The sequence below is a fragment of the Arachis hypogaea genome, chromosome 16 (genome assembly GCF_003086295.3).
Source record: "Arachis hypogaea cultivar Tifrunner chromosome 16, arahy.Tifrunner.gnm2.J5K5, whole genome shotgun sequence".
Classification (NCBI taxonomy): Eukaryota; Viridiplantae; Streptophyta; class Magnoliopsida; order Fabales; family Fabaceae; genus Arachis; species Arachis hypogaea.
Window position 1 is genome coordinate 7,149,071 of NC_092051.1, and position 135,837 is coordinate 7,284,907.

General features: G+C 32.4%; 11 protein-coding genes and 1 long non-coding RNA gene across 14 annotated transcripts; 3 read left to right on the forward strand and 9 right to left on the reverse strand.

Moving 5' to 3' along the window:
* Nucleotides 1-14,670: 14,670 nt before the first annotated feature.
* Nucleotides 14,671-17,052, reverse strand: LOC112758599 (cytochrome P450 93A3). The gene is made up of 2 exons (XM_025807309.2): nucleotides 16,087-17,052; nucleotides 14,671-15,801 (listed from the first exon to the last, which is right to left on the reverse strand). The coding sequence occupies exons 1-2, from the start codon at nucleotides 17,050-17,052 to the stop codon at nucleotides 15,169-15,171; spliced, it is 1,599 nt and encodes a 532-aa protein (XP_025663094.1). The 3' UTR covers nucleotides 14,671-15,168.
* On the reverse strand, nucleotides 16,091-21,029 carry LOC140172876 (cytochrome P450 93A3-like). The gene is made up of 2 exons (XM_072219727.1): nucleotides 19,873-21,029; nucleotides 16,091-19,784 (listed from the first exon to the last, which is right to left on the reverse strand). The coding sequence occupies exons 1-2, from the start codon at nucleotides 20,836-20,838 to the stop codon at nucleotides 19,146-19,148; spliced, it is 1,605 nt and encodes a 534-aa protein (XP_072075828.1). The 5' UTR covers nucleotides 20,839-21,029; the 3' UTR covers nucleotides 16,091-19,145.
* Nucleotides 21,030-21,375: 346 nt separating this feature from the next.
* LOC112759025 (3,9-dihydroxypterocarpan 6A-monooxygenase) lies at nucleotides 21,376-25,027 on the reverse strand. Its single transcript, XM_025807718.3, has 2 exons — nucleotides 23,984-25,027; nucleotides 21,376-22,193 (listed from the first exon to the last, which is right to left on the reverse strand). The coding sequence occupies exons 1-2, from the start codon at nucleotides 24,911-24,913 to the stop codon at nucleotides 21,540-21,542; spliced, it is 1,584 nt and encodes a 527-aa protein (XP_025663503.1). The 5' UTR covers nucleotides 24,914-25,027; the 3' UTR covers nucleotides 21,376-21,539.
* A 5,592-nt stretch (nucleotides 25,028-30,619) lies between these two features.
* On the forward strand, nucleotides 30,620-32,314 carry LOC112756490 (uncharacterized). The gene is made up of 4 exons (XR_003179368.3): nucleotides 30,620-30,721; nucleotides 30,950-31,646; nucleotides 31,743-31,780; nucleotides 31,865-32,314. It is a non-coding gene; the product is annotated as an uncharacterized lncRNA (long non-coding RNA).
* A 16,510-nt stretch (nucleotides 32,315-48,824) lies between these two features.
* LOC112758629 (cytochrome P450 93A3-like) lies at nucleotides 48,825-51,836 on the reverse strand. The gene is made up of 3 exons (XM_025807338.3): nucleotides 50,780-51,836; nucleotides 49,445-49,851; nucleotides 48,825-49,188 (listed from the first exon to the last, which is right to left on the reverse strand). Exons 1-3 carry the CDS (start codon nucleotides 51,698-51,700, stop codon nucleotides 48,978-48,980), a joined length of 1,539 nt encoding a protein of 512 aa, XP_025663123.1. The 5' UTR covers nucleotides 51,701-51,836; the 3' UTR covers nucleotides 48,825-48,977.
* A 7,618-nt stretch (nucleotides 51,837-59,454) lies between these two features.
* LOC112758184 (protein POLYCHOME) lies at nucleotides 59,455-61,591 on the reverse strand. The gene is made up of 3 exons (XM_025806788.3): nucleotides 61,431-61,591; nucleotides 60,976-61,340; nucleotides 59,455-60,263 (listed from the first exon to the last, which is right to left on the reverse strand). The coding sequence occupies exons 2-3, from the start codon at nucleotides 61,336-61,338 to the stop codon at nucleotides 59,892-59,894; spliced, it is 735 nt and encodes a 244-aa protein (XP_025662573.1). The 5' UTR covers nucleotides 61,339-61,340; nucleotides 61,431-61,591; the 3' UTR covers nucleotides 59,455-59,891.
* Nucleotides 61,592-62,870: 1,279 nt separating this feature from the next.
* Nucleotides 62,871-64,628, reverse strand: LOC112758185 (ras-related protein RABA4d). Its single transcript, XM_025806791.3, has 2 exons — nucleotides 64,218-64,628; nucleotides 62,871-63,439 (listed from the first exon to the last, which is right to left on the reverse strand). The coding sequence occupies exons 1-2, from the start codon at nucleotides 64,418-64,420 to the stop codon at nucleotides 63,013-63,015; spliced, it is 630 nt and encodes a 209-aa protein (XP_025662576.1). The 5' UTR covers nucleotides 64,421-64,628; the 3' UTR covers nucleotides 62,871-63,012.
* Nucleotides 64,629-75,050: 10,422 nt separating this feature from the next.
* On the reverse strand, nucleotides 75,051-79,539 carry LOC112758816 (transcription factor bHLH130). 2 transcript variants are annotated; one of them, XR_003179818.2, is made up of 6 exons: nucleotides 78,839-79,539; nucleotides 77,954-78,216; nucleotides 77,675-77,861; nucleotides 76,836-76,901; nucleotides 76,624-76,692; nucleotides 75,051-75,302 (listed from the first exon to the last, which is right to left on the reverse strand). XR_003179818.2 is itself a non-coding variant. In XM_025807593.2 (6 exons), the coding sequence occupies exons 1-6, from the start codon at nucleotides 79,200-79,202 to the stop codon at nucleotides 75,231-75,233; spliced, it is 1,017 nt and encodes a 338-aa protein (XP_025663378.1). In that variant the 5' UTR covers nucleotides 79,203-79,539; the 3' UTR covers nucleotides 75,051-75,230. The 2 variants fall into 2 exon arrangements, 1 of the variants encoding a protein (XP_025663378.1); XM_025807593.2 differs by having other exon boundaries at nucleotides 77,679-77,861.
* An 18,310-nt stretch (nucleotides 79,540-97,849) lies between these two features.
* On the reverse strand, nucleotides 97,850-102,208 carry LOC112756348 (probable inactive leucine-rich repeat receptor-like protein kinase At1g66830). Its single transcript, XM_025804904.3, has 2 exons — nucleotides 100,034-102,208; nucleotides 97,850-98,637 (listed from the first exon to the last, which is right to left on the reverse strand). Exons 1-2 carry the CDS (start codon nucleotides 101,385-101,387, stop codon nucleotides 98,006-98,008), a joined length of 1,986 nt encoding a protein of 661 aa, XP_025660689.1. The 5' UTR covers nucleotides 101,388-102,208; the 3' UTR covers nucleotides 97,850-98,005.
* Nucleotides 102,209-107,196: 4,988 nt separating this feature from the next.
* LOC112758498 (2-carboxy-1,4-naphthoquinone phytyltransferase, chloroplastic) lies at nucleotides 107,197-108,679 on the forward strand. Of its 2 annotated transcripts, XM_025807191.2 has the most exons (4): nucleotides 107,207-107,656; nucleotides 107,821-107,931; nucleotides 108,031-108,096; nucleotides 108,176-108,679. In XM_025807191.2, exons 1-4 carry the CDS (start codon nucleotides 107,633-107,635, stop codon nucleotides 108,275-108,277), a joined length of 303 nt encoding a protein of 100 aa, XP_025662976.1. In that variant the 5' UTR covers nucleotides 107,207-107,632; the 3' UTR covers nucleotides 108,278-108,679. The 2 variants fall into 2 exon arrangements, with proteins under 2 accessions (XP_025662977.1, XP_025662976.1); XM_025807192.2 differs by lacking the exon at nucleotides 108,031-108,096 and having other exon boundaries at nucleotides 107,197-107,656.
* Nucleotides 108,680-111,838: 3,159 nt separating this feature from the next.
* Nucleotides 111,839-113,704, reverse strand: LOC112758497 (OVARIAN TUMOR DOMAIN-containing deubiquitinating enzyme 4). Its single transcript, XM_029294127.2, has 6 exons — nucleotides 113,585-113,704; nucleotides 112,810-113,294; nucleotides 112,573-112,694; nucleotides 112,447-112,487; nucleotides 112,276-112,374; nucleotides 111,839-112,185 (listed from the first exon to the last, which is right to left on the reverse strand). Exons 2-6 carry the CDS (start codon nucleotides 113,282-113,284, stop codon nucleotides 112,026-112,028), a joined length of 897 nt encoding a protein of 298 aa, XP_029149960.1. The 5' UTR covers nucleotides 113,285-113,294; nucleotides 113,585-113,704; the 3' UTR covers nucleotides 111,839-112,025.
* Nucleotides 113,705-121,435: 7,731 nt separating this feature from the next.
* Nucleotides 121,436-131,862, forward strand: LOC112758088 (DExH-box ATP-dependent RNA helicase DExH12-like). Its single transcript, XM_025806664.3, has 5 exons — nucleotides 121,436-121,719; nucleotides 121,844-124,885; nucleotides 125,741-126,130; nucleotides 127,207-130,388; nucleotides 131,397-131,862. The coding sequence occupies exons 2-4, from the start codon at nucleotides 121,910-121,912 to the stop codon at nucleotides 130,366-130,368; spliced, it is 6,528 nt and encodes a 2,175-aa protein (XP_025662449.1). The 5' UTR covers nucleotides 121,436-121,719; nucleotides 121,844-121,909; the 3' UTR covers nucleotides 130,369-130,388; nucleotides 131,397-131,862.
* Nucleotides 131,863-135,837: the final 3,975 nt, after the last annotated feature.

Sequence of the window (135,837 nt, forward strand, 5' to 3'; positions counted from 1 at the left end):
CTAGTATTTTTTTTTATATTGACCAATAATTTTAATAAGTACACATTTTATTAGCGTAGTTCAATTTTTTTAACATTAACTTATAAAAATACATTAATTATTAAATGCGGGACACAAAAAATAAATTGTACTAATTGTATAATATTGCTGTCCATACAAATTATTATTTTTTTTATAGATTCTAACTTGTAAAACCTACTTATATATGAAAGAAAGATAATACTTTAAGATGTATATTTTTTTTTTTTTTAAGAAATATTGCATATTTATTATAGATATAATAATATATACATTGCCAAAATGCACATAGTTTATATATCTAAGTTGATCTAATATATGTACACCAAATGGACCATGCATTAACAAACAAGCGAATCTTTGCCGGAATGTCATAACCATCAACTACCACCCTTCTAGAAGTTTCTCTCACAATGAGTGGACCCGCAGGGTGAAGCCTTAGTGTTTCTCTCACAATGGCCTGAATGTGGGAAGGTTGACAATATCTGATTCATCAACTATTCTTTTCTTTCCAATCACTGCATCAAGCTCTTGACGTGCTTTCTCCATGACACGTGGGTTGTTGATTAACTCTGCCGTTGCCCATTCCATTGTCACAGCGGTTGTGTCCGTCCCTGCCACTAGAATGTCCTACCAAGTTCACATATACTAGAGAACCATGTTTTTTCCTGTTGAAAGCTTGTGAAAATCTTGGTGCGGTAATGGAGACAGAAGATGAAGGTGTCCAATTATGGGTATGGATGGTGGAGTCGGTGGAAGGTGAATAATCTGGTTTTGTTTTCTTCTTCTTCTTGCTTGTATTATGGATTGAAGGAAGATGGTGGACACTGCAAAAAGCAGGACGAGTTGAAGGTAGCTTTGTAAATCGGCCATGTCTTCCAACTTCCAAGAAAAAAAAAGCATTTTTTTTATTTTATATTTGAACTACAATTATCCAATTATCCCCTTTCGTACACTAAAAATATTGGTTGCCAATATTTTCTTTTCGTTTATGGTGTTGGAGTAGGACTAGGATCGTGTAATTAGATAAGTTATTATTAATTAGAACATTTTTGTTTGACTTTGAGGTTTTTTTTTTTTTACAGGAATTAGCATGGGATTTTGGGTGAAGGAGTAAAGGTAGGACAAAGAAAGATATATAAAAAGGGAAGTTAGTTGATTAGCTATAGGAATAGGATGTGGTGATAAAAAGGGGTTGTACCCTTTTGACCCCAAGCATACAAGGAAGATAACCATATCATTAAGCTAGAATACTTCTTATTATTATATATATAAATTATAATTAATATATATAATAATGTTTTATTTTATTTATATTCAATTTATTTTAATTTTAAAGTTACTCATTTTAAAATTAATTATATTTTATTTAATTATAAATTTTATTAAATATATACAAATTAAAAAGATAAACAAAAAAAATTTATTAATCATAATTTATTTTTTCAATAAATACTTGTAGTATATTTTTTTAATAAATAATTAATAAAGACTCACATACAGGGTTTGATTAATAATTTTTTTTTGTTTATCTTTTTAATTTGTATATATTTAATAAAATTTATAGTTAAATAAAATATAATTAATTTTAAAATAAATGACTTTAAAATTAAAATAAATTGAATATAAGTAAAATAAAACATTGTTATATATATTATAATTTGTATATATAATACTAAGAAGCATTCTAACCTAGTGGTATGATCATCTTCCTTGTATTTTTGGAGATTGAATTTGCTGAGAGCTGGAGTGTTGTAGATTCGCCTTCAACCTATTGTATCATCACCTGTTCTCTTCTTATAGGTTAATCAACTCTTTGTCATTCTTAGCCACCACTTATAATAAGATGAAGTTAAATCAATTTAAATTTTAGTTTTACTTAATTATTGTGCACTCTACAAAAGAATATAAACGTTCTAAAAATAAAATATTTTACCATGATATCTATATTTAAGATCGTGAACTTGACTTATGCTAATTATATAAGATTATTTTGGAGGATAATTTATGAATTAACCACAGGAAAAGAAAACTAGTGTGGCAAATTAAATATCATTTATGTTGATATAGACTAAGATTGGAAGAATTGTAGGAAAAACTAAAGTGGGATTGCTTCGAATTCAGGAAGCACAGCAATGAAGGCCCATGTTTTTAACATGTGAGGATTGTCCCTCTTCCCATGTGACCCTTTTATTGAAGCAATCTTAAGATTATGTTCAATAAAGTTGTGTTTGGGGATAGGGTACAAATGTATTTAGTTGCATTGAAATGAGAAGATATAAAAAACAAAAATGCTCCATAACTATTAATAATTAGTCATCAAATTAATTATTATATATTATGTATATTATTTTGTATATTTTTTAGTAAAATAATTAATTGTAAAATTAATCAATTTTTTATGACAAAAAATAATCAAATTTTTTTAAAGTATAATCAAACTTTTAGTGAATACAAAAATTTAATTATTATTATTATTATTATTATTATTATTATTATTATTATTATTATTATTATTATTATTATTTTCGTATTTTTATTATAAGTATAATTCTAGTATCGATTATATATAAAGTTTTATTTGAGTGTGAATTAAGTTTAATTATATTATTTATTAATTTTTTATTATATTTCTTATAAAGTTTGATTATAAATGTGAATCTAAATATGTAGTTATTTATATTCCTATATGTATCTCCGTATGAGCGACTATTTTTTTTTTTTGTGTTGAGCTCTGTACTTCAAAAAAAAAAATGTTCCGAAAATACTAATTAAATATATTATAAAAATATGCAAATATTTTTCTTCAGCCATGCGCCCACGCATGTAAATTTTTGTATATACACTTAAAGTACAGATGGAGAGCTGATTGATTTACAGAATTCATGGAAGTATTGTTTTTAGCTTAAACGGTCAAAAACCCATAACGCATGTCGCAAGCAGCCAAGGAGGCCTTATAACTTCAATATGCAAGTTAATTATTTTGATTAGGTGAACCAAACTTAAGCTAGCATTAGACCTCATTCCACGATTATCTCTTTTCTATTTTTTTTATGAGGAAATAGGAATGTTAGATATCAAGCAGGTTTTATGATTTATAGTTATCAATTAATTATAAAAGCCATTTAGATAAAGACATTTAAAATGTTTTTTTTTAAAGATATTTTTTAAATAATTAAAATTTAATATATATAATTGATTAAATCATATTATTTTTATCAAAATTAGATCAAATAAATTGATTTAGCCAAAAAATCGGTAAATTATACCTTGAACTGATCTAAATTAATATTTTTCTATAAAAACTAACTACATGATCTCTGTTATAAAAAATGACTAAAATACTCTTATATATATTTTGAGAATCATAAATTCTAACACTTTTCTTTTCTCTAGGTCATTATAGAGTTAGGATTTAGGATTTTTAAAATTAAAATATATATATATATATATATATATATATATATATAATAAGAATATTTTAGTTATTTTTTATAATAGAGTTATTATAGTCATTTTCTATAAAAAAATATTAATTTAGATCGGTTCAAGGTTTTGTTTATTAATTTTCAGCCAAATCAATTTGTCTTATCTAATTTTGAAAAAAATAACACAGTTTAATCAATTATGTGTATTAAATTTTAATTAATAAAAAATATCTTTAAAAAAAGAAATTTTAAATATCTTTATCTGAGTGGTTCCCATTCACTATTATTAGTATTTTTAATGGTATGAGATTGTATTTAATGATGTGAAATTATTCATTTTTTTGGCTAGTTAAGTGCTGGCCAAATTTTAATAAAAATGCTGTCTCGTTAGATTTTTTCTTTTTTCATGCAGTATAATTAATTCGTCACGGATCTAAACTTTATTTAACATTGGTCGTTGGTCAATAAATTACTACATAAATATAATAAAATTCAAATTTCTAATACTTATTTAAACAAATGAGTAAATTGAGCACTCATATTAATAGCCAATGACTTTTCAAGTTAGAACATAGCTACATGTATGTACAGTGCAAGACAACTAGCACAAGAAATTCAACTATGCTATCTGATGAATCCAGAATTTTATATATGTAGGTAATTTCAAAACAAAAAGACATGCCTGTATCATATTTATTTTATGTCTACTTTTTTTTAACAATTAGTATAAAAATTAAATACTTGTTGTAAAATAAAAGATATATAAAATAAAGATGTATTAATATAAGACTCTAGCATTAAAATAATTAGTTCAATAATGATTGTATATATACAATAATATTATATGTTGTAATGTGTATATATATATAAAGATAGAAAAGAGTATAAATAGTAAAGAGAGAAAGAATTGCATGAATATATATATAAAGATAGATAGAAATATTAAGAGTAAAAAGAGAGAGAATTGCATTTGTTTATAGTAAGAGAAAGAAAGAGGACATTTTTATATTGCTCTTTAAGAAAGAAAAGAGAGAGTATTTGTTTATTATTGTTGTGTAAAAAGTCCATACCCCTATTTATACATGCATGGAGTCTTAATTTTCAGCATGCATTTAATATTGATTCTCTCTTTGAAAATATGAGTTTACATAGGAATGGGCATCCACGTTGCTCGTTCTTATCACAACACTCCCCCTTGGATGCCCATTTAGGATTATTGCCTCATTAAAACCTTACTAAAGGAAAACCCTGTGGGAAAAACCTTAGTGAAGGAAAAAGAGTACAATATCATTTGTGATGGGGACTGCCTCATTAAAAACCTTGTCAAGAAAAACTCAATGGGAAAAAAACTTACCAAGGAAAAAAGAGTACAGTCTCCCCCTCTTGCTAACATTATTTAATGTCTCGAAATCGGCGCATCCCAATCTCATGTACCAGTCTTTCAAAGGAGGATTTTGGGAGTGACTTTGTGAATAAATCTGCCAGATTGTCACTTGAACGGATCTGTTGGATATCAATTGTCCCTTGATTTTGAAGGTCATGAGTGAAGAAAAATTTGGGAGAAATATGCTTTGTTCTATCACCTTTGATGTATCCACCCTTAAGTTGAGCAATGCATGTTGTATTATCTTCAAACAGGACAGTTGGAGCTATCTTATGATCAATCAGTCCACATGATGACAGAATATATTGAATCAGACTCCTCAGCAAAAAACACTCGCGACTAGCTTCATGAATTGCTAGTATTTCGGCATGATTAGAGGAAGTTGCTGCTATCGTCTGTTTCGTGGATCTCCATGATATAGCTGTACCACCATATGTGAATAGGTATCCTGTTTGAGATCTCCCTTTATGTGGATCAGACAGGTATCCAGCATCTGCATAGCCAACTAGTTGTGACTTGGATCCATAGGGATAAAACAATCCCATATCAACCGTTCCATGAAGATATCGAAAAATTTGTTTGATTCCACTCCAATGTCTTCTGGTTGGAGAGGAACTATACCTTGTTAGTAAATTCACCGCGAATGATATGTCAGGTCGCGTATTATTAGCAAGATACATTAGTGCTCCAATGACACTAAGATATGGTACTTCAGGACCAAGGATATCTTCATTTTCTTCTTTAGGACGGAATTGATCCTTTTTCACATCCAAAGATCTTACGATCATTGGGGTACTTAATGGATGTGACTTATCCATATAAAATCTTTTCAAGATATTTTCTGTGTATGTTGTTTGATGAATAAATATCCCACCTTTTATATGCTCGATCTGCAGGCCGAGACAAAACTTAGTCTTTCCAAGATCTTTCATCTCAAACTCTTCTTTTAGAGTTTTTATAATTGTTGGAATCTCTTCAGGAGTCCCAATGATATTTAAATCATCAACGTACACAGCAATTATAATGAATCCAGATGCAGATTTCTTTATGAAAACACACGGGCAGATATCATCATTCTTGAATCCGTTTTTGGCCAGATACTCAGTAAGACGATTATACCACATTCGTCCAGATTGCTTTAGACCATATAAAGATCTTTGCAATTTGACTGAGTATAACCCTTGCGAATATTCATTAGATGGTTTAGATATCTTTAGTCCTTCAGGGACTTTCATATAGATATCCCGATCTAATGAGCCGTATAAGTAGGCTGTTACTACATCCATTAAATGCATATGCAGTTTATGATATGCAGATAAACTGACCAAATAACGCAATGTTATCGCATCCACTACAGGGGAATACGTTTCTTCATAATCTATACCGGGCCTTTGTGAAAAACCTTGTGCCACAAGTCGGGCTTTATAGCGCACAACTTCATTTTTCTCATTTCGTTTTCTCACAAATACCCACTTATATCCAACAGGTTTTACATCTTCAGGTGTACGGACTATAGGTCCAAAGACTTCACGTTTTGAAGTGAGTCTAATTCAGCCTTCATGGCTTCTTTCCATTTTGGCCAATCATTCCTTTGTCGACATTCTTCGACTGATCTTGGCTCAAGATCCTTACTTTCATACATGATATCTAATGCCACATTATATGCAAATATTTCATTGACAATTGTCTTATTTCGGTCCCATTTCGCTCCTGTAAAGACATAATTTATCGAGATCTCGTCATTTTTACAATTTTCAGGTACCTGAACGTCTTCTGGCGTTATATCAGAATTTTGGACAACTGCAGGTGTCTCTACTATGTCTTTTTCAACAGGAATATTATTTACCTCTTTTCTCTTTCGAGGATTTTTGTCTTTGGAACTGACAGGCCTGCCACGCTTCTGGCGTGAATTTGCTTCAGTGGCTACTTGTCCTACTGGGACATCAATTCGAATTGGAGCATTTTCCGCTGGTATATAAGATTTAGTTATCCTCTTTGTATCGGAAAATGCATCAGGTAAATCATTCGCTATTCTTTGCAAATGTATAATCTTTTGAACTTCCAGTTCACATTGCCCTGATCGAGGATCTAAATGCATCAATGATGATGCATTCCAGTTAAGCTCCTTTTCAGGAAGCTTATTCTCTCCCCCTAATGTTGGAAATTTTGATTCATCAAAATGATAATCCGCAAACCGGGCTTTAAATACATCTCCAGTTTGTATCTCAAGATACCTCACTATAGAGGGAGAATCATATCCAACATATATTCCCAATTTTCTTTGGGGTCCCATTTTGGTGCGATTAGGTGGTGCAATGGGAACATATATCGCACACCCAAATATTCTTAAATGGGAAACATTTGGCTGCTGGCCAAAAGCTAATTGCATAGGAGAGAATTGATGATAACTCGTTGGCCTCAAACGAATAAGTGCTACGGCATGTAAAATAGCATGCCCCCAAACCGAGGTTTGGAGATTTGTTCTCATAAGCAAGGGTCTAGCAATTAATTGGAGGCGCTTAATAAGTGATTTTGCTAACCCATTTTGCGTGTGAACATAAGCTACTGGATGTTCAACACTTATTCCATTAGCCATACAATAAGCATCAAAAGCTTGGGAAGTAAATTCACCAGCATTATCAAGACGAATTGCTTTGATTGGATTTTCTGGAAATTGTGCTTTTAATCGAATAATTTGAGCCAGTAATCTCGCAAACGCCAGGTTGCGAGAAGATAATAAGCACACATGTAACCATCTCGAAGATGCGTCTATTAGGACCATAAAATATCTAAAAGATCCACATGGTGGATGAATAGGTCCACATATATCACCTTGAATCCTTTCTAGGAATTCAGGGGACTCAAATCCAATTTTTACTGATGATGGCCTTAGAATTAACTTCCCTTGAGAACATGCAGCACAACAAAATTCACTAGTTTTAAGAATCTTCTGGTTCTTTAGTGAATGTCCATGAGAGTTTTCAATAATTCTTCTCATCATGGTTGTTCCCGGATGACCCAATCGGTCGTGCCAAGTTATGAATTCATTTGGGCTAATAAACTTCTGGTTTACAGTGGCATGTGATTCAATTGCACTAATCTTGGTATAATACAACCCAGATGAAAGTGAGGGTAATTTTTCTAATATAACTTTCTTATTTGAATCATGAGTTGTGATACATAAATACTCATGATTTCCCTCATTCATTGTCTCAACATGATATCCATTTCGGCGAATATCTTTGAAACTCAACAAGTTCCTCAGGGACTTGGTAGATAATAGTGCATTATTTATTATAAATTTTGTTCCTCCAAGAAACAAAATTATAGCTCTTCCGGAGCCTTCTATCACATTGTCTGAGCCAATGATAGTGTTAACATATTCCTCTTTTGGCACAATATGAGTAAAATATATATCACTTTTGAGAATTGTGTGCGAACTTGCACTATCCGCAAGGTATACATCTTCATTATATATCCTTGCCATTTTCTTCAAAAACAAATAATAATAAAATGAGTAGTATGCACAGTTAAATTAAATACTTGATCAGAATTATTTTTTCAAGAAACACTGTACATAAAATAATGTCATATACTAAAATTTTATTTTAAAATTTGACACATTTAATAATTTCAAAATTCATAAACATTAATATTTCATTATTTATATACATCACATTTGAAACTTAAATACATAGAAAATAAAACTTAACAATAAATTCTTTACATTATTTATTTACATAGATACTTCACAATCTCACATATTAAACTATTCCATCATTGATCAAATGGCCAATATTTCCTTCAGGGTCCTCAAAGAAATCAGATACATCATAATGAGTGGTGGAATTTTCAGCATCATTTGAAACAAAATTCGACTCTTTTCCCTTATCGTCCTTTTTCAAAGATGCCTGGTAAAGATCAACTAGGTGCCTTGGGGTACGACAGGTACGAGACCAATGGCCCTTTCCACCACAACGGAAACACTTATCCTCTGTTGATTTACTCTGCCCGATATTTCTTTCTCTATCCCACTTCTGGTGAGATCCTCTCTTTTGAACATAATTCTTTTTCCTTCCATAATTTTTCTTGTTATTAAAAGCTTGCCATTTACCTCTTCTGGGGTAATGATTTGCCGCATTTACTTCAGGAAATGGGGCGGCGCCAGCTGGGCGCGCTTCATGATTTTTCAATAACAACTCATTGTTGCGTTCAGCAACAAGAAGGTAAGAAATTAACTCAGAATATTTTTTAAACCCTTTCTCTCGATACTGCTACTGCAGGAGCACATTCGAGGCATGGAAGGTTGAGAAAGTTTTCTCCAACATATCATGATTAGTTATTTTTTTTCCCACACAATTTCATTTGTGAGGTGATTCGAAACATTACAGAATTATATTCATTTATAGATTTAAAATCTTGTAAATGCAAATGAGTCCATTCATATCGGGCTTGAGGAAGTATTACCGTTTTCTGATGATTATACCTTTCTTCAAGGTCTTCCCAAAGATCTGCAGGATCTTTTAATGTAAGATATTCATTTTTCAATCCTTCGTCAAGATGACGACGAAGAAAAATCATGGCTTTAGCTTTATCCTTCTGGGATGCATTATTTTCAGCCTTAATGGTATCTCCAAGATCCATTGAATCAAGATGGATTTCAGCGTCTAATATCCATGATAAATAATTGTTTCCCGATATATCAAGAGCATTGAATTCAAGATGAGAGAGTTTCGACATAATGAAAAATTTGTTACCTGAGTTTTCCTAAAAATTTTATCAGTCTCGTGCTGATAACGTGTTGTAAAATAAAAAATATATAAAATAAAGATGTATTAATATAAGACTCTAGCATTAAAATAATTAGCTCAATAATGATTTGTATATATACAATAATATTATATGTTGTAATGTGTATATATATATATATATATATATAAAGATAGAAAAGAGTATAAATAGTAAAGAGAGAGAGAATTGCATGAATATATATATATATATATATAAAGATAGATAGAAATATTAAGAGTAAAAAGAGAGAGAATTGCATTTGTTTATAGTAAGAGAAAGGAAGAGGACATTTTTATATTGCTCTGTAAAAAAGAAAAGAGAGAGTATTTATTTATTATTGTTGTGTAAAAAGTCTCGTACCATACTCCCTATTTATACATGTATGGGGTCTTAATTTTCAGCATGCATTTAATATTCATTCTCTCTTTGAAAATATGAGTTTACATAAGAATGGACATCCACATTGCTCGTTCTTATCACAACAATACTTTATTTTTTCACTTTTATAATTAATTTTTTTATTATAAATAAAAATATAATTAAATAATTAAATAGTAAATATAATCTTTCTCTTATAAAATGTTGATAAACTATCATCGTCATTATTTTGTTATCGTCGTAAGTTGACAAATAAAGCTCTTAAAAATATTATTTATATATTAAAATAATTTATTATATATTTTTTATAATAATTAATTTTAATAATTAGTTTTAGCCTTATCATCAATTCTCGAGTGAAAGCTACTGATAGATGGATTAATTAATGTCGGGAGCAATTTAATTCGTGGAACCGGGGTAGCCGGTAGCTTTATGTCTTGAATCTTCTTATTTTTTTTCTCCGATTAATTCAAAACAAAAAGGGGAAATCTTATCCATCTCTCAGTTATTGGCATTTTTTTTAAATATCTCTTTTTTTCACCGAGAAAAAGTTATAATTAACTTAATTAAATTAATTGAATAATTAATTCATTTATCTACTTAAATTAATAATAGATTAATTTTTAATTTGTCGAATTAGAAGATATCATTAAAAAAATTTAAGATAAAATACTGAATTAGTTCCTATGTTTGGTTGTAATTCTGTTTTGATTTTTAAGATTTGAGGTGTTTTATTTGAATCCAAAAAAAATTTATTTAGTTTCAATATAATTTCACTAATGCAAGTTGGCACAGATGAGGGTCTGTGTTCTTTAACCATCTCTCGATTCGATACTCACGGAAGGATGGAAATGGAACTTGCTTGCTTGAAAGGATAGTCCAAGTACAAGCTCTAGAGATACAAAATCAACCGTAGATGTATCAATAAATTTATTATTTTTAGCTATTATTTTTAATCATTAATTTAATTTTTTTAATTTAATAATTTAACACTATATTTTTAATTTATATTTTTAAATATTAATTATTAATTATTAATTAAAAATAATAAATTTGGTTGACTTTCTAATATTATTCTAAAAATATATTTGTTTATCAAGTATTAACTTAAATGAAAAAAATTTAGGAAAAGTATAGGTAATCAACAATATTTTTGAATAATATCTGAACAATATGAATTAATAAGATTAAAAGAGTAAATTAATCTTAAATTTAATTAGTAGTATTAATTAGAATGTAGTGTATTTTTATTTTATTAGTAATTATTCATATTGTTCAAAATAATCATTATTTATCTAGTACTCCCCAAAATTTTATTTAGTCATATAAGGTTATTCTTAAACTATTACACAACTTTGATCAACAACATGAAATTAAAGGCTAACATAGTATAATTTAGCTGAAAACATATGTATGGGATTTCACTTTAACTAATTATAACATGCAACCAGTGACGGATCTAAAAAAATTTGATAGTGGGGGCAAAATATATATAATATAATAATAATTTTTATAATAAAAAGATTATGTGTATATATAAATTAGCTATCAAAATATTTATTAATTATTATATATTTGTATATAAATATATGTATTGTTTAATTTATTTTTAATGTATTTTTTTTATTTTAATATGCATACAAGTAGTTATTTTCTATGTACATATAACATGATTAGTCTTTAAAATATCTAATTTACAAATTAAAACACTAAAATAATAATTTAAATAATAACACATAATTTAAAATTTTATTATTTAGATTTTATATTTTAAAAAAATCGAGTAATCTTTTTCTTAATAATACAATCGAAATATCTCTCTTTTTATATAGAATAATGCTACACATTCAAGTTTTTTTTTTTTTTTTTTGTTAAACAAGCCTAACCAAATTAATCTAAGATAACAAAAATCAGTTATGACTAACATTATTCTATGTCTTATTGTTTAACTTGGTTAGACTTAGTTTATAAAAAGACTTGAATGTGTAGTATTACTTTTATATATATATATATATACTTATTTAAAAATTTACTTCTCATATAATTAGAAGTCAATTCTTATTGAGATTTATAATTAAGAAAGTTCTTTAAATTAATGCATATGTTACTAAAAAAAATAAAAACTAATTTAAAAAAGATAAATAATACTCTTTCAAGTCGATGTCTAAAAAAAACATAAACTCCATTTAAATTGAGAATTGATCATTCTAATGACATGTAATATGAAATTTTTAAATTGATTATAAAGTACCAAAAATTGAATTAAAAATTATTGTGGGATCAAATTTAATAATTTAGTGGGGGGCAAATAAATATTATTATCATATACTACTCAAAAAATTTTCAAATTGTAGTGGGGGCGCTTGCTCCACAACCACCCACTTAGATCCGTCCCTGCATGCAACAAATGTATTATATTACAGAAATATTATGCGCATATAAAAATTAGTCGCTAAATCAATTATCACGTATTTATATATAAATATATTTATTATTTAACTTATTTTTAATATATATATATATATATATATATATATATATATATATATATATATATTATATTTTTTATATATTACTTGATACGGTCGTTACAAATCCGATGTCATAATTTGGCATTATATATAATAACTCGGCATTATGCACCATAACTCAGCACTTTACGTTATAACTTGGCATTATACGTTACAATTAGACTCAACGGACTACATCCTGAAATAAAAATGTCCGACCAGACATTATCATTTATTAAAACCTATTAATTGCTCTTCAATTCAGATGATCAATAGAAACGTAACCGACCTATTTTATCTCACCTATAAAGGTATGATATTTTATCTTCAAACGATACATTGAATTCTCAATACTGACTTAAGTTTCGGAGTGCCTTTGCAGGTACACTCCTCCCTTGTTTTTTGCTTACACTCCGCGCAATTGGACATCCCCTGGAGTAAAGCTCGGACTTCCACAAAGCTCAAAGGTCGGCACCGAAGATAACAACTCGGCGTCGATTCCCAGGAGCCGAGCTCTCCCCTCAGGTATCCATAGAAGAACAATTGGCGCCCACCGTGGGGTCTCGAAATAAACACCATTCTTTCTATATGCCCCATTTCCTTCAAATGGCTTCAAACTTACCTGCACCTTTGTAAACAAAGGTCATATAGTAAATCATTAAGGCCCGAAAAAGGCCGAGCTATATCTATTTTCCAATTTATATCAATCATCTCTATTTTTCGATTTATATCAAATATCTCTATTTGCCAATTTATATCTGATATCTCTATTTGCCGATCTATATCTGATTTTCCAATCTACATCTATTATATCTATTTGCCGATCTATATCTGTCATCTCTACTTTTCGATTTATATCTGTTATCTCTATTTGCCGATCTTTATCAGTTATCTCTAGTTGCCAATTTATATCTGATATCTCTATTTGCCAATTTATATCTAATATCTCTATTTGCCGATCTATATCTGTCATCTCTACTTTTCGATTTATATCTGTTATCTCTATTTGCCGATCTTTATCAGTTATCTCTAGTTGCCAATTTATATCTAATATCTCTATTTGCCAAATTATATCTGATATCTCTATTTGCCGATTTATATATGATTTTTCAATCTACATCTCTTATATCTATTTGCCGATCTATATCTGTCATCTCTATTTGCCGATTTATATCTGTTATCTCTATTTGCCAATGTATATCTGTTATATCTATTTTTCGATCCGTATCTATCATATCTATTTGCAGATTTATATTTGTTATCTCTATTTGCCGATCTATATCTGTCATCTCTATTTGCCGACCTATATCTGTTATCTCTATTCGCCGACCTATATCTGTTTTTCTATTTTCAAATCTATATCTTTTATTTCTGTTTTCAGATTTATATCAATCATTATCCGAGCTATATCAATCATTATCGTTTCTATATCAATCATTATCAGTTATTGTCAAATCTATATCAACTATCATCAGATCTGTATCAACGATCTTCAATCAATTATTCATTCGCGATAATTCTTCAATTTAAAGTCGCATCGTTTACACATGCGCAATCAAACACAATCTTCAATCAATTATCCATTCACGATAATTCTTCAATTCAAAGTCGCATCGTTTACACATGCGCAATCAAACTCAATCTTCAATTCTGAACTATGACTATCAACAGTCAACAAACTCAATCACATAGCATACAAGTACAAACACTTATCCATTCGCGACAACTCTTCAATTCAAAGTCGCATCGTTTACACATGCGCAATCAAACTTAATCAAATCACCAAACAACGGTGAACTAACTCAATATTCTCGCCCAACCAATTCACTTTTATCAAAATCGTCTCAGCAACTATTCAAATTAACTATTCAGTTCCATGAAAAACCTAATCGTTGCATCTATTAAATCAACGATTTAAAATTACATTGGAAAAATCAAAAGCACAATCAATGACATGACTACTACACTTTCCAATACACGTTAACTTCAAATCACGTCTGAAATTCAAATTATTTATTATTTTAATAAAGTAAGTTGATCTGGGGGCTCCATACCTATAACTCAAATTGCCGAGTTATAACTAAAAAAGCTCAACCTACTTTATCAAAATATAGCCAGGCTAAGTTTGGGGGCTATAATACGGCCGTTACAAATTCGATGTCATAATTCGGCATTATATACAATAACTCGGCATTATGCACTATAACTCGGCACTTTATGTTATAACTCAGCGTTATACGTTACAATCAGACTCAACGGACTACATCCTGGAATAAAAACGTCCGACCAGTCATTATCATTTATTAAAACCTATTAATTGCTTTTCAATTCAGATGATCAATAGAAACGTAACCGACCTATTTTATCTCACGTATAAAGGTATGATATTTTATCTTCAAACGATACATTGAATTCTCAATAATGACTTAAGCTTCGGAGTGCCTTTGCAGGTACACTCCTCCCTTGTTTCTTGCTCACGCTCCGCGCAATTGGACATCCCTTCGGAGTAAAGCTCGGACTTCCACAAAGTTCAAAGATCGGCACCGAAGATAACAACTCGGCGTAGATTCCCAGGAGTCGAGCTCTCCCCTCAGGTATCCATACAAGAACATTACTAATTTAATAATTTAAATTTTGCATAATATCGTTCATTATAGGATTATATATCTTGTGATATAGAAGGAAAAGGATTAAGCCTTGGAAGTGGGAGAGCAATGAGAGGGTGAGCCCTCGGATTAACAATTCCAGCAGGCTTCTCTTCCATGTCAAGGATCTTTTCATCATCATGAAGCTTCCATTCAAAGCACTGAATCATGGCAGCGAGAGTGACATGCGCAATTTGCAAAGCCAGAGAGATTCCAGGGCACATTCTTCTTCCACTCCCAAATGGAATCAACTCATATTGCTGTCCTCTTACATCCATATGTTTCCCAATGAATCTCTCGGGCCTGAACTCCAACGGATTCTCCCAGTGGTTAGGGTCCCTACCAATGGCCCACACATTCACGAACAACCGACACTTTGCTGGAATCTCGTAACCATTTACTATGGCCCTTCTAGAACACTGCCTGAATAGCAATGGGCCTGCAGGGTGAAGCCTTAGTGTTTCTTTCACAATGGCTTGAATGTAAGCAAGGTTGGGAATGTCCGATTCTTCAACAATCCTCTTCTTTCCAACCACCGAATCCACCTCTTGACGCGCTTTCTCCATAACGTCTGGATTCTTCATTAACTCTGCCATCGCCCATTCCATTGTCACAGCCGTTGTATCTGTCCCTGCCACAAGTATGTCCTACAAAGTTGACATTAATTACTACTGTTAACAATATTAATGTGAAGAAAACTATTAGTGTTTGTGGTGCTAGTAGTAAAAATGTACTTATCAAATTAGTTACATGTACGAGTCAAGTAGTCAGTTTTGTCCAAGCTAGTAACTATCAAATCTCAATACAGAGTAATCAGATTCATTATTCTTCCAATTTCTCACTATTCATGACCATGATAGGTCCCAATCATATGAAAATAATTAAACAAAATTTTAGCTACTTGCACATATATGGATATTGGATGGACATACCATTATGAAGGCCTTGATGTTTTCGGTATCCAATTTGATATCAGCGGTTTCATCTTCAGATATGTGAAGAAGAACATCAAGTATATCCCTTGCACCCTCACCCTTGTTCTTTTTACTTTCATGTTTATGCTCCTCAATCGCTCTGTCCAGCAAGCCATCGAACCTTACCCGAATCTCCTTGAGTTTCTTCTTGAATCCCTGAACATCAAGATCCTTCAAGAACCACAAGAAGTCCGACAAGTTGAACTTCCCCGTCAGCTCCGCCGTGTCCGCCACCAGCTTCCTCACCACCTCCTCGTCACTCTCTCCGTCCCCACAACTCGTCTGCCTCATAATCATCCTTGAAACAATGTTGTTGGAGAGAGTCATGAGTTGTGCCCCGACATCCACGGCCTCACCAGCCACCCCTTTCTTCACCAACACGCTAAGGAACCTCCTTGTCTCTTGCTGCCGCACGTGGAGGAGCTGATGGAGCATTTTGCCGCCGAGGAGCTCCGACATGCACACCTTCTTCATGAATTTCCAGTAAGGTCCGTACGGGGCAAACAAAAAGTCCTTGAAGCCGTAAGTTAGGGTCTCTATGGCCACTGTCTGCGCGGGGCGGTCGGAGAAGGAGGTTTCGTGTGTTTTAAGGAATTCCCTAGCTGCCTCGGCGGTGGACACCACGACGCAAGGGGCGGAGCCGAGGTAGAGGTGAATGATGGGTCCATAGCGGGTTGAGAACTTGTAGAAATCTTGGTGTGGTGTTGATGAGAGGAGGTGGAGGTGGCCAATGATTGGTAGGGCTTTTGGACCCGGCGGAAGCGGCAAAGAAGAATGGTTTTGCTTTCTTTTTCTTAGTATTATGGATCCAATGAAGATGGTAGAAACTGCGCAAATTAACAACACTTGAATGTAGGATTGTAAGTCTGCCATATTTTGTTTAAGAATTTCCATATATGATATCATCTTATATATAACTTGCATTGAATCATTCACTTGAATAGCTCGTCTAGACCGTTTTACATTTCCATTAAATTTTCTTCGAAAACAGATAGATTTCTAAAGTAAGCTCTCACATAGAGACGTAATCAGATGGGATGTAGCCAAAATATCAAGTTCATTAGCATTATTAAAAAATTATAAATAATTTTAGAGAGACAATCATTTAAAATTATTTTATTTAATTTATTATTTATAATTTTATATATATAATATGTAAATTATATATTTATTGTGTATAAAATTATTCATTTATTTTACTAATAATTAAAGAATACGAAATAAAAAATTTTAAACTATTTTAGATTAATTTTTATTGTCTTATAAATATTTTTTAAAAATTAAATTAGATATATATATTTTGTTTTTTTAAATAATATTTTTATATTAAAATTTATTATTATATATTTATGTATGAATATATATAATTTAATTTATTTTTAATATTTATTTTATATTTTAAAATATATTATATACTGTTGGTTAATTTTAATAAGTAATTTTAATATACACTTAGTAGCATGGTTAATATTTTTTACTCATTGATCCAATTTAATAATTTACGGATTAAATCAAATGGGATACGTAGATATAAAATATTTCAAATTAAAAAAAATCGCTTCTAACTTTTTTTCTCCTCTTTTTGACATGTTTTACTTCAAAAAAGTTATTTAACGTTAATTTTTTAAATGATAAAAATTAAAAATTAAAATTAAAAAATTTAATAAATAATATATTTTTATTTATTTATTTTTTTTATCAAATACAGAAAAACTTGAACGACAACTTTTTTAGATAAATATAAAAAAATTATATCATTTGGGATAGGGGTGCACAGATCCGGCCCGGTCCGAAGGCCCGACTCGGTTCCGAACACTTTAGGGGCTGATTTGGTGTGATTTCATCGGGGGTTTAGGGTCGGATAAGGGTCTCAAAAATAGACCCGGTCATTATTTTGGGTCGGGTCCGGGCCATGGCTCGGGTCACCCGAAGTCAGCCTGGTGGCCCGGTCATCATACACAATTAATATTTTGTGTTATTAGTGATGGATCATGACTATTCTTATGTGGAATTTAAGTATTGTAAACCTTAATATTTTGTGTTATTAGTCATTATAAGACTATAAGTTAATGTTTTATGTTTAGAATGCATAAGACTTTAGACTAATGCATAATATTGTGTTATTTGTATTGATTTAAATATTTGGTATTATTAGACAATATTAGTATTGATTGTGGTTTTGCTTTAGTATTGATTGTGGTTATACTTTAATTTTAAAGAAGGGTTGGTTCTTGTTATATTTTTTTAAGTGAATTTTATCATGTTAAATAATGGTTGAAGTCTTGGAAATTTGGATATTTTTACATGCTAGCTTACAAGAAGATATCAACGTAATGTAATGTTAACGGTCCGGTTTTCACCCGGTTTTTATCCGATATAATTGTGGCCCGAAAGTGTATTGGTTTTATCGGATTTAGGGTCAGGTTCGAATCTAATAAATAGACTCGGTGTATATTTCGAATTGGATCTGAATCACATCAAACCTGGCTTCATCGAGCCCATGTGCACTTCTAATTTGAGATATAATTCATTGACATATATTTTTATTTATTTATTTATTATCAAACCTACCAGATTAAATCTACGGGTATAATAAAATATATTTGCGGATCAAAACGAATATTTAATATATTTTTATTTATTTATTTATTTATTATCCGTGAATTTCGGATCCAATCCCTCTGTATGTAACAAATCTCTCAAATTCAAACCATTCATTTATTGACTTTGGATCCAACCTCCCCCAGCTAATGCCACATCACATTCATAAAAGAGAAGTACTAGGAGTTAGTAATTTTTGTATTTTGTAACCATCAATTAATTATTAATAATATTTTTAATGATGTGAAATTATATTTAATAATAAAAAATTATTTACTTTTTTTTATAATTAAATATTAACCACAAAATACAAAAAAAATTGCTAGTTCCTAAACTTTCTCTTCTAAAAAAAAGGCGTATTTATGGATAAGCGGCCACTGACATGGAAATTCAAGATTTGTAGCCGCCATATTATTTCACATGGATGGAAAGGGACTAAGCCTAGGCAGAGGGACACAAATCAAGGGACAAGCCCTGGAAAGAGTCAACCCTGGTTTCTCTTCCATATCAACAATCTCACTGCCACCGCCGCTAACCTTCCATTCAAAGCACTGCACCATTGCACCAAGGTTGGCCTGCACTACTTGTAAGGCTAGTGAGGTTCCAGGGCATCCTCTTCTACCACTCCCAAATGGAATCATATGCAAGTGTTGCCCCCTAACATCTAACTGCCTCTTCCCACTTTCTTCTTCAACAAGAAACCTCTCTGGCTTGAACTCCAGTGGGTTTTCCCAGTAATTTGGGTCCCTTCCAATAGCCCAAATATTAACAAACAATTGTGTCTTTGCCGGAATCTCGTAGCCCCATATGGTGCAATCCTCAGATGATTCTCTAACTGTCATTGGACCTGTTGGGTGAATTCTCAGTGTTTCTTTGACTATAGCTTGAAGATAAGGAAGGTTGACAATGTCTGATTCTTCTACTATCCTATTATTTCCAACCACGGTTTTGATCTCTTGCCTTGCCCTCTCCATCACTTGAGGGTGATTTATCAACTCAGCTAGACCCCATTCTATAGTTAATGCTGAAGTGTCTGTTCCTGCTATAAATATGTCCTGCAATATTGATGAAAATGAAATTGGTAAGTTCAAAAATTAATGCTTCTAGATATAATTTTTATATATACGAGAATCTGAAACTTACCAAGATGAAGGCCTTGATGTTCTCTTTAGTCAAACGTATCTCAGAGTTATCATCTTCATGTATGTCCAATAATATATCAAGTAGGTCTTTGATTTCACCATCTTCTCCTTCCTTCTTCCTCTTCATCCTTTCCCCTTGATGTTCCTTGATCACTCTCTCCATCATGGAATCAAACCTGTTCCGAATCTCCTCAACCCTTTTTCTAAAACCCTGCAAGTCCCAGTTCTTGAGGAACCAAATGAAATCCGAAGCATTAAACTTCCCGGTAAGTTCTGCTGTGTCCTGCACCAGCTTCCGCACCTCCTCAGCCTCACCATCATCTTCCATATGGGTCTTGCTCATGATCATCCTCGAGATAACGTTATTCGAAAGCTTCAAGAGTTCTCCTCCAACATCAACAGCTTCACCAGCCATCCCTCTCTTAAGCAATAACCCCAAGAATCTCTCTGTCTCTTGCCTCCTCAATGGTAAAAGCTGGTTTAGCGTGTCGCCTCCGAGAAGTTCAGACATGCAAATCTTTTTCATGAACTTCCAGTAAGGTCCATATGGGGCAAAGGAGAAGTCTTGAGAACCATATGTAAGATAATCAACAGCGAGATTTCGAGGCCGGTTTGAGAAGGAAGATTCATGAGTCTTGAGGAATTCTTTTGCGGATTCTGGTGTGGAAGCTACTACACAAGGGACAGAACCAAGTTTAATGTGCATTATAGGTCCATAGCGGATTGAGAGTTTGTGAAGAGCTTGGTGAGGAATTGGAGCAAGAAGATGAAGGTGTCCAATTATGGGAAGGGACAGTGGACTTGGCGGTTTGTTATGAGACTTGTTCTTTTTTCTGTTGAATATGGCTCTAACTATGATTGTGGAAATTAACCATATCATGAAAAGTTGAATATAATCTTTGTAATCATAATCACCAGCCATTTTATGAAACTTCCTCTTCTTGAAGTTGTGTATATAGGTTATCATGTGGTTCTATCATATATAATTAGAAGGGTGATAGACTTGGTTAATTTACTAGTATATATGTTATGTTTGATATGTTTTGTTTTGTGCTTTGGCAACAGGCATGTAAGTGTTTGCATTTTATTCAAACTTTTTTGTGAAGGCCGGCAATTATTGAGGTATCTTGTGACCAAATCCAAACTCAAATAGAATTTTGACATTCATCTGTTGTTGTCCTCATATGCAAAGAAAGCTCTGTTATTGTTATATATAGAAATGAGTTTGAAGTAGTTTATAATTAATCTATTCATGTGTTTTATTTTTTATTAATCTCCTTTACATGTTGTTAATTGTAAAATCACAAGTAATGGCCAAACTAGAACTATTGTTTTAAGTTTTAGTCCTTCTCCTTGGGAAAAGATCCATACATATTAATCTAAATAATTGCCGGATATGAGATTGTTTTATTGATTTCAATAGAAATAAGAGAAGAGAAAGGTAGACTGTATCACATAAATTGAAGTCATATATTGTAAGGGTCCCAAAATGAATCAATGAAAATAAGATACAAAATTCTTACAAGAATTTTATTTTCAACTTCATTGATAAAAACTTGGTAGTTGGTACAACAAATAAAGACACATTCTATTTACATACCTGTCACATAAAAATATTTTTATTATTTATTTTTACATAAAAATATTTTTATGTGTAATTTTAGACATTTAAGCCGACAGAGAAAAGGGATTAAAACATGTAACAGGGTAACAAACAAGTGGTTGTGCCAATGCCATAGAAAAAGAGGAGCCTTCTTCCATGTTAACCCTATCTCCACCTTTGATTCTCCAATCAAAGCATTGGATCAACGCAGCAACCGTCAGATTTATGACCGTCAAAGCAAGAGAAGCTCCAGGGCAACCCCTCTTACCAAACCCAAACGGAATATACCTGAAATCGTTAACACTCATTTTAATGAAACGTTCCTTTAAATAATAATGATCACCATAGACCCCATCATCGAAGAATCTCTCAGGGATAAAATCTTCCGGGTTGGGCCATGCTTCTGGGTCCCGCATAATGGCGTAGATATTGATAATTGTTCTTGTTTGGCTCTTCACAGTGTAGCCATTGATGCTGAAATCTTCTGCAGCCTCTCTCAAAGATAACGGTGCCGTTGGATGGAGCCTCATAGCTTCCTTTATAACAGCCTGGAGGTAAGGAAGATTTGGAACGTCGGATTCGTTGACCAGCCTGGTTGACCCCACCACTGCGTCAATCTCTGCCCTCAACCTCTTCAATACTGTTGGGTGGTTTAAGATCTCTGCCATGGTCCATTGCACTGACACTGAACTGGAGTCCGTTCCCGCAAGGAAAATATCCTTGCATTATTCCACGCACCACAAATAAATTTAGTGTGTATTTGAATTAAAATTTATAAATAAGAATTTGTATAAAATTAATTTTATAAAATTAATTTTGATTAAAAATAAATTGATATAAATATAATTTATGTTTGATATTAAAAATAAATTTATAATTCAAATTTGGTGAAGACTCGTATACTAGTTTATGTAGTTACCTTCGTGTAGAATGATATTAGAAAATTATTAGATAATTTATAATTTGATTAAATTATTATATAATAAATTTTAAATATTAATTTTAAATAAAAATAAAAATTACATTTTGCTAACACTAATAAAAAATATTTAACTTTTTTTTAAACCAAGGATGATTAAAAAAATTTCCAATGTAGGGTCGGCATAAATAATCTTCTCCACGTCAACGGCAAAGTATAAATTCATGAATAGATTAAAAATATTAAATCTTAATCTATAAGGTGCTTCAAGTTGTGAGTGCATTAGACTTCTTTATTGATTTGAGTAAACCACTAAAAATATTTCAAAAGATTTACTTGCTTACATGATAAACTCGTTTTTAAAATATAACCAAAAAATTTATTTTCTATAAATAACAAAATACTTTTATATTTGACAAGTAATTTTGTATTTGACAAAAGTAGAAAGTAAAGAAAAAAAATTCGATCCGTCCACCCCCACATATCTGATCTGTATTCGGTTTGAATTTGTTTGAAAATATATCTAATCTGTTGGTCTATTAGGTATTATCCGATCCGATTTATATACACATAAGATCACATATCGATATCGGATATTGGTATCACATCTGCGAATTCAATCTGATAGATGCGATCAAAAAATTAAAAAAAATAAAAAATATATGTTTGGTTATTTTATTTATTCTTTTATTATCGGTTATTTATTTTTATTATTTAAAAAAATATTGAATAATATTTTGAAGTAAAACAGATCAAAAGAAGAAAAAAAAAGTATCTTCACGAAGAAATTAAAAGTTAGAACTATAGATATTTTTTTAATTTGATGTCTCATCATATATGCATAATGATCCGATATGATTTAATTTTTTGATTCAATTTTATCCGTGTACAACTTTTGAAAAAAGGTTTGAGCATATAATTCAAATTTTTGAGGTAGTATTTGAATAATTATTTAAAAGGTACATACAAAAAATAAAACAAAATTAATTTTTAAATTTTTTTTAAATTATTTCTATTCACAACTTTTTTCATTATTTGTTTAAAAAAATTATAAAATTACTAAATTTTAAAAATAAAAAAGCCTAAATTTTTTAATTATAATTGAAAAAAATCTATCAAAAATAACACTTAAATCTTTTAGGCTGCATTTTTTAGGAGGGTTGAACACTAAGACACGCACACAGAGACAAAAAAAAATTATATTTAACAGATGAGATATAAATAGAGATATTATGTTAAAAGATATTAAATTAATGTATTTTGTTTATAAATATATTTTTTATTATTCTTGTTAATTTTTTATAATTTTATTTTTTTATTATTATATATTTTTTTTAAATTTTTAATAAAAAAATGAGAATAAATTAAATTTTTATAATTTGTTCTAGTCTATCATCAAATAAAATACAAAAATACAAAATTTTGTGTCTCTATTTTTTGTGTCTTGTTTTTAATGTTTTATCCTGTCCTATTCTTGTAAACAAATGTAGTCTTAAAAGGATAGTTAAATCTTTGGAGAGTATTGTTAGCTTACCCTTGGGTAATTAATTACAATGAAATGCATGGCAAGAAGAAAAAAAAAGAACTTACTCGGAAGAAGGCCTTGATATGATTCCTTGTTAATCTCACTTGAGCATTTGGATCTCTATAGACTTGCAACAAAACGTCCATCATGTCCCATGTTTCTCCTTCATTATCATTCTTCTTCTCATGTTCCTCCATGATCCTCTCCACGATCTGGTCAAATCTAGTGAGTGTTTTCAAAAGTCTTTTCCCATACCCAAATAAGTCCAGTTTACCCAAAGGCCCAAGAACATCACCAATGCTAAATTTGGCACCAAGTTCAAGAAACTCCTTCACCAAACCATGAATCTCCACAGCATCATCATCGCTATTCTTATCTTTGTCCAGACATGTAGTGCTCATGGCCGTCCTACATAGGATATTGTTGGTCAAAGTAGTAAGCTCAAAACCCAAATCACACTCTCTGCCCTCACTAGAACAAACCATAAGTGATTTCAAGAGCTTCTTAATCTCTTGTTCCCTTACGTGCATGAATCTCCCGAGCTGAGAACTCGAGAGAAGTTCATTCATGCATAGCTTCTTCATGAACCTCCAATAAGGCCCATAAGGTGCAAAAACAAAATCACACCCTTCATAGAGGTTGTACTCAGAGGAGGACCCAATGTGAGGCCTGTTAATGAAATTGATTTCATTGGTTTTCAACACTTGTTTTGCAACTTGTGCGTTGGAGACAAGTATGAAAGTTGAGGCACCTAAACGAAGCTGAATCAGAGGGCCATAGAGTTTAGCCAAGGCTTGGAATGACTTTGGTATTACTGATGAGCCTATAAGGTGAAGGTGTCCGATTATGGGTAGTGATGGTGGTGATGGTGGTGTTTGAATTCTGGGATTTGTTCTTGTTTTGCCAATTAGGTACTTGAGGAGTGAAATCAAAACAACAAGACTTAACCATGAGAACATGTAAAACACAATGCTAATAGCACTTGTAGCAGCCATGGTTCAGTTTTGGACTTTTAGGACTGATATATATAGATATTGCTGCTTCTTTATCTTGGACTTCAGAACATGCAATTGCAAATTAATGGGGGATTTCTTGGGGGTTCGATGAAATTTTTAAAATTATCTTATATACTTAAAAAATTGATAATACACGTCTTATAAGACATAGCATTGTATTATATTATAGAAAAGCTTTCAAGTATACTGGTACATCAATGTTTTAATAAATTTTAATTGTTAATTTTAATTATATATATTATATATATTTTTTATAATTAAAATTAACGGCTAAAAATTATGAAAATATTATGTACATATATATTTAAAAAAAATTTTAATATTGTATTATATATTGTTTTTTTTTTTACTTAGAAAGAATTCAATCTAAAATGAAACAGGTTAAATAAATAATAAAGATAGGACTTTTACTTAAAACACTCTATGCTAAATCAAGAATATTGTACTTATTATTACATTTTTTCGATAAGTGAAGTATCATTCTCGAAACATGATAAGATACCAAAATTTTACAAAATATCAAGCATAACAAAAGACATTTTAATGCCACGTATATTGTAACTCTTTTAATACGAGTTGATGCTTAGATCATCTGTTCATACTTATTAAAATATTAGATGACCTAAAACCTGCAAAATAGGAGGGATATTTTATGTATTTTAAGAAATTAAAATTATTTTATACACTTAAAAAAGGATTTTTTCTAGAATAAAATATAAAAAATAATTAATTTTCGAAATAAGATATTTGAACATTAATTTTTAGAATACGATTTTTTTTTGGAATTAAGGGCAAGTTCGTCGCACCCCCAGCGAACTCTATAAATTATGGAGTTCGCTGCACCCCCGACAAACTCTAAGTTGGGTTTCCAAAATAAAAGCATGCCTGTTGGAGAGCGGAGCTGAGAACTATAATTTCATTCTCCACTTTCGTTCTCATTGTTGACATTTTTTCTCTACAATGTCAAGGAATTCATTGTTATCCATTCATTATGATAGTGAAATAGTATATGATGAAGAAGGTTCTATCGTTTTTAGATCAGGGTAACCGATAATTACCTATATGACACCAGATGTCAAGAGTCTAACAGCGTTGAAGAATCTGATATTGCATTCCGTCGAAAAAAATATTTACTACAGACATCCAGCCGGAGTAAATGGCAGTTTGTCTTATAAAAGGTATATCACAGTTGTCTTGTCTCTGTTGATAGTATATTTATTAGACAACGGTTGTGAGAAATATTTCTGTTATTTTGAATTAGGTATTGTTTATGTGACAACCAGGATGTATGTCTTATAAGGTCGTGGAACAACCGATGAACAAATGTTCATCTGTTGGAATTATTTGTGTTTCTCGTTGAGTTAGGTGGCCAAGGATCATCTGCAGATACTGTCGATGATAGTCCATTAAATGGAGCTGTTAGACGAAATATCAGAAGGATGATAGTGGATCTAAATATGCCACCTGAAGGTAGTCAAGAGGGATCTAATGTTGAAGTTCGTAATACTGATTTGATGGATGACGATGTTAAAAGTAATAAGGGTTTTGCTATCAAGGATCCGATGATAGATCAGTCTGAAATTAACCCCGATGACGGAGACGATGCTGATGATGAACCACCCGAAATTTCTGATGATGGTAACGAGGAAGAAGAGATGAACTTCTACAGTGACATACAAATTACTCTGACACAGCTGCCATACGACCGGCCAGATCACCTCTCTAGGTTGAATCTTGATGCAATGACTTCAGATTGGTCGTTTACCCATAGAGGCCCCAAAAAGAATCCAAGCAATGAGTTTGAGATTGGACAATAATTTCAGAACAAGGAAGAAGTCATATTGGCAGTTAAAAGGTATAGCATCAGGAGGGCTGCGGAATACAAAATAGTAGAGAATAACCAGTTGAGGTATAATGCACAGTGTATCCAGTTCGAGCCCAGTTGTACTTGGAGCATACTCATATCATATTGCCGAAAGTAAGAAAAGTGGGAGGTTATGAGATACACTAATCATCATACTTGCATGCAAACTTCGATGGGGCAAGACCATCGTAGGTTGGATTCGAAGGTGATTGCTCAACACATTTTCACAATGGTCTAAGCGGATCCAACAATCAGCATCAGAATTCTGTAAGGAGGTGTGGAGAATCACTTCAGTTACAAGGCATCCTACAGAAAGGTTTGACTTGCAAAACAGAGAGTCATTGCTAGAATATATGGCGATTGGGAGGAGTCATACAACGAGTTTCTTCGTTGGTTATTCGCTATGCAGATGCACTTGCCCGATAAAATTTATTTCATTATGGTTATTCGCTATTAAAAAATACACCATCTACAATATGCTAACTGAAAATGGGTCTTTAGGTACTTGGGTGCAACTTGTGACACAGCATTGGCCTGGTTCTGCCGACACAATAATGTTTCATCGGATTTTTTGGACATTTTCACCGTGTGTTAAGGCTTTCAAGCATTGCAAGCCACTTATTTCTATTGATGACACCCACTTATATAGTAAATACGGTAGGACGTTGCTGATGGCCATATCTCAAGATGGTAACGCAAACATTTTGCCTATTGCATTTGCCGTTGTTGAGGGTGAGACGAAGGATGGATGGTCGTTCTTTCTTTCATATCTGTGGCAACATGTGACACCACAACCCGGTATCTTAGTGATTTCAGACAGACACAAATCAATTAATGGTGCGTTGAATGCCGAGGAAAGCTTATGGAAACCACCTCATGCCTTTCAGGCATTTTGTACAAGACATATTGCTGCCAACTTCATGACTCACTTCAAGAACAAGGACTTGAAGAAGGTTCTGGTTAACGCAGCGTATTCGAAGTCGCAGCATGAGTTCACTCATTATTTTGGCCGTCTAAGGAGCAAAAATGTAGCAATCACAAATTGGCTTGAAGAAATGCTACGGCCACAGTGGGCATAGTATGCGGATGAAGGTCGTCGATTTGGTCACATGACGACGAATATCTCCAAGTGCATTAACCCTGTGATAAAGGGTTCTTGCATACCGTGTTGTGGAACCATGTGAGCTTCACAGTCCACTTGATCTGTGACTGTCTGTCATCTGGGTCAAGAACAGCACCCAGTAGTTGCTGACATAAGTCCTCAATGGTCCGTCCCTGATGGTGCTGCTCCCAACCACCTATGTATCCACTCATAAGATCACCGTCGATCTTGAGTCCCAGCTAATAGGCCACGTCCTGCAGGGTGATAGTCATCTCCCCGCATGGTAGATGAAACGTGTGGGATTCAGGCATGCACCTCTCTATCAGCGCCGAGGCACCATATAGGCCACATACTCAAACCCGGCTCGTTTGAGATAGGGCCTAATTTGCTCCGGCAGCCGTGTCATCAAATTCCGCTGGGTGCACAAGATCCGAGGCGTCTACCAAACAGAAACAAAAAATTAAAAAAAAAGGATGGCGAACACATAAAATAACAAGTTCACTATTTATTAATTATAATAAAATAAACAATAGTGATAAAAGTGTACCACTCAATCAAGTCTGCTAGCAATGTGCTCAACCTGATCCAATCTGTAAAGCATATCCTCATAACCCAATAACTACTGCTCCATCTAACCACACTCTAGTAAAATAAAATAACATATACTGAACTCAGTTCCTTTTACATTAACTAAATTCTTAAAAAACATATTTAAACCTGCTAATTGTCTACCTTACTTCTTAATCACTTTATAAACTTACTAATTAAAGTTTAACCCAACTACATGAGGCCATCAACTAACACCCTAACAACCCTAATCAATAACTAATTGAACCATAATCATGTTTCTTCCTAGTCTAACCTAACCTAACTAATTATTCCACTAATTACCTTATAATTCACAACTTAAACTAACTATTCTGACTAAACTAACTAAGAATTCACTAACAACTTATACTAATTAACATGTTATAAACAATAAACAGCAACTGTACTTGAAAACAATAACATAAAAAAGCTGAACTAATTAACATGTTATATACTCTAACTAACATGTAAACAGTAAATCTATAACTTTAACTAACATGCAACCACTAACCAGTAACTTTAACTAATATGTAAACAGTAACTCTAACTAACATATTATTTACTGACCTGAAACTGAGGATGTCGTAGATAACGAACTTTACGGACGTCGAAAGACAGAAAAAAAAGAACAAAATAAATTTGGAGGAGAGATTTAGAAAGAAAGGGACAAATGAGAATAGCCCCACCACCTTTATATACTATGCTGAACCCAACCTAAAATTCGTCGGGAGTGCGGCGAATTTCATAATTTATATAGAGTTTGTCGGAGGTGTGACGAACTTGCCCTTAATTCCAAAAAAAAAATCACATTCTAAAAATTAAAGTTCAAATATCTTGTTTTCGGAAATTAATTATTTTTTATATTTTATCCTTAAAAAAATCCCTTAAAAAGATAATATATGTGTGTATACATACCGGTCACAAGGCACATCCCTCATGTATTATATAGTTATATATTTAGGAAGACCCTCTAGAGTAAAAGAATAAAAATAATATATTTTATGAGTTTTTTTAATGAGCGTTATGATAAAATAATGTATTTAAAAAATTAGTGATAAAGAGTATATTTAATGTAAATAAAAAAATTTTAGGATAAAAATAAAATTTAAAAATATTTTTAAAATTTTTATCAAATTTTAAAAATAAAAAATATACTAACACAAGACGAAAAGTGATATATTATATTCTAACAATTTTATTAAAAAATATTTATTTTATATTATTATCATTTTTGTTATGAAAATTAAATTTAATCAACGTTAGTTCATGATTAAATTTAGTATATAATTTTATTAGAAATCTTAGAAAGGAAGAATTTTCAATTTTTTTTATTTTCATAATCTGTTATTTGAAGAGTTATAAAATATATTAAATTACAATAATATATATTTATCGTCACTACTAGAAAACTAGTTATTACAGATAGATATTTCTGACGAATTTTATCCTACGGAAATACAGATGGAATTTCAGAAGAATTTTTTGTCGGAAAACAAAAAAAACGAATTAGCATAAATTACAGACAGAAAAAAAATCCGTCGATAATTCTGTCAAAAAAATTAATTTATTTTTGTGAAAAATAATTACAGACAGAAAATCCGTCAGTAATTAAATAAACAGAATATTGTGATTTTATAAAATTATTACAGACAAAAAATCTGTCTGTAATTTAAAATAATCCATTGGAAATATTAAAATAAAGGATTGGTTAATGTTACTCTCAAAGTCTCAATCCCTCATTTCACCTTTTTTTTTTTACGTTTTCCTTGGATTACTGCCATGGCTTCTCTCTCTCCATCGAAGATTTGACGTCCTCCGCTGTCGCGCCACCGCCGCCGCTCGCGTCGCACAAGCTCCCTCCACCACCTCTCTCATCGCGTTTGCTCCCTTCATCACCATTGTCGCACGAGCTCTCTCTGTCGTGCTCTTGTCTTACGAGCTCCCTCTGCTGCCGCTCTCGTCGCTGCTTCTTCTCTCCTCGCCAGAGGTTTGTCATCGTCTCTTCTCATCACCGTTAGTTCGGGTAGGCCTTCGCCTCCTTCTCATCCCTAACCCTAACCCTTCCATTGTGACTCTGTTCTGATTTCATTATCCCTAGCCCTATCCGTAGCGCTAACCCTGTCCTTTCCCTATTTTGCTTGAAGTTGAAAATCAAAGAATACGATCCAGGAGAGCTCTTATGTTTGCAAATCAGCTGTTGCTGCTGCAGAGAACTGAGTTTCTAAATTCTAAGGTATGAATTTTGTATGTTCCTGTAATTTGTGAAATCTGAAACATAAAAATTTCTATGATTGTGGTATAGAATGAAGTTTGTTTATGAACTATATATTTGAATTGCTAAGATTTTTTATCTGGAATTTGCATGTTCTTGTTCCTTCCAGTTCTTGTTATGACTTATGAACTATATATAAAATTCTCTTCAAGTGCTAAATATCATTGTTATTCTTTTCTTTTTACTTAGTGAATATACGAAGTTTGTGTTAGAAGCCCTTGAACTGTTGGATACCATAAAGAACTATGAGAGCCGTGACTCCACAGGATGGTTTGCTCTTAAATCTACATGTTCTTATCTTTCTTGGTACTGATACTAATTTTCTGGTTTGAAGATACTACATGTTTTTTGTTACAAATTCTATAGAGATTAGTTTTCTCACAATGATAACTACATGAAATATTGATTTATAACAGAATTTCTATGGTGGTGTATATTAAGGAAGCAAATACAAAGATTAGCTGCTGTTGTCTTTCATGGGAAAAACTATGCTATAGTGATCTCCCCAACTGACTTGACACTGCTGCCTCTTACTATGTCATGAAAAGAATTAAATCCCTTGATCATAAAGATGCCATTCAAAGGACAGTTATTGCATCAATCCATCAGCCTAGTGCTGAAGTTTTTCAATTCTTTGATAATCTCTGTTTGTTCTCTGCTGGCAAAACAGTTTACATTGGACTTGCTTCTGCTGCAATTCAGGTTAATATACAACTAAGAACCAACTAACTAACTAGTTCATATTTTCAATGCCCATCATTTCTATAATACTATCATAAGAACATCATCTTGTATGTAGTTTTTCGCTTCCAATGGTTTTCCTTGTCCTGCTCTTCAAAACCCCTCAGATCATATTCTAAAAAGTATAAACAAGGACTTCGATCAGGTAATAAGCTTCCCAATGCCTCTTTTCTTTTCTTTAACAATTCAGTTGTTCTAAATGAGATTTCCTCTGTCACTTGCATCTTTTTGGCTGCTAAAGTTGAAGAAACTCAAGTGCCTCTTCTCTTGGACCTTCAAGTACGTGTTTTTTTCTCCTTTATATCAAAAAACTTATCATGAGGTTTCTAATAATGTGATTATTTGATCATGAATTATCATCAGGTTGAAGATGCAAAATATGTGTTTGAGTCAAAGACTATTCAGAGAATGGAGCTTCTGATTCTGTCCACCTTGAATTGGAAGATGCACCCTATGACCCCACTCTCAGCGATTGAAGAATAGGTGGATTTGACACAGCACATGCTGTAGCTAGGTAATTTTGTTATCGGTTCTTTTTTTTTCTTTTTGGCTAATGAAACATATTTCATGGATTTGAATTTTAGTGTGTAAGTTTGATTTAATTTTCAGGGCATATGATCGAGCTGTGATCAAATTCCGTGGCATTGATGCAGATATCAATTTCAACGTCAGTGATTATAACGAAGATATAAAGCAAAATATATGTAATTGATTGACCAAATCTATGCACGCCTTTGCCAGAAGATATCCACATTGCTTCTTTATTGTTCCAAATCTGTTTCTGCTTATATGCAATAAAATCAATTTATTTCATTGCCTTGGCTTTTATTTCTTCTCCCAAAGTTTCCTTCTATTTTGTGTTGACGTACTATGTGAATGTGAATGGTTTAGTCTATTTTAACTTTTTAGTTGATTCTCGTGCTTGCTCATATTTTTGGATTGTCTTAGTCGTGCCTTTCATCTGAGTCTCGTGCTTATGTGTAAATATTTTGCCTAGTTCATGTTCTCAATCTTTGTCAGGTCCCACGAGGAAAAACGATCTGCTTATGCACCCCAATTCGGAGTGAGGTATGATGGAGTTTATAGAATAGAGAAATGCTGGCGTAAGAAGGGAATACAAGTAAGATACTAGGAAATCCTTGTAATTAATTAATTTAATAGAGAGATAGGCTTATGAAAGGTACATGTTGCCTTGGACTTTCCTATAAAGACTTTAACCATCTCTTAAACCACTTTGATTTGATGCCTTTGCAGTTATTACTATGTATGAGATTCTTAAGTTGATATAATTTTGCTTCTTGCTTCATTAATTTTGCAGAGTTTGCTTGCCTCTTGTGTCGCAAGGTGTTGAGCGTCCCTGTGACAACTCCTTGTGGCCACAACCTTTTCTGGCAAAAGCTTTATCAGAAAGAGGGGAAGCGAAGATGGGCGCACCTTGCGAGCACAAAAGAATGTTATGAAATGCTCTTCATGTTCAATTGACATAGCTGAATTGCTTCAGAACCCAGAGGTAGTACATCATGTCTCTTTCTAATTGTCTGAGCATATTGTTGGTGATGGTATTTGGGAAAGCTTGAATTTGGTTTTACTCCCAAACTATTTTAATTAGGAAGGTGGATGTTATTGCCATTGACTATCTGTTTTTGCTTCTTGTTTTATATTTGACACCAAATGTGGATAACTTCAAATCCAACCCTTAATTTGTTCTATTTTCTGTTAACCCAAAGTCACTGAAAAATCTTAGGCCTTCTTTGAAATGAGATTCAATGGAGAGTTGGCAAGTTTAATTAGGTGGTGTTCACATTTAGAAATAAATCTTCTAAAGAGGAGCATTCATAAATATGCAATTTACAGTTTGTATGTGATCTTGCGATTATATTTATGTTGTTTCTGGCCTTTGCAATAGGTTAACAGACACATGATGAGCACGATAAAAACTCTCCTCCGCGAGGCTGAGATAGAAGAGAGTTCTGAAGTGTCCAATGACAAAAATAATGAAAATATAGAGACTGTGAATGATGATGATGGGACAGAAGTTTCAAAACATTGTGATTCAGGTGAGAATGTCCTAGAGGAGATCAAGGACAATGACTTGAATCAGCCACACAAGCGCAGAAAGGGTGCTGGTGATTCAGCTATTGTGAACAATGAGGAGCAAATCGATGTGGCAATAGATTAGATTGGAGTCTACCATGGAGTGAAGAATCATGTAACTCAGATTAGATTGGAGAGTTTAAACTTTAAAGAGAGCATGAGGAAATAGTTTTAAAACTTAGGCTGAAAGTCCTGCCCTTCTTTGTTGTAGTTTAAAAGAAATTTTGGGGTATCTTTTTATTGAGACAGTGAGATATTGGATAATGGTGTTGAAAAATAACATCCATTTTATAGGTATTATGTAATGAATATTATGTTTATCTATGTGATTTTTGGCTTTTTTTTTTCAATTTATAGTGTGTTTGATGGAGTAAATTTAGAAAACAAATCTAAAGTATTTATTTTGCAATAGAAAAATAAAAAAAAAATCTATTTTACCTTACAGACGATTTTATAGACGGATTTTCTGTCTGTAATTAGAGTGTAAGATGATTCTCCAAAGTTCAAATTACAGACGGAAAATCTGTCGGAAAATCTGTCTGTAATTACAGACGGATAATCCGTCGAAAAATCCGTCTGTAATTACAGACGGAAAATTCGTCTGAAAATTCGTCTATAATTCAGACGAAAAATCCGTCGAAAAATCCGTCTGTAATTACAGAGGAAAAATCCGTCGGAAAGTTCTTCAGGAAATGGATGGAGAATTTACAGAGGGAAAATCCGTTGGTAACTGGTAAAAATTTGTCGGTAATTTTCCGACGGAATAAAAATCCGTCGGTAAATAATTTCTGACGGGACTTTTACATAGGGACAAAATCCGTCGGTAATTTCGTCGGTAACCAAAAATCTGTCTGTAATAAAGACCAAATCTGTCTGTAAATCTGTCTGTATTAATCAATTTTCTAGTTGTGCGTTAGGATGGTATTATAAGATATATAAGAATATTAATTAAATAAAAAAACTTAAATAAAAATAAAAAATAGAAAAAATTAAATTACATGACTTGTATCATATTTGTAAGCGTTAAATATGATAAAAAAAAAAAAAAAGTGACGGAGTAATTAATCGCTAACACGTATGAAGAATTTCATTATTTTTAATTAAAAATAATTGAGTTGTGCTAGAGTAGTAAAGAACTTGATAGCCTGGTGATAATTGAGTAGTTGATTTTTTTTTTTCCAAAATTGTGTGTTTAAACCTTGAAATATGCAAAGTTTTTTTTGTCTTTTTTTATTTACACTACATACTGATGTCATTATATTAAAAAGAAAAAAAAAAAAAAAAGGTTGCCAACACACAACGAAAAGAAAGAAGAGAAAAACTATGACTTTACGTACATATTTGAAATAAAAGGTTGAAATGATGGTGTTACGTACATGATTGAAATAAGAGAAATATGACTTTACGTAAAATGGGCAATACACAAACACAACATTCATTACATTTTCGTAGCCTTTGTAACTTTCACTCCAACTTATTTCACATTTTCGTAGCCTTTTTGTAAGTTTCACTCCAACTTATTTCACGCATGCTTTCAACTTCAACTCATAATTTTAGACCACTTTGAATTCAGCTGCGGCATATATACGGCAGCAATTATAAATGCATCATGCTTTGTAAGATCTACTCTAATTATCATTGAAGAGTAAGTTTTACCTATTTTTTATTTTAATTTTATTTTTAGTAGACTGAATTAATATATATCAAATTCATATCGATGAAAAAATATGTATAATTATAATAATATTTACATACATTTTGCATAAAATAAATAAATAAAATACAAAATAGTAATTTATCAAAAAGGCTTAAATACACTGATTTTTGAAATGCTTTTAAGTAAAAAAAATTGTGCTAAAATTTTTGGATTTTTTTACAAATTATTTTAGTAGTGATAATCTTTCAACTCTCTTTTTTATATTTTTCTATTTTTTTATTCTCTTTTTGAAATCTCTTCTTCTCAAATTCTTTTTCTCACTATTTCTTTTTTTTGTCCTATTAAAAAAAAACCTTCTATGTATTGAAATTTTAAAATATTATTTTTAAAATTTCTACTAACAATTAATAATGATTTCTCTAAATTAATTTTTTGTAATTTTCTCCACAAGTTTTTTTTGGTTCCTCTTTATTTATCCATCTTGATATTTATAGAAAAAGCATAGCTTAATCAACGTGATCTAAAGCAAAAAATTCACCTCCTAACATATCTCTTAGCTGAGATTTTTAAATTGGCAACATATCCAGCCAAATTTTCAAAATCTGCATGTTGTTATTTTTTTGTAACAAAAATTCTATTTCTGACCTTACTAATGCTTTTTTTTATTTTTTTTTTATTTTTGGATACCGATGTAATAATATATATATAGAAATAAATTTATTTTTTGTATTTTTTGCAATCTTTTCTAAAAAAAAAAAAAAAAAATAATAATAATAATAATAATAATAATAATAATAATAATAATAATAATAATATTAATATGTAACTATTTGAACAAATTTAGATATTAACCATTAGTAACTATTTTATCTTGACTATTCTAACGAAATACAAAATAGTAATTAGTGATACTACTCCACCTTAACAAAAATTTTTTTAAAGAGATCTTAAATGAATAATAAGTAATAACTCTGCCTAAATTGAATTCCTAATATATAGAGATACAAATTAAAAATGATCATTTGTAATACTCTACCCAAAATTAAATACAAGACAAATCTTCTCTATCCAAAAGAGTAAATAATAATTTGAGATACAAAATAAACGGCGAAACACAATACACAAAGAAAAACCTAATAATTATTTAACATTACCTGTATTATTTAACTTCTATCACATCAAACATAAGCTAATTAACAAAGTCATTTATTTATACTAATTCATATATAGATTGTGTCATAGTGAAATTACATTATTACAAATATGTCAACTTGTGATATTATCAACTTACATATTTGTCAATTTTAAATTGATAACTTTCAAGTTGAACTAATCTTTGGCCAATTTTTTTTTTTTTACCTTTAAATTAATCAAACTTTATAACTAATATATTTTTAAGTAAAAATTTAAATTCTCTAAAATGAAAAAATTAGTAAAATAATAAAGTAAAAAATTAATTACTGTTAATTTTGTAACTTTCATAAAATATATTTTTTATTATCTTAATTTAAGAGTGATTAACTCAGAATTAATGATTAAATTGGTCACTGAAAGATTTTTCTATCGTCATTTTTGTCTCCAAATAATTTTTTAATCAAATTATATTCTTAAAGATTTAACATCAATCTCGTTTGCCCTTTCATTTCTGGACTAACAATTTTTGTTAACGATTGTACACGTGAAGTGTTAATCGACACGTATGTTGACAGCTGTGCATGTGTCCAGATGGAAACTAATAAGATATATTTACTATATTACGTCAAAATAGTCCCTAGTCCCATTTGTATAAACCCTAATCCTAAAATCTACAGAGACATTAACAACCCATCTTGTTGAGTGGTGTTACAGTGGTACAAAATATCCCCCAACCCCATACATTAATACCTCTGTATTGTCTGATTCATAAATTTTTTATCTGCTATCACCATTTTTGAACTATCATAATGAAAAATAAATGTCATCGGATAATCTTTCATTTACAAATAAAAAATGACGATAACAGTCAATTATACAATGTACTTTGTTTTTCGTTACTTTTATTTATGTAACAATTTATTTATAATTCAGCAGCAAAACCCTAAAACCCCAAAACCCCAATCACTGTCTTAATCTACAAAAAACACCATCTCAACAAACCCTTCCCTTTAGATGAACTAAACAAAACAACAACTTCATCTATCCTTTTAAAATTGCATTCAGTCATGTCAAGATAGAGCATCTAAATTTTTCAACCAAAAAAAAAAATGCAAAACCTTGCAAAATCCTAGCTGCAACTATCTCCAGCACAAAAATCCTATTCGAAAACCAACCAACATTCAACCCTAATCCCCAACAACTACACATTCAGACCAGAAAAAAAGAAAAAAAATTGGGACAGTAAGGGTTCGTACCTTTCACCCAAAGACAATGCATATCACGGCGACACAATGGTGGCCTAGAGACCCAGACCAACAAGAACAGTCAGACTCCATGCAGCGTTGTCGATAATTGCTTCCTCCACGCTTCCGGTGATCGGAGCTTCTTCGTCTTCTCTTTGTGTTTGGTAACTTTTTGTTTCTTTTGAGTGAAAAGAGAAGATCACAACGGTGCAACGGTACCCTAGATACCAAGACGACTAAGTGTAGTCGCGACGTCACCGATGAGTAATGGGGAGATAAAAGAAAATAGGAAATGGCATTGTTTTTTTTTTAATCAAAATGTCCTAAACAACAAAAAGACATCATATTTATCACGCTGAGTCACTTAATGCTACACATGAAAAATCGTTAATGAAATGGGTTAAATATTTAGCAGAAGGACAAATGAGATTGATGTTAAATTTTTAAGGGACTAATTTGATTAAAAAAATTATTCGAAAATAAAAATGACAATCGAACAATCTTTTGGAGATCAATTTGGCCATTAACCCAATTTTTTTTTTGTGACTGAAATAAACTAAACAAAGAAAAACAAAACAAGCAAAACAAAGGAACTGCTCAAATAGAAGGATAGTTCTGTTTAAGACTACTCTTAAACTCCTCCCAAGGTGAAGGAAGCTCCACATGAGAAAGTTGTAACTTTATCGCCATCTTTGCCATAGTATCTACCACCGTGTTTGCATCTCTCATAATCAAACGAAAGTCAACACGCCAATTCCAATGCATGATATCTCTTATTTTGAGCACCAATTGATCAATAAACCCAAAACCATCTTGGTGATTAGTAACAAGATTAAATGCTTCCACACAATCCGTCTCACAAATAACATCTCGTTGACCCACATCCCAAGCTAAGAGATATCCTCTCCAAATAGCAAACAATTTCTCTTGAAGAATATTATTACTCTCAATCATTCCCAAACACCCCATTTTGCCAACTCCCATTACAATCTCTAATAACACAAGCAAAACCAACACTATCACCCGAACCAAGATAACTAGCATCACAATGAATCTTAAAAGTACCAAGGGATGGGGGATTCCAAAAACCATTTAGAGTAGAGGGAAGGGACATACGTTGTAATTCAAAAATATTTCTAAACTCTTTTTCTGAAGTTAATGCCAGACAAATCACTTTTTTCGGAGGTCAAGTTTCATGAGGATTAAAGATGTCATTATTCCTTGCTCGCCATATCCACTAAAGTCCCGAAAAGAACTTGAACGGATGCTCTCTGCTATGATACAATAACCAGTTCTTCAAATCCAAAGGATGACAAGAAATATCCAACCTATGCCATACAAGTTGAGCTTTTGGACAATCCCGAATACAATGTAAAACCGATTTCTGGCTAGAAAGACATCTTGGGCACCTATCCGATGTCGACATCCTTCTTCTAAAGCAAAAACTTGCAGTAGGAAGAGCCTCTTTAAGACACAACCAAGCCAAAAACTTGTGCTTTTCTGGAACAAGCTGACGCCAAAGACAGAGCCAAAGCCAATTCTCCCACTCCTCCCAATCAAATAGTTGCTTAAACAACCACAAGTAACCATTGCGTGAGTCATAGACTTTGGCAGCAGATCCAAACCAATATCAACCCACTTCCGGGCCTGCTTGCACATCTGAATTGTAAGAGAGAATAGTACCTTTCATATTTTGAGATAAAGGAGAATAAAGAGTATCCAAATGTCACCTATCAACCGACCAAATATCCTATATCCGGAGATTCGAATAAGAAATATGGACATAATCCATCTCATTAGATAACCGTCCTTCTCTCCTCCAGCTAGAAAACTAAAAATTCTGGTTCAAATCTCCAATACACCAAGAAAATCCATCCTTAACACTTCTCAAGCCTTGAAAAGACTCCTCTAAATGGAGAGTCCTTGTTCTTAGGACAACTAAAACAGTCATATAGAGATGATCGATATTTGGCATCTAACAATTAGACCCATAACTTGTTTGGTTGCTGGAAAAAAGTCCAAACTAGCTTCCCAAGAAGAGCAATATTTACACAATAAGGATCTCTAATCCCCAAACCTCCATATTTTTTTGGAGTAACCAGTACTAGGGGTGTTCGCGGTGCGGTTTGGTTCAGTTATTTAAGAAAAAGTCATTCGATCCGATCGTTTATTAAAGCTGCGGTTCGGTTTGGTTCGATTTTTTTGTCAAGACCATCTGAACCAAACCAAACCAATTAAAATCAGTTTGGTTTAGTTCGGTTTGTTCGATTTTTTAATTAATTAAAAAAATGAATATGAACACATAGCTCATCATAATGATATAAAATTAAAAAAAGGAAGAATCATATAAAACATATAAAAAATCATGATACAAAATTAAGAAAAGGAAGAATCATATAAAACATATAAAAAATTTTAGGATCAGGAATGGATACAGCTTCTATAAAACAAGGAACAATCATAACAAATAAAAAGCTAGATTAATGAAAAAAATAATTCAATCAATCAATTTGTTGGTGATCTTATATTTACAGATTTGTTTGGAGGAGCATTACATGTCCATCGATTCCACCTTCAGTTTCATCAATGTTATCCCTCATACTATGATCAAACTGCAAAAATATCACAGATACAACATTAAATATCAACACAATAGTGAATCAAAACCAAAAACAGAATAACAATAAATCATTAAATCAATAACAAATTAAAAGCAAAAAATAGCAGCAGCCATCAGACCAATAACACAAGAAGACTTGTTATGTTCATTGTACCCTTTATTCGAAGGTTTCAAAAACAGATTAGGATTATTCCACCAGTGAAAATTTTTACAATAACAGCGACTATTTATTATCAACCTCATCACACCAATTCATTAAAACCACACAAATACCACCAAAATCACATTTGGAGTCTCCACTTTTTAATTAACAGATTAACAAATTCAGATTCAAATCAATTACAAGCAGCAATAATAAGAATAGACAATTAACAATAACAATTAACAATAGTAGCAGCAATAATAATGATTAATTAACAAATTAAATTCAATAACAATTAAAAAATAAAAAAATAGTTAATAGTAGCAGCAGCCAGCAAAAAGTAGAAGAAGAGAGAACACTAAACCAAAAAGTAAAAAATTAATAGAAGAACAGAGAAAATCAAGAAGCAAAAAATAGCAAGAGGCTGAATCAGAAGTAAAAGAACCAACCTTACTCATGCTCCATTCTTGATGATTTGCTAATGCAGACAGAGTCGCAGAGTGCAGGGAGGACGGCGGAGAGAGGGGCGCTACAAGGACGACGTCGTGTTGCTGCGGCCTTCGTGGATTCGTGGAGAACAATGGTGTGCTGCTGGGGGAGGACGATGACGTTCTGCGTGGAGCCGTGCCGGGGAGGACGACAGAGAGAGAGCGGTGCTACGAGGAAGGAGGAGGAAGAGAGAACAGGGCCGCAGGAGGTAAGTCACCGGCAGCAATGGCAGAGGCGCGGAGCAGAGGGAGGACGAGGAAGGGAGAGGGCAAAAGGCGCTGAGAGTTGAGAGGATTGGAGGCAAAGGAGAAAGAAGTTAGGGTTATGTTGTTGCTGCAGCTATCATTTGGGCCTTTGGGGGTTTGTTTAATTTAGGTTTTTTAAAAAAATGGTTCGGTTCGGGTTTTTCTTATCAGAACCGAAAACCGAACCGAACCGTAAAAAACTGTAAAATCTCATTTTTTTGGTTTTTTCAATTTTCGGTTTGTTCGATTATCGGATTTTTTTTGTTCGGTTGGTCGATTTTGTTCGGATTGAATCGGTTTTGAACACCCCTAACCAGTACCTTCCAACTAACAAGATTCAATCCTCTTCCATCAACTTGTCCTTTTCAAAGAAAATTCTCCATCATAGACTCCAATTTACTAATGATTCCTTTGGAAAAAATAGAGACCTGCATCTGGTACATGGAAATGGCGGTTGCAACAGAATTAACCAAGCAGAGTCTACCAGCCCGATTGAGTAAACTCCCTTTTCAACTTGCTAGTCTACTCCGAATCTTATCCAAGACACCATTGAAAGCTGAACAGGTCACCCTAGAATGGCTAAGGGTAACTCCAAGATACTTGCCCAAGTCCTGGACAAATCTGATAGAGGATACCCCAGTGAAAACCTCTTTCCTTGTTGCAGAGACATTCTTAGAGCAAAGCGCTTTAGACTTCTCCACATTAATTTTCATTCCAGATGCTTTGCAAAAAGTCTCTAAAACCAACATCACATTTTACACTTGTCTCTTTGTAGCTTTATAGAATATAAGCAAGTTATTCGCAAACATTAAGTGGGATATTCTTGGTCCCCCTCTAGAAATAGCAACCGCCTCCCACAAGCCCAAATCAACCTGATGACTAATAAAGCATGCCAATCGCTCCATACACAATACAAAAAGATAGGGTGACATAGGGTCTCCTTGTCTAAGACCTCAGCCAGGAGTAAAGTCATTCAAACGATTCTCATTCCAAAGAATAGATAAGGAGGAAGTAGTGACACAATTCATAATCAAATTAATTGTAGGAATAGGAAAACCAAAGCTCTTAAGGGTATGAGCTAAAAACCTCTAGTCAACTCTGTCATAAGCTTTCTCCAGCTCAATCTTAAAAGTCAGTGTACCTTTCTTTGATTTAGTCTTCTTCATAAAGTGGAGGACTTCTTGAGCAATAATGATGTTGTTAGGAGTTCTTCGTCCCGGAATAAATCCTCCTTGAAGCGGGCCAGTAATCTCCGCAAGATGAGGAAGGAGCCTATTAACAAGGACCTTCGTGATGATCTTGTAAATTACATTACAGAGACTAATCGACCTGAAATCTTTCATAGATACCGGTGATTCAATCTTTGGAATAAGAACCAGTAAAGGCTCCATCATTCTCGGATCAAGAGTAACACCGGATAATGCCTGCTTAACCATCTTCCAAACATCAAGACCAATGATCTCCCAATATTCTTTGAAGAAGAAAGCTTGAAACTCATCAGGACCCGGAGCTTTAAAAGAATTCATGTGAAAAACAACTATTCTGACTTCCTCCATAGTAACTGGTGCCGTAAGATTATTGCAAGCTTCTTCATTCAGAGAAGGAAGAGGCACATCACCAAGGCAACCCAAATCAACATCATCAAAATGACAGAATAAGCTTTTATAGAAAGACTCTGCTTCTTGACTCAGAACCTCTGGATCAGTTTCCCACACTCCATCCTTGAGAAAAAAGTCCATGAATATTATTATGCTTCATTCACACAAGAGTTTGAATATGAAAGAATCTTGTATTCCTATCCCCGAATCTTACCCACTGCTCTCTGGACTTTTGGAACCATAGGAGCTTTTCTTGCACTAGAGTATTATTATAATTACCAAGCAACTGTTGCTCTTTCTGACGCAAATAAATGCTATCCACCACTTCCAACGCTTTTGTAAATAATTAATATGCTGCTCTAATTCACATTTCTTAACAAAAATGTTACCAAACCGCCATGACTGATTCACAATATCCATGAAGCTTTCCATGAATTCCTCTATTACCAGACCACCATGACTGATTCACAATATCCCTATACCCAAGATGAGTAGCCCAAGCAGCAACAAATCGAAAAGGTCAATTCCCTTTAGGCTAAGGACGACCTTTGCAACGCACCAGAATAGGACAATGATCAAACTGAAGCCTATTTAAAACTTTTGCATAAGCCTCTGGAAAGATAGATAACCAACTACTATTTATACAGACTCGGTCAAGCTTTTTTGCCACGTCAACATAATTTTTCACCCTCCAGTACCAAGAAAATCGCCTCCTAATAGTCTTCAGATCAAACAAACCACTATCCCCTAATGAAGTAGCAAACATGTCTGCACTTTGATGAGAAAATTGACAGCCCTTAGTTCATGAAAAAATTTGACTTCATTAAAATCACCAAGAACAATTCAAGGTCCTTGAAAAATCATGGATTGTGCAACAAGATAATCCCAAAGGAGAACCCTTTTATTAAATTGAGGACTACTATAAATACCACTACACCTCCAAATTAAATTATCAAATTGAACCTCAACAGTAACACCCTGATCAAAAGCATCAATGAACTTACAACAAACACCCTTCATAGAGGATAGAAACTAAATACCCCCCTTATGCCCCTCTGCTTCTACTATACCAACAGAGTGATACCCCAACCTTTTCCAAAACAATTTTAAATGTTGAAAAGGGGAATGAGTTTAAACCACAATAAAGAAAACAGGTCTAAATTTTCTAAGTTCTTTACAATGCACCCGAACTAACTTATTAGAAGCACCCCTAATATTCCAAACAATCATATTTAAACTATCCATAAATAATAGGGACAGAATAAACAAGAACATAAACTCTAAATAGAATCACCAACCTCAATAGGTGGTTTGTCCTGCGGTACTGGCACACTCTGATCCTCAATAATTGCCACCTTCGGACCCCCTAACATTGCACCTGCCATGCTTCCATCTTCTAAGGTTTCCTCCGTTGCGCCACCATTTTTATCAACTGACGAGTTCTGTAGGGAGGAAGACCGCGGACGCTTACGTAGAGAAATTCCACGACGTGCAGGAGTTCTGCGCGATGGGGATGGCGCAATTTCATGTTTTTCTCGCTTCTCCATCCTAATGTCAATTGATTTGCTTCCATCACCATGAAAATTGGACCTTGGAACCCTTCTCGAACCATACTTGTGCTGCTTTCTATCTTGGTCCTTCAAACTTGACGGCTGGCCCATGGTAAATTTTTTCTTACGCAGCACTTGTTACCAGCCCTCTCCATCATCCATGCATGCCTCATTAACCTGACCATCAGGAACGTGAGGAGCCAATGATTCTGTAACCACATCCTTCCCTTTAACAACTCCTAATTTCCCACCCAAATTACGAGAATTCTCACCCAAATCGCGAGCTTCCGATTCAGCCTCTTTTTGAATCTCATGATTGTTGTGTGGCACTAGTGTCGGGGCTTCATTATTTTTTTCATCACCAAAAGAATCACCATTTCCTTCCAAAGACTCCTTCTCCATGCACAACGATTTATCATGCCCATACCGTGCACAAGTAGCACAAATCAACGGTAAACTCTCGTACTCCACTTCATGAGTCATACCCTCCACTATAATATATTTGATTACAGGCAACCCAAGATTAATTTGAACACAAGTTCGGGCATATTTTTCTCTTTCTGTAAGCTTAGTGGCCAAGTCTACTTTCACCGAACCCCTATTGCAGAAGCAATTCACAGCATTGCTTGTTCCTGGTAGCACCAAATTGGAAGTCTCGAAGAATTTTTCGCATGGCCTAAAATTCACATCCCATGGCTTTACTGCAACATGACTGTCTATCAACCACGGGCCACCAAGAATGACTTTCTCACGATCCGCAGTAATATCAAATTTAACCAAAAAATACCCAAACCCCACATCCAACAAATTAAACCCTCATTTGATGCGCCATATTATGCGAAGCTTATGCATAAGAGTCGTGTAGCCATAATACTTATCTAGCACCTTGATCACAATGGCTTCCTTGTAATGCCTCCTTAGTAAAACTGACGGTGGACGAGAATCACCCTGCTTACCCGTCACCCTCGCGATACCATCCCAGATAAAGACCTTGGATGGCTTTCTGGCTCTCTCCTTCTCTCATTCTCCTTGAGTACGGAGTACGTACTCTTTTTCTGCTAGAGTTTTTTCTACTAATATAGATGATTTTTAATAAACCATTTATTTAAGTTTACATGTTACTAAAAACACTATTATAAATTCAATATTAAAATTAAAAATTTCTCTTTTTTGTAAGTAAATAATTTATAAATATAATAAAATAGATTATGTACATAACTTGCCCAAAGCACGAGTTCTACACTAATTCATTTAAAAGTAAATGAAAGAGGAGCTTCATTTGTAAAATTATACGACATCTTTGTAATCAATCAGATACGCACCATCCAGATCGTCTTAACGACATCGAAACCGAGAGATAGAAACATAGTAATCTCTGTCCAAATATAGAAGTGTCCACAGATCAAGGCCAAGATCGACAGGAATGTGACTATTATTATCCATGTCGTCTACAAAATTAGGCTCCAACTATAATCTACGCATTATTAGAATATTATAATTAATGAACAAAATTAAGAAATAAAATTAGGAAAATATCAAAGAGGATTAGAAAAAAATCAATGTAATTTATTAGGATATTATTCCATAACGAGCGTATTCTTAGCGTACTCTTGGTCTATATATGAGTAAGAATCTTGTAATCACATATGAAAAAAATATGAATAACAAAAATAATACTTTTCTGTCGAATAGAGTTGTCAATCCAATCAGTTACAAGTTAGGTTGAATGCGGATCGGTTCTTGTACAGATTGGGTATGTGCGAGTTGAGTTTCAATCCTACTCAACCAATTCGTAATATATATATATATTTATAATTAAACATGTGAGAAATAAAAATTAATCCAAAAATTTTTCACTTTGTGTAAAAAAAATTTAACTACTAATCCAAAGTTATAAATTACTACTTTAATGCTTTTGTTTATATAAAAATCAATTCCATTTAGTAATATATAAATGCGTCCATTATCTCTTCATTTAGATCAGAATCTATAGCAACAAATTCCTAAGAACCCTATAGGCTATAACCAACGCTCAACTATTTAAAGAGCCTTTTCAAACCATAAGAGTTCCACTAATGCTCAACAATCTCCTTGAATATGGAGTACATCCTCTTTGTCTCCTAGAATTTTTTGTGTACCATTAACTCAATTAACTCGTTACTTTATCATTTTATCAATTTTTTAATTTTAAAGGATATTGATACTTTTAATAATATTTATATTTATAGACTTGTATTATTATTTTTAACTCGTAAACAAATTAAAACTGTCACAAAAAAAAATTAAAACTAATTTTAATTTTTTCATCGATATACCACTTCTATTACTTTAAATAATTTGAATTAGTGTCTAGACCAAATTCAAACCGTACTAAAAATATAAGATATAATTTTAACAATATTTTAAAAATTGTGGCTAAAATTATAAGAAATATATGTCAATTTGAACTCACAAAAGTTAAAAGAAGATTTTATTAAATTATCTCAAATAATTAATCATAAAAAATGATTTTGATTAATGTTAGTTTCACTAATCTAAATCAATACAAAATAATTTTATATAAAAGTCATCAGCCTATATGACAGGTCATATGTAGGTGCGACATTTGCAGAAGAATTAAGAAACGGTAGCAAAACTAGCCAACTAGGGATTGATCGGATAGTGGTTTCACGGGTTAATGTTCAAATTCGTTCTTGAAAAATCATGCGATCTTTATTTTTGTTTTTGAATGATTTTTTTAATCAAATTAGTTCCTAAAAGATAAATTGTTAGTCAAATTAGTCCTTCCATTAATTGGATGGTGACGTGTCACATTAAGTGCCATGTGACATGATAACGTGACAGTGACACGTAGCATGTCACGTGTCACTTGACATATAAAAAAGTTTTTTATTAGTCAAAATAGTCCTTGAAAGTCCAAACGTAAGTCATTTTCATCCCTCAAATTTTAAAAATTAGTCAAACTAGTCCTTATATAATTTTTTTATTTTTCTTCATAAAATTATCTCTCTCCTTTAATTCTTCTCAAAATCTCTCTTATTCTTTTCTATTCTAAAACCTTTTTTTTACATTACTACATTTTGCTGGAATACATATATATATACTTAAAATTGAAATGTATGTATTTATTAACTTAAACAAAGTTATATGCTCAAAATCAAAATTTATGTATGTTAACCTAAATAAAATTATACCACTTTTTTTTCTACTACATTTTTTTTTCATTACGATATTACTTATATATAGGATGTAATGGTAGTGATACTTCGAGTCTAAATTCAAAAAGATCCACAAATTTTGCTTCAATTCCAAACTTTACAAAATATTAAAAATTTGTTGGTTAATTATTATTATTATTATTATTATTATTATTATTATTATTATTATTATTATTATTATTATTATTATTATTATAAACGAATTGCTTCTTAAGCGTAATACGTGCAAACATCATAATAATTTTTGTGTGTTTATAGATTATATAATTTTTCTTTTAATTTCACAAATCAATGAGATAAAATGAAATAGGAAATATTATACCTATTCATAACACAGGCTACTCCGCACTAGTACATTATATAAATAGATATGCTTCGTACTAAAATAAAATTCCTTTTGTTTTAAATGAAATATTTAAAAAGTTATATTAAAATATTAAGATTCAAAAAGTGATTCCATAAAGCAGTTTTTCAATTATTGAGTTTTACTATATAAATTAAATAATAATAAAAGCTATAATTTTAAAAAATTTAAAAAATTTAAAATTTAAAATAATTATTATATTATTTAGTAAAATTTAAAATATTAAATTTTTAAATATATAATCAACAATAATTTGATAAACTCATTTAAATAAAAAAAATTCACATAAAAAAATTACAATTTAAAATATAAAATTTTAAAATACAAATGACAAAATAATTTTATAAAAATTTAATTATTTTTATTATTTTATGTAAAAAGAATTTTGTTTATTAAGGTTTAAAAAATAATATTAAAATTAGTAGTATAAAAAAATATTATAAATTTAATATTATAAAAAATTATATAAGGACTAGTTTGACTAATTTTTAAAATTTGAGGGATGAAAATGACTTACGTCTAAACTTTCAAGGACTATTTTGACTAATAAAAAAAATTTTATATGTCAAGTGACACGTGGCACCCACCTGTCACGTGGCACTTAACGTGACACGTCATCATCCAATTGACGGAATGATTAATTTGACTAACAGTTTATCTTGTAGGGATTAATTTGATTAAAAAAATCATTCGAGGACGAAAATGAAGATCGCGTGATCTTTCAAGGACGAATTTGAACATTAACCCGTAGTTTCACTGCGTGAATGATCCATAGAAATAGATAATAATGAACTTTTATATATATATATTCGTATGGTGGAGCTTCAAATTTTAGAGTGATCCAGTTTGGCATTTTTTTTAAATTGACACTTAATTTATATAATATTTATTAATTATTATAATAATTAATAAATAATAAATAAAATAAATTTTAATTATTTTGTATTAATTTTTTTTGTTATCAGACATTTTCGTAACAGAGATAAAATCTGCCAGTTATTTAATATATACAACACAACAAGGACAATGTACTTTGTTACATATCATCTCATCATGACATTCTAGATTTTGTTGACAGCATAATGTTTTGGGGAAGTAGAGTAATATATAGTATAGGAACCTCAAAAGGGATTATAACATAAGATAGGGTAACAAAGTAGTGGCTTAGCCAACCCTGCAGAGAATGATGACCCTTCTTCCATGTTAACCCTGTCTCCCCCTTTGATTTTCCAATCAAAACATTGGATCAACGCTGCAATTGTTGTTTGTATTACCGTTAAAGCAAGAGAAGATCCAGGGCATCCTCTCCTCCCGAACCCAAATGGAATGTACCTGAAATTTGAAATCATTCAATCTATCTACATGAATAATCATACTAAAATGATATATACTAATAATGTGTACGAGGAATGTTAGGGGCGAGCAATTTTAGTGTTTTGTAACTATTAATTAGCCATCAATAGTGTTTTTAATGGTGTGAGATTACATCTAATGATGGGAAATCACTCACTTTTGTTTTGATGGTTAAGTATTGACCAGAAAACACAAAAGTTGCTGGTCCCTTAGATTTTAGCATATAAAAAAGTACCTAAAATCATTAACACTCATTTTGATGATGTCATTATGTGTGGTTTCCAAGAACCTCTCGGGTATAAAGTTTTCAGGATTGTCCCAAGATTGAGGGTCTCTCATGATGGCATAGACATTGATGAGTGTTCTTGTTTGAGACTTTACTTCATAACCATTGATGATGCAATCTTGAGCAGATTGTCTAAGAGCAAACGGTGCCGTTGGATGGAGCCTTAGCACTTCCTTCACAATAGCTTGGAGGTAAGGTAGATTTGGAACGTCCGATTCGTTGACCATCCTAGTTGACCCCACCACTGCAGCAATCTCTGCCCTCAGCTTGTTCAGTATTATTGGGTGGTTTAGTATCTCTGCCATGCTCCATTGCAATGCCACAGAAGACGTATCTGTTCCCGCAAGAAAAATATCCTTGCGTTTCCACACATGAAACAAACACTTTTGGTAGCTACTCACATAAATATTTCTATATTTTTACACGAAAAGATGATGTTAGAATATTTTATGATGGACTTCTATTAATTATTGATTTTTGTCTTTGTAAAAATAAATTAAATATTTAAATATAACAGTCGTGGAAACCTATCAAATGATTAAATGATTTATTTTAGCTTTTAGATGTCATTATATATTTTTGTCTTGTAATTTTTGGTTCGCCACCATTTTCTTATAAAATAAAGAAGATAATAGTGTAAGAATAAATTTTTGATGGTTAAAACCCAATTACTACATAGTACATATACATGTTATAAGAAAAAGATTCACATTTTTATCTAATTCTTTTGATGATTATAAATTCACAAGATTTTTAAGTGAAAATAGAAAAATTATATTATTTAAATTATAATTCGTTGGACTCACACAAAGACACTTATATATGAGTAACTACACAAATATATTTAGGTAAAAATAATTGTTAAAAATCCATAAATAACTTAACATATTGTTAAAAAACAGAAATATATGTTTTTTTTTAGGATGTAAATCATTCTTTTTCTTATGTTTTGTATGTTTTTTTTTTAGGATTTGAACGATTCTTTATCTTATATTTTGGTGTTTTTTTTAGTTTTGACATTTTTTTTTTTTCAAAAAAAATTAGAATTTACGTAATAAATGGTAAAAGATGAATTAAAATAAAAAGAGATAATTAATAATCATTAATTTTATATTTTTTAAAAAATATAATTTAAATAATTAATTAGTATAGAGTGTAGTTTAAATATATTTTGTTGACTTATTGTTGACTATACCTTCTTAGTTCCTGGGAAAATTCTTAACTAAATTATTTAAGATAATCCGTATCTAACACTTTATGGATATAAAATAAAGAATAACTTACTAAGAAGAAAGCCTTGATGTCATTCCTTGTTAGCTTGACCTGAGCGTTTGGATCTCTATAAACTCTTAAGAGAATATCCATCATATCCAAGGTGGTTTCTCCCTCATCATCACCACCATCATGTTCATGTTCCTCCATGATCCTTTCCAAGATGCGGTCAAATTTGGCCACTACTTTCGCAAGCTTCTTCCCATACCCAAACAAATCAAACTTCCCCAAAGGCCCAAGAACCTCACCAATGCTCAACTTAGCACCAACCTCCAAAAACTCCTTAACCAAACCATGAATCTCCACAGCATCATCATTATTGTCGAAACAAGTAGTGCTCATGGCCATCCTACATAGGATATTGTTGGTCAAAGTAGTAAGCTCAAAACCCAAATCACACTCTCTGCCCTCACTAGAACAAACCATAAGTGATTTCAAGAGCTTCTTAATCTCTTGTTCCCTCACGTGCATGAATCTCCCAAGCTGAGAACTCGAGAGAAGTTGAGTCACGCATAGCTTCTTCATGAACCTCCAATAAGGCCCATATGGTGCAGCAATAAAATAAGACCCTTTATAAAGAAAATACTCAGAGGAACCGAAGTTGGGGCGGTAGCAAAAGTTGAGTTCATGGGTTTTCATTACTTCTCTTGCAACATGGGCATTGGAAACAAGTATGCAAGTTGAGGCACCTAAACGAAGCTGAATCAGAGGGCCATAGAGATTGGCCAAGGCTTGAAATGACTTTGGTATCACTGAGCCTAGAAGATGAAGGTGTCCAATTATTGGAAGTGACGGTGGAGATGGTAGCTGTTGGGGTCGAATTTCATCGCTGCTGGAATTCGAGGTTCTTATTTTGCTTCGGAACTTGATGATAATAAGAGTTAGAATGAAGAAAAATAAAGAGGAGGAGAACATGTAGAAAGAATAATCCATAGCACTATAGCAGGTTAATAGTTTCGGGGACACAGAATGTGGTTCTTTAGTTAATTAATAAGATAGCGAAATACAGAAAATTGGAAGAGGTTAGCATAATGAACAAAAGACAAACGTCAGATGGTCCTAATCCTCCTCAATTATTAAAAGTGGTCCTCATATTAAGGAATATATATATATATATAAACTAATGAACAATGATATATATTCGTTTCTTTCAATTGAATGCATTAGCAAGATACAGCAGCTAGAATGACAAGATACACAATCAGCAACCAAATCTATAGTGTATATGATATTTTGCATCATTGCTCTTTTGCTCAAAAGGTTGACTACAGAATTATTGTGTATTTGTTATGTATAATTGGAATTACATAATAGGAACTTCATTATTGGTTTTTTTGTGTTATGATATTATACCATTTATTAGTAATTCATCTTTTGAACAATTCAGTTTTTTTTTTTTTTTTTTTGGGCTGATGGTATTCAGTATTCTCTCTTGCAAGTTGAAATTTTTTCTTTAAATGTAATGGGACTCTTTTCAATTCACAATATACCTGTCCTACCCACTCCCTCCCTAATAATATTGATTATTGATTGATATGACAAAATTGATACCAGAAAACTTAATGATCATTGCCAAAAAATATTGAATTGATCTTATTTTCCTTTACACTGATATTTTTATTTTTAGGATTTTGTAAAAAAAAAAAAGTAAAAATAGTTCAAAAAATAAAGATTCCTCAAAAAGTAACTGATAAGTAGTCTACAAAAAGTCAAAAACTCATACTAACAACTAAGGAAGAGAGCTTATTCCGCCAAGGTAATAGGCTAATGCCTAATAGCCAACGTCAACATTGTTTTTGGGAACACAACAAAACATAGGTTAAAAAATTAAGTGATTAAAAATTCGATAACGTTAGAAAGATTAAAAATAAAAAAGTGAGAATTTGTTTTATTTAATATTTATTAATTGTTGTTAAAATTAATAAATATTAAATAAGACAAATTTTAACTGTTTTTCGCAAAAGAAAAATTGTTACTAAATATTTCCGTTATAAATTTTAACGAATAAATAGTCTAGCGAGGTAGTGTAGCCTAAGTTACAAGGTGAAAAACTCAGGTGAAGTCGATTTTACGTGAAATTGATATCTAAAAGCTGTTAAATGAAAATTTAGTCAAATCAATCAAATCATTTAACAGCGGTCAAGTATTAACTTTATGCGAAGTCCTGAGTTTTCACCAAGTTACAATCATGCATTCTACAATTAACGCCAACAATAATTCATTATTTATTCTATTTACCAAAAGCATTTCTTTTCCCCCTCCCACCACAAGGATGTAAAAAATGGCCTTGTCAACTAGGTGACCAGATCACCAAAATATGCTTCCTTATAAAGCCTCGCGTTCCACGCATCAAATAAAAAAATAACACACATTTTCAAAGCGTGTTTCCCATTTTGTTAATAACAATTTGAGAGCGTTATTATAAGAAACACACATACTAATGCCGATAGATGAATGAGTCTGCCTTCAACTCCAAGTCTCCAACCATGGCAACCTTGATCGGTTGCCAATATTACTATCTTTTGTTCCTTCTTTGGTTAATCTCTAGTGTCACCTTCTTTCTAGACATTCACACTAATCATCTTCGTAAGCAAATGTCTACTTCACTAGCACAATGTTGGGATCAATTTAACCCCATAGTAATCATCCCTCTTGTTAGTTTATGTGCTAATTTGCCTACAACACAGATCATTGCGCTTGCTTCTCATTCATAATGGCTTCATCATCATCATGAAGATCAGAGAGGTATTATATTGTATTTGTACGTAGAGCATTTATCAAGATTTCAAGCACTCATCATCATGGTTATTATTGGAGACTTCTTTAGTTTAATTTTTTTGCAGTTGTATTTGTATACTTCAGTTTCATTTTTTCTCCTCTACGCACGGTTGTATGGCAAACCAATATAATAATGGGATGTGTGTATATGTTATAAATTTGTTCAATACGGATACATCATGATTTTTTCTTTGAGATATCAAAGATGATATTTATATATAGAAAAAGTATATGGAACTAACTCAAAATCAGTCAAAATGGAACAATTTAATTAATTATAACTATAGTAATTAATTTTATTTATTTATGATTTAAAATATTGGTTATTAAATGTTTCACCACATTTAAATTAGGAGGAGATACGTTCAGTATCATTGCAACGTAAATCACGGAAACTGATTCAATTAGCTTCCGTCTCTTCACCCTCCTTCCCTCTCCAAATGCCTAAAACATGATAAATTAGAAAATAGATTTAGAATCATCCAATTTAACAAAAAAAATATATATCTTAATACCTAATATAAACATCATTCACATAGAGATTTTGATTTCACTCAAAAATATTTAGTTAGTTTTTGGCTAAAACTATCTTGATTCCCTAGCATTATTGATTCAGTGACTGTATCACACTGTTTGTGACCCAACCTTATTTTGTTTCCATAATCACTGAATCAATAATATATATAGATAGTTGAAGGCTTGAAGTTACTAATTGAAAATCATTAAATTTAAAGTTACTAATTAAAAATTATTAAATAATTTATTTTTTTTATTAAATTATTATTTAATAATTTTTAATTACCAAACTCACGTAAAAACAACTGTACAGAATATTCACTCATATATTTGAACAGTTTTGTATTAACATAGTCATGAACTAAGAGCCCGTTTGGGAAGTAGCAGAAGCTACTTTTTTTTAACTTTTGGATTATGAAAAGTCATAATCTATGTGTTTGGCACTATTTTTAAAAAAGCTTCTAACTTCCCGAAAAGTTAATTTGGAACTTTTTGAAAAAGTAGAAATATATGACTTCTTGCTTCTCGAGAAGTCATTCTACCACTTACTTAAAAAAATTAATTTTAAAACAAAAAAATTTACTTTCCTTCTTGATTCTATGACAAATACTGACTCTTCATCACCATTTTCACACAAGGTCTGCTAGAAGCACTGGCCTTCCACTATCATTCTCACGCAATGTTCCAAGTCTCACCATTTTTACATAATGAAACATCTGATGGAAGTATTGATCCTCCACCACATTTTCAGACAATATTACATCTGAACAACTTACTGCATATATTCCTTCTAAATATTTTTTTATTATTTTATCACTATTTTTTATTATTAAATTTGTATTCAAGTGTGGTATGAAATTTCAGTTTTAATTTTATTTTTTTCATATGTAATTTTATAGCTTATTATTATTTTCATAGTTAATTATAACAAGTTCTTGACCTCAATAAAGGAGAAGAGAGTTCTAATAGGAATAAAAATAAAAAATAAAAAACAGCAATAAAATATACATTGACACACATTTTATTTTTATTTTTTATTTTCACCTACCATATCATACACAATATTAGTGATTAGGTTATGTAAAATCAACATTCAATATTAAAAAGTATTTGTTATCATCGTTATTTTAATATTCATTCTCTTTTGTAAAAAAAATTTATCTTTTGAGTTATTTATCCAAACGCTACAACTTTAAAATAAGTACTTTTATAACTAAAAATCCAAACACAAAATAACTTATTTATAAACTGCTATTAATAAAAGTCCTTATGTTTTAAGCTCCTTTTCCAAAAGAACTTATTTAAGTTATTTACCCAAACTGGGCCTAAGTCCTATTCTAGAAACATCTTGGTCACCTTTGGACAGTTCTTGAGTGCAAGCGAAATTATTTAGTTAATAGAGATCTATAATTAGTAGAAAATTAAATGATTTACTTGATAAATTTTACCGTCAAAAAATAAAGTTATAAACCCTAGTTTATAAAATTCTACTTGTAAAAACTATTTTAATAATAAAAAATGAACTTTTATTATTAAAAAATAAGACAGATTATTCTTGTAATTAGGGGTGGAACTTAGTTAATGGCCCTCCAAATTTTTTATAAAAAAATTAGTAGTACTTCTTCAAAAATAAAAAATTGTTTAGTTGGCCTAAATATTTTGTTTTTATTGCACAATAGTTTTTAGTTTTAAACATTAAAAATATGTTGGATTGTGATTTATTGGCTTTCACAACACATCAAAATTGAAAGATAAAATCAAATCAAATAAAAAAGTTATCTAACAAAAAAATATTAACACAAAAAAAGATCATCTAACAATCAAATCAAATAAAAAAAGTAAATCAAATAAAAAAAGTTATTTAACAAAAAGGATAAGAATAAAAAAAGATTATCTAATAAAATAAAAGATAAAAATCATCATTATAAAAAACACGCTACTTTACTAACAGCTTCTCTATTCGTATTTCGCAACTCTCTATTCAACAAGTAATACTCTTTCTACCTTTGAGTTCAAATATAAAAAAATAGATATTTTTTATTTAATTAATTTAATATTATTTTATATTTTACTGTTTATTTAATTTAATTTTTTATATGATAAAAAATATTTAGAATATTCAATAAGTATTGATATTATTTTATTTATATAAATTGATAAAAAAATTCAATAAATATTATAAATTTTAATATTTATTCTTCTAACTTTTTTTTTACATATTTTACAGGATATATATTCAAATTTTTATATAAAATAATGATAAAAAATTAAAGAATTAATACATTTTTAAGAGGAAGGCTAATATTTAAGAAGGAGAGTACTATTATAAATTATTTGCTATTTTTTATCTGTAGAATTACTTATTTATTATCTTATTAGTAACAAACTTAAAGAATAATTATATTTATAAATTTTATTTTAATATAAATATTATTATTAAATTTTTATGTTAAATTTTGGTCCCTCCAAAATTTTATTTCAAGCTCCGCCACTGCTTGTAATCTATGAAATACGGACATTTTGTTAGATTATCATGTTCGCATGTCGAATATATTTTGGACACGACACAAATGTTTGTTGTGTCTAATCAGGTCTTAATAAAAAAAATTCCAAACACATTTGAACACACCTAAATACCATCACATGTGACTTGTGAGAGTGTCCAGTCATATTCTTAACATATGTATTCTTAAAATGAATTTAGAAATAATATGTATTATTATTTATTAAAACAAAAAATATTTTAAATACTTTGTATAATTAAAAGAAGATATTAAAGACAGTTAAAATTTTTTATATTTTATATATCAGTCATGCTACACATACATTCAAATCTTTTTAGCAACCAAATCGAACCAAGTTGGTCCACTCCTAACAAAAAGTAGTTTCATCAGTGAGAACGTGAATACACGCTCTACGTGTTTCTCCTCATTATTTTTCTTCTTCTTCGCATTCCTTCTTTTCATCGTCGTTCTTTTATTGTTATTATTGTTGCATTTTTTCCTTTTCCTGCTTCTCTTTCTACTAATTTTGCAGTATTATGTGTTTTATTATTATTATTACTATTATTAAGGGAGTAAAAAACCAGAAGAATAATGAGAAGATAAAACAAGAAGAAAAAATAAACAAAAAAAGAAGAAGATGATAATAATAAAGAAGAGGAGGAATAAGGAAGAGGAGGAGTTTAGAGTTATCATTAACTAATTTTAGTACATTTTTAATTTAAATAAGGTGAACTTTTGGTACATGCTTATTTTTAATTGAGTTTGTTTGTGTGTCGTCGTCGTTAAGTAATTTCAATGCATATGGATTTGAATTTCAGTATTTTCTTGATTTAAATAAGGTGCACTGTTGGTTTAAACTTGTTCTTAAGTGAGTTTATTTATATGTTGACTTAGGGGTGTTCATGGATCGGATCCGATCCGCGGTGTTTATTCGAATCCGAATCGAAAATTGCGGATATAAATCTGATCCACAAGACTATCGGATCGGATAGAATCAGATCCGTACACTAATAGGATCGGATCGCGAATTTTATGTAGGTATCCGCATATCCGATCCGCATATCTGCGTATCCGTAAAAATAAAGAAATAAATAATTAAATATTCTTTTATATTTTATTTTAACTACTAATTTTCATATATGTTGTATTATTTTAATTTATTATTTAAGAAATGTATGTTTAATATTATTTTAAAAGTAAACATATTTAAAAGAATAGAAAAAATGAATTTTATTGATATTTTTTAATAAAAATAAGCTTTTAAAAATATTTTTGTGTTTTGCGGATATATTCACTATCCGATCTGCAAATGTGCGGATCGGATCGGATCCAAACTTAAAAACTGTGGGTATTGGATTCGATCCGCATTCACCCTATATGTTGTCATTATTAAGAAATTTCTGTGCATTTTGGATTTAAACTGTTATACTTATAAAAAGAAGACAACGATGATAACAATAACGATAAAGAAAACGAAAAATGAGGAAAAAAGAGAAAGAGAAGAAAAAAGAGCAGTAGCTTATTCTTCAAGTGTGTTAAAAGTCATCATTATTTTTAGGACAAACTGACACACATGAAAAAACACCGAAAACTTATAAACACGACACCGAAAACAATTTTATATTACACAAAATTGTATTTCAAAATGCACCAAAACTACCATTAAACGTAACATAAATAAATTCATCGAAAAAACAATTTAAAACTCCTATATTCCATTCAAATTCAAACCTTCAGGCTTCAACCATGAACACTGATTTTAAAAAAAAACTGAAATTATTCAAAACTCGTAGAGAAAACAACTACACAAACATTAACTATTAACACACTACATTAACTAGGAACGAACCAAACATCGTTCACTTGATTCAATTCAGAACAATAATCTTATTCGCTCTGATTCAACTGATCTAAACTTGCATCATTCATTGTTTTTTAACGCAAAAAACCTATATGAATTTGATTTCAATGCTTGATTTGACTGTTTGATCGAAAAAGAATTCAGATCAAACAACATTCATCTTAAAAGTAAAATTCTGTAGAAAAAGAGGGCAAAAATTTGCAGAAAATGCATAGTAATCCCAAAAGAAAACAAAATTCGTAGATAACATAGAAAAATCAAAGAAAAAAAGAAAATCCACAAAAAAAGCATTGAGAGAGCAGCAGTTTACGTTAAAAGTCTGTTACATATTAGGGTGTATGTATATAAATAGTTTGGTTGAACTTAATTAGACAAATCATTTAAGTGTAAAACTTTATTCTTTATATACTTTATTCTCTCTCTCTCTATATATATATATATATATATATATATATATATTGTCTCTATATCTCGTAAAATTTAAAATTCTAGTATCTACATATTCCATATCACATATCCGTGTTAGTGTGTGCATCATAGCTTATAACAAATCTCATATATAAATATAAAATGAAGAACTATTGGGTTCCACGTGAAGCACGATACTAATTCTGAGAGTGCATGTGTGAAAAAGCGGGACATACCACCTTGGAATTTAAAAGAACTAAACTAAAATAATGCCCACAAACGTGTTATCATTATCACACTATCTAATATTCTAATATATCAAATTATAGAGTTCATCTAGAGAAAATGGCAATTGGCATTTCAAATTTTCACAATTTTTAGTTGAATTATTTTACCAACGAACAAGAAGTGATCTCAGCCACAAACGTGTATCTATGGGTGTGATGAAAAAACCCTTTTTTTTCATGCATACGAATGATACGATGCCAAATCGTTTAAATGTTCTTAAATCTCTGCGAATATCTAAGACCAAAATTCTAAAGTATAAAGCCGCCATTCGTGTGGGACAAGGACACTGAATTATATGAACAGAAAAAAAAAATATGAACTTGAAAGAAATCTGTGCACAAATCTGAGGAAATATTATTGTCATACATTGTAAGTAATGGTACAAAAGTAAACTCCAAAAGTACTTGGACGCAAAATGAAAAACGAAAATTATATACAAGGGACTGAAATATTCCCTGACCCTACAATACCTACCCAAAACCATCAAAGGATGATGGAAAGAACAAGAGTGCAAGCCTACTAAGATGTTAGAACAAGAATTGTAGCAAAAAATTACCATCAATCTTATCACCTTCAATTTGGAGTTTGAAGATATGAATGAAGCAAACTGGGAATGAGAAAATATCTGCTGAATCAGCTGGGTGTAAAATATCATCAGACGATGATTTTGCAACAAAAGTTCTTCCCTCTCCTCCTGCTTATGTGTGTGTCAAATCCAAATTGATCTCTGTTTGGAATCGATATGAATATCTACTGAGTCTGAAAATGATCACCTCATGGACATCAATGTACGAACTCGTTTTTCTCTTTCGGCTTTCTTGGCGCTTGGTGTTCTCTTAAGTCTCTGCAGCTCCTCCTTCACCACTTTCTCAACACTATCAATTGAATTGAGAAGCTTCATCTGTGGAGTTAACTCTGACTGCTCCCCTTCGGTCTGATTGGCAATGTCGAGCAGAATTTTCGGAACCTTGCCGCTGGGTGTTTGGAGCTTAACACCTGATGCCGGCTTTGGGGTGATCTCAGAGAGTTGAGCATTATCTGAGGACACAGAAGGATCAGGAAACAGCTGATCCGCCGGAAATGGATTCCCAGTTTGCTGGCCATCGATTTCTCCTAACCGAGCTCTCCTCCTTTCAATTGCCTAAACAGAGTCCAATTTCAAACTTAGACTCACAATATAAGCTACCATGACCACAATCATATGCTGCAATCAGTTTAGTGCTTTGCAAATAACAGAACACATATATAGCGTGTTTGGCATTATGGATTTCTATTTGCAACCCCAAAAATATCATTAGCACAAGACCAACTATTTAACTTGCGCAGCCATTGGGAAACCAGTTTAACATATAAAGGAACAATGATTGCGATATTTAACAAAGGGAAAAAACTATTAACACTCGTCAATTCAATTAAACACTTCAGTCTCAAGCAGCATTCACAGACACAACCGAAACTGCTTACACAGTAATTAGATTCTTGCAATGTTGATGAAGAAGGGCAATGACATGCATGATTGCAGAAACACGAACGAAAAGAATTTCAAATTTGGCCTTGATCCCCAATTTAAATTTGAAACTCCCGTAGGTGCACCTTCAGATTAGAAATGGTTCTTAGCTGAGATTTGATTACACAATTATTGAAGCTAGCTAACCCTATAATAATTTGACGAGCAAAACACAACTACTTTGTGTCTCCAATTATTAATTTCAAAAAGATAAAGCAAATACGAAAAGAAAAAAGCAAATTCGCAAGCAAACAAAAATGAAAATGAATTATACATACGGAAAAGAACAGAAATGAATAATTGAGGAAAGAAAGAGAGTTAAACGGCATCGTTTTGTAGGACTTACGCGCACAACAGAAGAAATGTCCCTAAGAGGGGTTCTAGGGTACCAAGAAGGTAGCACGCTCCGGGAAGAACTACCGCGACCACGACCACGACCCCTTCCCACTACTCGCCGTCCACCACTTCTCGACGGGCTATTGTTCTCTGCACCAGCAGGCGCCCCAACCGCACCGGTTCTTGGTGTTCTGAACCCTCCACGAGCAAGACCCGACCCGGTTGTAGACGTTACCGGTTGCCTCCGAGCGGATCCGAAGACGCTGGAGTCAAGTTCGTCGTCCAAGAGTACGCCGTGGAGTAAAGCTCGCCGGCGTGCAAATAGAGCGGCGATGTCGACGGCAGTGGAACGACGATCTCTTGCTTCCGGCATGGCTGAAATGGAAGCAAAACAAATAGCAGAGTAAGAATAATAATAAGAAGAAGAAGGAGGTGTAGCGTAGCGTAGCGTATTGTGCACCTCACCGTACCCTAGGGTTTCGGCTGTTTCTCTCTCTGTGTTGAGCAGGAGTAGTAGTAGTAATAACGGAGGGAGAAGCAAGTGCTGGAAAGAAGACCGAAATGGCAAGTTTTCAAAATGTGAAAAAAAGGCGCACTTATAGCACTCTCCGCTATTCTTGTGAAAATCAAATCAGCCTGCTCTGCTGCTCACTCTGCATCTTGGGGGAATTTCATTTCAGTTTCACCACGTGGCGCAATCTCCCACCATCTTAGCCAAACGGCTTCTTTTGAATTTCAAATCCTCCTTTGGGCGGGATTTTTCTGCTTCTCTGTCTTTCTTATTTTTTTATAACCTTTTTTGGGTCTGACTTGTATAACTTTCTGCTTTTCTGTCTGCTGCTCTTGTTTTGGGCCTTACCAATAACACCACTCAATTTCGGGGCTATAACTAGCTCAAACAACTATTTCAAAAAAAAAAAAAACATCTTTATTGTCTCTGATTCATAATGGACTCACAAAAATAAGCTAGTGTTCGAATTTTTCTTTTAACTTTTGCTCATCATGTCCAAAAACAAAAACTTCTGCTCATCCACTTTTTTGTTGGTTGATTATTAATTAAAATGGGAAACTCTCTAGCAAAATGTAAATAACTAAATATCCTTTCATCAAAAACAATTTAGCTTCAGCTCAAGCTAATTAGAGATGGAGAGTGCAAATATAAAGCTTATACTCCTTTTTTTTTTTTAAAGTGCATTTCTTTTGAGCACATAGAGACACTAAATAGGCAAACAATATTGAAAGTATTGATAGACCTAATTTCATAAATCTCATTCCATGATCAAAAGTGTGATTCGGGTTGTGTTTCTTTTCATTTTTTCTATACATAAATTCAAATTCAAAATTTTATTAATTAAATTGTACAATATTTATTGTCAATAATGACTAATTTTTTCAAGTTATATTAACTGGAGAGAAATGCTAAGAACCGTCAGAATTTATTGTTTTTTACCATCACTTAACTATCAACTTGATTTCTTTAGTCTAGTAATCCAATAACATACTTTTATCCCATACTTTATGATGACTAAAAATAATAAATTTTAATGGCTTTCTAGCATTACTCTTACTTGAGAATATGGTCAGCTAGTATATTTACTCAATGGTAGTTAAAGAACTAACTTGAACTAGATTGATTTATGCATGTATGGTTAGGTTGTTAGAGTCAGTTAGAAACTTTGCGGATATAGCAAGTGATTAGTTACAAGTTAATTAACTGATAGTAGCATGTGTAATTGTGTATTAAGCTGATAGTACATTAGGTCCCGTGGTTAAAAATAAAGCTCTTTAGGAAACATGATGAGTGTATAGAATAGAACCCCTCTGATACTAACTTGTTGCAACCACAGTCTAACCAATGTGATGGAAAAGTGGGAACTTTTGTGTTAACAAATTTAAACCTATAAATTGAGAAAAGCAAGGAAGGTGATGAATGACTAATAAATACACAGTTTGAATTTGGTTAATGCTTGATTATGATTTATGAGATAGTCACCAATCTCAATCTCTGTATAAACACCCATAAAGGGAGAATGAAAGAAAATAAAAGCTAGGACAAACAGCAACCTTTTCCAGCATCATCATCATGGTTATTAATAATTATGGTGGTTCCCCTGAGACTAGTACCATTGATATCATCAGCACCAGAAAGTGGTTTCTTGGCATTAATTTTGTATATCTCAGTTAGAATGGTGATAAAGCAAGTTTCAACATTCGTGGAATCAAGAGCTGATGTCTCCATGAAGAAGAGGTTCTCCCTGTGTGCAAAATCCTCTGCATCTTCAGTTGGAACCGCTCTGAGTCCTGCAAGATCACACTTGTTTCCAATAAGCATCACAACAATGTTCTTGTCAGCGTGGTCCCTCAGTTCTTGTAACCACTTAGCCATGTGTTCGAACGATTGCCTCTTAGCCATGTCATAAACTATCATTGCTCCAAGAGCACCTCGATAGTATGCACTAGTAACTGCTCGGTACCTGAAATTTCAACGAGAATGCTAATTACAGAGTTCTCAACCAGAATTTTTCTTAGGATACTTGTATTTTAACACTACACTAGTTGAATTATCTTTACCGTTAAAGTTTTCTTGGATAGCTAAACAAATTTGCCCAAAGGTTTGATAAAAATAAGTTGTAGAATAAGGTTCAATCAACACAAACTTCCACAGCAATAAAAATATCAAGCAAGATAAAACTACTTATAAATATCAATTTAAGTACTAGACTAGACACTCATCTTACGATTCTACAGACTCTTATATCTATGGAATGTTCCATAACACCATTTTCATTTTCATTCACCTTCAACGATGTCGTCAACAATCTCACTCGTACTAAATGATACAAACTACTACTCTTAACTCCATAACATTACATAATCTCTATTTTTGTAAATGACTTCTTCAATCTGAGATGATTTTTCTTAAAAACTACAATATTCTTAGCAAGTAACAGAATAAATTACAACAAAAATGCTCTATACCAAAACACTTGTACCTCCATTTGTTATATGACTCTAACCCAACTTAGATAGCACTCATGCATAATTGATGGACACACTCATGCAGCTGCATAGTATTGTTAACCAAGAATCCCATTGCTTTGATGAAAACAAAAAAAAAAAATTGTTCTCTATAAACTATATATGCCCCCTCTCTTCTCAACATCTTCTTATTTGATACAAGTTATAATTCTAAACACATAAAAAGGCAAATAAAAAAAATGAAATTGTTAGGAGAGAAAGCAAAATGAAAACCTTTCTTGGCCAGCGGTATCCCATATCTGAGCCTTGATGGTCTTGGTATCAATGATGAGAGTTTTGGTCTGAAATTCAACACCAATTGTTGCTTTAGAATCGGCACTAAATTCATTCCTGGCGAAACGCGCAAGAAGTTGCGTTTTGCCAACAGAGGAGTCACCGATCAAAACCACCTTGAACACGTAATCAATCTTCGTCATCCTCAAACCCTATATATATATTCCTACGTACATCGCCTCATACGTATACCTATACCTATACCGCTACCTACGTATTCCACAATGTTAAACCTTTCTTCACATGATACCAACAACAAAGATGTTTGCGAGGGAAGAAGATCAAGCAAATTACTCTACACAAATAATTTCAAAAAACAAAGGAAGCCAAACATTTCCTTCTTTCTAACCTATTGCTCTCAATTTCTCATTCATTATTATCTTTAATTTTTCATATCAAGCTAAGCTATCGTTGATTTTCTTTTTTTTTTTATCTTATTATTATAGCTATATTTCGTATTAAAATATTACGTTGATTTTTTTTATTTAGCTTTTAGTTTTTATTCACTTTTATATCATGCTGTCGTGAATCACATATATGCATGTATAACCAAGAAAATAAATAATAAATAAATTAAACAATATATATATATATATATATATATATTTTTTTAAGGTTACAAAATTTTTTGGTTTTCCTGGGTCCTCTTGTTAGAAATGGATTTCCACTATTATCTAGTATCCAACAGTTGGGGCCATAAGGTTATAAAGCCCAACATACACCAACCCACATGGGAGCCCTGTTTATTGGGCAGAATGGCAGATTGTCCACATAATATTAAATCCACTTTTTAAATAAAAAACAAATTCCGCTTAAGGGGTTCAATTTCAATTTTCAATCCTGCATCTTATATATGCACTAACTTATTATTAGTGACAGATCTTTAAATAGAATTTTAATCTACAGTCGATTAATCTTTGGCCTGGTTGAGAATATCATAGACAAGAAAAAGGAATATTAGACCCTTTTAAATTAGTTTGCGGTTTAGTTATGCTGTTAATTCCTATAATTTTATCAAATTTATAATTAAATTTTTATATTTATTTTTTTTAATTAGGTTTCTACATTGTTTTTTATTTTCGAATTAAATCCTTGTTTGTGTAAAAAATATTAGAATTAACGAAATATTTTTTCGCAAATTGAAAGTACTCACAATTAAAAAATTAATTAAAACTTTAATTATATATTTTTTGGGAGAAATATTCTATTATTTCAACGTTTTTGACACAAAAATGATTTAATTACAAAATAAAAAATAGTATAAGAATTCAATTGAAAAAAAAAAATATAAAGATGTAATTATAAATTTAGTAAAATTTAGAGACCAACATAATTATTAATAAACTTTAGTTTGTAAGAATTTTTATATTTTATAATTGTTACGGTGGGTAACCGGAGATTAATGGGCTGGATGGCGTTGGTTGGCCCAAACGTACGAAGGAGGAGGCTTTCAAGGGGTCTGCAACTCGGTGCCCTCCGTCCGACCTGTGCGTGCGAAAGAATGGGGGGTGGTACCTGCAAAGACACTCCGATGCCTAAGTCAGTAAGGGCGTTAGCAGGTCTAGAGAGTATTGGGACTTAGAGATACCTGAGGGGTGTCAGTGTATTTATAGTAGTGAACCAATAACCACCGTTGGAGTAGTGCCACCTTTCTAGGGTGTTAACCGTCCCTTTATCTTAGGGAAGTTAAGATATGGCTCGTGAAGTGGTTAGAGAGATTCTGGGGGCAATTACTCATTCGAATGAATGCTTATCTGCCAGCTAACCCTCGTTCCCGACTTCTTTGGAGCAAGTCGTGACGAGTACCGACTTCGTAGTGGCTGATCTGGTGAAAGGTGAGGTCAACCCTTTGGGTTGGGCCTTTTTATTTGGATCCTGGGCCTTATTCGTTGGGTCAGGGTATGAACAATAATATAATTTAATTTTAATATATTCTCAATCTTATTTTTATAATTTTATTTAAAAAGAATTTTAAATCCATTAAGATCTTTTTTTTTATTTTTAATACAAAATATTTTTACAAACTGAACAAATCCTTAATTCTTTGCTCGTTTAAAGAGAGGGAAAAAAAAGGGGGAAAAAAAAAAAAAAGAAGAGGATGGGGTAATTTTGGTAGTTTTCATCGTTTGAATTTGATGTGAAGCAACAGAAAATATAAAACACAGAAGAAAACGGATCTGAAACTCACCAAATCCTTTTACCAATATTTTTTTTTCTAATGTGTTAGTTTCTTATCTATACCTCTATGGTATTTTGCATTATGGATAAACCGATAAAGTGAATAATGTTATATGGAGTTATTAATATGAAATATAAGTTATAATATATATTAAAAATAAATTAAATAATACACATATTTTTACATAATATGTAGTTCAGTATATAAGTAGCCTTTTTGAGATAAGTTAAAAAGAACTTAATATAATTCTTTTACACTTCTCTCTTCAACCAAGAAAAAAAAAACTACAAAATAAACCTCTCTAATTTATCTTCGAAAAAAATTTCATTTTTCTCTCCTATAAAATGTTAAAATGACACTTTTTTCCCTTTTATTTTATAAATGTATATTCTCTTCTCTTCTAACTTTTAGAAAACCTCTTCTTTAATACATTTTAAACTTTTTATGTTAATTAATGTTAACTTTATCCATTTTTTAAAGAAAAATAAATTATTTTTGGAAAAATTATTCCAAAAGATCGTTAGGAAAATTTAATTATTAAAAAAGTCCTTTAAAACTAAAATTATTAAGAAGGACTAGATCTTTTTATAATATTTAAGAAGAAGAATCAAATCTTTTTATAAAGAGATAAATATATTCTTAACTATTTTTTATTTATTTTTTATAATCTTTAATATATGCTGTTTGATTCTCAACGCTATATAAATATGTATGAATATTCACTTGGGATTAATTAGTTAATTAATTTAGAAAAAATTACTCTAAAAGATCGTTAGGGATATTTAATTATTAAAAAGTATCTTTAATATTAAAATTATTAACAACGACTAAATCTTTTTATAAAAAGACAAATATATTTTTAATTATTTTTTTATTTTTTATAATTTTTATATTAACAGTTTTTATTTTTTCTAAAATTTTAGTAATTTTTATTATTTATTTATTTATTTATTTATTTATTTATTTACTTTTTCTATCTTTTGTCTTTTTTTTTCGTTGGATAAAGATCACTAAAATAAAAAAAAATAAAAATAAATAATTAATTAATAAAAATTACTAAAATTTTAAAATAAAAACATTAAACTAAAAGCCCATACAAAATGGGCACCCAAGAAAAAGAGACTATATGCAGATAATGAAAAACCATAAGACTGAATTACCTGGGAGGCTTGCGCCCATAAAAAATCGTAGAGCCACCCATTAATGGTAATGGAACTCTCCGCAAAGTTTCCTCCTGTGATATGAATAACTACCTTTTGATCGCTTATAGTGCCCCAAACATCTGACTGCATTTTCCAACTGAAATGGAATATGACTATTGAAATTACATTGTAGAGAAATAAACTTTATAAAAAAATAATTAATTAATTAATTAAAAATATATTTGTCTCTTTATAAAAAAATTTGGTTCTTTTTCTTAAATATTATAAAAAGATTTAGTCTTTCTTAATAATTTTAGTATTAAAGATCCTTTTTAATAATTAAATCTTTCGAACGATCTTTTAGAATAACTTTTTATTATTTTTTTAAAAAAATATCCATTAATAAAAATTTTATTTTTTATCATTAAATTTTATTTACTAAAATACTCTTTAATAAATTATTCTTTTATTGATTAAATTATATTTAAAAAAATTAATAATTATATTTTTTTCTAAAATACCCTTCAATAATTTTTTAATTATTAAATTATAATTTTACCAAAATTTTGGTTAACAATTTTTTTATATTTTACTATTAATTTTTCGATTTCTATGTATATTATTTTAACATTAAATAAAAGATTTTAGTAAGATTATTTTTCAATATGAATATATATTAATTGTTATACATATTAACGGTGGTAATATTTTTTTATTTAATGTTAAAATAATAAATATTGATATCAAAAAATTAATAATAAAATATAAAAATAATTGTTAACAAAAAATTTTGGTAAAATCACAATTTAATAATTAAAAATTTATTGATAGATAGATATTTTAGAAAAAAAATAATTTAATTATTTTTTTTAAAGTATTTTGGTAAAAATACAATTTAATCAATAAAAAATAATTTATTAAAGAATATTTTAGTAAACAAAATTTAATAATAAAAATAAAATTTTTGTTAATGGGTATTTTTTAAAAAATAATTTATTTTTTTTAAAAAATGGATAAAGTTAATATTCGTTAACACAACAAATTTAAAATGGATTAAAGAAGATGTTTTTTAAAAATTAGAAGGGAGGAGAATATATATTTATAAAATAGAAAAGAAAGGAGTGTCATTTTAGTATCTCGTAAAGGAGGGGAGTAAAATTTTCTCTTATCTTTATTAAGATAATAACAAAAAATATACTTTTTTTTTTCTTGATTTATTCTTTTTCTTAATTTCTTTCTTCGGATCCTCATCTAAACAAACTACTATCAGGGTCGTTGTAAATGTCCACTCTAAGATCTTATCATTAAGGTTTTCTCTCTAGGATAAAATATTAAGTATATTATGCCACTTGCATTATGTAAAATCCACATTTTAAATTGACTCTGACTTAACATTGAAATTGATTTGCAAACAGTTTCATCAATAATTGTTATTCGTTTTAATCCAAATCAACTCAATTAGATGTCATCCTTTATAATTAATAATTTCCACGTGGAATTATTATTTAAAATTATAAAAAAATTAAAAGTTATGTTAAAAAAAAATGTAGATCATAAATAGAAGGCTACTAAATTTAACATAAAACTTATACTAGACAATAATAGCCAAACCAAATTATAACTTATAAAGTTTTATCAAAAAAATATATATCTTATAAAGTGAAAATTATGATTGCTGCTAAAAAAGAATGGCACCCTTTTAAAGGGAGGCTCTTTGGGTATTATAATTGCGTAACATGACTAAATACTTAATTAAAAAATGAAATCTTCTTGTATATTTTGAGAGCAAATGAATATTTTATTTTGTCAGTTTTAATCTAATTAGAATTTAAGATTTTAGAATGTAGAGTTTTAAGTTTAAGATTTAAAAATTATTTTATTAATATTTTAAAATTTAAACTAAACACAATAATAAATCACAATTAATTGATGAAAGCAAGATCAGTTATATGAATTACTCCGAAGACATGTAAGATTTTTTCTTAAAAAATGCTGAAATGATCAGATGAAGTTAAATATTTAAAAGATAAAAGGATAAATAGGTCCCTGACCTTTTGTCCTGCGGATATTTTTGTCCTTAATCATTGAAAAATACTTTTAAATTCCTGACCTTCACAAAACTTGGACGGATCAGTCCCTCTATCCAAATGCCTCCGTCAGGGACTAATCCGTCCAAATACCTCCGTCAGGGACTGATCCGTCCAAATTTTGTGAAGGTCAGAGATTTAAAAATATTTTTCAATGGTCAGAGACAAAAATATCTGCGAGACAAAAGATCAAAGACCTATTTGTCATTTTCTCTACTTAAAATACTTTTTAGAGTTCGGACATGTTTCATTGGATTTAAATATTTATTCGTATCTGACTTTCTATTTTGGGGTGGTGGTTTGGGTTATGCTATGGGCGCATGTGTTAAAATTGTCTATTCAAGTCACACCATCCAAAGTCAAGTCATTTCCACAATACAATGGGCGTTTATAATTAGGAAAATTTTGCAATTAAAAAGTGTTAATTAACAAGTAATATAAATACGTGTCACATTTGCAAACCACTCGTAATAATTGTACTTGCATGGATCATATTAAAATTGCAAATTGCAAGCAAATTGCAGTACAAAGCAAATGGCCGCCATAATAGAATGCAGTACAAGTAATGAAGTAACCAATAATAATAATAAAACCAAATGTGACATAGTTGGAATTGTTCGCCATCATCAATTAACTATTATGACACCATTCACAAACACAGCAAAATGCAATGTTTCTACTTTGGAGAAGTGACATGGCCAAAATCTATTGTTTTTATATTCACTCTAGTGTGCTAGGCTCGTGGAACCCACGGGACAAAAAGACAAAAACATATGTTAAGTAATATCATGTCGTATAATAAGTTAATTACTTTAATTAAATTTCAAAACCATACAATGGGTGCTCAGTCAATTCTAGATAAAATTAATTTAATTAATTAATTCCCTCTCAAAATGTACAAAATAATAAAAAAAATTAATTATTCTATCGATTTCTATAATTTTATTGAATTTTTAATTAGATTTTTATATTTTTTTTTCTTTTTGATTGAGTCTCTCTATTGTATTAAATTTTGTAATTAAGTCATTATTATAACAAAAACGTTAAAATTAACAGAATATTCCGTTAAACAAAACAAATATGCCTAATATTTGATTAAATATTCTGTATAGTTAAACATAATATTCTGTTAATTCTAAGGTTATTTTACGATAAAGACTTAGTTACAAAATCTGATATAGTATAAAAATCTAATTTAAAAAAAAATTATAAAAATTTAATTAAAAATTTGATAAAATTATAAAAGTTCACCGAATAATTAAACCTAAAAAAAAATTGGATACACTAGCTACTACGAAAATAGCTAGACTTTGGTAGCTATATATAATATTTTTTTTATGAGTTATTACTTATTACTCCATTTAGATATAGATATATTAATTAATTTGTTTCCTGCAATGCAGACAAGTATCGCCTTGTTAGTCATTTGCTGATTTAATTAGCTTCCCAATATTACCTACTTAAGCAGCACATACAAAACCTAGACAGAAGAAACTTTTTGGTGCTAATATATGTACATATCCTTAATTATCCACACATCTGATCTCTTTATAATTACGTTATTATTAATTACAACTTGATTCAAATGCACAAAATGTTTTTGTTATTTTTCACTTTCTATAATAATGTAATTTCCGATCCTTAATTAGTCATGGAATGTCATCATCAGCCAAAAGTTGGAGAGATGGATTGTTTGATTTAAGGTGCACGAGCTTCACAGTTCACCATCAACTTGCATATATTCAGACACGTAATAATTAACTACGACAGCTTCTAATAAAGTCTTCTTCTTCCTTTTTTTTTTTCCAACTTTGATGTAATGGTAACCACTCATTATCCAAGAGGGACCTAGAGTAAAATCATTAGTTACTTGCACCCCGGATTTTCTGTTGCTTTTCATTCCTATATTAGTCCACTACTTACTCTATTTGAACTGATTGATAGTGTAAGTAAAACTCTCTCTTTCATTCCATCATATGGTTCATCATTATTGGTAATATGAATGTATATATATGAATACATATTATATTTAACTTATTTTTATTATATATTTTATACGAATAAATAATTTAATAATTGATTTTTATAATATACACCAAATATAGTTATATAAATAATTAATAGTAATATATTTAAAAAAATTAAATTAATAAAAAGAAACAATAATAAATAATTATATTTTTACAATAATACTAAAGATAATATTTAAAGTTACTTTATTTAATATAATATTTATAAATTTATATAGATAACATTCATAATTGTATATTTATTATATTTAAAATTATATAAATATTCTAACAATAATTAATAAATATTCAATAAAATAATTTTATAAACTATTTAATTGATTTTTTATTGTCTCTCAAATATTATGTATTTTTAACATTCTTCTTACCAAGAATTTTTTCGATTTACGTAAAAAAAATCTGGCATAATAGATTTTTTTTTTTGCTTTATACTACAATTTTTTTCTTTCGAGATTTAATAATGACCGAATTTTAAATATTTCTTTTATAAAAAACTTGATATTATATTATAAAATTATTTTAAAATTTTAAATTAATAAAAAAACACATAAATAATTCTATTTTTAACTACAATAAAATGAAATCAAATTAATTAACTAATTAAGGCCACGCAATTGTGTAATTAACTTAAAGTAGGGAATGTTAGAACGCTACGCATATAACAAATTAAATCCGATGCATAAGCTCCTTTTGCCACGGAAAAAAATGTCTCTTCTCAGGACTTCGTAACTGCATAGCAGTGGATTCAATTAAATATAGAAGAGAAATTCTCAAGTGTTTTGAAAGTATATATAGTATTCTTATTTGATCAATGAATTATCTTTTACATTAGTATTATAAGTTTATAACCTCGGTCCTCAGGTTTATGCGAGTTAGTTTCATAACAATTATGATAAGGAAAATAAAAAGATAGATATGAACTCATAATTGAAATTAAATAAAAAAGATATTTACATTGAAATAAAAATAAAAAAATTAAAATTAAATATAAAAATATTTTATTTTTTATTCAATTTATTTATATAATAAAAAAGAGATTCCTCAATCTAATTTATTTATTAGATAATTTGAAAATTAAATTAAAAAAAATTCACTTAACTTCACTTATCTATACTATAATTTTATTACGAAACTAAAAAAAAATTTAAATTTTTAAATTATTCTATATTACAGACTATAATAATTTAGGAGGTGATCTATTAGCCATAACCCACCCAATTATACTTATATATATCGAAATCTGAATAGAATACATAAACACAGTGCCAAAAGAAAAGAACGTTTCCTTTTCTAACAGACTTTTTGTATAAAGTCAAATATCACCAGGATGCAGTTACCATAAAATCATATTAATATTCTCAACGGTTCCACAAATACTAATATAACCGCCTATAACATAACTTTATAAATACAAAACTCTTATTTACCTGAAAGATACGCTATTTATTTTGAATATAATATATTTTATTATCTTACACTTTTTTGATTTGAACGTTGGTAGGTGTTTGTCTGTTGTCGTTTCTCTTGAATCTAACATATACCTCATTCATCTTAAACGAAGGCATGTCTAATTTCTGAACATAACGAGTTATACTTCAAGCCCAACCTACCACACAAGGAACATGAGGTATTTATAACATTTTATTAGGTTAAAAAATTCGAAATCTACTAATATAAAGTTTAATCTAATAATTAAATAAACAAAATCAGAATATATTAAATTAAATTGAACATTCTAAAAATATAAACTAATTACTTTTAAATAATATTTAAACTTTTCATATCACAAATATTTGAAACACGTATCATTCTCCTCATTTAAAAAAAAAGATTCATCTTCGAATCTTGTAGTAAAAAAATAATGTATGAAAAAGATAAATATAAGAAAGATCAAATTTTTTTTTGCACTGCATGCTTTTTTTATTATTTTTTTTAAATAATAAAATCAACAAGAACCATAAAACAACAACAAAACACAAACATGGAAGACAAGGACGATAAGAATATAAAAAATGACGCGAGAGACACTAAATTTTTTTTTTTTGTAAAGATACAGGAAGAACAAATATAAATTAATAAGGATTAATTTAATACTTAAAATTTATTATTAAATGATAAAGAATTCAAAGGATAAACAAAAAGACAAGGACTGAAATTGAACGGAAAAATATGAATTGAAATTGAAAATATAAAATAGAAAATAAAATGATAGATTGAAAGCGACTATAAAGAGAATCACTCTACTTACTATTTAATTTTGTTTTGTTGATTTAACAAAAAAGCAACTCCTCAACCTAACTTATTCACACCATAATTTAAAAATTGAATCAAAAGACTCACTCAACTTTACTTTTTCACACCATGGTTTTCATCACAAAACCAAAAGAATTTTTAAATTTTTAAATCACTTTATATTACGAGTATAATAGTTTATGGGGTATTTATAATCTCTTATTAGAGTAAAATAATTAAAATCTTAAGTCCACTAATATAAAATTTAATTTAATAACTAAATAAATAAAATCAAAATATATTAAATTAAATTAAATATTATAAAAATATAAACTAATATATAACTTTAAATAATATTTAAATTTTTTATATCACAGACATTTAAAATTTAAAGTACATATCAAATTATCTGATCGAAACTATAGATTATGTTCTTCAAACATTGTCAGTCATGATAATTTTAGAATATATGTAATATATAGTTGCAATATGCCAATATATGTTGCTCGAAATAATCATATTGCCTTTTTATTAGTTTAACTTTTTTAGGATAAATAATTTTTTAACATTGTATGAAAAATTATTTGTGATATAAAGATTTAAAATTTAATTTTTTTAATCCAAATTTTTTTTTAACACACTACAAATATTCATGCCGAAAGAAAAAATATGTAAAATTTATGCAAACCTAAAAAGTAATTTCTTACCTGAAATATATGTGAGAAATAAGCAATTTCATGACATATATAAGTTAAAATGATATTTAAACAACTATTTAATTATTTACATATAATAATAAATAGCTATTAAATGGTAATTTCTTAGGCTTAATAAATTTTTAGGTGTATATGAACATAATACACATTTTTAGAGCTTGTATATTATCTTTTTATTTTTATTTTTTAAAAAAGGTCAATAATATTGATGCTTCTTTTATGAAGTTGTCCTTAAGGTAGACCTTATCATCATTACATTCGTTTGGAAAAGTAGCTAAACAATATAATGTGCAATTGAAATGCTCTAATTGAATAGTAGTAAGTAGCTAGTAGTCTTCTATATAGTTTCATCCTCGTTATAACAAGTCCAAATTAAATAACATAACATCAAAATGAATACAATATATATTATAAGAAAATCTTCTATACAGAATTAGAAAATGAAATATTTGATTCAATGGCAGTGATATATCCAAGCAATAATAGACATACAACATACAACTGTATCTGATATATTAGCTTTACTTTCTAGATAACTAGTTATCACTTTTCAGCGCCGGAAGAAGGTCAAAATTTTTTTGAAGAATCTGATTTCTGCATCCTTATACACTTGCATTTAGCCCGTTTGTCACTTAGATTCTGCACAAATTAAAGTAATTTAAAATGTTAATCAGTATATGCATGCATCTCAAAGATATGATGAATAACTAATAAAACTGATATTATATAGTATAAATTAAAGTACTAGCTTAGATAAATTAATCTACTATTGTGAAGTTAAAAGAGTTTTTTTTTTTTTGGTGACTAGAAGAATCTAATTAAAGAGAATATTTTTATAGATTCGTAAAATATGAAAGAGAAAAACGTGTTATATTTTGTTTTTATTAAGATAAGAAAAATTTTACATCCATGTATTAAAGTTAAACAAAACATCTAATCTAAATCCAAAAAACAACTCAAATGGTACAGTGAGAAATTATCAAACACTTATAAATCCACCTCAATAATGCACGAGTTTAATTAATTAACAATACATATATATGCCATGATAAAATTGAGGATCAAATTTGGATCCTTATAAAAAATAAGAAACTAGCTAGCTAGTACCTGAAGGCTCATAATTAAGCAGTAATTTCAACAATAATTATGTTATGTGTTTATTGAAAACTAGTTATATGCATAGAATATATAAAATATATATTAAAAAATCTAAAATTATATATATATATATATATATATATATATGATCTAGTAATTGATCCTTTTTTTGTGAATATAGATGCATGTTTTACGGTTAATTTTTGTAGAAATGAAAAAAAATTGTGTTTAATTCAGTATCATGGTTAGTTAGTGTATTTTTTATTATATGGTGAAATAATTTATTTTTTATATGAATTTATGATATATGAATTTATTTTTTTAATTTTAAATAATAAATCGAACTCTCAAATATGAAAAATCGAAAGATTCAATTTATAGTGAGATAATTTTTTTTGTTGTTTTCAAATAAATTAGAGAGTCCGATTAGTATGTTTAATTTTTTTTTAATACTACAATACAAATATGATCCTTAGATTTGAATTAAAAAAAAAGTTTAAAAACTACAAATCTAACTTTTAAATTTATAATTTGTGATATCATAAAAAAATAAAAAAACATAAATCTGATTTTTAAATTTATGGTATCAATATAAATAAAAAATACACTACATTTTTACATTATTAAAAAATACTACTACAACCCCAATATTAAAAATAAAAAGGGCATGTTTTACATATATGTCAGATAGACAGTGCAAAAATGATAGTACATACTACATAGCTTTATATGAGTTAGCTAGTGATTAATTGTATGGAGACGAGTAAGGACATTTCATTATATAATTCTCAAATTAAACAAATTAAACTTGCAATGTATCTAGCTAGCTATCCTTATAGTCATAGAATTGTCAGTTACGCACCTTAAATTGTTTCTGAAGATCTTTTATGTATCCTACAGCCATGTCCAACATGTCTGCTGTGCTGGCTTGCTGCTCAACAATGTACATACATACAAGTCAATTTATATGTTGACTTTTCCAATGCAAATTCAAAAACCACGCCACTCCATCCATATATATATATTCCTCCATGCATGTTTCATGAAGAATATAATCATGATTAACAATCTTACCTTGTCCATGTTCGGAACAAGCTCTTCTAATAATTTCATTCGTTCACTGATCCGAGTTCTTCTCACCTGAAAATAACTACATACTTATTATCACCATCACAATCATTAATTTACAAATTAATTATTTGAGTTCATGAATTTGATGAAAGCTGTTTAGTTAATTATTTTAAAAGATATTTTTAATACATGCTTCCAATTATCAATTAGATTGAAAATAATGAATATTCTCTTTTTAAAATTCCAAATTAAAATATTGAAAATCTCTTCTATTTTTTAATTTATTTAGTATTTCAAATGATTCTTTTAAAATAAAAAATTATAATATATACTATAACATTACAAAAATACTTGATATACAAAAAATTAACTACTAATTTAATTATTAAATTAATTATTATATATTTAATAAATAATAAATATGTTATTTTATATATTTTTTAGAGGAGTGTTAGGAGGCCAGCAATTTTTATGTTTTGTAACTATTAACTGACTATCAATAGTATTTTTAATGGTGTGAGATTACATCCAATGATAAGAGATTACTCACTTTTTTTATGATTAAGTACTAGCCACAAAATACAAAAATTGCTGCCCCTAAATTTTTTCTATTTTTTATTTTAATATATATTATATACAAATGACTAATTTGATCTATAATTTTAGTACAATTATGTCATAGTTGATATCATTCATTATACTATTCACACACGGTATATGTACTAATTCTTACTTAAATAAGTAAATGTGAATTACATTACACTGCAACTATATATGAAAAGACTACCCTTAATTTGGGTCAAATATATAGTTTGGAAAAAAAGAAAAAAGATGGTACGTACATACCCTTTCGGCAATGCTTCTGGGATGAGTAGCACATCCTCTTTTGGCTCTAATTTTACATGGAACAGAATCTGATAATGGGAAGTGAATCATATTCTCCATTGCAAACATCTCCGATTCCGCTTTTGGAAAACTTAGTTGATGCGATAGTGTATGAACAACTTTATTATTCCCAAACTCTTCATTCTAATGATCATCAACATATGTAATTAATTATAAATTGTGTATTTGATTTGATGGAGAAACTAAAATAAGAAAATATGAATAAAATGTAGTACCTGATTAGCATAAAAAATTAACTTATGAATCCTATTTTGGTCGTCCCTCTTGTATGATGTCTCATTCCAAGAACCATAATTAGGGAAGAATAATCCACCATTACGGTTATTATTATTAGTTGCCGTTGCTGAAGAAGAAGGGCTTCTTGATGATGAGAAGCTAATTTGGTTATTGAATCTGTTCATTGTGGATAGACTAAGTTCATCACTGCCACTGTAGTTTCCAACACCTTTCGTCATAGTATTTGCATTAGTATCATACCCTGCAAAAAATAATTATTCATCACAACGTAACACATGTATACATATATATACTTTTAACAAAAATACTATTTAGACATTAAAATTAGTCGCTAAAATTAATTATCATAAATTGTATATATATATATACATAATTTAATTTATTTTTAATATATATTTTAGATAAACAAGACAATTCCGTACATCATTTCAAGATGTCATTCGCACATAGTTAATTAATTAGTTTCTAGACCTTGAAAATGAAGTTAATTACCAAATTTTCCAATCTTGTGTGTTCTAGAAACGGCACACTATTGGTAGGTAAATTAAATTTCACTCTCTGAAGAATCTTTTATAATATATATGTTCATTTTTTTTTAAAGATTATTGTATATGAAAAAAGTAATACCTGAAATTATAGCCTTATGAAGAAGAACCACTTGACAAACATAGAAAACTTGAATCATGAGATTCCAAAGCTAATAATATAAGCAGCAAGAACAAAAAGTGCATGTGTGTAAAAGTACCTTCATCAACAGCACTACTTTTTCTAATTTTATTCCTTATTCTTAATTAATATGCTAATTAAAAATAAAACAAGGACGCGAAAAAAGAGTAATGAATGAGAAGATAGAGAAGACGAACCGTTATTATCGTGGAAGGAGAAATGCGAAGCTGGAAAAGTGCTCTGCCTTGGTAGATCCGTTCCAGAGGAAGTGGAAGCGGAAGGTGCAGTTGACGAGTTGTGGAGTCTGGTGAAGCGATGATTCGAATTCATCGAAGAAAGTGATGGCGGTTTTGTTGTTGAAGAAGGCTTATTGTTGTTGGAGCTGAAGAATCTCGAGAACGACGACGACGACGACCTCTCCTGTTCAGATGAACAAGAACCTTCAACAACCTGTAACTGTTCGAGGACTGAAGGAGGAGCAGAGCGAAATCGAAGCAATCCTGATGCTGATGACGACGATGAGTTTAGCTGCTGTTGGTGATAACGGGAACTGGAATCCATTATAGGTAGCTAGGGTTCTTCAGCTTAATTAATTAATTGTAATGAGAATGAAGCAAGTAACGTTTAAGAAAATAAAAAGGGCTTTTGGTTCCACAAAGTCAAAATTCAAAAATTATTTGTAATAATAAGTAATAGATGACTGGGTTGGAAAGCAAGAAGCATGAGAGAGAGAGAGAGAGAGAGAGAGAGAGAGAGAGAGAGAGAGAGAGAGAGAGAGAGAGAGAGAGAGAGAGAGAGAGAGAGATGAAAATGAATGTTAATGGTTGGGGCCTGAGCATGTTCGGCCAATGAAAGACCACGAAAACGCAACAACCAAAGTCAGGGGACTAATTTTTCTATTATTTTATTTTTCCACTTGGATTATATATAGAGCTTCATGATTCCCAAAATAGTAATCCTTTTTTTTATTATTATTTTGTACTATTTCCAATTTCTATTTTTTTAACATGTATTATATATACCTATTGTATCTATATGTAGATACAGGGTTTTTAATAAATAATGCATCTACTAGTATTCGTTAAGGGTTTAAAAATTATTTTTTAAAATGTATTGAATGATTTTAAAGCTTTAATTATATATATATATTTTAGACATTTTTTGTTTTGTAACAAGTATATTTTTAGGAACAAATAACGTTAAAATTATGATACACACTGACATAGACACAGGATACGACATAATATGATACGGGATATATTGACACACGAATATTAAAATCTTATAAAATACGAGCATACGCATATATAAAATATAAATTATTTTTTAATTATTTTTAATATCTTATGTTAAATATATAATATTTAAAATATTTTTTATTTTAATAAATAATAATATATATTATTTCTGAATTTATTTTAAAAATATATATTAAAAATAAGGTTAAACACACTGACATGTGATGATATTTAAGTGTGTCTATATCAAATGTGTTCAAAAAAATATTTTTATTATTTTTTATTTAGGCACAGATCTATCAAATGCGTATCTGAAATATGTCTGATATGTATATACGACAATTCAACAAAATATATGTATTTCATAAATTAAAAGATATAAATTAAGGAAAGAAGTCTTATTATGCAGATATATTTTAAAGAATTTAAAGGTTTTATTTTTAATTTAGAATACATAGGAAAACAAATTTTCTTTTCACGACAACGATGATAATAATAATTTAGAATACATATATAGGAAAACAAATTTTCTTTTCACGATAATAATAATAATAATAATAATAATAATAATAATAATAATAATAATAATAATAATAATAATAATAATAATAATAATAATCTCATTCAAAAGAGTGTAAACAATTTTGTGGCAGTTTAAATGAGCGAATTTTATAAAAATGCTTCACATTTTTTTTTAAATGACGATATGATTCAAACTATATATCTATGTATTCAATATACGTAAACGTTCGCCCAATAAGTTAAAGCCTTTTCTGTTTGCAGACACAGATCAAAAAATCGTGTAGTCTCTGCAAATAACTCATTTAAATATCGTATTCTTAAGGCAATTGGCAGGGCCAGAAAGTAATATATCTCTTTTAAAAAAACTCACACAACTTGCTCAATCTTGACTTTCATTAACCATCTTCTACGAAAAAGAGAAACCAGGAAAAAAGTTTTATCGATAGAACATTATTCAACGATATCATCAAATGCTTTATATTCACTTTAATGAACAAAAATTTAGTTATCACATTTATACATTAATATATTCATTAAATATTATATTATACGTTTCTTGTTTAATGTTTATCAACAAATTTTTTATACAAAAAAAATATTGTCATTCATAAAAATAGATATATAATACTTACGGATAATAGAATTAAGGAGACCACTTTAATAAAGACATTAAAAATATATTTTTTTAAGATATTTAATTACATATGTTATGTTATTATTGAACATTTTTATTAAACTGATTAATAATTTATTTTTTAATAAACCAGAACAAATTTGGTTTATTATACCAATAATAATAAACTCAATTATTTGTATTATAATTATTAGACCCGATTTAATTCGATCGAATTACACAATCTAAACCAAATATCTTTAAACTTTTTGATAAAAAGACAAATATATTCCTGATTTTTTATTTTATGGATATTTAAATTCCTAAAAATTTAAAAATATAATTAAATCTCTAAAAAAAATAGGTTTATTGTTATTGTTATAAAAAAAATCGATTTTATTTTAATTTGTTAAGAAATTTAAAATAACCGATTCATTAATACGTTTAATAATAATACAAAACGTAAGCATCTTTACAAAAAGACGTTTTAAGCGTCTTTATGGGAGCATTCCCCTAGAATTAAAGTAGATCTAAAATTAAAAAAATATTAGATATTATTTATTTATTTTCAATTATAAATTAAAAGTGAGTTTAATATTTGTTTACAGAAGATCTTAACAGGTAAAAACAAAAACAAATCTAAATCTTTTTAGTTTTTAAATCTACATGAAAAGTATTACAATATTCTAAAATATTCTCGTTGTTCTTCATATAAATTTGACCATTTTTCTACTCTGAAAATATTTTTACAAACAAAAGACAACTAATTCACTGTATCCTTCTTCCAGATCTAATAAATCACTATGTTCAAATCATTTATAAAAGATAAAATAAGACACCACCAAAAAAAACACCACAAAAAATTATTGAAAAGTAAATACAAGAGAGAAGACCGGGCAAGGAAGAACAGAGGGAATGAAAAGAGGAAAGGAAAAAAGAAAAAGAAGAGAGAATGGAAAAAAAAAAGGTTGGGAAAAGAGAAAGAGAGTGATGGAAATATTGTGTCGTATTATTTGAAAACAAAATTGAATTAGGTAGGAAAAAAGAACCTTAATTGTGCATGGATCTTTTAATTTCACACACATTTCTATATACGAGTAAAATATATCTTATTTGTGGACTATAAGAAGACTTAAATTCGCCAACGAGTTATAGTTCAAATGGCATAGTCTTTCCATACTCAATTAAAAGATTGGGGGTTCAAGTCTCCTATCTTTGATAAAAAAAAAAAAAAAGACTTAAATTCATATATTGAAGAATTTAACAGAAAGATGTTAGATAATTAACTATCTTCTATGTTTTTTATCAAAAATGTTTGCCCAAAATTAACATCCCCCTTATATCAATAGCTATGCATATAAATACATATACATTAACAAAAAGATATTTGTTGATGAGAGCTTATTAAATGAAGCTGCTTCGTCATTTGTTTTTGAGATTCATAGGATATGAAAATTGCAATTGCATGGGATATTTGCATTCTCCATTTTTCTATTTTCAAGACAAGTCTACTGCGTCCTTACCATCCAACAACGCCGCCCTCTTACTTTCCATAAATATCATCTCCTTATCTTAGCCCTTATTTTTTCATCTTATTTACTACTTTGCCACTAGTCAGTAGTCACAATCCCACACTCTAAACTCTGAAGTCCAAAGTCCAAACTCCAAACACTCGTTTTAATATTGATTTAACTTTTAAAACTTTAATTAAATCCTAATTTCAATTTTAATATTTAAAGTATTTTATTTTTGTGCCAAACAACTTATTTTGTTATATCATTTATTTTATACTTCAAATTTAATTTATTTTTCCAAAATTTACTTTTTTTAAAATTATTTTTCTACATAGCAATGGCAATGCAAGTTGATAATCATAATGATTTAGTAGTGAAAATAATAAAAAATGTATATATTGAAAATAAAATTAATTTTGACCAAAAATAAAAAATACGATGAAATAAAATCTGAGACAAAAATAAAAAATTTAAATGTTAAACATGAAATTAAATTTTATTCTAAATATTAAAAATTAAAATAATATTTTATTATTATCATTATTCTTTAAAAAAAATTACAATATAAACTTTTTTTATATAGTTGATGTATCTATATATATCTACTATCTTATAGATTTTAAGAAATAATCACCATTTTCTCCATCTTGTAATTAGGAGAATGTGTACAATAATGATCGAGAAGGATAAATTATTTTCCTAAATTTTAATGAAATTCCTTATCCACTCCATCTAAAGACGAGTAATAATATAAATTCTTTACAACATTTTATACCTTTAAATATTACATAAAATAAAAATAGAAATTAAAGACCTATTTTTTTTTTTTGTTGGGTGTGGCAAAGAACAACCTGGTTAGAACTTAGAAGAATGAAAAAAGTTTTTAAGTATATCGATACACTAATATTTTAATAAATTTTAACTGTTTATTTTAATTATATATATTATATATATATTTTAATAGTATATTGATACACTTAAAAGTTTTTCAATAGTAAAATACCATGGTTTTTGTTTTAGAAAAGTTAGGAAAGCTTAAAATAAAGAATTATTGGAAAGAGTCCAACAATGCTTATAAAATTAGATAAATGGGCCGGCCTGAATATGATTGCAGAATGTCCAATTAAGAGAGAAATTGGGTTGTCATTAAAAAAAGGAGAGAAATTGGGTTATGATTGGCTCCACGTGATGGATCTTTGACAGTATAAAATTCCAATAATTAAGCCTTTAGTATTTCCAAGACAAAAAAAACCTTTGGTATTTAACTATTTATAACTAAGTTGGGCTACAAAAAATGTTCTAAAGTCCAAACGAATAAAAAATAGTAACTACTTTTGTATTTTCTGAAAGGACGCAGTTGCTAGCGGGCAAAACAGAAAATCATATAGTTAGTTTGGTATATATACGGTCAGAGTGGTCCTTTTCTCACTAGTTCGTGGACCAATTCGACTATTATCCATTTTTCAGAATGACAACGCGAATTCTTAAAAAAAAAATAATTTATTTTAGTTTTTATCCTTTATTTTATGATACAACATGGTCTTTGTGATTATTTTTCCGTCAATTCTGAACGAAAAATGCTAACGTGTCGAATTTAAAAATGAACAGGAGTTATTTATCTTTTAATTTAAATTGATTAGAAATTTATTTGTCTTTATTTTTTAAACAATATCTTTTTTAAATTATTTTTTTATTTATTATATTAATATTTTTTTAATAAATTATTAAATATATAGTATAATAAGTACAAACTAATTAATAAATTATACAAATTTAAAAATATCATTTATTATAAAACTAAATAAATAACTCTCAAATATAATTTTTAAATATGTAAATAATAAACATTAAAATACGGTTAATACATTAATAATAACCCTATAATATTAGGATTATTAATTTAATGCAAAGATATCAAATAGAATTATTAATTTAGTTTAAAGAGATAAAAAATTAAATTTGTTATTACACAGAAAAAATTTACTATATATCAAATAATGTGTTTATTAATTTTCACTTTATTGTGAAAATTATCTAGATCATAATACTTGATTTCGAGTAAAATATATGATGAGTTTGGAAAACTCTAATTTAATTTTGATGATGAACAAACATTATTGAAATAATTAATTACAAAATTATTAATTTGATTTTCATTACACATATGTTAACTAATAATTTTTGTGATGCAGATTTTGATTGGGCCAAAAACAAAATTCTGATGCAAGCCCAATTATATTCAGCTTTGGTTTAATATGGCTGAATTGTTTATTGTGCTACATGGGCTAGATTGAGTTATTATTGCTACAAGCCCAAAATGAATGCTTTCCTATTTGCTCAATGCATGATCCGAAAAATATTCATCAGGAAAGCAAATGTTATTAATTGGGCCAGATTAAATGATTGTTGCAACTAAGCCCAATTTTATATGTGATGAGAGTTCCTCATGCATGATCCGAAACCAATAGAAAAAGAAAGCAAAATTGCTTCCAACGGATCCAAGCATTTCACCATGTGATGGATTCCAAAATTTATTACATTGTCATTTATTGCATGGGAACTATGAGATAGAAAACAAGACATTTGATTTGATTGTAGCACTTATGGCTACACGCTACTCAGCAAGAAAAGAATCATTTCATTTAATCTCATTCTCTTTCCTAATTCAATGCTTTTCGAATTTCTCTCTTCTCTCTCTATTTGTTTCTCTTCTTCGATTATTACACAGAAAACAATGGATGCCATGGAAGCAAAACTGAGCTACCGAAATGAAGGAAGAGCACGCCTAAAGACCATCACAATGATGGCAAGAAAACATATCAAAATAAAAGCATGCTGTGGCTAAGATTTTCACCAAATATGGTTAGATTTGGTGAAGTAATCTTGAGCTCCTCATGCTCAAAAGTGGAAGAAGAAGATTCGGCCAGCAAGGAGGAGACTCTTGGAGGCGTGACTTGTCTTTGATTCTGCTCAACCACCACAGGAAGTAGCTAGAGTGGCGAAGTGATGGTAGAGGTAGAGATTGAAGCAGATGAAGTCATCATCATCATGAAGCATCAAGGGCCAGAAATCCATCTTGGAGAGCAAGCCAAGGATGGAGAGCCCGAATTGATGAAGAGTGATGATCAAGGATGGACTAGAGGTAATTGCATGTTGGGTTTTGCATGGTTATCTCTTCTCTCTCTGTATGGCCGAACCGGTTATGTGTGAAGGAAAAGAAGTTAAGCTTGGGTTTTGGCTTCAAGTGTGGAGGCTTCCCTCTTCTATAAAAAGAGTGAACAACCACTGTTTGAAGCAAGGAGTTAGAAGTAAGCAGTGAGAGTGCAAGGCACAGGATTCTCAGAGCTACCTAAGCTTACAGATTTTCTTCTCCTTCAATGTATTCTGTTTAGTATTTTTCTGTTTAATTTTGTCATGTCTTGAGTCTCATGGAAAAAAGGCAAACAGTGAGGTTTGTATGAAAAAGCCATAGAGCGGAAAAAGGCAGAGAGTGCAAAATTAAAAGAAAAAGCCATAGATGTCTTAGAGTTCCTTTGTTCATCTATGTTGTGTTTCATGATTCTGTTGGAATCCCCTTGTAAGTTGGGTTAGCACTTTACAGATTGTAATCAGGAAGATTATAGTGAAATTCCATCATGTTTGTGATGGAGACTGGATGTAGGTTGCACTACACTTAGCAGCCGAACCAGGATATATCTGGGTGTAATTTTCTCTCTTCTCTACTCCATTTCTGTTTCTACTGCACAGAGGCTAGTACTGAAAATTATCTCATGCCAAGTGACGAGACAAAAAGAAAAATCTCGTGCCAAGTGACGAGACAAAAATAAAAGTCTCGTGGCTAGGGACGAGACAAAACTCAAAAAGTCTCCTGAAGTTAATTCAAAGGCCAGCAAGTGTCACTAAGCAAAAAAAGAGGGCTAAAATTCAACCCCCCTTCTCTTAGCCACTGAAACCATCAATATATTTAAATTTAATTGAATTTTAATATACGTAAAATTTTAATCAATCTGCATTATTCTTATATTGATAAATCTCCATCGATCTGTAGTCTTATGACAATATATATTATTAATAAATTAATAATATTATTGATACTTCGAGTTTGTTGAGTTTATAAATGGTCTACATATATATATATATATATATATATATATAGTATTAGTAGCCTACTCATAGTGTAGTTTAGTGCAAAAATATCAAATAGAATTTGTTCATACTCTGACCCAAATGATAATCCAGGCCCAAATAAATTAAAAGGCCCAATCCTAAAAATTGGCCTTCACTGCCTATTCGACCTCCATAAAGAGGTCGGGATCCACGCCAGTAGGCAATTAGCACCTTTCTAAGTGAATAACCGCCTCCGTAAATCTCTCACTCACTTCTAGAGGAGAGATCTTAACAACCCTAGGATAAAGGGACGGTCCACCATCAGAAGCGGAACTACTCCAACAGTGGTTATTGGCTCATCACCTATAAATAAACTGACACCCCTCAGGTATACTTAAGTCCAATATTTTCTAAACCTGCTTATCCCTTTGCTGACTTAGGCATCAGAGTGTTTTTGCAGGTACCACCCCCACTCCTTCAAATACACAACTCGGACGGCGGCTCCCCGAACATAGTACGAGTCGGTGACCACCTTCCTTTTAAACTTGGGCCTTCCCTTATGGCCCAATCCACCGGTTTAAGGTAAAACCCCGGAACAGAATTATTAATTTAGTTTAGAGAGATAAAAAACTAAAGTTGTTATTACTCAAAAATATTTTATTATATATCAAATAATGTGTTCATTAGTTTCCAATTTATTGTGAAAATTATCTAGATCATAATACTAATAATATATCATAGGATTATTATTATTAATGTATTAACCTTATTTTAATGCTTATTATTTATATATTTAAAAATTAGATTTGAGAGTTATTTATTTAGTTTCATAATTGTTACGATGGGTAACCGGAAATTAATGGGCTGGACGGTATTGGTTGGCCCAATCGTATGAGAAAGGAGGCCTGTAGATGGATTGACGATCCACGGGCTCCGTCCGACCTGTTCGTGAGAGGTGAGAGGGGGTGGTACCTGCAAAGACACTCCGATGCCAAAGTTAGCAAAGGGATTAAGCAGGTTTAGAATGTATTGGAACTTAGAGATACCTGAGGAGTGTCAGGGTATTTATAGTGGTGATCCAATAACCACCGTTGGAGTAGTGCCACTTTTTTAGGGTACTAACCGTCCCTTTATCTTAGGGAGGTTAAGATATGGCTCCTAGAAGTGGTTAGAGAGATTCTAGGGGCAGTTACTCATTCAAACGAGTGTTTATCTGCCAGCTAACTCTCATCCCCAACTTCATTAGAGTAAGTCATGGTAGGAACCGACTTCCTGGGAAGAATTGGGGTGAAATGCGGGGCTCATCCTTTAGGATTGGGCCTTTTATTTAGACCTGGGCCTTATCATTGGGCCAGGGTATGAACAGTGCCCCTACTCGAGCCCAATTTTTTAAGATTTGGGTTCGAGTATTCCACTCGGGGTTGTAGCCGACTTGTTGGGGGACCGACGTGATGGTCTAAAACCGACGTGACTTTTCGTGACCTTTTGGTTCTGACAGTTACGTCTAATCAGGCGTCGCGTCCGTTAGGGATGTGCGTAGGGATTGATGGTCTTGGTAACAGTGCGTCTTTATTAATGACTGCCCCGTTTTTACCATTGTGCCCCTAACGTACTTATATATACCTTCCCTCTCTTTCCTTGTTTCGTTTCCGCGATTTTTCAAATTTCCTCTTCATCTGTTCGCGCTGCACTCTTGTGTTCGAAGGCTTTTACTTCCTCCAACCCTCATTTTCAGATAAAGGTTAGTTTTTTCCCCTTCTGTAATATGCTTTTCTATTTGCATGCCTTTATTTTGTAGATAGATAGGTTGGTTTGTAGACTTCCGTTTAGTTCCGTATTCCTTCCCTTTAGAGACCGTGTTTTTTGATTTTCCTTTTTTTTTTCCTTGTAGGTTTTTGTCACCTTTTTAAGAAAAGAAAATGGCTTCCGTAGATGTTCTTTCTCAGTGGGTTGATGTCACGGTCCTAGGGGAGGAACCTTCGGTCGATACTGAGTTTATCACCCACCTTCGTACTCGCCACAGAATTTGTACTTCTGAGGAGGACGAGCCGAAGTATGAGTTGGTAGTCCCGGGTCCAGAAGACCGGGTTTGCTTCGGGAGGGCCAATGAAGCAGCCCCTCATTTTTTCTTTATGTATGAGTGTATGATCACCCGTTTGGGTGTTTTTCTTCCTTTTTCAAATTTTGAGATGTCTGTTTTGCATCACTGCCAAGTTGCCCCTACTCAACTTCACCCCAATTCTTGGGGTTTTTTGAAAATTTATCAACTTATTAGCCAAGCTTTGGAGTTCCCGACCTCTTTGAAGATTTTTTTATATCTTTTTCATATAACCAAACCCTTTAGTGGGTTAAATAATAAGCAACAGTGGGTGTCTTTCCGAGCCATACAGGGTCGGAGAGTCTTTACCCTTTTTGACGAATCTTTTCATGACTTTAAAAATTATTTTTTCAAAGTGCAAGCTGTAGAGGGTCACCACCCCTTTTTTCTGGATGATACTTCTTCTCCTCGCTTTCCCCTGTACTAGTTGGAGGCCTCCCCCTGTGAGAAATATGGTCTGGATGACCTAGACGAAGTGGAGGCGGCCGTTGTGGGGTTCCTCTGAGAAGTGTGGGGGAGGGCCCCATATCTGGACACTAAAAAATTCCTCCAGGGGTCTCCGACTTTTATCCAGGCGCAACTAGGTAGCTTTTGTTTTTCTAATTTACTTCCGACTTGTGATTTCTTGTACCGACTTGTTTGACTTTTAGTTACTTCTTGTTTTTGTAGAGATGGCGAAGAAGAATGCTCAGGAATCTTACCAAAGAGTCCAGGAGGCCAAAGCAAGGTCTCGAGCCAGGACTGGTGGCTCCAAGGCGGTTATCTCTCCTCCTCCTCCTCCTCCTCGGAACATTGGGACTCCTTCCCAGCCCATTGTGATTTCTTCTTCAGCTTTCTCTCAGCCGCCCCCCTCCGCCCGACCTTCTCCTGAGCCCGAGAGGAGGAAGCGCAAGACTTTAGAGTCTGGCTCTTCTTTTGAGGGTGAGGTTAAGGCGGATGCCCTTGCATTCGTCCGAAAGTACATCTACCCCCATGCTCATATGAGGATGGATGATGTATCTGTTCGGAATCACCTTACCACTTTGGTTGAGGAGAGTCTCAGGGCGGCGGGTATTTGTGGTAAACTCTTAGATATTTTTGAGAAGGCTCCTCTCAGCTCTTTGGGTTCAACCTCGAAGGTTGAGGAGCTGGAAGGAAGGCTTCTTGTATATCAAGAGCATGAGAGGGGGTTGAAGGAGGAGGTCGCCAAGCTGAGGGAGGAGAGAGATGGCCTTCGGGAGAGGGAGAGGAAGTTGCAAGCCCAATGCAACATGGAGGTGGGCCTGAGGAAAACAGCGCAGGACAGCTACCAAAGTTTATTTGAAGATCTTGTGTCTGTGAAGAATGATTTGCTGAATTCTCGGAAGGCATATACCGAGTTGGAGGACTCTATTGCTGAGGCTGCCGAGGAGGCTTGGAGGATCTTTAAGGAGCAAGTTGGAGTCATTGCTCCTGACTTGGATCTTTCTCCTTTGGATCCTGACAAAGTTGTCCTTGACGGTGCCATAGTTGATCCCCCTGCTCCTATGATCGTTTCTGAGTCAGAATTGAAGACTCGGGGGCAGAGGATCATTGAGTCCCCTCCTCACTCAAAGGACGTTCCGAGTTCTTCAGCAGTTCCTCCGACTTCCTCTTCGTCTCCTATGGATGCCTCTTTCCCTGGTCCTAGTGGCGCTCTTCCTGACTCTGGTGGTGGTGATCCGTCTACTCCTCTTTCGAAAAAGTAATTTGTTGGCTATTTGGGGGCCCGGCCTGTGGGTTCCCCCCTTTTAAACTTTTTATTTGTGTTTGGTGGTGTTTGAACAATTTGCTTCTGGCCTTATAAGGCCGTAAACAAAATATTTAAAATACTTGTTTTTGATAAGGGTTTAAGTTAACAAAAATAAATACCCCTTCTTGGATAAGGGTCTGATGTTAATAATAAATACCCTTTTTTGGATAAGGGTTTAAGTTACCTTATGCGTGCATGCTTTTTGATAATGATTTTTCAAACTCCCCTTGATCTTTTCTGAAAAACCTTTTGGCTTGTCTGTTTTTCTGAACCTTTTTGTTTTAAGGATTTTTAGGACAACTTTCTAACCTTTTCCTGGGTTTTTTCGATCTCTTTTGTTTATTCCTCGTGCTCAATTTTGTTTTATTGAGTTTTTATGACTTAGGCTACTTTTGTGATTCATTTTTGTTTTACTCGGTTTCTTATCTCGACTTATGAGTCGGAATGTTTCCGAGTTTATCATGATCAACCTCTGTAACCTCTTTACACCGACTTGTACCTCGTCGTTTTATCCTGACGACCATCTAGGTCGGTTCATGGGATTTTCACGTTTTGTCGAGCTTAAGTCGGCGCGTTTCGTCGAAAGAAAGAGAAAACAAAGAAGGAATTTATAAGAGATATTTGTAAGATGAAAAAGATCTTTATTAATTGGGGAGGTACCTTATTGCTACTAAGGGTTTTTGACAATCTATTTCCCTTAGCCTCTACTATGATGCCTCGTTAAAAACCCTTCTCCAGAAAAAACCCTTTGATTTTTGGGAAAAAATCATGAAGTTGGGAAAAGAGTACATCAGGGAGTAGAGTTCGCTTTTAACTGTAGTACCTTTTCATATTACAAGCATGCCACGACCTTGGTAACTCGGTTCCGTTCAGGTCGGTTACTTTATAATAAACTTTTCCTAAGACCTCATTGACTTTGTATGGTCCCTTCCAATTTGCAGCGAGTTTTCCTTCCCCTGATTTGTTGACTCCAATGTCGTTTCTGATTAAGACCAAGTCATTCGGGGTGAATGCTCTTCGAATGACTTTTTTGTTGTACCTTGTAGTCATCCTTTGCTTCAACGCTGCTTCTCTTATCTGGGCTTCTTCTCGGATTTCGGGGAGCAAGTCGAGCTCCTCTTTGTGTCCCTGTATGTTTCCGATCTCGTCATGGAGGATTACTCTTGGGCTTTGTTCGTTGACTTCTATAGGTATCATGGCTTCTACGCCATAGACTAGTCGGAAGGGCGTTTCTCCAGTGGCGGACTGGGGGGTTGTCCTGTAAGCCCATAGCACTTGTGGGAGCTCTTCGGCCCAGGCCCCTTTTGCATCTTGTAATCTTTTCTTCAGTCCTGCTAGTATGACTTTGTTGGCTGCCTCGGCTTGCCCATTGGCTTGCGGGTGCTCCACCGAAGTGAACTGGTGTTTGATTTTCATACTGGCTACTAGGCTTCTAAAGGTAGAGTCAGTGAATTGGGTTCCGTTATCTGTAGTAATGGAATAGGGTATCCCATATCTTGTGATGATATTTTTGTAGAGGAACCTTCGACTTCTTTGTGCGGTGATAGTGGCCAATGGTTCTGCTTCTATCCATTTTGTGAAGTAATCTATTCCCACGATCAGGTATTTGACTTGTCCTGGCGCCTGGGGAAAAGGACCTAACAAATCCATTCCCCATTTCGCAAAGGGCCATGGAGAAGTGATGCTGATGAGCTCCTCCGGGGGAGCCACGTGGAAATTTGCATGCATTTGGCATGGTTGACACTTTTTCACAAATTCGATTGCATCTTTCTGCAAGGTCGGCCAGTAGAATCCTGCTCGGATCACTTTCCTGGCTAATGACCTTTCTCCGAGATGATTTCCGCAGATCCCACTATGGACTTCCTCCAATACCTCGGTGGTTTTTGAGGTCGGTATGCACTTTAACAATGGTGTTGATATCCCCCTCCTGTAGAGAATATTTTTCACCAAGGTGTAGTGTTGTGCTTCCCTCCAGATTTTCTTAGCCTCTTTTTCCTCTTTTGGGAGGATGTCGAATTTCATGTATTCGACCAAGGGGTTCATCCATCCGAGGCTTAATCCGACTACCTCAAGGACCTCTTGTTTGTCTTTCTCTTTTACTACGGAGGGTTCCTGGAGAGTTTCCTGGATCAGGCTTCTGTTATTCCCTCCTGGCTTGGTACTTGCTAACTTGGATAGGGCGTCTGCTCTGCTATTTAGATCCCGAGTTATGTGTTTGACCTCGGTTTCTGCAAAATGCCCAAGGTGTTCCAGAGTTTTTTCCAAGTACATCTTCATATTTGGGTCCTTTGCCTGATACTCTCCCCTTATCTGGGAGGTCACCACTTGCGAGTCGCTATATATCATCACCTTTGTAGCACCGACTTCTTCCGCCAGCTTCAATCCAGCAATCAAGGCTTCATACTCTGCCTGATTATTTGAAGCTGGGAATTCAAATTTGAGGGAAACCTCTATCTGGGTTCCTCTTTCATCCACCAATATTATGCCTGCGCCGCTTCCTGTTTTGTTTGAGGATCCATCTACAAAGAGTTCCCATGTAGTTGGTTTTTCCTCTTGGTCTCCTGCGTATTCTGCAATGAAGTCGGTGAGGCACTGGGCTTTAATCACCGTCCGAGTTTCATACTTCAAGTCGAACTCAGAGAGTTCTATTGCCCATTGAACCATTCTCCCTGCAACATCCGTCTTTTGGAGGATTTGCTTCATGGGTTGGTTCGTGCGGACTCTTATTGTGTGAGTTTGAAAGTAAGGCTGTAGTCTTCGTGAGGCTACTACTAAGGAGTGGGCAAACTTCTCTAGTTTGTGGTACCTTAGCTCAGGACCTTGTAGAACTTTACTGATGAAATATACTGGGTGCTGACCGGCCTCGTCTTCTCTTATCAGGGCCGATGAGACGGCCTTGTCTGCTACAGATAAGTATAGGACGAGGTCTTCTCCAGCTATAGGTCGGGTCAGGATAGGAGGTTAGCTCAAGAATCTTTTGAACTCCTGGAACGCCTCCTCGCATTCAGGAGTCCATTCGAACTGACATCCCTTTCTCAATAAGGAGAACAGTGGAAGGGATTTAGTGCTGATCCTGCCAAAAATCTGGAGAGGGCTGCAAGTCGGCCATTCAGTTGTTGGACCTCTCTTAAACAAGTCGGGCTTTTCATCTCCAGGATAGCTCTACACTTATCGGGATTTGCTTCGATCCCTCTTTGTGTCAGCATAAACCCTATAAATTTTCCTGCCTCTACCGCGAAGGCACACTTTGCGGGATTTAATCTCATCCCGTGTAACCTTATGGTGTCAAAGACTCGTGAGAGATCTGACAAGAGGTCGACTTCTTTTTCGGTTTTCACCAGCATGTCGTCGACGTATACTTCCATTAGGCTTCCAAGGTGAAAGGCGAACACCTTATTCATCAACCTCTGGTATGTGGCTCCTGCATTTTTCAATCCAAATGGCATGACCACGTAGCAGAAGTTAGCTCTGGGCGTGATGAATGACGTCTTCTCCTGGTCTGACTCATACATCGGGATTTGGTTATACCCCGAGTAGGCGTCCATGAACAACAAGTATTGATACCCCGAGTTGGAGTCTACTAGGGTGTCAATACTTGGCAGTGGATAAGGGTCCTTGGGACAGGCCTTATTTAAGTCGGTATAGTCGACACACATTCTCCATTTGCCATTTTGTTTTTTTACTAGCACTACATTGGCTAGCCATGTTGGGTATTTGACTTCTTTGATGAAACCGGCTTCCAGGAGCGCCTGTACTTGCTCTTCTACTATCAGGGCTCGTTCTGGGCCGAGCTTGCGTTTTCTTTGTTGTACAGGTCGGGACCCCGGGTAGACCGAAAGCTTGTGGGACATGAGCTCGGGGTTGATCCCAGGCATGTCGGATGCCTTCCAGGCGAAGAGATCGGAGTTATCTCTTAGGAGCTTAGTCAACCCTTGTTTTAGGGTTTCCCCTAGGTCGGCTCCTATGTGAGTATTTTTCCCTTCCTCTTCGCCTACCTGTATCTCCTCGGTTTTTCCTCCCGGCTGTGGTCGCAGCTCTTCTCTGGCCCTTGCACCTCCGAGCTCTATTGTGTGGACTTCCCGGCCCTTTCTTCTCAGGTTTAGGCTTTCATTGTAGCATTTCCTTGCCAATTTCTGGTCTCCCCTTACCGTTGCTATCCCCGCTGAGGTCGGGAATTTCATACAAAGGTGGGGAGTGGATACCACCGCTCCGATTCGATTAAGGGTAGCTCTGCCGATTAAAGCATTATATGCTGACCCTACATCGATGACTATGAAGTCTATACTCAGAGTTTTTGATTTTTCCCCTTTTCCAAAGGTGGTGTGGAAGGGCAAAAATCTCAGTGGCTTTATTGGCGTGTCACCTAATCCGTACAAGGTGTCGGGGTAGGCTCTTAACTCTTTTTCATCCAACCTTAGTTTGTCGAAAGCGGACTTGAAAAGAATGTCCGCTAAGCTTCTTTGGTCTATTAGGGTTCTATGGAGATGGGCATTTGCTAGGATCATAGTTATTACCACTGGATCATCGTGTCCAGGGATTATTCCTTGCCCATCTTCTTTTGTGAATGAAATGGTAGGGAGGTCGGATGACTCTCCTCCGACCTGATAGACTCTCTTGAGATGCCTTTTGCGAGAGGATTTGGTGAGTCCCCCTCCTGCGAACCCCCTTGAGATCATGTGGATATGTCTCTCCGGAGTCTGCGGTGGTGGGTCTCTTCTATCCATATCATCTCGCTTTCTCTTCCCATGACTGTCCAACCTTTCTATGAGATATCTGTCAAGCCGACCTTCTCTAGCCAGTTTTTCTATCACATTTTTAAGGTCGTAGCAGTCGTTTGTGGAGTGACCATATATTTTATGGTACTCACAGTAGTCGTTGCGGCTCCCCCCTTTTTTATTTTTAATGGGTCTGGGGGGTGGCAACCTTTCAGTATTACAAATCTCTCTGTATACATCCACTATAGAGACCTTTAGAGGAGTATAAGAGTGATATTTCCTTGGTCTATCGAGACCGAGCTCTTCCTTCTTCTTGGTTTCCCTCTCCCTTTCTTTTGTTGAGGGAGGGTGCCCAGGTCGGCAACTGAAGTCTCTCAGCTTAGCATTTTCTTCCATGTTGATGTACTTTTCGGCTCTTTCCTGTACATCGCTTAGGGAGATGGGGTGCCTTTTAGATATAGACTGTGAGAAGGGACCTTCTCTGAGCCCATTGACTAACCCCATTATGACTGCCTCAGTGGGCAGGTCTTGGATTTCTAGACATGCTTTATTGAACCTTTCCATGTAGGCTCGTAAGGATTCTCCGACCTCCTGCTTTATTCCCAGGAGGCTTGGCGCATGTTTTACTTTGTCTTTTTGGATGGAGAACCTCGTCAAGAATTTCTTTGAGAGGTCTTCAAAACTGGTTACCGACCTCGGGGGGAGGCTGTCGAACCACTTCATCACCGCTTTCGACAAAGTGGTCGGAAAAGCTTTGCAGCGCGTTGCGTCAGAAGCATCAGCCAGATACATCCGACTTTTAAAGTTGCTCAAGTGATGCTTTGGATCTGTGGTTCCGTCATAGAGGTCCATATCGGGGCTCTTAAAGTTTCTTGGAACCTTTGCCCTCATTATGTCCTCACTAAAAGGATCTTCCCCTCCTAGGGGCGATTCTTCTCTATCGTCACGGGAGTTCCGACCTTTGAGGGAGGATTCTAACTTTAAGAGTTTTTTCTCTAACTCTTTTCGTCGATCCATCTCCTCTCTTAGGTGCTTTTCTATCTCCCTTTGTCGCTCCCGTTCCTGTTCTAGTTGTTCCAAGCGACTTTGGTGGACATGAACTAATCCCATAAGTTCAGTTGCGTGGGACTGTCCGTCCTTCTCCGATTCACGGCCTTCAGAGGAATTCACCTTCGGGATTTTGACTCCGGAGGTACCCTCTTTGTGTTGATCGTTGATTTCCTGGCGGAGGGTTAAGTCCGCGTCGTTATTTCCGGTATCCAGATTCTCTTGTTCGGAATCTGTTTCTACATGACCCTCTTCAGGGGATCTGTCCGCCATCACTGGTTGATCTCTCGGTTCCCCGGCAACGGCGCGAATGTTACGATGGGTAACCGGAGATTAATGGGCTGGACGGTATTGGTTGGCCCAATCGTATGAGAAAGGAGGCCTGTAGATGGATTGACGATCCACGGGCTCCGTCCGACCTGTTCGTGAGAGGTGAGAGGGGGTGGTACCTGCAAAGACACTCCGATGCCAAAGTTAGCAAAGGGATTAAGCAGGTTTAGAATGTATTGGAACTTAGAGATACCTGAGGAGTGTCAGGGTATTTATAGTGGTGATCCAATAACCACCGTTGGAGTAGTGCCACTTTTTTAGGGTGCTAACCGTCCCTTTATCTTAGGGAGGTTAAGATATGGCTCCTAGAAGTGGTTAGAGAGATTCTAGGGGCAGTTACTCATTCAAACAACTGTTTATCTGCCAGCTAACTCTCGTCCCTGACTTCATTAGAGTAAGTCGTGGTAGGAACCGACTTCCTGGGAAGAATTGGGGTGAAATGCGGGGCTCATCCTTTAGGATTGGGCCTTTTATTTAGACCTGGGCCTTATCATTGGGCCAGAGTATGAACAATAATAAATGATATTTTTAAATTTAAATAATTTATTAATTAGTTTGTACTTATTATACCATATATTCAATAATTTACTAAAAAAAGAATATTAATATAATAAATAAAAAATAATTTAAAAAAGATATTATTTAAAAAATAAGATCAAATAAACCCCTAACCAATTTAAATTTAGAGACAATTAAGTTCATGTCTATTTTTGAACTTGACACGTCAGCATTTTCCATTTCGAGTTGACAGAGAAACAATTATAGAGACCACGTTGTGTCACGAAATAAAAAACAGGGACCGAAGTGGATCGTTTTTTTCTTGAGGGATTGCGTTGTCATTGTGATAAATAGACAGGGACCGAGTTGATAGTTCACTCCTAGTTCATGGTTCCTCTTCCCTTTTATAGTTTTATGTCTTTGCATGCAATCCCTTCACTACTCACATGAATTTGATTTCTTACAGAGACCACAGAAAAACTTTTAGATAAGACGTAAGACATAATTATGTGATTAGTCACTGCAAAATAATAAAATGTGTGACATAACACCCCACCCTTCATTACATGTAGCGGCTCCTGTATTGAAAGAAGGAAGGGGTTGTTGATGCTGTGACTTATTTAGTTAATACAATTTTATGATGATACGTACTTAGATTCAATGCATTAAACTGAAGCAGTCGAACAATCTGAAATATGAAAAAAAGAATGTAAACATTTCAAGTTTTCAACTTAAGATACTCGAGGTGTACCTTGCCATTTCAGGGGAGGGCCAAGGAAGCGAATTAATTTCCATTGATACAACAAACAAAAGGTACATCCAAGTGGCCCCAACATTACAAAATCAAACACCACTCTAAATAACATCTGAACAAGAGGGGAAAAAATGCCAGCCACAAGAACCGAAAATTTACAAGGTTCTATCATGTTTTTTCACTGAATCTTGATGTGATCAAGGCTCTCAGACACAATTTTCATCCTAGGACGCAGTTCCGGATCCAGTTCAGTGCAGTTCAGAGCCACATGAAATGCAGAAACAACTTGTTTCTTGGCATAAACCTCGGGCAAAAGAGCCGGGTCTATGATCTCGGACAATGGCTGCTCCTCTCTGAATGCTTTCCTCACAAAACTCTCCAGCACCATGTCATCATTTTCTGGTCCGAAATCCGGGAGTTTACCAGTCAAAAGTTCTAATAGAATTATGCCAAAAGAGTACACATCGCATTTCTGAGAGAATCTGCCACCTGCCATGCGAACCTCAGGCGCCAAGTAGTTATTAGAAGAAGCTGCAGCCTTTGAAACCATTGTAGAGGATCCACTAGAATTCTGCCGTTTTGGTGCCAATGCAGATGACTTTGTGGTACCCAAACCAAGACGGGTTAGTCCGAAACCTGATATGTAAGGGCAGAGATCATCGTCCAATAAGATTTTGGTTGATTTTAGGTTGCCATGAACATATTTCCGGCCACCAAACTCATGGATGTACATCAAGCCCCTTGCTGCTTCTTGGGCAATTTTCAACCTTGCTGTCCATGATAATGTCAGCACTGAATTGGAAGATCCACCTGCAACCGTAAAACACCAGAAAGAGAGAGCAGAACATGCATCAGACGATACTAACATGTGAAAGTGGTAATGAAAGAGACATCACAACCACCACACAGAGTTTTGTGTGCTCAATGAGTCAATTCAGTATAAAAGGACCCAAAAAATAAGAGAGCAAAAAAGAGAACGTCAACTTGTTAAGCATGTTACAAACAAACACAAAGCTGCCTTATTTGAATATGTTGAATCAATTATATGCATCAAATGACTCCACAATGTCGTAGTCGTAGATCATAACTATGTTATGCATGTTACACACTATGACACAAGGATGAAAATTGATAATGACTGTTATCGCAACAAATACAATCACTTCAGCATCTAATTTTGACATTGTAAACTCCAATACTATATAGTTAGAATGCTGAATGCAACATCAGCTTAAGAACAAAAATCTGTACTTTTTGGACCACCAAGATACAATCCAAGCACAAAGAACTATGGCGGATGGAGCCACTATCCATAATCAACCAAGGTAAATCGCTATGGATCAACGACGTTGACAGCACGGGGACCAGCTATGGGGTTTTTTCAGCTACCCAAATGGGGTCACACAAAAAATATACTGAAAATATTAAACTTTTGCAGATATCACTATGGTTTCAATGTAGGACCACCCCTAAAGACGCTTTACTTTGGATTGATTCAATTGAATGCCCACAAGGATCACCAACATAAAGTTACAACCACTGTGTGTGATCACAAACAAAAGACATTTAAAAAGAGAAAAAAGGAAGGGGGGGGGGGGGTTTCAGTTCTCAAGTGCAAAGATGAGCAGAATTCACTGGGTTATATATGGCCCCCATGGCCCACCCCATAAAATCAACTAAGCTACATGTTTTCACCGAAAATTAGCTGCTAAATGTCTAAATCAGCTACTCCTATAAAATACATGTTCGAATACAAAATATATATTGAAATTGAAAAGGGAGTAAATCAACGTATATTTATTTGTGTGGCTGATTTAGTTACTGAGACAGATTTTTGCATAACAATACTTGGTGGAATTACATATCACCCTATCAATATATCACCAAAAGCATAACAAAAAGGAAGAAAGAAAACTAACATGTGAAAGTTACATTTCGTCGATCATATAGTGAATACGTACAATAATGATCATGGTTCAATCACATCACATGGCAACATTATTGTGACTCTTAAAAGCAAAAACCTAGAATTTGAACCTGATCACATGGTGGCTGCTATCAATGCACACCATAATCTATACTCACAAAGATTACATAACAATCAACAAATGTGAACACACTTATAAAACAACAAATATAGTTTAGCCAATTAATCATAACTTAATTATTGAGTTGAAGCAACACAAAAAGAATGAGAATTTGATACCGTGCAACGCCGCATGCAAGCTTCCATTGCGGATGAAATCCGTGATGAGAAGCTTCTCATCATTTGCGAAGTAATAAGCTCTTAAAGGAACCACATTTGGGTGGCGAACCTTCGCAATGGCCTCCACCTCCGACTCGAAATCCTTCAGCCGCCACGTGGCATCGCCCTCGCTGAGACGCCGGACCGCCACAACCGTCGCCGGCGGCGGAGGTGCACACGTGCCACCCTTCCCTACTCCGACGACCTTGTACACGATTCCGCTCCTACTCTTCCCAACGACATAAGCAGAAGCTCTCAACAAATCTTCGAGTTCCAAGTTAAACCCTTCGTCAACCACAACGAATTTACCTTGTTGCCCCTCCCCTCCTCCTATTGCTCCTCCATCTCCACCGCCGATAACCTCATTGTTCAATTTTCTGCTCCTCATTTTGCCGTCGTCGTTGTTCCACCGTCGCCGGAAAACCCACAGCGAGAGAGAAACTATGCCGACCACCAGGGAGAGACCCGAGATCACGAGGACCGCGACGGAGCCGCTACGTTCCTTAGCCTTCGCGTCTTCTCCGGCACCGCTGCCACTGCCAGCGCCACCGGCACGAAGTGCCTTCGGGTTCTGAGGCTGATCTGCGGGTAAAATGTTAGGTTTCTGAGACTCCGGGCACGAGTTCTGGAGAGGAAAACCACAGAGGCCAGGGTTTCCGGCGAACGCGGTAGGACCCTGGTTGAGCAGGGAGCCAACCTGTGGTATTTTTCCGGTGAGGTTGTTGCCACGGAGGTCGAGGCTGACAATGACCGGAAGCTTGCCGAGCGAGGGGGGAATCTCGCCGGAGAAGTGGTTAAATGAAAGATTGCAGGTACCGACGAGGGAAGAGAGTTCGGAAAGCTCTTGGGGAAGAGAGTCATTGAGGGAGTTGGAGGATAGATCGAAATGGCGGAGCCATTTGAGGGATCGGACTTGGATGGGAATGGGACCCGTGAGTTGGTTGTGAGAGAGGTCGAGGACGAGGAGTTTGTTGAGGGAAGTGAAGAGAGGAGAAGGGATGGTTCTTGAGAAGTTGTTGTACGGAAGAGAGAGGCGGTAGAGGGAGGTTAGGGATGCGAGCTCTGAGGGGAGGTAGCCGGATAGGGACTTGTTTGGGAGGGAGAGTTGGGTGACGCGGTTGTTGGGGGAGCAGAGGACGCCAGGCCAGCGGCAGGGGGTTGGGTCGGTGTCGGACCAGGCGGAGAGGGCTCCGGTGGGGTCGGAGTCGACTGCAGCCTTGAGAGCCAGAAGGGAGAGGCCGTCGGAGTTGAGTGTGAGTGTGGCATGAGGGCAGAGGAGGAAGAAGAAGAGCAACATGCAAGTGATGTGAAGCATTGTAACGACGTTAATGGGACATTCGTGGTTGATAGTGGCAACGAGGAGTTGCGCCGGTGGTGTGTGTGTTTGAAATTGGTTTAGTTATCGAGGTGGTTTTCTCCAGTTTGAATTTTTCTGACCTCTCTGCAAACTTATAAATATGAAAAATATTAAAATGCGTTTTACAAATTTAATAATGTATAGCAGCAGCAAGTTTGTTTGGTTTGGTCACTTGGAAAAATCACTTGTGAATATATCTTGGCTTTTTTGTGGTGTCAGAAAATCATTCAACAAGGACACCACGCTTGTAATGCTCTTCTCACTTTTCACTTTTCAGTTACCAACACAAACCATCACATCTACTACTCTCATTCAAATTACTATTCTGAATTGGAACTTCAAACTTCAAAATTAGTTAATTTAAATTAATTTACCATTTTTCTTTATTTGAGAAAATGTTTTTTTAAATGTCCAATTTGATCCTGAAGTTTAAATTATTTATTAATTAAATTTCTAACTTTCATAAATGACCAATTATTTTATCGGTAATACTTAGTATTTGTTTGTGCGTTATTATTTTAATAAAAAAAATTTTTTTAATAAAAAATAACTTTTTTTATTTTTTAGTATATTTGACAAATTTATAATAATAAAAATAAAAACACTAGAAAAATAAAAAAACATCTTTTTTAAAAAACTGTAATTTATATTTTTTTTTAAAGATCTTTTTTTCTTAATAAAAAAGATGTTTTTCATGTAATAAATAAACAAAAAAATATTTTTATATTATTATATCCAAACATAATTGATAGATAAAAAGATCTTTTTACATAAGATACCCAAATATAAAATTACTTCTACTTTTCTATAAAATCTTAAAAAAAAAATAACTCAAAAAAAGATCTTTTTCTAAAAATTCACCCAAACAAATCCTTAATCTGTCTTAGAAGTCCCTTTAGCCTGTTGCCTAACCGCACATCGTGTCCTCCTCTTTAAAAATGTTTCTGCTCCGGTGCTATCACGACACCGCTCTTCTTTGGCAGTAATTTTCCGTCTGCAGTTAATGTCGCAGCGATTACTCCCATGAGATAATATGGAATGAAAAAGAGGAACATCAGAATTTAAGAATGTAATAATGGTGACAGGGATGTGAGAGCGAAAGTGAGGTAGTGAAGTGGAATGGTTAGTAAGTATGGGGTAAAAAATGGATGAAAAGAAAAGAGAAAGAAAAACATCAAAATTTAAAGATGTGATAATGGTGACAGTGATGTGAGAGCAAAGGTGAGGTAGTGAAGTGGAGTGGTTAGTGAATGTGGGGGTGGAGAATGGATGATGATGAATCACGAGTTTGAAACGGGCAAGAGTGAGTTGAATGAGGTGCTGGAAATGGGTGAGGACATAGTGAGATTGATAATAGAGGTAAAACCAGGGTGGTGGTGGAATTGGGTGAGGATACGGTGATGGAGACAAAGAATAAGCAATGGTGGTAGTTTTGGTAACGGTCGTTTATTAGGAAATGAACGAACTCAACGAAGAATCAGGTCTTTCAATTTAGGAGATGTTTAGGAGATGTAGTTAGTCATTTATAAAAGTTAGAGATTAAATTAATGCATGATTTAAATTTTGGGGATCAAATTGGGTATCTATTCTAAATTTAGAGTATATGTTCAAATAGGTCTCTAAGAAATTTTGAATCAAACGTTTTTATTATGAAAAAAATTTTATTACGTTCAGGTTCTGAATTTTATAAAAGTAAGACATATAAATCTTTTTATCACATTTTCAATGACCTATTTATCCAAGTAAAAATAATGAGATTGACTAAGATATGAACTCATTGTCTTATTTTTCGAAAAGTTCATGATCCTCGAGGTAATAAAATTTTTTGAGGAACTAAAACGTCCAATATAAGATTTTTTTAGAGACTTATTTGAATATATACTCATAAATTTGTTTAAGTCCAAACATGTGGAAGAGTGCCTTGTTTGAAAACAAAAACAAAAAAGACATGTTACCCATTAACAAAAAAGAAAAAGAAATTCATAATTGGCTAAAAGTAATTCCTTTACATCATTTTCTTATGATCAGGATTCGGTGGTCCAAGAACGTTTGGACCACTTAGTGGTCCCATAACAAAACATGTTTTTTAAGTTTTTTTAATAACTTTACATAGTCTTTTAACTAATTTTAATTATAAATTGACCCCATATATTTTATATAATTATAAAAACGATTTTTTATTTTATAAATAATTAATTTATCATAAATATATCATGTTCATTAACAATCAAAAACAAAAACAATTTTTTGGCCATTACAATCGATTAAAATATTAAATTTGATTCGTCTCGTTCGCGAGGAATCATAAAATTGTGTTTTCTGCGAAAACCAATCGATTGGAATAATGAATCAATCGATTGAATTATATCTCAATCGATTGGATTACAGTTTACCACTAAACAATCGATTGAAAATTGCCAAAAGCATGGTTTTCGCATAACTCAATCGATTGGTCATACGATCCAATCGATAGAACGATGAATAAAAATTGGATTTTTGTAATTCAATCGATTGTTTAGAATTTCTAATAGATTGAATGCTTCAAAACAACCTGGGTCTCACCAAATTCAATCGATTGCTTTTGTGACTCAATCGATTGAATTTACCCAAACAATATGAATTTGCCAATTTCAATCGATTGTAGTGTGTGTGAATTCAAATTCAATCGATTGAAATGATAATTCAATCGATTGGAACGCGATGTATTACGCCTATGTCAGTCTTGTTTTCGTTTTTAAAAATTATCTTCTTATTCATCTATCTAATCTTTAAAATTCTATCTTCCTTTTTTAAGGTTTTATTTTGAATTAGATACTCTAATCTTATCTTTTCCTTAATATTAACATTATAAATTGGTGAATAATCCATCACCAATTATTCAATCCCACCATTAAAATCGTGTATCATTCTCTTTATAAAAAATTTCATTGTTTTTCTTTCGAACATCCATCCATCTACTGAATATCTAATTTTTTTTTATTTTTTATCCGTCTATTTAATATCCACTTTTTGTTCATCGTTAATTGACAATCACCGTTTGCAGCAATCAGCAAAGGTCCAATCAATTTTTTTCATTGTAGTGTTCAGAAAACAATCCATCGTTTTGATTACAAAATCGAGATAAGTGGCTCTAATTTTTCAATTATTCGTTTCGATACTTTATTCGTAAAATTGATTATGTAATGAAAAAATGTTTTTTTTTTATCTTTTATTAACTGACAAGACATTGAGAATTACTAAAAAGTAAATAGATGTTATTATTTTTTATTACTAATTAGCTAGCAATCAGGGACGGACCTAGAGGAGGCGAGTAGTGGCCTGGACCCCCCAAAATTTTAAGAAATTATACTTATATATAAGATTTGTGTTTAAAAAATAAAAACAAATATTAGGTAATTTAATAGTTTTATATGTATTATTTTTCACTATGTAATAAATTTATGTCTTAATTATTAATTCACTAATATTTTTACCTAACTAATTTAATATCATACCCTCAAGTCTTTGTACCTTTCAAATTAGTTTTTATATAATAATTTCTATATTTATTTTTTTTAAAAATCATTTGTTTTTTTATATTAATATATTTAACATTCATATTTTTATATTAATAATAACTTAAGTAGTTATGTTTTGATAATCACATTATGTACTGTAGATATTATTTTCTTGTAAAAAATATTAATTCTTCTTCTAAATTCACATTGGTAAAAGAAAAATTTTATAAAGATATCGTATATCTTGTATTCTACAATGGTACCGTGTCTTTCAATTAATTAATAATTTATAATTTATTTTCAAATTTTTTTAAAACTTTTGAAAGAATGAATTTTAATTAATAAGATATGGGATCATTTTTAGCAAATCCCGTTATAAATTATATGGTATTTTATAAATTTGTAATGTACAATTGTTAAAGTTATATTTTATTTATGTAATTATCATATTAAAAATAAAATTGTTGGAAAAAATTATAATTATATGTATCTTAATAAATCTATTAAAAAACTAACTCCAATAATTATATGTTAATTATTTTTATAGATTAAAAAAATTATATAAAAATTGGCACCTCAATATTAAAATCTTTGGATCCGTCCCTGCTAGCAATATACGAAGAATTTGGCCTTGAGGATAAGCCGTGGGTGATCAACATGTACGAAGAGAAGCATATGTGGGCTACTGCATATATAAGAGGAAAATTCTTTGCTGGCTTTAGAACTACCTCAAGATGTGAAGGTTTACACTCAGTTGTTGCAAGGTATGTGGGATCGCGGTATGATTTGACAAGTTTCGTAGAGCATTTTCAAAGGTGTGTTGCACACTTGCGCTTTAAAGAATTTAATGCTGATTATGAATCTACACGTGGGGTGCCCGTCATGCAGACTTGTATAGAGCTGCTAGAGAGATATGCTGCTGAGTTATACACTCATGAGATATTTCGTTTCTTTCGGCCATTTCTTTCTAGAGCTGGATCAATGCGGGTGCTAAACATAGAGAATAACGATGATGGCATAAAGTACATTATGTGTAAGCATGGGAGGCCCGATTTTATGTGGACCATTGATTTTCGTCAAGAAGAAATGATCTTCATGTGTACCTGTTTAAGAATGGAGTCATTTGGAATTCCCTGCGAACATATTGTGAAAGTTCTGGTTGACATTGACATTTGTGAGATTCCCCGGTCATTGGTATTGGATAGATGGACAAAAAAGGTTAAGTCAGCACTCATTGATCCAAGTGGGTTCACGAGGGATGCTGTTGTTATTAGTCGCCAAAGTGCCTTGATGGAATTTTCTAAACAATTGGCTGCTGTTGCTGCTAAAGTACCAGAGAGATATGAAGAGACACGTGACCTAATTATGGGATTGTACTCATCTTACAAGGCTGTAGACGAAGGCACTAATCAGCCTCATTCAGGTGTAGCTAAAAGTAGCAATCCGTATGCTCATCAAATTGGTGTAGGCTCAGGACAACCATCTAGGAAGAAGCGGCAACGTTGTAGTGTTTGTCAAATGAAAGGACATAAGAAGACAACATGTCCTTGGCAAAAGGACATTGACAACAACGTTATTGAAGATGATTCTAATGGTTCGGATGATGGCAACGTATATTCAGTACCGACGGCTGAGTTAGATAGTGATAATTAGCCACCTCCATATACTTAATATTTTTGCGGAATGAATCAGTTCCATAGTTGTGTTTATTTATTTTATTGCACTATATTAATGAAATTATATATATATATTCTTACAATAGTCGTGCGTATGCTCTTTAGATGAAATAATTGCCAACTGAATATCGGTTTGCGAAAAAGGGTAAAAAATCGCTCAAACCGGCAATATAAACGGTCTGGTCCAGTATTTAAAACCGTCATATTGAAAACCGTTGAAAATGGTTGAACCGGACAGTTTGATCGGATCGTGCTCTCTGACCGGTTCAACAATAGGACGCCGGTCTGATTAAAAACAACACCAAACGCGTAACGCGTCAACCCCCCTTCCCCTAAAACCTTCCCCCCCCCCCCTTTCGTTCCTCATTCAGAATCAGAATCAGAAAAACTAGGGGTGTTCAAAACCGATCCGGACCGAACTAAACAAACCAACCGTTATGAAAAATCGAAAACCGAAAACCAAAAAACCGAAAAAATGTGTTTTGCAATTTTTTTGCGGTTCGGTTCGATTTTTGGTTCTAAACAGGAAAATCCTAACCGAACCAAACTGAACCGGTTTAGTAAAAAAACCCTTAAAAACCAACCCACTCCCCCCCACCCCCACCCCCACCCCACCCCCACCCCCAAACGGCCAAACCCCAATTCCCTTGAGCGCGATTACTGAGCAGAAGTGAGCCCTAACCCCACGCCTCCCACCCCCAATCCAAAGCTCTCAGTCTCAGCCTCTCACCGTCACACTCTCCTCTCACCGTCGCGCTCTCCTCTCTGCAGTAGCGCACGACACTCGCCCCACAACCTGAACGACGTTCGCACACAGTGCACGACCCTCGTCCCTCGCAGGCTCGCACCCAGCGCCAGCAGTAGCAGAGCACGAGCCTCCTTCCTCGCACCCAGCAGTAGCAGAGCCCGAACCTCGCAACCTCACACCCAGCAGTAACAGAGCCACAACCCTCGCCAGTCGCCACCCACAACACAGCACCCACCAGTCACCGATTCAAGTCTCCCACCCAGCCACCGATTCAAGTCAGATATGGAGCCCGAGCCACCGAGTCAGGTATGTGATTTGGTTAAATCGTTGATTCATTGATATTGTTTACTTTATTCCTGACTTGCTGACTTGTTAATTCATTGTTGTTGGTTATTGATTTATTTTGTTAGGTATTGTTGCTAGTTAGGATTCGGATTAGGATAATTTTGATTTTCCATTGTCTCTTTCAGGTTAGACTAGGCACTGCAAGAGGCGCAGAGGTAGTGAAAGTGGCAGTCATGGCACTCTATGCTCTTTTGATTGCTTTCGGTCTGTGCAAGGCGCTTCCCCTAGCCAGTATTGTATGCAACTCTAAACACTTAATTTCTGATATCTTCTCATCTCATTATGAGCTTATGATTTGTTTGTCTTCTCTCTTGCTATGACTATGGTGGTTCTAGTTCCTTTGTGCCTTGACCTTACCAATTGGAAACTTGGTAGTGAGATTTGTGCAAGAAAATCATAAGGCACGTCCAAGACTTTGTGTTACCCTTTTATGATTCCTGGAGTTTGGTATTAAGCCTTGGTTATGTTATTTACTTACAGGAAAAAAGCAATGTCTTCATGGCAAAGTACTTCTGTGTGAGGTTACATGCTTTGTTTGGAGCAGCTCTGGCTTGTGGGTTGGTAGCGGTTAGAGTGGTTTAACAACAGTTCTATGCATGCAAGAGACCATATCTCTGAAGATGGAAGTTGTCTCAGAATTTTATACTGATTCTTTGCATTCTTCATTTCAAGTGTTTTTCATTTGCCTCCACTTCTTATGGCCAAATAAATAGTGGAGAAAATTTATATCTTATATGTTGAGATACCAATCTAGTTAGGAGTCTCACTTAGGCTTTTTTGATAGTTTAACATTTTTTGGTGTTACATACAAGGACACATACCTTTGTTTGTTTTCAAATCTGATTGCTCCTTGTCCAGTTGTCCCTAATGATGTAATTGCATAGTTTGTAGTCCAAGTGAATATATGCACGGTTGATTCTTCTATGTTACCTAAGAAACTCTAGAATGGAAATCCAATTTACCACATGTTCTCTACAATTAAAATGTGTAATGAATTTTTCATTCCCCTCGGAATTTTTCATTATGTGGTCTCACCTTGATTTTTCTAGCCGAACCAAGAATTTCTATATCTCATATCATACAGTATTAAAATTAAAAGGTATTTTAGTAAGTCCCTATGAAATATTAAGGGTTAAGAACGATTTTGGTTCTTAAGGTATAGGCTAAAATTTTTTTCGTTTCTAATCTTTTTTTGTATATGAAATCGTCTTTTTTACTTAGATGTTAAAATTTTGGATCAAATTACCCATAATAAAAAATTATAAAATGAAAAAAAAAAGAGAAAGAGTGTCTCTATTCGTCCGAAAGGAGAAGGGAAGAAAAAGAAGGGGGAAAGGAAGAAGAAGAAGCTGTTCTTTATGTAATTTGAATTTCTGGTTTGCTGGTCTAATTTATTGCTTCTTGATTTTTCGTTATGTTGTTTTAAAAAAGTCTCTCTTTCCAAATGCAATATATAGTAATCATGATTGATTGTTCTTATGGTTACTCTTATCTAGATTTTTTTATCTATTAGTAACATATATAAAATTAATTAAAATAGAGAGGTCAAATCTTGATAAGATGCAAAAATTCAAAATAGAATGTGAACAAATAAAAAGACATGGAATTTTTTTATTTATAAATTAATTAAATAATATAAAATATAATTCACAAGACATAATATTTGTATGTCATTGTTGTTGAAATAATAAATGAAAATAACATTACTTCATCAAAATAATATGAGTTTTTTAAACTAAAGTATCTATAAATTGCATAGAAATAAAAAAAATTGTAGAAGCCATAAAACGATAAATATCTATTTAAGAAGTCATTGAAAAATAACTAAAGAAGTACATCCACCAAACATAACAAATAAATTGACAATAACCAAAGTATTAAGTTTTATCTAGATTATTACTATAATCTTTACATCTCATGGTTAGTATGCAATTTCCAAAAATCATCGGCCGACGCTATAATTTGTGCCTTCTTATGGTTGATCCGATTCCGGAGTAAATGCACAGCGATTATCATGAGAATATCGTGATCCTCAAGCTGCAATTTATTCACTATAAATTAGTACCAAAAATGGTTAGTAAATATTAGAGAGTTGTTTCTCAAAACGATGGATTGTTTTCTGAACACTACAATGAAAAAATTGATTGGACCTTTGCTAATTGCTGCAAACGGTGATTGTCAATTAACGATGAACAAAAAGTGGATATTAAATAGACGGATAAAAAATAAAAAAAATTAGATATTCAGTAGATGGATGGATGTTCGAAAGAAAAACAATGAAATTTTTTATAAAGAGAATGATACACGATTTTAATGGTGGGATTGAATAATTGGTGATGGATTATTCACCAATTTATAATGTTAATATTAAGGAAAAGATAAGATTAGAGTATCTAATTCAAAATAAAACCTTAAAAAAGGAAGATAGAATTTTAAAGATTAGATAGATGAATAAGAAGATAATTTTTAAAAACGAAAACAAGACTGACATAGGCGTAATACATCGCGTTCCAATCGATTGAATTATCATTTCAATCGATTGAATTTGAATTCACACACACTACAATCGATTGAAATTGGCAAATTCATATTGTTTGGGTAAATTCAATCGATTGAGTCACAAAAGCAATCGATTGAATTTGGTGAGACCCAGGTTGTTTTGAAGCATTCAATCTATTAGAAATTCTAAACAATCGATTGAATTACAAAAATCCAATTTTTATTCATCGTTCTATCGATTGGATCGTATGACCAATCGATTGAGTTATGCGAAAACCATGCTTTTGGCAATTTTCAATCGATTGTTTAGTGGTAAACTGTAATCCAATCGATTGAGATATAATTCAATCGATTGATTCATTATTCCAATCGATTGGTTTTCGCAGAAAACACAATTTTATGATTCCTCGCGAACGAGACGAATCAAATTTAATATTTTAATCGATTGTAATGGCCAAAAAATTGTTTTTGTTTTTGATTGTTAATGAACATGATATATTTATGATAAATTAATTATTTATAAAATAAAAAATCGTTTTTATAATTATATAAAATATATGGGGTCAATTTATAATTAAAATTAGTTAAAGGACTATGTAGCAGTTGTTAAAAAAACTTAAAAAACATGTTTTGTTATGGGACCACTAAGTGGTCCAAACGTTCTTGGACCACCGAATCCTAAGCCATCAAACATGTTCATTTACTTTACGAAATCATTTCTCCATAATAAATTTCACGTAATGCTTTTTTTTCCTTATCAATCTTCATGTATAACCAAACTAACGTTGCAAAAAGCTACCTCACCAAACTGACTAAGGGTGTGTTTGGGGTTCACGTTGGAGAAGAGAAAAGTTCGTTTAGGTGCTTTGAACGTATCATCTTTATGTTTGGCAACTCTTTAAAACTCTGAACCCATAAGTGATTTTGCCTCTTAACCTGCGTTTACAAGAAGTTAGAAATTGTAGCTTCTGCGTTTACAAAATCACGTTAGTGTTGAATTTATTTTTTTTTATTAATTCTACCCTTTATTTCTTTACTTGTAATCTCTTTAGTATTCAAATATTTTAAATATATAATTATATTTTTTATTAAATTTTTACTTTTGAGTTTGTATAAAAAAAATATTTTTTGTTTGACTATTAAAATTTGTAAATATAATTCTTGTATATTAATTTATTATTATAATTTTGTTATAATATAAATTATTAATCCCATTAAAAAAAATAAATAAAATATTAATTATAACTAAGAATAAAATTATAAATAATTAAAATTTATAGTTTAAAATAATATTAAATAAAAGAGTACCAAGAGTACTAAAAATTTATAAGTAATATAATATAATAAAATATATTTTGATATATTTTTTATATATTATTTTTGCTTTTGATATAAAAATATATTTTACCAATTTTTATATATTATTTTTATTTTAGTAAGTAAATATTAATTTTATTATAAAATTAATTAATAATATTTATTTAAATATTTAAATTAAAATAATAGAATAATATAAAAATTTATTTAAGTTGATGTCTATTTTAGTAATTTTTATCTAAAAGCAATTTTGAATAGTGTAATCCAAACAATATTTACTTTACTATAATCTATTTTGATATAAAAATTACCAAACATAAATCACTTTAACACAAACTTACTTTTCATCAAAATCAAGTTTGCAAAATCAATTTTATGCAAACTCTCGTTTACAAACTGAAATCCAAACACACACTAAATCACCGTAATATACACTAGCCTAATATGAACTGAGTTTTTGACTTTCGAGGAAGTCACAGCTTTAGAAATATGAAATCAAATGCTAGAATCTTGGTCAATGACCCTTTGTTGTAGGAATTTCCAATGCGTCATAATGACCATAGCCATGGTAAAGAACTGTAATTGGATTTTCCTTGCCATATTCTTGTCCATACTCGGCAATTTTTATCAATCCACCTGCATCCTCATCATACATGTACACTGTGATTGGCACCCTGCATATATAATAATCATTAACATCCAAAATTTGATTAAATTAGTACTTCATTTGTTGATAAAAGAAAACGAAAAAAAAAAATACTTACTGCAAAACATGAGAAGCAATGAATAATTCAGGCTCACCACCCCACACATGAGGCTTCCTTATTTGTGAAACATATGTTTCAAAATCTCCTTCTACAAACCTAAACATGTGATGAAACGTTTTGTGTCTGTCACGCATTCATACAAGGACAAAACAATTTTGATAAACTCACCATTCTGTCTCTTCCCTTCTTTTGATAAACTCATCAGCAACCTGCCAAACAAGAATTATGGCTTCAATTATGTCCCTGATGCAAGATTCAATCATGTTCATGCATGAAGATATTGAAACTTAATACCTGACCCCGCAACTCATCTGCTAGCTGTCTCTCAAGTCTTTCACTGGAAGCCAGTTTTCCAAATCTCAAACAAGCTCCATGAGCAACAGAACGAAACAGACACCTTCCATCTCCAGGTATTCCTGCTCATTCACCAATGCACTGACACATCACAAATGTGTATATATATGCTTATGTTCTTAATTATTAGTCTATTAATTAATTTGTTTATAGGGCAGAATAATGTGCAGCTTATACCTATAACATAATAATCTGTGTAAACTTTCTTGCCATGTGAGAATTTGATAGTTGACTCATTGCACTCATCAGAATTTGTAGGTTTAGAATTTGAATTGCATATAAGAAATTCAAGAAGAAAGCCACTTGGCCAAGTCATAGATCCCATAGTACTCTTAACTTTAGGGAGTAGTGCTTTTGGTTTAGATACCAAAAGCCTCATGTTCATACTTTGGCATGCCAATGAAATCACATAATGATTATGTTTCCCCATGACAGTGGAACTAGACAATGTTGTTGTGGAAATAGACTGAGCAGCTGCATGGTTTATCTGTGATTTCTCAGGGGACAAGCTGAAGGAACATGAATTTGATGTTCCTGTTTCTTGAGGCCTAACTCCACAGATGCTGCTACTCATAAGAATCTGATGAGCATGGCCTTTGAGCATAACAGCATTTATTGAGTATAAGCTCATTGATGAAGAGCAAACAATCATCTCTTATTGCCTGAGTCAAGAACCACACACCATCATGTCATTTTTATTGAGTACAGGAATAAATTTCATAAAAGAATTTGATTATACTGCTGTGAAAGTGTTTGATTTATGCTATTATGATAGATTTGCTAATTAAATATATACGAATACATGGCGGTTGATTTTAGCAAAACATTTTAAATATCATAATATAACATAGGTGACAAACTAACAGGGGATGAGTTGAATAAAGGAATACCTCACACACAAAATATATGACAATAAAACAGAAAATTCTGGAAGAATGGTAGGAAAACAAACCTAAAGGTTGATCAGTCAATTGAAACGTGAAGAAGGAATGCTCAAGAAAAATAAAAAATGCAATGCGTGAAGGAGGAAGATGATGAGTACATTGTGGCGGAGAAAAGCGAATTGTGGAGTGAGAATAAATAAATTCAAGGTAACGAAGTAAGGAATATATACATACTACACGTTTTCCACTAATGAGTAAATGTAGAGAATATGTCACACAGAAGCCATTTAACAAGCTCCTTCAAATTCAAAGCACAGAACATTTGTTACGTTAATATTGTGTTAAATTTGGTTTTAGCAAAGATACCGCATAGTTGTTCTTCTGAGTTTCTGATTTTGAATTTAAGTTGTTTGTTTTGTTAATAAAGTATACTGCATCATACAATAATATCATGTCAATAAATAAAAAATGTTGATGATGATCTGGTGGATTATGTTATTTTAATTTCTAGTTTGCCAAGCAGTTTTCTTTTTTTTTTTTTAATTTATTATATTTAATTGTCAACATTAGTAGAATGATGACTTTGCATGAAGCTTGTTATTGCTTTTATGTAGTGATTGAAAAATTAACAGTGTAGAAGGCATTTTAGCATCACAGTGATAACCACTAAATTCACTTTTTGTACATAATTAGATACTAAGACATTCATACTAAGATTTTGTTTGCATGTTTGGCTTTTACTTAAGTACAATAGGATCGGATAAATTAATATCTAAGGAAGCAACACTCTAACAATGAGTTTCAATCAATATTGTAACAAGTTGTTAAATAAATCTAATATGAAGTTTATTAAAAATAAATTTTTATTGAGTTTGAATTTTAAATGTTTTTTTATTAATTTAAATATTTGTCTTTTTTAGAATTTTGATTTTTTTTCGACTATACTATGTTTACACTAAAATCAGCCATAAAAAATAACTTCTAGTATAAAATACATGTTTAAATATAAAATATATATTAAAATAAATTAAACCATATATGTATTTATACATAAATACATTGATAGCTGATTTTAGTAGCTAATTTTAATATATGAATAGTATTTTTTTTCTTTATATCAAATATTGACTTTAATATTAGTTATGCATATAATTTTAAAGACTTTTTTATAAGAAAAATAAAATTAGGTAAAATTTGTAAAAACCATACACTATATCTAATCACTATATATAAAAAAATGTAAAGGAGTTGGCTAACAAACCTTTTAGGTGAGTTGACTAACAAACTTGAATTTCTAATGTATTTATTTCATAAAAATTTAAAAAGTTGTCAAACCTTATTAAATAATATTATTTAATTTAAATAAAATTATTTAATTAATTTAAATATCCAATTTTATAAAAAATTACTTATTTTTTTATAAAAAATTATTTGTTTTTTAGTTTATCTATTCTGTTTTATGTCAAATGTCAATGTTGGTTTGTCCAGCACCTTGATCAACCATCATCATACCCGCCAAAAAGTAATTGCAATGAACAGAGTCTTCACCAACTCTCCCAATCTCCCATGTCCAAAGTCCAAGCATATCACTGATTCTAAACTCTCAAAAACTTGCCAACTTGTGAAAAACACACTCTTTCTCCGAAAACACTGCGCCACGTCTCTGATTCCTCCGTTTTAATGGGTTGGGAATTGCTCTTCTGGCTGCTTCTTTGTTTCCTTCTCAACATTGCCTTTTTTGCCTCTTCTTTTTACCATGTGGGGTTCTTCTTTATTTCTATTTTCTTTCCCAAAGTTGGTTCCTTTCGTCATTCTTTTGTACTTTCTTAGCTTCCATGAATCAGAAAAATTGTTCTTTTTATGGTAGGGTGCCCAAGGTTTTGATATTATATGAACCCTTTTGATGCGTGTCTCGAGTCAATTAGTTCGTGGTTCCCGAGTTTATTGGGCAGGGATTACTCTGTGCTCTTTGCCTCCGAACAGGTCATTGGATCATGTTCTTGCCACACTTCCTCTTGGTTGCTATCACGCCAATCTGTGAGTACATACATGTCTTTACAACCCCAAACTGATTAGTGTGCTGCATTAGTTGTATTAACTGCCTTATATGTTGTTGATTATTTTGTTTGCTAATGTAGATTTTTCCTTACAATGTACCAATGAGGGAATCCTCTTTATGGTTGCATCGATTGAATGGAGGCCTAACAGCAACAGCTCAACAACAACGACGCCAGTTAGGCTCTCCAACAACACCGATGTGCCCTAGCATTTTCATCGGTCAGTCTTCACTCTTGAATTCTTGATTGATTTTACATTTATTTTTTCATTCTAGTGATGATGATGCTGATGATGATGATGATGATGACGATGTAGGTTTATGAGCATTATCATAGAGCATAAGAACTGATACCTAATGATTCGGCTGCACGGAAACATGTCTACTCTTTTGACCAAACCTGGGTAACTCATCTTTACCAGAAGGTGACATTCTTTCAGGAGGAGGCTCGTCAGAGGCAATCATCCATCCTACCCGAATCCGAGCGACCTGCTGTATACTCATCGGTCAAATCTTGTGCTCTTGATCATGATGCAGAATGTGTCACTGAGATATTAGTTAGAGGGATTTGCAGGATACCCAACCTACAACAAATATACGTTGACCTCCTCCTCTCCGAGTACAATCCTTTCAAGATTGTCAAGGATGGAAAGCTGGTGGCTTACCCATGGGACATGCCTCCTCCTTATCCAACAAATTCCGCAATCCTCTCATCTTCTTTGTCTTCTTCGCCTTTTTCACATATTCTTGCATTCCTTCCTTTGAAGAAGAGTGACCCCTTGAATCTCTGAGTCCTTGGGCAGTTACTTTGTCCTCAAATACTGAGAGCGTGGCGAAGAGAGTAGAAGGCCTTCTCGAAATGCTACACAAATTGCGCAATCAGATGCTGCGTGATGACCTTTCTCTACCCTTTCGCCGTGACTGCCTCATCCGTTATTTCAAATGCCTTTGCATGATTGAGCCTTTCTTCCCTATGAATACCTCACCCAACCCACCTATCTTTGTTTGGTACAATGCCATCAACCCACAACAGGACTCTTCTCAGCATAACATCCATTTGGAGAAGGCCTCTGTTCTCTTCAACTTGGCAGCATTCTGCACCCACATTGCTCTCTCGGTCTCTCCTGCGATCTCACCACCAACCAAGGCCATCTCCTTGCCTTGGGCGCCTTAAGTGATGCTTTAAATTGGTTGACTCTACTGAGGTTTGAGTCTAAGAGGGCATCTGGCACGATTGACTTGTCAGAACAATACACCACTATGATAACCAATGAGATTGTCAGCTCGAAATTGAAGTTTTGTCGTCCCCAATCTGATGTATCATCGTTACCTGGATATCTTGTATGTATAATCATCTACCTTTTCAGTTGATCTTTCTTTAGTACAATTGATTGATGTCAATCTTGTTTTGTTAAATTGTTTGATTGAAATGATGCAGGCTTCAGCTTATGATCCGTCGAAATGTGGGCCTTTAGCTGAGTATCTTGTAAAATCCTGGATGCCTCAATATCGAGGGTCGAAGAGAAAAACCTGCCATGTTGAAACGGGTCCGAGTGATGTAACTGAACAATTTCTTTTAGGGTATTGTAGGTCTCATAACTTCCTGCTTCAAGAGGTATGTCAACCACTATGCTTGAACCTTCTGTCTGAGGTTAGCCCTGTCAAGATTAAGGATGGAAATCTTGTGGCCAATGCAACCTTAGAAGCACCACGTTTGGCATTGGAGAACATGAGCTTGCAGCCAGTAGGGGTGGCAACGGGGCGGGTTTTTGCTCTACCCGAACCCGCCCTGCTTTTACCCGCAGGTACATTGAATCCTAACCCGCCATGCCCCTATCCGCCCCTATAATTATTAAAATTCAATAAATAAAATTAAATTTCAAAATTTATATAAACATCATCACATACATAACATAAATTAAAGTAAAAAATTAAATATGATATAATATTATTAATCATTTACTAATTATTTTACATATATTATACATATTATATATTAAAATTATATATAGTATATATATAGCGGGGCAGGTAAGAGCGGGTATTACATAAACCCGACCCCGCCCCGCCCTTCCCAAGAACCCGACCCGCTAAAATATATTCGTTGATAAAATTATTTATTTTATCGATTTTTTTTTGGCATAGTTATTAACAACAAACCCTTTTTATCTTAATCTATTTTAGATATTATTAAATATCTTGTTGGAATTGGAAGTGAGAAAACTCTTGAAAATATCACAAGTCTATTTACAATGTTATTGAATTGGAAGTCGATGAGTTTTTTTTGCTGATGTGTCACTCATACATTGAATTTGAAAATTATTTTCTTAGGTGTCGTCATTAGAAATTTTTAAAATTTTATTTATAAATTATAAGTTATTTGCTTAGGTAGTTATTTTTTAAATTTTAAATTATTTGCTTAAGTTGTTTTACTTAGGTTGTTATTTTTTAAATTTTAAATTATTTGCTTAGATTGCTAGTTTTTAAATTTTTAAATATACTTTCTTAAGTTGTTAGATATTTAATTTTAATATTGTTGAGATAATTTAAAAAATTATTTATAAATTATTTGCTTAAAAAATTACTTTTGAATTTTTAAATTATAATTACATTTCACTTTAATTATAATAATATTACTCTTTTATTTAAAGAAAAAGCTAATAAATTATTAATTTAAAAAAAATTAAGTTCACTTAATAACTAATAACAATAAATAAGTTCACGTAATTATTGTAGTTTCCTAATATTTCTTTTTACTCTCTTTGATTTTCGAAAAAACTAGTTAAATTAGTTAGTTATTAAAGTTTATAACTTAAATTTATTTATTTTATCTATAAATTTAAGTTAAATTCAAATTAAACTCAATTACGTAAAACTCTAACTATGAGTCAACAATAAAAGTACGAATTAGATATACATAATACAACATCTCTATTATTTAGTACAATCAATTACTTTCAGATGATATCCTTAACGGAAAAAAATTAACAAAAAAAGATAATTTCAATTTGTTTTACATAGATCATTTTTATATATTCATCTTATTTATTTAATTTTTTTAAATTAAAAAACTCACTGAATTAAGACGCTTGTAAGGGTGTCCATGGATCGGATCGTATCCGCATATCTGCGGTAAATATCCGCATCCGATCCGAAAATTGCGGATACGATCCGATCCGTAAATTGATCGGATTGGATCGGATCTGATCCGCGCTCTTTGCGGATCGGATCGCGGATATCTGCTCTACATCCGCGTATCCGATCCGCGGATCCACACTTCTGCACTATAATAATTAAAAAATAAATAAATATATATATGTTTGGTATTATATTTACTTGTTTGTATGTTTTAGTTAGTAATTACTATTCATATATTGTATTATTTTATTTTTGTTATTTAGAGAGAGTTTGATTAAAAATATTTTAGAAATAAATAAGTTTAAAAGCATGAAAGAAATATTTTTATCAAATTCTTTTATATAGAAATATGATTAAAAAGAGAAGGTTTAATTATGCGGATATATCCGATATCCTATCCGATCCGACACTAAAAAGTGTGGATATCATATCCGATCCGATCCGATGAAAATTGTGCGGATCGGATCGAATTTTCGGCCATATCCGATCCGATCCGATCCGCGGACACCCGCTTTTTATTTTTGATATGGAGGAGAGGATTGAGCGATACAACACTGTAGAGATGAGGGATACTTTTCATACATGTGGTGTCAGTAGTGTTTTAGTAGAAATCGGAGGGTACGTTTTGAGTTAAGAAAAAAATAAAAAAAAAAATAAAAATTCTAATCGGATGGTCCGAGTTGTGATTTTGAAAATAAAAAATTTTTTATTGTTGAAATCGGACCGTCCGATTTTTATTTTAACAAATAAAAAAAATAAAAAATACAAATCAGACCCTCCGATTTGGAGTTTATTTTTTTCTTCAAGCAAATCGGACCCTCTGATTTGTAATTTATTTTTTTCATCAAACAAATCGAAATAAAACACCGTATAAAAAAAAAAACCTAATCTTCCAATCAGTGACGGACCCAGAAAATTTTAGGAGTGGGGGCAAAAATATCTAGTTAATTAACTTGTCATTTTAAACTTAAAACATCTTAATTAAATTTTAAATAACTTGTCATTCTAACTAACTTTACTTTTATTTATTTTTATACATATTTAATAAAAAAAGAGTGAATTAGTTGGCACGTTAGCACTTATTAATACACTAGTATTTATAATTTGAAACTAAATTTATATATAAATAGTAAATACCAAAAAAAACTTGTATATAAAAAATATATTTATATAAAATAATAGAAACTCAATTTATAATTATTTTTATTTTTTTAAATAATTACATTTTTTATATATTTTTTAATTTAATTTTAATACACTATCAGATTAAAGATTTTATGCATCTATTTAATTATGTATTATAATTAAAAAATATATTTTTTTTACATTTATCACCTAAATAGTTATCTAAAAGAATAAATATAATTAAATGACTATGAAAAAATATACATATTTTAACATATCAAAATTAACTTCTATGCTTTTAAACAATTATTCTACTACTCATTATAATTTTCAAATATTAATTACCATCCATTGGATTAGAAAATTTATTTGTTATAATATTTATGACATAAAATATTTGTTGCAAGTAAGATTATTTAAGAGATAAAATTAAAAAGTATTTTATAATTTTAAAATAAAAAATATTAATTAATAAATAGATATTATTTTTTCTTATTTCAACTCATTTTTGAAGAAAAAAAATTAATAATTTTACTTATATTTAGAAAACTAAATTTTAGTTGGGTAATTAAGTAATTAATTAGTTTTAAAAATTATATTAACACTATTTATTAATTTTTTATTGAGTTAATTTATTTACTTATTTTTTATTTTTATATTAAATCAAATTTAACAAAATAATATTGTTATATATTTAATTTAATAAAAAATATTTATAACATAAATCTGAAGACAAAATTTTATAAATTTTTATGGGGGCAAAAAATGTAATTATATCAAGAACAAATATATATATAATATTTATATATATATATATATATATATATATATATATAATTTTTTTTTTATTTTAGTGGGGCAAGTGCCCCCCTCCTATATACCCTGGGTCCGTCCCTGCTTCCAATAATAATGTATTACACATATATTTAATCAATATAAAAAACAAATTAGCCGCGGACACCCCTAGAGGCTTGTTTGTTTTTTATATAGTCAAATTTAAATTTGTTTTTTAAATTTAAATTATACTTAAATTAAATGTTGATAAGTTAGTCACCAAAAAAAAAATGTTGATAAGTTAATGAAATTTAAATATAAAATATCTTTTGCAACCATAACAAATATAATTCTAAAAATTTCTAGTGGCGACACTAAGTAAATAAATTTTCAAACTCAACGTATGAGCGCCACATCAGAATATGAGCTCCCCATTTGTATTACTATAAAGATAAAGATAAAAATAAAAATAAAGGTAAAGATTTGTGTTTTTACTTGAGTAGATATATTTTTTTAATTGGAATGGATTAAATTTATATAATACAAAAATTTTTACTATTGCATATATATTTAATAATATAATTTTATTTTACGCATAATAAATAAAATATTTTTCAATGTAAAAGCAAATTAGTTTCTGTTATTATTTAATAGAAATATATCAATTTTTAAAATTTTTAGACCAATTTTTTTATAATTAAACAATATGATATGTGAGACTAATTTATCTAACAAAATAAAATTTAAAAAATTAATTTAGTAATTAAAATTTATTAAAAATAAAAGATAGTGTCCAAAAATTCTTAATTCGTGTAATCTTCTTTTTTTCTCACATTTTAGAAGATTTTTTTACTTACTTGTCGTGGGTTCCAAGTTTCAACATACCATGCATCGTGCCATCAAAATAAACAGCCATCTTCTTCGTGATTGTTCTACCGCACCACCCATTCTCAATTCACTTACCTGCCAATAACCTACTCCAAATCTCTAATCATCCAAAGTCCCCTCAGTCTCTCTCTCAGTCTCTCTCTCAGGAACATCCGAACGGCGGCCATTCTTTCTCCAGCATTGCTCCTATTTCGTCTCTCCAACAAGGCTACCGTTTCCATGGTCGGACACATTTATTATTACTTTTTCTTCTTTCGATTGCTTCAATCTTATTGTCTTTCTTATGTTGCTGGTTTTGTTTCAATTGGTTGTATCCAATACTTTTCTGATCCATTTTTGCTTTCAGTTTTGGTTTTGCAGGGTTAGGGTTTTTGTCCTTCTTTTAACTTGAATTTGAAGAGAGTAGAGAAAAATGTCGCACCTTGGTGGTGGTGCCGAGGCACACGCACGGTTCAAGCAGTACGAGTACCGTGCCAACTCGAGCTTGGTCCTCACCACCGACTCACGTCCCCGCGAAACCCACGAACCCACTGGTGAACCCGAGTCACTGTGGGGGAAGATCGACCCAAGGAGCTTTGGTGACCGGGCCTACCGTGGCAGGCCCGCTGAGCTGGATGAGAAACTTAAGAAGGCTAACCAGAAGAAGAAGAAGGAGCGTGACCCTTTGACCGAGCCCCTGTCTCGACAGGGCAAGCGCCGGCGCCTCCTGGAAGAGAGTGTCCTCACTGCCACTGAGGAAGGCGTGTATCAGCCCAAGACCAAAGAGACTAGGGCTGCCTATGAGGCCATGCTGAGTGTCATTCAACAGCAGCTTGGCGGGCAGCCTCTCAGCATTGTTAGCGGCGCGGCTGATGAGATTCTTGCAGTGCTCAAGAATGATGCTGTTAAGAATCCGGACAAGAAGAAGGAAATTGAGAAGCTTTTGAATCCTATTCCTAATCAAGTGTTTGACCAGCTGGTTTCTATTGGGAAGCTTATTACAGACTTTCAGGAGGGGTCTGATGCTGTTAATGGTACCTCGGCTATGGATGGAGATGATGGCCTTGATGATGATGTTGGTGTGGCAGTGGAATTTGAGGAGAACGAGGATGATGATGATGAGAGTGATCTTGATCAGGTGCAGGAGGAGGAAGAGGACGAGGATGATGTTGCCGAACCTAATGGAACAGGTGGTATGCAAATGGGTGGTGGTATTGACGATGAAGATATGGAGGATGCAAATGAGGGAATGAGTCTCAATGTACAGGATATAGATGCTTATTGGCTGCAGAGGAAGATTTCACAGGCGTTTGAGCAGCAGATTGATCCACAGCAGTGCCAGAAACTCGCCGAAGAGGTTCTAAAGATTCTGGCTGAAGGTGATGACAGAGAAGTTGAGAACAAGCTGTTGATCCATCTTGAGTTTGATAAGTTCAGTCTCATTAAGTTCCTTTTAAGGAACAGGTTGAAGATAGTGTGGTGTACCAAGTTGGCAAGGGCACAGGACCAGGAGGAAAGAGAGAAGATTGAGGAGGAAATGAAGGGGACAGATTTGCAGCCTATTTTGGAGCAGTTGCATGCAACAAGGGCCTCTGCGAAGGAGAGGCAGAAGAACTTGGAGAAGAGTATAAGGGAAGAGGCACGTAGGTTGAGGGACGATACCGGCGGTGATGGGGACAGGGACAGGGACAGGGAGAGGAGCAGGAGGGGGCTTGCTGATAGAGATGCAGAGAGTGGATGGTTGAAAGGTCAGCGTCAGATGCTTGATCTAGATAACCTTGCCTTTGCACAAGGTGGTTTGTTTATGGCAAAAAAGAAGTGTGACCTTCCAGATGGGTCCTATAGGCATCTCAGCAAGGGTTATGAAGAAATTCATGTGCCGGCTTTGAAGGCTAAACCACTTAAGGAGAATGAGAAGCTTGTTAAGATATCTTCTATGCCGGACTGGGCACAACCAGCCTTTAAAGGAATGACACAGTTGAATAGGGTTCAGAGCCAGGTTTACGAGACTGCTCTTTTCAAGCCTGACCATCTTCTTCTTTGTGCTCCAACTGGGGCTGGTAAAACTAATGTGGCGGTCCTCACAATTCTCCACCAGATTGCCCTGCATAGAAATCCAGATGATGGTTCAACTGATCATAGTGCATACAAAATTGTTTATGTTGCACCTATGAAAGCCCTTGTAGCTGAGGTTGTTGGGAATTTATCCAATCGGCTGCAGAGTTATGATGTTAAAGTTAGGGAGCTCAGTGGAGATCAATCGCTAACCCGACAACAGATAGAGGAGACTCAAATTATTGTAACAACACCTGAGAAGTGGGATATTGTCACTCGGAAGTCAGGAGATCGTACTTACACACAACTTGTGAAACTAGTTATCATTGATGAGATCCATCTTCTTCATGATAATAGAGGTCCTGTTCTTGAAAGCATTGTTGCTAGAACACAAAGGCAGATTGCAACCACAGGAGAGCATATTCGGTTGGTGGGTTTGTCTGCTACTCTCCCTAATTATGAAGATGTGGCACTATTTTTACGAGTTGAACTGGATAAGGGGTTGTTCTATTTTGATAATAGTTATAGGCCTGTTCCCCTTTCTCAACAGTATGTTGGAATCACAGTAAAGAAGCCACTTCAGAGGTTCCAGTTGATGAATGATATTTGCTATGAGAAAGTTATGGCTGTGGCAGGAAAACATCAAGTTCTTATATTTGTACATTCAAGGATAGAAACTGCTAAAACAGCTAAAGCCATCAGAGATACTGCTCTTGCAAAAGATACTCTTGGTAGATTCCTTAAAGAAGATAGTGCAAGTCGGGAGATTCTTCATACTCATACTGACCTTGTGAAGAGCAATGATCTTAAGGATCTTCTGCCATATGGTTTTGCAATTCATCATGCCGGTTTGACCAGGACAGATCGTCAGCTTGTTGAGGATCTCTTTGCTGATGGGCATGTGCAAGTTTTGGTATCCACTGCAACCCTTGCCTGGGGTGTGAATCTTCCAGCTCACACGGTGATAATTAAGGGAACACAGATTTACAATCCGGATAAGGGAGCATGGACTGAACTGAGCCCTCTTGATGTGATGCAGATGCTGGGTCGTGCTGGAAGGCCCCAGTACGACTCGTATGGTGAAGGAATAATTATTACTGGCCATAGTGAGTTGCAGTATTACCTCTCACTTATGAATCAGCAACTTCCTATTGAGAGCCAGTTTGTGTCCAAGTTGGCTGATCAGCTGAATGCAGAAATTGTTCTTGGTACTGTCCAAAACGCTAGAGAAGCCTGTGATTGGCTTGTACATACTTACTTGTTTGTCCGCATGTTGCGTAATCCTTCACTTTATGGTGTAGAACCTGATGTGCTGACAAGAGATATAAGATTGGAGGAAAGAAGAGCTGATTTGGTAAGTATCACTGCAATATAAGTTTTAATTGTATCATAATGCATTATTACATGAACCAAAAAGATGTCTGTCATTATTTGGTTTTGTTTTATAAGTTTTTACTTGACACTTTCTTTTTCTGTTTATTCATTAAGAACCTTTTCCCCCTTCCCTTTTCATTTGTTTGTGCGCGCAGCATATATATGGATCGGCTTTGTAGTCATGTTTATGCTTGTCAGTGTCATGGTTTCTGTAGAATTATTTAAAGGGTACTAGATCTTCATCGGCCAAGAAAAACTTGATGTTGCACTGCAATATATGCTTTCATTGTGTCGTTATGCATCATTTACCTGAACCAAACTGATTTCTTTGCCTTTATTTGGTTTGTTTTATTTAGTTATTTTTATCGTTTAACCCAACACTGGTTTATATATTATGGGTTTTCTTTTTCTTTCCATTAATTATTTATCTGTTTTTTGTGTGTGAATGTATGGAATGCCTCTCTAGTCATGTTTATGCTTGTCAAGTCATGGTTTGTGTAGAATTGTTTAAAGTGGTTACTAGTTCATTATAGGCTGAGAAACTGGTTTGTTTAGTTTCAGAAAATGCTTTGTATTTTTATTTCGTGCGTCCAGAATTAATTACAAAGACGCTGTTCCCAATCTATTTTTCACTTGAGGAAAAATTTGTTGTTTTCACCACCAAAAATGACCTGGTTTCCTTTAACTGGAATTGGGATTTTCTCTTTCGATAATATGGTGGACAAATTTGAGTGCTGTTAATGCAGATGTTTTGGATGTGTATTCTTGTATTGCCCATTCCTGTCTTTTACTGGTTTAATGGCTAATCTTAATCTCTCTGATTGAAATCTTGCAGATTCATACAGCTGCAGCCATCTTGGATAGAAATAATTTGGTGAAGTATGACAGGAAGAGTGGGTATTTTCAGGTCACTGACTTGGGTCGCATTGCGAGTTACTACTACATAACACATGGAACCATCTCCACATATAACGAGCATTTGAAGCCTACAATGGGAGACATAGAGCTATGCCGATTGTTCTCACTGAGTGAAGAATTCAAGTATGTGATGGTAAGGCAGGATGAGAAGATGGAGCTAGCAAAGCTTTTAGACCGTGTTCCCATTCCCATCAAGGAGAGTTTGGAAGAGCCAAGTGTGAAAATCAATGTTTTGCTTCAAACATACATTTCACATTTAAAGCTTGAAGGGCTTTCACTAACATCTGATATGGTTTTCATAACTCAGGTTAGACTGTGTTCTATTCTATTGAGATATTAATGGTCAATTTGGTTAAAGAAATAAGAAAACATGTTTTCATTTTCTGAAACAGATTTTATTTTCATATTTTCAAGTTCTAGGAAACATGTTTGGTTTGACTATATTTTCTGTCTTCAAAAGCTTGAAAACATTGAAAATCCGTTTGATTTGCCAATTTTCAAATTGTTAAAACTTTTAGAATAAGTAAATATCAATTTAAAAATAATTTAAACGTGAAATATCTTTAAGTAAATAAAAAAGGAACTTAATTTTATTATGCATCATATTACGTGTCATTGTTTTCAAAAATTATGAACTAAAAACTATTTTATATGAACTTCAAAATAAATTGAAATTGTGATATTAGAATATGTTTAATTTTCCCTATAATTTACATGCCTGTATTTTATAACTTGGTACAGTTATGTTGATCTTTTTTTTTCCATTAAAATGCAAACTCAGATTTTTCTTTTCATATCCATTATCAATTCCTTAACACGAAATTAACCTCATTATGAATGCAACTACAATTAATTGAAAGGGAGGAAATGATAAAAATACCAAAAAGGCTCAAAATCACTATTTCTTGATATTACTGTTAATGTATATGAAGATTAAAAGGAAGAAGGAAACTGTTGCAACAATGCTTGACAGTGGTCGCTTGGGGCATGTTTGACGCCAGCAACGGAGCAGGAGGCAGTGCCAGCAAGGCTTGGAGGCAGTTTTGCAAAGTGGGCAACATTCCCAGCTGTGAGGGTGAAGTGATAAAGGGGTTTTGGGCGGGGGGACTATTTAAAAGGAAGGTTGAAAAGAAAAAGAAAGAAGTTCAGCTTAATTATGGGACATGCCACCATGTTTTCATATCTCAGTTTTTGTCAAAATTTTCTTAGAGAACACTTCAAAAAATGCAGATTCCATGTTTTCCAAAATTTAATTTTGAAAATTTTCTAAAATTCTTATAAATAAAAACAGAGAAACACAGCAAAAAGACACCAAATTTTCCAGTCTTGCTGACTTTTGTAATTTGTTAGTATTGTACTGATTTTTATTATTTGTTCTTTCAGAGTGCTGGACGCCTTTTGCGGGCTCTTTTTGAGATTGTACTGAAACGTGGATGGGCACAGTTGGCTGAAAAGGCTCTGAACTTGTGCAAGATGGTGACGAAGAGGATGTGGAGTGTCCAAACACCTCTTCGTCAGTTCAATGGTATCCCTGGTGATGTATTAACGAAGTTGGAGAAGAAAGATTTGGCTTGGGAGAGGTATTATGACCTATCATCACAAGAGATAGGTGAACTCATTCGTGCTCCGAAGATGGGAAGGATGCTTCATAAATATATCCATCAATTTCCAAAACTGAACCTTGCAGCTCATGTGCAGCCTATTACTCGGACAGTTCTGAGGGTTGAACTCACAATAACTCCAGATTTTGCATGGGATGACAGAATTCATGGTTATGTTGAGCCCTTTTGGGTGATTGTTGAGGACAATGATGGTGAATATATCCTTCATCATGAGAATTTTATGCTGAAAAAGCAGTTTATTGATGAGGATCATACGCTGAATTTCACAGTTCCAATATACGAACCTCTTCCTCCTCAATACTTCATCCATGTTGTTTCAGATAGATGGCTTGGGTCACAGACTGTTCTACCTGTTTCCTTCAGGCACCTTATCTTACCTGAAAAGTACCCTCCTCCAACTGAACTCTTGGACCTGCAACCACTGCCTGTGACTGCGTTGAGAAATCCAAAGTATGAAGCACTTTATCAGGATTTCAAGCATTTCAATCCTGTTCAGACCCAAGTATTCACAGTTCTGTATAACTCTGATGACAATGTATTAGTTGCTGCACCAACAGGAAGTGGTAAGACCATCTGTGCAGAATTCGCTATTTTGAGGAATCATCAGAAAGGGCCTGATAGTGTCATGCGTGTTGTTTATATTGCACCTATTGAAGCTCTTGCCAAGGAACGGTATCATGATTGGGAGAAGAAATTTGGTAAAGATGGTCTTGAATTGAAGGTGGTTCAATTGACTGGAGAAACAGCAACTGACTTGAAGCTACTTGAGAAAGGTCAGATTATCATTAGCACCCCAGAGAAGTGGGATGCTTTATCCCGCCGCTGGAAACAGAGGAAACATGTGCAGCAGGTCAGTCTTTTCATTATTGATGAACTCCACTTAATTGGAGGTCAAGGGGGTCCTGTTTTGGAAGTCATTGTTTCGAGGATGAGATATATTGCTAGTCAGGTTGAAAACAAGATTCGTATTGTGGCTTTGTCTACCTCTCTTGCAAATGCCAAGGATCTAGGAGAATGGATTGGAGCTACTTCCCATGGTCTTTTCAACTTCCCCCCCGGCGTTCGTCCTTTACCTTTGGAAATACACATTCAAGGTGTAGACATTGCCAATTTTGAGGCAAGGATGCAAGCAATGACGAAACCAACTTCCGCTGCAATTGTTCAGCATGCCAAGAATGCTAAACCTGCTCTTGTATTTGTGCCTACAAGGAAGCATGTGCACATGACAGCTGTGGATCTGATTACATACTCGGGTGCAGACAGCACAGAGAAGCCATTCTTATTGCGGTCACCAGAAGAGCTTGAACCTTTTCTTGGCAAGATTAGTGATAAAATGTTGAAAGCCAGTTTACAAGAAGGAGTGGGATACTTGCATGAGGGCTTAAACAATCTGGATTATGATATCGTGACCCAACTGTTTGAAGCTGGCTGGATTCAGGTGTGTGTTTTGAGTAGTTCTATGTGTTGGGGAGTGACATTGTCAGCTCACTTGGTAGTTGTGATGGGCACACAGTATTACGATGGGCGTGAAAATGCACAGTCAGATTACCCTGTTACTGATCTTCTGCAGATGATGGGTCATGCCAGCCGGCCTTTGGTAGATAGTTCTGGGAAATGTGTCATCTTGTGCCATGCACCCCGTAAAGAATACTACAAGAAATTTTTATATGAAGCTTTCCCTGTTGAGAGCCACCTTCATCACTTCTTGCATGATAACTTGAATGCTGAAATTGTTGCTGGGGTTATTGAGAATAAGCAAGATGCTGTAGATTATCTCACATGGACATTCATGTACAGGCGGCTCACACAAAATCCCAACTATTACAATCTACAAGGAGTTAGTCACAGACATCTTTCTGATCACCTTTCAGAGCTTGTGGAAAATACATTGAGTGATTTGGAAGCGAGCAAGTGTATTCTGATCGAGGATGACATGGATCTTTCTCCACTCAATCTTGGTATGATTGCTTCATATTATTACATCAGTTACACAACAATTGAGCGGTTTTCATCATCTTTGACTTCAAAGACAAAAATGAAGGGTCTTTTGGAGGTTCTGTCTTCAGCTTCTGAGTATGCTCAGCTTCCAATACGACCTGGGGAGGAAGAGGTGGTTCGCAGATTAATCAATCACCAAAGGTTTTCCTTTGAAAACCCCCGAGTCACAGACCCACATGTTAAAGCTAATGCTTTGCTGCAGTCCCACTTCTCTAGGCAATTTGTCGGGGGAAATCTTGCACAGGACCAGAGGGAGGTTCTTCTTTCTGCAAATAGATTGCTTCAGGCAATGGTAGATGTAATATCAAGTAATGGTTGGCTAAGCTTGGCTCTTCTTGCCATGGAAGTTAGTCAAATGGTTACTCAAGGAATGTGGGAACGTGACTCCATGCTATTACAACTTCCTCACTTTACTAAGGATCTGGCTAAGAAATGCCAGGAGAACCCAGGGAAGAGTATAGAAACTGTGTTTGATTTATTAGAGATGGACGATGATAAAAGGCGGGAGTTGTTGGGCATGCCAGATTCCCAGTTGTTTGATATTGCCAGATTTTGTAATCGGTTCCCCAATATTGATTTGTCATATGAGGTGATAGACAGTGATGTGCGGGCTGGGGAAGATGTCACAATACAAGTCACTCTCGAACGGGATCAGGCAGAAGTAGGACCTGTTGATGCTCCCAGGTATCCAAAATCCAAGGAGGAGGGATGGTGGCTTGTTGTTGGTGACACCAAACACAACTTGTTGCTTGCCATTAAACGGGTTTCGCTTCAGCGGAAGCTAAAAGCCAAACTGGAGTTTGCTGCTCCTGCTGATGCTGGAAAGAAATCCTATACCCTTTACTTCATGTGTGATTCATTCATGGGCTGTGATCAGGAGTATGCTTTTGCCATTGATGTCAAAGAAGCAGGGGCTGCTGATTGATAGCAGCAGAGAATGAAGAGGTAGATTTCTTTTCCTTTTGCCGTACGTTAAACTTCTAACTGAATGTTTGATGTGATCATCTTATTTTATAGAACACTTGTCAACAATATCTTGCAAGATGTCAGGAGTTGATGTCTGTGCTGTTTTGTTTTGTTGATAGGTTCTGATTAATTAGGTTTGTGGATGTCACTTGGATTATTTAAATTAAATTTTGGTGGTAGTCATGATGTGTCACATAATGTTGAAATTCTACGATAATCTAATGCCATGCGTGTGTTTTACAAGTAGTAGTATTAACTGCTTCTCTCTCTCTGTTTCGCAATTAAACTGTCTATTTGAGAATGTACAAAATATTACTACAACCGTGTCAAAATACTGTCGATTTGGAGCGGTAATTTAGAAGATCAATGTTTCCAGACAATGAAAGGGAGTATTTGGTTGGAGCAATGCTAGGTAACCAATGAATTTTTTGAACAACATGAACAACCACCAATCAAATAAAAACACACTACATCTCTAAATTACCCACCTAAATCTTAATATTAGAATAACCATCCACACACCTAGTAAAATGAACATCCGATACATTCATTGTTCATATTGTTTAATATTTTCATTGTTTACCTATCCTTTTCCATTTGGTTATTGGGTCATGGCATATTTAATAGAAGTAGTGTCATCAATGTTTCCAGACAATGAAAGGGAGTATTTGGTTATTGGGTCATGACATATTTAATAGAAGTAGTGTCATATCATCCCCCTTACGAAAATGTCATCGTCATACTCTCGTATTGAACCCTTTTATTTGAATATTCTTTTGCGTGCTTGCTCTGAACCTTGTGAAATCTGTATATCCTTTACAGTTTTGTGAAGCTGCAAATTTGAATGACAATGCTTCCCTGCTTTGGTAGTAATAGACTAATAGTGACAGTTTTTTTATCTTTATTAATCTTTACTTGTTGGTTTGGTGGGAATTTGTAGTAATAGTGACAAGCTCACTTTTTTTTTTTTTTTTTTTTTGGATTAAGGAACACGCATAAAACAGTGGTAGACAAAGGAGTAACTATCATTCTCAGGACTCAGGAGTAGGAAGTGAAGTAGATGTAGTGTTGCTTATTGGAACACAATTTTGCAGGCCATAACAAGTTGCAACACTAGGAAATGAAGTTTGGATAGGATGCTAAATTTGGACGCTTGAGCCCTTTATTGATTATTTAGTATTATTTTTGAACTTTGGGATGAAAGGTGTCAATTATGGGCTATTGCATCCAAAGAATGATCGACCTGAATTTCCATTTTTGACCATTTTTACCCCATCTTTATAATGCAGGTGAACTCTTATATTTTTGTACGTGCATGTCGTTTGGGAGAACTGCTAGTGTCAGTTAATCTTCCAAGTTTTAACTACAGTAGTAGTTTGTACAGATGTGTTGCCATTTGAATATCAATGATTGTCCTTACTCCACGAAATTTTAACTCGAGAGTTCACTTTTATTTTACTTGTTTTTATGGCCAATTTTTTATTTTATTTTATTTTTTTTGTCTACATAATATATAGATTGATTCCAGGTATGGTCTATCAATGATAATGTTTGCAGACCAGCTTATCCAACATTGGGGTTAAAGAAAATTAGGATATATTTAGTTTGATTTATTTATTCTTTTGTATTTTCTGTTTTTATTATTGTGAAAAAAAAAGTGAATAAAAAACAATTTTATTGATTGGGGTTTTAATGACGTTTTTTATTTTTAATATTGGATAAGAGTGTGTTTTGCTGTATTATGGAGATCAAAGGTGTATTATGAAATTGTGGATGATAATTAGAAGATTCTTTTTTAACTCAAAAAATTTGATCTTCAGATTTTTAATTTTCACATTAACAGAAAATATTTAATCTAATTATATCAGTGGGTAATGCACTATATTTATCTCTCTCTAAAAGAAAAAATTCGATTAATTCTCTCTCGTGTATTATTTATAATTTAAAATGTGCAATTTTGTATTTAGGAATTCTTTTATGGTGATATTAATATTTCTTTTAAATTTATTTCTTCATGTATTTTGAGAGGTAGAAACTCAGGTGCAGTTGACTTCACGTGAAGTTGATAGTTGAGAACTGTTAGAGTCAAATCATCTAACGACTCTCAACTATCAACTTCACGTGAAGTCGACTGTACTTGAGTTTTTGTAGTTTGATGAGTGATGATTTAAGTTTTATATTACACAGAAGTAAGTATTCAATTCGATCTAACTTGATCAGGTAGAGTTGTCAATCCAATTTGTATGTGTACAAGTTGAGTTTCAATCCTATTTAACCAAGTTGCACTCTAGGCCTATATATATATATTTATGTTATGTTATATAAAAATATGTCATAAATAAAAAATGATCCAAGGATTTTTCACTTTTAGTGTAAAAAGTTTTTTACTACTAATCCAAGATTGTAAATTAATACTTTGACGCTTTTGTTTATATAAAAACTAATTCTATTCAATAATATATAAATACGTCACTGATCTCTTCATTTAGATCACAGTCTATAGCGGCCAGCTCCCAATAACCCTATAGGCTATAACCACTATTCCACTAATGCTCAACAGATTGAAGAGCCTTTTCAAACCATAAGAGTTCTAATCTTGAAAATAGACAGTTGATATTATGTTTGTATTATAATTATGCTATTCACTTATTTGTAAAATGACGGTGTTATTTATATTAAATTTTTAATTTGCATATTCATCATGTTATATAATGATATTACATCTATTTATTAATCCTTGAATACGGTTAGATATTTGTGGGTAGAAGATAAATAAGAATTGACACGTTTTAAACTCACGAATAAATTTAGAGTTGAGTCTAAATTCTAACCATACTCTATCTATTACGAGCCTTATACAATAGAAGAATATGTTATAAATTGTATGAGTAAAAATTTAGAACAGATTAATTGTACTTCCTACTAAAATTGTATGATAGTTAAAATATAGATAATGCTTTTAATTTATAAAACCTGTTAACATAACTTTTAAATATGTATGTTCTTATAAAAAGAACATCTAAGAAATAGAATAATTCTATGAAAGCAAAACTATAACAATAAATTTTAATTAATATTATAGCAAATTGTCAAATAAATTTAATATAAAATCTACTAAAAATAAATTTTTGATGAGTTTAGATTTTAGATATTTTTTTAATTTAATTTAAAATATTTTTGTTGTTTAGAATTTTAATTTTTTCTTTTATATTAAATATTGACTTTAATATTAATTATGCAATATTAACTTTAAAGACTTTTTTATAAAGAAAAATAAAATTAGGTAAATTTTCTAAAACCAATACTCTATATTTGATCACTATATACAAGAAATGCAGAGGAGTTGGCTAACAAACTTGAATTTCTAATATATTTATTTTATAAAAATTTAATGCCAAACCCTAACATATAGGAAAAGTATATGGAACCAAAATGTGACCAGCCAAAAAGTAAATAAAATCGTTTAATTAAAATCACTTTTTGAATAATATGTTTGAAAATCGCTCGTGAGATCACGGAACACAAACCAAAATTCGATTTTTCATGAAACCCAAACACATTTTAACTGATTTTTTGCTGATATGCTTTTGGTTCCCTAGTTGTTCTCATATGCAGATAAGTAATTGTTGAAACAATTTTTATCTTTTGGTTTCTCCAAACACATTGGGAATTCTTTGTTGATATCATATAGAAAAGAAGCAAGGCAAGGAAGGAAAAAAGTAATACTGTAACAAAGAAAGCAACATCTTCCAAGAATTTCTTCCAAGAAAGCATAAGTACATTGATTAATATTCTAATTATTCTTGAAAAAAGGGTCAATTTTATTAGGTTTTTTTTATTATTATTTATCTAGATTACATTATTCTCTTTAGAGTTAAAGCCTAAGCCAATATATTCAGCCTAATACATAATTAGCTTTTTTTAAACAAATATCAAAATCAATTTTATATCCTTATTTTAATTTTAATTCCAAACACTCTGCTATGTACGTAAATTATTGAAATTCAATCTTGTGATTTGACTAAATAATAAATCAATTTTAAGGACTTAATTCAAAGTAAATTAGTTGAGGTTGAACTTGCAAGTTTTTAATTCTATTAATGTTTGTAATATTTTTTAATTTTTTGTTGTGTCATATTATATTATTTTTATTTTTTTATTATAAATGTAACGTTTAATTTTTTATGAGACAGAATGGAGAAGGTAAGTGCGTTATTTTTAGCATAGAATATTTTCAACAGTGCAGGAACTTTTGTCTCTGTTGAAATGACTTTTTTTGGCAAATGAGAGAATAAATCATAGCGAATAAAATAAAGAAGGTTACCAATTTGAAAACTTTGAGAGAATGAATGACAAGAACGGTATTTAGTAGTATACTTGTCTTTAAATTTTAATTGGAAATGTCGAATACAGGGTATTTCATAGCAGGAATAATATTTATGCATCTATATACATATGCAATGAGTCTATGACTAATTTAATAATTTTGGCCACCAATAAACATATACCATTGAGTTCAATCCTAGAGTGTTTCAAACACTAGCTTTTATTCATGTTCATTCATTTTTCTGATTTTAATTCTAAAGCTAATTTTATTATTTTTCTTTGGCAGTCAAAGTTGTTTTTTTGGAAACAACAAACTTATTTATTCTATTTTACTTATGTGCTGATTTTTTTTAAGAACAAGTAAGTAATATCTCTTTCATTATGGTTGGCAGATCAGCATTTTTTTTTCAAAAAAAAAAATATTTTTGTAGTACACATGGCTTTAAATTAGAAAAAAAAAACACGTTAATACTATAGAAGTTATGGATAAGTCGTGGATTAAAAGATCACGGAATTTTTTTGAGTATGCATAAGGTGTTTCAAGATTTATTAAATACTGTTATTTCATTTTCATTCTCTCATTGATATATTAATTTTAATATCTCTTGATACGTTGCATAAATATCTAAGAAAAAGATTGTTTCTTCACATGAGAATATAGACTCATGTGTTTAATGATTCACCATCCGTTGATTAATTTGAATTCTGTCAATCTATATAGTATGAACCTATTTTATTTACTGGTTCAGAAGTTCCACATGTTCAATTAAATGTATTAGGAAGAAAGTCCAACAAGTACTGGACAGTTGATTTGGAAGGTACATTATAAAATTTAGTTCAATTATAGCACTGTATATCAAAAGATGTATAAGGAAGGAAGTATAATAATGTATGATATACGATTTGAATAATTTGATAGATACAAATGGAATGATTAAGGAATGTCACTTAAGGTTGAAAGATGTGTGCGTACTGTCTCGTGAGACTAAAATTATTGTGCATTGGAATGAGTATAGTCAACCGATTGGTGAATCTAGTGGCTTATTTTTGGGAGTTATTGCTAGAAATTTCAAGAACTTTCTTATAAGTTATGAGAAATGGC

Excerpts from the sequence above, each read along its gene's own strand:
- LOC112758599 (XM_025807309.2), bottom strand. The coding sequence starts at position 17,052 with ATGCAAGTTATATATAAGATGATATCATATATGGAAATTCTTAAACAA. Across the intron at positions 15,802-16,086 it reads ACATCAAGGCCTTCATAATG|GACATACTTGTGGCAGGGAC; the intron begins GTATGTCCATCC and ends TCAACTTTGTAG.
- LOC112756348 (XM_025804904.3), bottom strand. The coding sequence starts at position 101,387 with ATGCTTCACATCACTTGCATGTTGCTCTTCTTCTTCCTCCTCTGCCCT. Across the intron at positions 98,638-100,033 it reads CTTGCATGCGGCGTTGCACG|GTGGATCTTCCAATTCAGTG; the intron begins GTATCAAATTCT and ends TTACGGTTGCAG.
- LOC112758497 (XM_029294127.2), bottom strand. The coding sequence starts at position 113,284 with ATGATTGTTTGCTCTTCATCAATGAGCTTATACTCAATAAATGCTGTT. Across the intron at positions 112,488-112,572 it reads CAGATGAGTTGCGGGGTCAG|GTTGCTGATGAGTTTATCAA; the intron begins GTATTAAGTTTC and ends CTTGTTTGGCAG. Across the intron at positions 112,186-112,275 it reads ATTGCTTCTCATGTTTTGCA|GGTGCCAATCACAGTGTACA; the intron begins GTAAGTATTTTT and ends TTATATATGCAG.
- LOC112758185 (XM_025806791.3), bottom strand. The coding sequence starts at position 64,420 with ATGACGAAGATTGATTACGTGTTCAAGGTGGTTTTGATCGGTGACTCC. Across the intron at positions 63,440-64,217 it reads GATACCGCTGGCCAAGAAAG|GTACCGAGCAGTTACTAGTG; the intron begins GTTTTCATTTTG and ends TTGAAATTTCAG.
- LOC112758184 (XM_025806788.3), bottom strand. The coding sequence starts at position 61,338 with ATGCCGGAAGCAAGAGATCGTCGTTCCACTGCCGTCGACATCGCCGCT. Across the intron at positions 60,264-60,975 it reads ACATTTCTTCTGTTGTGCGC|GCAATTGAAAGGAGGAGAGC; the intron begins GTAAGTCCTACA and ends GACTCTGTTTAG.
- LOC112758498 (XM_025807191.2), top strand. The coding sequence starts at position 107,633 with ATGGAGCCCGAGCCACCGAGTCAG. Across the intron at positions 107,657-107,820 it reads AGCCCGAGCCACCGAGTCAG|GTTAGACTAGGCACTGCAAG; the intron begins GTATGTGATTTG and ends TGTCTCTTTCAG. Across the intron at positions 108,097-108,175 it reads TTGTGCAAGAAAATCATAAG|GAAAAAAGCAATGTCTTCAT; the intron begins GCACGTCCAAGA and ends ATTTACTTACAG.
- LOC112759025 (XM_025807718.3), bottom strand. The coding sequence starts at position 24,913 with ATGGCTGCTACAAGTGCTATTAGCATTGTGTTTTACATGTTCTCATGG. Across the intron at positions 22,194-23,983 it reads ATATCAAGGCCTTCTTCCGA|GATATTTTCCTTGCGGGAAC; the intron begins GTAAGTTCTTTT and ends GAATAATGCAAG.
- LOC112758629 (XM_025807338.3), bottom strand. The coding sequence starts at position 51,700 with ATGGATTATTCTTTCTACATGTTCTCCTCCTCTTTATTTTTCTTCATT. Across the intron at positions 49,852-50,779 it reads ACATCAAGGCTTTCTTCTTA|GATATTTTTCTTGCGGGAAC; the intron begins GTAAGTTATTCT and ends TGGAAACGCAAG. Across the intron at positions 49,189-49,444 it reads ATGAGTGTTAATGATTTTAG|GTACATTCCATTTGGGTTCG; the intron begins GTACTTTTTTAT and ends TTCAAATTTCAG.
- LOC112758088 (XM_025806664.3), top strand. The coding sequence starts at position 121,910 with ATGTCGCACCTTGGTGGTGGTGCCGAGGCACACGCACGGTTCAAGCAG. Across the intron at positions 124,886-125,740 it reads AGGAAAGAAGAGCTGATTTG|ATTCATACAGCTGCAGCCAT; the intron begins GTAAGTATCACT and ends GAAATCTTGCAG. Across the intron at positions 126,131-127,206 it reads ATATGGTTTTCATAACTCAG|AGTGCTGGACGCCTTTTGCG; the intron begins GTTAGACTGTGT and ends TTGTTCTTTCAG.
- LOC140172876 (XM_072219727.1), bottom strand. The coding sequence starts at position 20,838 with ATGATAACCTATATACACAACTTCAAGAAGAGGAAGTTTCATAAAATG. Across the intron at positions 19,785-19,872 it reads ACATCAAGGCCTTCATCTTG|GACATATTTATAGCAGGAAC; the intron begins GTAAGTTTCAGA and ends TCAATATTGCAG.
- LOC112758816 (XM_025807593.2), bottom strand. The coding sequence starts at position 79,202 with ATGGATTCCAGTTCCCGTTATCACCAACAGCAGCTAAACTCATCGTCG. Across the intron at positions 78,217-78,838 it reads CTCCTTCCACGATAATAACG|GGTATGATACTAATGCAAAT; the intron begins GTTCGTCTTCTC and ends TATTTTTTGCAG. Across the intron at positions 76,902-77,678 it reads CCAGAAGCATTGCCGAAAGG|GTGAGAAGAACTCGGATCAG; the intron begins GTATGTACGTAC and ends AGTTATTTTCAG.